At 43.4% G+C, this 144,179-nt stretch overlaps 6 protein-coding genes and 1 long non-coding RNA gene across 14 annotated transcripts in view; 4 read left to right on the top strand and 3 right to left on the bottom strand.

Moving 5' to 3' along the window:
• The window catches only part of LOC308117178, a 4,869-nt gene extending 4,683 nt beyond the window's left edge, over positions 1–186 (bottom strand). The window contains exon 1 of the long non-coding RNA XR_013935827.1: positions 1–186. This exon is cut by the window's left edge and continues 228 nt beyond it. This is a non-coding gene — a long non-coding RNA (uncharacterized lncRNA).
• A 4,663-nt stretch (positions 187–4,849) lies between these two features.
• LOC308117020 (uncharacterized protein) lies at positions 4,850–9,837 on the top strand. Its single transcript, XM_080475609.1, has 3 exons — positions 4,850–5,119; positions 6,352–6,648; positions 8,626–9,837. The coding sequence occupies exons 1-3, from the start codon at positions 4,948–4,950 to the stop codon at positions 9,729–9,731; spliced, it is 1,575 nt and encodes a 524-aa protein (XP_080331735.1). The 5' UTR covers positions 4,850–4,947; the 3' UTR covers positions 9,732–9,837.
• Positions 9,838–13,709: 3,872 nt separating this feature from the next.
• Positions 13,710–53,189, top strand: immp2l (inner mitochondrial membrane peptidase subunit 2). 4 transcript variants are annotated; one of them, XM_080475653.1, is made up of 7 exons: positions 13,710–13,753; positions 20,330–20,471; positions 22,562–22,665; positions 44,129–44,194; positions 49,092–49,194; positions 51,377–51,527; positions 52,811–53,189. In XM_080475653.1, exons 2-6 carry the CDS (start codon positions 20,337–20,339, stop codon positions 51,500–51,502), a joined length of 534 nt encoding a protein of 177 aa, XP_080331779.1. In that variant the 5' UTR covers positions 13,710–13,753; positions 20,330–20,336; the 3' UTR covers positions 51,503–51,527; positions 52,811–53,189. The 4 variants fall into 4 exon arrangements, with proteins under 4 accessions (XP_080331779.1, XP_080331778.1, XP_080331781.1 ...); XM_080475655.1 differs by having other exon boundaries at positions 13,753–13,942; XM_080475652.1 differs by lacking the exon at positions 52,811–53,189 and having other exon boundaries at positions 51,377–51,719.
• On the bottom strand, positions 29,742–36,506 carry lrrn3a (leucine rich repeat neuronal 3a; the record flags this gene model as incomplete). Its single annotated transcript, XM_080475841.1, has 2 exons — positions 29,742–29,777; positions 34,596–36,506. The coding sequence occupies 2 exons, from the start codon at positions 36,504–36,506 to the stop codon at positions 29,742–29,744; spliced, it is 1,947 nt and encodes a 648-aa protein (XP_080331967.1).
• Positions 53,190–61,360: 8,171 nt separating the features above from the next.
• Positions 61,361–65,746, top strand: LOC308116682 (cilia- and flagella- associated protein 210-like). Of its 3 annotated transcripts, none has more exons than XM_080474986.1 (4): positions 61,361–61,421; positions 64,157–64,349; positions 64,816–64,980; positions 65,064–65,745. In XM_080474986.1, exons 2-4 carry the CDS (start codon positions 64,197–64,199, stop codon positions 65,415–65,417), a joined length of 672 nt encoding a protein of 223 aa, XP_080331112.1. In that variant the 5' UTR covers positions 61,361–61,421; positions 64,157–64,196; the 3' UTR covers positions 65,418–65,745. The 3 variants fall into 3 exon arrangements, with proteins under 3 accessions (XP_080331112.1, XP_080331110.1, XP_080331111.1); XM_080474985.1 differs by lacking the exon at positions 61,361–61,421 and adding an exon at positions 63,708–63,840 and having other exon boundaries at positions 65,064–65,746; XM_080474984.1 differs by lacking the exon at positions 61,361–61,421 and having other exon boundaries at positions 63,703–64,349; positions 65,064–65,626.
• Positions 65,747–75,186: 9,440 nt separating this feature from the next.
• Positions 75,187–125,711, top strand: glg1a (golgi glycoprotein 1a). 3 transcript variants are annotated; one of them, XM_080474694.1, is made up of 26 exons: positions 75,522–75,903; positions 84,647–84,676; positions 86,295–86,381; positions 88,641–88,856; positions 92,967–93,170; positions 93,952–94,023; positions 94,100–94,286; positions 109,770–109,984; positions 110,598–110,719; positions 111,618–111,719; positions 112,593–112,746; positions 113,790–113,822; positions 114,822–115,046; positions 115,169–115,231; positions 116,010–116,123; positions 116,280–116,368; positions 117,226–117,343; positions 117,717–117,809; positions 118,014–118,151; positions 119,273–119,396; positions 119,480–119,622; positions 119,847–119,948; positions 120,533–120,640; positions 120,740–120,860; positions 122,741–122,847; positions 123,072–123,375. In XM_080474694.1, exons 1-26 carry the CDS (start codon positions 75,571–75,573, stop codon positions 123,237–123,239), a joined length of 3,468 nt encoding a protein of 1,155 aa, XP_080330820.1. In that variant the 5' UTR covers positions 75,522–75,570; the 3' UTR covers positions 123,240–123,375. The 3 variants fall into 3 exon arrangements, with proteins under 3 accessions (XP_080330821.1, XP_080330820.1, XP_080330819.1); XM_080474693.1 differs by lacking the exon at positions 113,790–113,822 and adding an exon at positions 123,806–125,711 and having other exon boundaries at positions 75,542–75,903; positions 123,072–123,235; XM_080474695.1 differs by lacking the exon at positions 113,790–113,822 and having other exon boundaries at positions 75,187–75,903; positions 123,072–123,641.
• Positions 125,712–131,078: 5,367 nt separating this feature from the next.
• LOC308116423 (fibulin-7-like) lies at positions 131,079–143,170 on the bottom strand (the record flags this gene model as incomplete). Its single annotated transcript, XM_080474600.1, has 7 exons — positions 131,079–131,439; positions 132,819–132,954; positions 134,356–134,493; positions 137,324–137,629; positions 137,707–137,877; positions 137,974–138,112; positions 143,087–143,170. 7 exons carry the CDS (start codon positions 143,168–143,170, stop codon positions 131,079–131,081), a joined length of 1,335 nt encoding a protein of 444 aa, XP_080330726.1.
• Between the last annotated feature and the right edge of the window lie 1,009 nt (positions 143,171–144,179).

Below are 144,179 nucleotides of genomic sequence, written 5' to 3'. Positions count from 1 at the left end.
CCAACCAGCTCCGAACAGCCGCCAAACGCTTCTCCCTCTTTCCTTTAAGGTTTAACAGCAGCTCGAATCCACCGTCCATCCACCGCCTGTTCAATGTTACAAAGCTTATTACGAGGGTTTGTTTTTGGCTTGATGCGTCGACCGGAAACGACGACACCGGGTTCCCCGACTTCCTTCTTCTTCTTCTTCTTCTTTTGTGTTTTATGGCAGTTTGCTACCTCTTCAAATGAGCATTACCGCCACCTACTGGGCTGAAGTTAGAACGAAGTCAGGCGTTAAACAGTCTAGAGTTTTACCCTAAATCCTTCCTATTAATTTTGTTCTCTGCAGAAACCTAAATAGACTCCTCACTATCTCCTTATCTTCTGCTCTAACTATATTAATTAAACTAAATACACCTTTTGTTTTCTCAACTGCTTCCTTTACTGTTCTTCGCTCTTCCTATTTCTTACATTCCATCATGACATGCTGTACTGTCTCAAACATCCCACACTGTTCACATTTCCCATCTTTATGTTTTCTTATCTTATTAAGTGTCCCATTTAATCCAGGAGGCCCAATCCTTAATCGTGTCATTATCGTCTCTTCCTATCCTTCTACTCGCCCCAACCTGTTTCTGTCTTGTGAAAGGATCTCTACCTGTTTCCTGAGAGTCCCAGTATTCTTGCCACCTTTTTAGTATATGTTTCTTAACTAGTGTTCTCCCCTCAGCTTTGCTCAACTGAACTGGAAGTTCTATTATTTGTGATTTAAGAGATTGTTTAGCCGATATGTCTACATTCTCATTTTCCTCAATTCCAACATGAGCTGGAATCCAGACAAGCCTCACATTCCCCCGTTTTCTGGATTTCATATATTAAACTGTGTTTTTTAAAAATCAACTCCTGTTTGAATGATTTCATCGTTAATATGCTTGTGATGGCTGCCCAGCTATCTGATGCTTAACTTGTTTCATATTCTGTTATATATTCCAATGCCATTACTATTGCCATCAACTCCACTGCATACACTGATAGATGGTCTGTACATCTTTTCCTTATGTTTATTTCCCTGCTATTCCTGCCCCACACCGACCTATTTGAGGGTCTTTTGACCCAGCTGTAAAAACCAATGTCTCATTTATGTATTTATCTAAATATTTTTGAGCTATATACCCCACTTGATCCTGTTTCTCTATTCTCTTAATCTGATTTTTGATTTCAAAATCAACCACTGGCATTTTAAATAACCAGGGAGGGATATTTGATAGTGGGACTGTATTACTAAAACTAATCCGTCCTACAGCTGCCTGCTCCGCGATCACGTTCCCAATACAGCCAAAGCTATTTACAAATACATGTTCATACTCCTAACAGTCTCTTAATATATTCTGGGTTGGGTGATATATTCCATGTCCCCTGATATTTATCCAATAGGCCAACAAGATTTTCAATCTCCTTAATCTCAATGGTTGTTCACCCATTTCAACTTGTATTGCTGCAACTGGAGAGGTTTTAAGTTTAAGTTAATTTTTTATTTAAAACAGGGACAACACATATTAATGAACAAACACATGTAAATATCCACGATTATAGCCAACGTCTGATTTCCATCTTTACTCCCTTTGGCAGGTTAGTGTCCACAACATAAGATAATAAAATCAATAAAACAACAGTAACAAGAACATTTTGCCTTCATGGCCAGAATGAGCAGGACGAGTAATTACAGAGAGAAATCGTTCCTTGAGAACACAATAGGACAGCCAAAACAATAAAAGAGTACAGTCAATCATAAATACACACAGACCAACGGTCAGGGGACCAAACGTAGTTCACTAGTGTTAAATGTTAAAATTAGACATCAAAGAGCTGATTAGAGTGCAGAGTGTTAAAGTGTTCGATGCGTAACTATATTGCAGATTGCCCGATTGCACAGTAAATATAAATTGCTATTTTAAGTGCACAATACTGAATACAAATTGATTAAATCCCAGTAACGGCAATTATATGACAATTTTAGAAATATAAAGCGTGTCTTGCCTTGCACGTAGCCCTAATACCTAAAAAGTACATAGTGAAAATATTTATGGGGAAGAGGGAGTAGTGGTAAGGACAATAAAAGTTGCGATGTTTATGTATGTACTCAGTAAAAGTTGCGGATGGTACCCCAACAATTAGTTAAAAGTAGGAAAATATACAGGTTAAGGCACGGTTGTGACGACAGTGTTGTTCTTCCAATAGCCAAGCTTTAAGATGTTTGGTGGAGGAGGTCAGAGTCGGGAGGTCACGTATCGTGCTTGGTATGGAACTCCAGGAGTGAGAAGCACAAAGAGAAAAAGTGGCTTGACCAAATGCACTCTTCCTAAATGGAATTACACAGTCACCTCTAGAACCAGCTCATTCACCTCTAGAACCGTCTCAGTCACCTCTAGAACCAACTCAGTCACCTCTAGAACCAGCTCAGTCATCTCTAGAACCAACTCAGTCACCTCTAGAACCAGCTCAGTCATCTCTAGAACCAGCTCAGTCACCTCTAGAACCAGCTCAGTCATCTCTAGAACCAGCTCAGTCACCTCTAGAACCAGCTCAGTCACCTCTAGAACCGACTCAGTCACCTCCAGAAGCAGCTCAGTCACCTCTAGAACTGACTCAGTCACCTCTAGAACCGGCTCAATCACCTCTAGAACTGACTCAGTCACCTCTAGAACCGTCTCAGTCACCTCTAGAACCAGCTCAGTCACCTCTAGAACCGACTCAGTCACCTCCAGAAGCAGCTCAGTCACCTCTAGAACTGACTCAGTCACCTCTAGAAGCAGCTCAGTCACCTCTAGAACCAGCTCTTGTTGATCTGTTTGAGTTTTTCTCACAAATTCTTGTAATGGAGGCGGTGCTTTGCCATGGAAGATTTTATAAATCAAGATAGCGTCATACTACATCATATTTTCAACGTTTGTGAAATTTCTTGGAAAACATTTTTGCTTCTGAACAACTTCAGTTCTTCCGCTAAATAGTTTTTGCTTTGTTTTATTGTCCCTGCAAGGTCCCTGGTGCAATCCCTACAGAAGCTGACCCAGCTATTAAGCCAGGATCTGACCAGGATCACTTCATGGACTTGGTGGGACAGATGCTCAACACAGACTATTATACAAGGATCACAGTATCCGGGGTCCTGTCCCATCCATGTCTCACATTGGACTATCTCAAAGACAAAAGGGACAGCAGCTAGTAAGTCTGTATACAAGTATTCAACGTCATTGTGCAAAACAAACATGAAGTTGTTGATCTTATTGACTGTTTATCTTCCAGTGTGAACGTGTGTGAAACTCCTGAAGACTGTCAAACCCCTGAAGACAATCCAACCCCTGAAGACTGTCCAGTCCCTGGAAACTGTCCAGCTCCTGAAGACTGTCCAGCCCCTAAAGACGGTCACTTCACTAAAGTAAAGAAGAGGATCCACACTTGTTGGAGGAATGTCAAGAAGGCGTTTTCTTGCTGCCTCCATCCTGAAGTTGAGGAATAAGGCTGTTTGATGTTGATGGCTTCCTTCTATCTCGTGAAAACGTTCGTAATAAATACAACCTTAATGTCAGTCCAAATCTATAATAAAAGCTATTCCAAAATTAATTCTATCTTCTACACGTGATGTTTCAAATACTCAAACAGCACTCCTGACCTGCCTGAACTGACATTTGGTGAAAACGACTTTAGGAAAAAAGTAATAAGTTTATCAGAAATCTTGTCAATCAGATCTCAAATCCAATAATCATATATACAAATTCGATATCCCAACACTTTTCAAAGACTTCTATTACCAAATTACAATCCCATTATTTAAAATTTCCTGTTCCCCCTAAAGTGAAAGAAATCCATTTTAAGATATTGAGTGGACTCTACCCATCTAGTGCTCTGCTGAGGCAAAGATTTGGTTTGGAAACAAATAATTATATTTTTTTTGTTGTGAATAAGAACATCTATTCTTCTACTGTACATTCTCACAAGCTCTGTGGTCTGATATTCATGACTGGCTTTCCACTAAAGTCCCTCTGCTGAATGATTTTTTCAGGAAAGGACATTATTTTTGGTCTTATAATGGAAAACTCACACCATGACTTCCTTATGAACAATATTAATATACTTTGTCAATTTTTTATACACAAAGGAAAATACTCGAAAGTCAAAGCTAATTTTAATGCCTTTCACAACTCATTCTTACAATACTTTAAATCCCTCAAAATGCTAAAAAATAATAAAGCCAAAAACTTGTAAAACATGATTGAAGAATTTACACTGACAGAACAACCACAGCCCCCTTATAAATCTGTACTCTACTTTACCAATGATTTTCCCACTTTAAAAGTCCCTGTCTATGTATAATTCATTAATTTTATATTTTTCCTATTTTGTGTCTTGCGTGCTCATTTGTGTGTCCATTTTGTTCTTCTGTATAAAGAATGAACTTGTAGTTTTGACTTAGATATTGTATCCTAAATATTGTTATATTGTTCATTGTATATGACATTCAAGTGCCTTATATGTATATATTCTGCACTTTTGTTCAATTGAAAAAAAAAAAAAAAAAGAAAGAAACTTTGGATGACTCCATTTTGATGAACTTTGACCCGGAAACAAAGGTTCAGGGGTTGGGTTTTTTTTACTTCAGTTTTTTTTGTTGTTGTTTTTTTGCTTTCCCTGGCTTTTCGAGATGCCGGAAAAGTTTTTTTATTCCTTTATAATTTTTTGTTGCATCATCCAATTTAAAAAATAAATTAAAAAAAGCCCCCGCCCCCTATCACATCCGGAAGTCGCAGGAGTTCACACACTGGGCGGTAGCATGGATGGACGGTGGATGCGAGCTGCTGTTAAACCTTAAAGAAAAGAAGGAGAAGCGTTTGGCGGCTGTTCGGAGCTTGTTGGACTCCGCAGTGTCCTCGAGTCTCACGGAGGAAATATTTCATCTCCTGCAGAAACAATGACGTCACTTCAGTCTTTGAAGGAGTTTATCATCGAGCGACTCACTGCTGCTGCCGGAGAAATATTCAACATGTTCGAGCAAACTGTCGTCCGGTACGAGGAGGAGATGGACTGTCAACGCAGATTCTTGGAAATCAGCGGGAAACCTCAAGTCGAGTTCCACAGAACAGGTATGGAAAAGTCAGAATGAAGACATGAATGTGAGTCGTGGACGATCGTTGCTTTTCCTTTGAAGCTCGCAGACAGAAATGAGGCTGCGGCTGCAGTTCTGGTTCAGAGTGAAACAACAGGAGTGATTGTTAGTCAGAAACCTTCGTCATTAAACGGAGCATCTGTATCACAAACAGAGGAAACTGGTTTGTGCTGTTAGAAGTGATTTATTGACACAGTCTGAGCTAATATGCTAACATGGCTTGTGCAGTGTTTCTGGTGTGCGCCTTCAGATGACGTGGCACATTATGATTGGCTGTGACGACGTAACATATTAGTGGCGGCAAGCTTATGCCGTCACAGTGTAAATAAAGTAAGGAAGCTCAAGATAGCGTTCGACTTTAGGTTTTCCCTTCTTTGTTTGTTTGTTTGTTTCTCTCTTGTAGAGCGGTGTGAACTAACAAAGAGCTATGGAACCAGCAGACGGCGTAATTGCAACATTCACAGATGCAAACTCCCGTTAAACTCAAAAGAAGTTTGCTTCATGGAACGCAAAACATTTTTTTGAAACCTTTATTTATGAAACAACAAACAATACAATTACAAACTCTTGTAGAGGAAAGATAATCTCAGCATTCAACATTTTTAAGGAACATGCTGGGGGCCATTAACAAAGTCATCCTCAATAATGAATCAATCATCGTTTAAATCGAAATCAAAGCAAATGAAACTTGTCAATGTCTACAAAAGAAAAACACATAACAAGAATTTGGATAGCTGATGATACATTTTTCTTGCTATTTTACACTCCGTCAATTTCTGCAGTGCTGAAAAATACAATTTAAATTCATTAATAAAACAGGAAATGGTGGTTTCTTATTTTTCCTTTTGGAACAGTGGATGTGATATTTTGCCAAAAGAATCACTATATTTGTAATGTCCGAAGTCGCTGGGTTTAAATAAGATATCTAAAACAAAACATGGCCATGTATTGAACATGCATGCCTCCTGACGAGACAATGAAACATGACCTGAGATTTTTATCTGCATCAAACCAGAACACACTAACACATCCAGATAGTTTTCTCCTTTACTCTTTAAACCCCACAGCTACTGTCAGTTTTATTGAAATAAGCAGACTTTTTATTTCTAAATGGTTCTATTTTAAATGCAGCCTGTCCTGTCTCATCCATCCTTCACTGTAAAATATTCACATCATCACATCAGTGACTTTTGTCTTGTTTCCCTCCAGAGAGTCCACAGCAACACATTGGTCACCAGAAGACGAGCTCCAGTCTGGAGCAGGAGGAACATGAAGCTCCACACATTAAAGACGAGGAGGATCTTGTTGAAGTGACTGTCACTGATGGTGAACGTGACGATTCCCACCACTCTGTGAGAGACTGGACCACCCAGCGACTAACTGCTGCTGCCGGAGAAATCTTTACCGCGTTTGAACAAACTCTCATCCAGTATGAGGAGGAGATTGATCGCCAGCGCAGACTGCTGGAAAACATCTGGAAATCTCAAATGAAGCTCCACAGAACAGGTATGGAAACGTCTGAATGGACACATGAATGCGAGTGGTGGAAGATCTCCGTCATTATGACCGTTTGGTTTATCTACCGCTGACAGAAGCGGGATTTGTGTCGGTTAAGTTTTTAGTATCTTTAATCGCCTTTATTCAGCAGACTGGTAACTCCAGATACACTCAGCCTTCTTCTCCATTCTCTACTTCAACGTAACAGCACAGCATTTAGAAAACACAGCATCTGCCTTTTTCCCCAAGGAAATATTGTATGTGGAATTTACCAACAAGAAAAGGTTTATTAGGTTTCGAGCACTGAAAGTGCAGGAGGACCCTATTAGATTTTCTCGGATTATTAGAGTCCGGGCACTGACGGAGCATAGGACCCTATTGACACCGTAGGAATTATAAAGCCGCGGTCCCGTCGCATTTTTTGTGCCGGGGTGGGACAGGTTTTCACGTGGTCCCACTAAAAAAGTTGTGGATGTTATAGAAAAAAACACAACCACCGTCTACGATTTGACGTCACCCCTCCATTGAGGTCGCTAGCACTGAGGAACGGATCTGTGAGGAGGAGCGACAACGCAGCCGTCTTCTGATTGGTAGTGAAGATCGTCATTCTCGACTTGCCTCCCGTAGTTGTTTCCATACACCACTTTGCGCTCACGGGTTGTTTTGGTTTATTGAAGCATCACCGCGTGACACAACATTGAGGTGCAGACGCTCCTCTCAGTGACAGGAGAGGAGGAGATTCAGCAGGAGCTGGACGCTGCTGTTTACAATGAGAAAGTTTGTGCTGTGTCACAGAGAACGAAGCTCAAGGCTTTACTCGGACGGCCGCTTCCGCATTCTTCGCCTGTCCCAGTGTCGTTCACAACCCCGCCTACATTTTAACCATACTGTCTGCGGTGGGGCCGCACGACAGAGTTGGACCTGGGTGCGTTTTGCTGTACCATACCCTCCTGCCCCACCCCAGCACGTACTGTGCGGTGGGTCCACGCTTTAGGGTCCGAGTACTAACCGTGCATAGGACCCTATTGAAGCTGTAGGGATTACTGTTATTATTATTATTATTTTTCAGTCCGAGCTGACACATTTTTGAGGGCCTTAACATACATAACATTTTGTGAAACTTGGCACACTTGTCTGGCCAGCAATTTGGTAATTTGGGAGAGTTACACATGTGACTTGCGAAATGGCTCAACGGCGCCACCTCCAAAATTGGAAAAAGATTGCCCCAGAATCCTGTTTCACTGAGAGCTATGAAAATCGGCACACATATGTAACAGGCCAAGACGAACAAAAGACTCTCTTACTGCCATACCAAACACTCAACAGGAAGTTGTATATTTGGAGGAAACTCATCCCAGGACGAAACTCCAATTTACTTCAACTTGGGCTTTTTTGATAGAAAAGAGTTTGAAGAGAAAAAGTTATCAAAATCTCTCACAAACGTAAACGGCGTAACTTCACACATTGCATGAGATCCACGTCTGATCACAGTCAAGACAGTCACAACCATTGGGAATAACGTATTTGCATTAGCATAGGGCTAGCGTTAGCATGCAGGATAATAAGCATATGCACTACTTAGCTACACTACACAACTCTAATTAGCATACTTGTAGCATGACAGTCCATATCTCATCACTGTCAACAGACACAACCATTGGGCATAGCGCCACCTGCTGGAAACAGGAAGTGGAGAGATGTGCAGAAAACCTCATCATGCGACACATTCCAATCTGCGTGGGGGTGCGAGGACCCAGTCAACGCTGCTTGCACCTTTTAATTTAAATAATCGTAAATCCACCAGCTGTTTAGCAGCTCAATGTGCACATCATGAAATAATGTAACGACCACACTTTTTTTATTTATTTTTTTAAATTTAAATGAAAGTTTGAAAGTCCGCTTGAGTCCCAGATTATTTTTTTTTTAAGCTTCAACCATAGAAGTAATGTAACTAACTTTTAATCTTGTGCTTTTTTGTCTCTCCAGAGCTCCCACGGCACCATGACTGCACGGAGGAGCAGCTCTTGAATCAACCACAACCTCCACAGATTAAAGAGGAACCAGAAGAAGTAGAAGAACCTCCACAGATTAAAGAGGAACCAGAAGAACCAGAACCTCCACAGATTGAGGAGCATGAGGAACTCGGTACCAGCCAGGAGGGAGAGCAGCTTCTACTGAAGGTTGAAAGTGGTTCCTTTAGGGTTCCCTCTAGTGAGGAGCAAAGTTCCCTGAGTGAACAAGAAGAAGTACCGGACACTGAGCAGCTCCTCTCTCATGACTCTGAAGTCCACCATGTGACAAAACATATCGACTCAGAATCAACTAGAAATGTGGAGCTGAAAGAAATCACCATAGTTCTTGGTGACCGTGTGGACGAGGTTCCTGAGTCAGAGACACAGGCTGAAGGTGAAAAGCTTCTTTGTGAGGAAACATGTGGGAAAAATGTCTGTAAAAAACCTAAATTAGGTCAAAACTTAAGAACTTTCACCGAGAAGAAGAAAATAATTTGTGAAACGTGTGGGAAAAGTTTCAGTTTTCAGAGTCATTTGTTGGTCCACAAGAGAACTCACACAGGTGAGAAGCCGTACTCTTGTGAAACATGTGAAAAAAGTTTTGATGTACAGAGTCATTTGTTGCGCCACATGAGAACTCACACAGGTGAGAAGCCGTACTCTTGTGAAACATGTGGGAAAAGCTTCAGTGCACAGAGTAATTTGTTGGTCCACATGAGAACTCACACAGGTGAGAAGCCGTATTCTTGTGAAACATGTGGGAAAAGTTTCAGTGTACAGAGCAATTTGTTGGTCCACAAGAGAACTCACACAGGTGAGAAGCCGTATTCTTGTGAAACATGTGGGAAAAGTTTTAGTGTACAGAGTCATTTGTTGGTCCACAAGAGAACTCACACAGGTGAAAAGCTGTATTTTTGTGAAACATGTGGGAAAAGTTTTAGTCAACGGAGTAGTTTGCTGGTCCACAAGAGAACTCACACAGGTGAGAAGCCGTATTCTTGTGAAACATGTGGGAAAAGTTTCAGTCAACGTGGTAAATTGCTGCGCCACGTGAAAACTCACAAAGAGGTGAAGTCATGAAGGACTCTGGGAAATCTAATTCAGGAAGTCCAGTTTGAGCCCGAAATCAAGTGAGAAGGTTAAATTATGTGTTTTCCATTTGTGTTGGAAATAAAATGTTGATATGAATCTGATTGTTTGTTTAATATTGAACATAAATGAGTCTTTGCTTGACTTTTCACAGTTTTTATGCTCCATTGGAAAAAAATACTTTTTGCTTACATATAATATTAATCAAAGATTTTATTGCCAGGTACTGTAGAAACTGTACATTTCCAGTACAAGGAATTTCTCTTGGTGTAACGGTGCAAAACACAAAACAACGAACTTTAAATATGCAAGCAGCCTTGTTCGGGACCTCACACTCTCGCCTCTGGCCCGTCAGGGTCTGCCCAATTATGGCCTCTGACCCCTTTTAAATATTGATTCAAATATACATTTTGAATGTTTTAACATAAACGGACATTTATTTTAAAAAATGTGTGGGGATTTTACTTTGAAAGCCCACTAAATGACCTGAACTAATCCCCAATTATCAGTCTTTGTTGTGATTTTTAATAAACAAGGACTTTTACTTTGAAGGAGTTTGGGGCTTTTATCTTGAATGCCAGCTCACCCCTAGCTAACAATGTAGCATCAATTTCTAAGATTTTTAATGGAATTTAAACAACGAAGGACTTTAATTTTGAAAAAAATGTGGGGCTTTTATTTTGAAAACCAGATCACCCCCTAGCCTAGCTAAACTTAATACTACTTAATATCCAATTTGAAGGTTTGCATTGTCATAAAACACAGACTTTTATTTTGAAGGAGTTTGAGGCTTTGACATGTGAACAAGTCCACAAATCGCTTGTAAGCATGTTGGCTATTCCACTAACCACATGTTAGCTTGTCCACAAATCACCCATTAGCATGATAGCAAGTCCACAAACCATACATTAGCATGTTAACTAGTCTGCAAACTGAATATTAGCATGTTAGCTTGTTTATGTCACACACATTAGCATGTTAGCTAGTCCACAACCACACAATAGCATGTTATCTTGTTTATTTCACACATGATAGCATGTTAGCTAGTTCACAAACCACACATTAGCATGTTAGCTAGTCCACGAACTCCACATTAGCATGGTAGCTTGTTTATGTGGCACACGATAGCATGTTAGCTGGTTCAAACCCCACACTTTAGCATGTTGGCTCGTCCACAAGCCACACATTAGCATGTTAGCTAGTTTATGTAGCATATGATAGCATGTTTGCTCATAAACAAGGACTTTCATGGTATTGCGCAATCCTGGGTGTGAATGATGCAACAGTGTTGTGACCACCTGCAGTTAGTGATGTCTACAGAGTGGGAGAGGATGGATTTTATCTACATATTTTGAAAATAACTCCTCAGAATCCAGTTTTCATACAATTTTTTTCATAAAATTATCATTTCTTGAGAGGAAAATTTGTTGTCTTTCAGCCTGTGTGGGTTTGGAAGCAGTCAGACGTAAACGTTAGACACTAGGAGGCGCAGTTTGACACAGACGCATGATGTTGCTCCATCTGAATCAATGATAAATGTGGTTTGAAATTGCAGGAACAAATAACATGACAGCATTGTTCTCTCTCATCAAAAAGGTCATGTTTTATGGAATTTTCCCCCACGTGTGTTACATCGTCTTGTTTGGCAGCTTCTTGTCGTGCTTCTGATCTGGTCGCTTTTTCAATCAGAGTCACAGTTTAGCCACAGTCGCCACTTGTTCGAGGTGTTCCCTCAAGAGAGATGCTTCAGAGTTTTTTTCTTTTCCCCATGTATTTGAAAGAGAGGAGGCAGGCGAGGGGATTAGGCGTTCGGAGAGTTGACGGCTAATAAACTCAAAACCGCTCAAGTAGTCAAAAAGTTGTACACAATCAATTTTTGAGCAGAAGCGTCTGTCATTTAATCCTGTTTTGAAGCCAATACGATGTTCGCCCTAAGAGGAGATAGCATTTGCTTGAGGGCCTTTTTTTGTTGAAAATCTTATTTTGAAAGGCTTTAGGTCAGGGGTAGGAACACCAGATTTTTAGGTCTCGATGAGACAAACAAAGGAGTTTTGGTTTGATCTCCCTATATACATTCCTAGGAGCCGTGGTGGCGGTTTTAGTGTTTCTAGGTGGCTGGTTTAGTATTTCTAGGTGGCGCTGGAGAGCACACTTTGGCACTCTGCGGGTTAATTTTTACATTTTCTTATATTTGTTCGGCAGTCTTGATGAGCGTGCCAAAATTGGTGAGCATTTGAGCAAGTTTAGGGGGTCAAATTTGGGTCTAATGATGCGGCGGAAAAACAAACTATTACTATATTAATAGTAAGAAGAAGAAACATTACAAAAACAATAAGCTTGCATTTGTGCATTTATTTAAAACACTATGTGTATATGACATGTATAAGTGTGTGTGAGAATCCATGGAGAGTGACATCATCTGCAGCAACAAGCGCTCAACCAACAAAGACTCCCTGAAGCAACACGAGTTAGTTTTCATGAACGTTGATTGTTCACACTGCACAAACACATTGAAAACACACACAAAAATTATTTTAATCACCTTTTAATCAAATACCAGGGAGATCCTCCTCTAAGTTGAAATGACTCCTATCTATATTGTCTACAACTGCATTTTTCCAGTCTTGAAATCCTTCATTGAAGAACACTGCAATTGTTTATGTGCTTAATGACATACAGATAGAACCGTAAGCAGAATCCTCTGAAGCTGAAGATGGAAACCAGGATATTTGTCCTCCCACTTCATATTATAGTGTAAATGCTTTTCACCAAACTTTGATTTGGGGTCATTATGGTTAGAACTGCAAATTGTATGCTTAAGAAGAGAGAAATTATTTCTATCTGTTAATGTTTTATTGTTATAGCACTGCTTCTGTCCCCTCCCCTTCCGCCTGCTCTCTTGTTCTATTTAGTTTTATATGCTCTTTCTGTGTTTTCCTGTTTTTTATAAACCACTCCCTCTCTCCTATCTGTCATCCATTCTGCCCTCTTCCATCCTCTTCTTGCCTCTGTTCTTAAACTTTCACCTCTTCTGACAAATAAAAAAACAGATGTTATATTCACTGTTCGTATGTCTGAATTCACTTCAGATTTCACCCACAGTGTAACTGTATGTTTAGTAAAATACCACAAATACTTGGTCTCTCTAACCTTCATCACCTCTCTGCCTTTTCTCCACACTCTTCCTCCCAGAGCTGTTTGGTGCAGCCTCTTCATCGTGTGAATAAAGTAAACAAAGGATCAATGTAAATTCATAAAATCTGGCAGTAAACAAAAGTGAAACTGGTCAGTCTGACCGAAATGGATTAACGCTTGAAACAGAACCATCCCCCGTCTGTTAGCAGACACGACTCACAAAACGATGCACAACAAACAACTTTGTCAATAAGCAGTGCTGACTCGAGCTAAACTGAACAAGCTGGAGAAGAATGATTATGAAATACAATACAGGGAGGAGGCTGTGCTCTTCTTTGTGGACGTTTAGTTTGGCTGCCTTGTGTAGTTGCAGCGCCTCCTATGGTAACCTGGTGGAACTACTCATATAACCACTCAATTCCAAAGCATTGTTTTAACTAGTTTTCTTTTATCGCGTACACATTATCACATACACCTCGACGGCCGCTACGGCCGTGCCCTGATGTACACACCAATAACACAAGCATGTCTTCATATTTATGTTTTTGTGTGCTGTGAGTATATTCAATTCAGTGTAACTATTACAGACTCACACACACACACACACACACACACACACACACACACACACACACACACACACACACACACACACACACACACACACACACAGTTTTTTTACTCAAGTGTATCTTCACCAAAACAATCTTTTTTTTTTAATGTCTACGATGCAGTGAGTTTTGTTCTTGATCTGTCTTTCAGTGTTCAATAAAGTTTTTCAAAAAAAACAAACCCTTAGCGTTTGCCGGTGGGCGGGCTTTAGGACCCGGGAGGCGGCATTAGAGGAGGAGGAGCCGAGGAAGACGGAGCGGCGTCTGGTACGTGTGTGTCTCATTTCGTGCGTGCGCGTGTGTCGTTGTGTGTGTTTGTGTGTGTTCGCGCGCACGAGAAAGAGTGAGTGAGTGAGTGAGTGAGTGAGTGAGTGAGTGAGTGAGTGAGTGAGTGAGTGAGTGAGTGAGTGAGTGAGAGAGAACGTTTTGTGTGTCAGCTGCAGCTGTGGATCTCAGGTGATTGTGTTGTTAGCGTCATACCGAACGTGTGTGTGTGTGTGTGTGTGTGTGTGTGTGTGTGTGTGTGTGTGTGTGTGTGTGTGTGTGTGTGTGTGTGTGTGTGTGTGTGTGTGTGTGTGTGTGTGTGTGTGTGTGTGTGTGTGTGTGTGTGTGTGTGTGTAAGCTAGCTGTTACCACTCTCAGGTCAACATGTGTGACAGCAGGAGCACGTGCAGGGGGCCACTTCACTGAGGAGTGTAGATTGTGATGCAGATTTGTTGTGTCGGTCAGTCTGCATTCTTGAGCTTACGCACGTTTGATTTCCCTTTTAATGGTCATTCACTGAAACACTTTAAAAAGTATTAGTGATGTGAGAGATGACAGCAGTGAGAGGAATATATTTTATTTGCGAGTGCCTTTCAAGAACCTCAAGGTCACTGTCGGAAAACAAAATAACAAGGCAGATAAAATGTAGGTGGAATTAACGGATTAAAAAACAACGTACTCTGTGAGACAGTTGTAGAGTAGGAAGTCTGAACACATGTTTTTAGTTTGGATTTGAAGACGGGAAAGTGGCACTGAGTTCCAGAGCTGGGAAGCAGAATGGCTTGAAGCGCTGCCTCCTCTTGATAGACTCGTAGGTGGACAGAAGGATTGTGTATATATTTTTTTATTGATTGACTGGGAGCCAGTGAAGTTGCTGTAGGATGGTAGGGATGTGGTGGAATGATGGAGTTTGGGTAGTTATGAGGGAACAACTGCTCTGGGTAAAATATTGAACCGTTCAGTTCGCCCTGCACTGTTCAATATGGCCTTATGGCCTTACGGTCTTTGGTTTAGAAAGGAATTTAGCATTAATGCTTTCCAGGTAAGTGTGTGTGTGTGTCCGTGTCCGTGTCCGTGTCCGTGGGCTGAGCCTGCTGCACAAAAGCCCTCCCCGTGAGTCGATGTCCAATCACTTCTGTGGCTCCACCCACTCACCCCCAGTCTCGGCATTTTTGTGAGCGCGGAATAATAGTAGTCCGTCCATTCTTTAAACTTCTTCTTCGCAATAGGTGGCGCTATGACTGTGAAGGAACATTAGCAAATGGATGTGTTTAGAGCCACACTGTGATGATGACAAGTGACGTTTTGTATACGCTGGCCAAATTTCAGGTGTCTAGGGCCCCGTTTACACGAACAACGAATTCCAGTGTATCCGCAAAACTTTCTTCACTTTTTGGGGGGTCCGTTTACACGGCACCAGTTTGCGGATGCGCTGTATCTACAAAGTTTTTAATCCGGCTCCCAAGGTGGAAAGATTCTTTCACGGCACAAATCCCTCCTGCAGAGACTGATGGAGGCGACGGAGCCTGTTACTGCGCATCTCTCCCCCTCCCTCCTGCTCATCCAGTTGTAAACAAACATGGCGGCCGCGTAGTGGTACGACCCGCGGTCCATATTCTAGTTTTATTGTCTATATCAGTCGTTTAATAGTTGAGACTCACCCTGATAGCATCGGATGCATCATCAGTCCATACGGATGTCAGGTTCTCTCCATTTTCTTCACATTTATAGTGTTTTCTTCTCTGCACACACGTCTGTGTAGTTTCATTACAAAATCAAGCAACAGCGCCCTCCAGTGGCCCGGCAGACTAACTACATCGTTGTCTCTGTGTCCGCTGCTGCAGTGTAAACACACTACTTTTTTTTAGCGGATTAGGTGTTGTCATGTGAAACGTTGTCATGTAAACAGGACCTAGGACTTAATGCCTTGGAGGATTGTGTTTCACGCATTTCATGCGTAACGCTAAATGGCTGACTTCCTGTTGGGTTGAGAGTAGGGGTGTCAGGGACGTTTATGTGCTGCATACATCTACCAAATGTCTTGAATGTAGTTGAAACGTGTTGCTCGTGTAGATGTTACAAATGTGAAAACAATGTAGGGGACGCTATGGAGCCATTTTGCCAGAAATGTGCACAAGGACCATAAAATGTAAAACTTTTTGCCACTTATTACGCGTGTACATTTTCACAAGCGTTTGAGGCCGTCCAAAATGCAGCAGTGAGCACAGTAATTCCTTGCATTCTAACAGGGCCTCGCTCAGCTCTGCTCGGGCTCGAACCCTAAATTAATTGCCACAGTCGACACGCGCTCCTGCAAAACATGCAAATTTGGTCATGTTTGCTTTGGGTACAGCCACGGCAGCGGGAGAAACTTTGATAATTATTTCTTTCTGCCTGACTGAATGTTTCCAGAAGACGAAATTTGTCCTGCCTTCTTTCCTCAACCAAAGGCTGCCTTTCTGCTATGTTCTCAATCGCTCACTCCGTATTTTATCGATCCACACACGTCATATGCTTGCTGCAGCTGCATGCATCACAGGTGCATTCAATGTGCTTTTAAAGCGCAGAAGCTTGCATGCACACCATGTCTTCAGGCACATGTTTTTATGATCGTGGGAAGCTGCAATCGAAATAAATTCTGTTGAATTCAACTTCAATTCTATAGTACCACATACAACACCAGGGCTTGACGTTAAGGATTTTGTTTGATACTCTTTTATTTTCTACTTTGACAACGACTTCTGGATTGTGGACACTCGAACGGAGTTACAAAAAATGACCGGCAGGCGGCACTGTGGGGACGCGTTTGTTCTTTGCTGCACTGATTGAATGAATGTTGGCGTGTAAAAAAAGATAGAGTAAACACATGAGTTGGAGATGCAGGGCTTGGCATTAAGGATTTTACTTGCCCGAAGTTTAATGGAAATTTATAAGCTTGGGTAATGTATGAATTCGACCAGTAAATACATTGGAATATGTTTTTGTAATTGTTTTCTGAATAAACTTGAGGTATATTTGACTCCAATTAAAAATGACTAGACAAACATCATAGGATTTCACCCAAATTTTTTTACCATCAACACTTCTTTCCATGAGAGTATCTGTGCAGATTCTGACACAGTACTGAAACATTTAGCCTAGCAGAGTTTATTTACATATTTAATTTATTTACACATTAACAGAGTCATTTCAATTACCTTAGAATAGTTGAAAACAACTGTCTGTATTATGTTCAAGTACTGCATTAATGATTTACAGAGTCCAGTAATGTAGAAGACAAACTGACAAAATGTGGATCCAGTTTGTCACAAAAATATTTTGAAAACAAGTATTGAAGCTCAATTCATGAACATTCAAATGTTCTTATTTCAGGCGTCTGATCGAGGGACAGCTTCAGGAACTTGCTCATCTACACTGCAGTAGGGACGCACCAATACACGTTTATTCACTTCCGATCCCGATACCCAAATTTGTTTATCTGCCGATACGATTCTGACAGCAGAGCTCTGTTTGCTTTGATATTATTATTATCATTATTGTTGACTTTAAATGAGGCTGTAATAAACTCCTCTCTACAGTAAAGTATGAAATGTACTAATGTATACATGTATTCTCCCAAAAGACAAGTTGACATTAGTATCAAGTCAGAAAAGGAAGCAGTACAAAGTATTTTTGATCCAGTTGGACAATGTGGGGGTCTGCGTGACGTCATCGTCTCATAATAAACTAGTTCTAGCTTTAAAACCTCAACACTTCATTAATTGCTTTATTATTAATTATTTAGCAACGCAACACAAACAGCAGTGCTTCCAGCTCTAACACAACACAAATAATTGGGACTATTTTCAGGGAGTTTTGCGTGGAGAAGGACGCAGCTTCACGGAGGTGTGAATCGCCTGCTCCAGCGAAGAAGCTGCTTTTCATTGTTTTGATGTCAGTGCTGTTCTCCTCGGGGAGCTGGAGTTTTGGAACGGTGACGTCTGGCTGCAGAGCGCCGCCTCGCTGTAGAATTGCTTTGCAAACATCCACTTTGCTTTGTTGCTTTGTGGTGTTTTCAGTGTAAAATCCATTCAAACAGTGACACGTTGTCATGAAAGTTGGATAGCACAGTGCTACTACGCTAGCCTCCTAACTGGCTGCAAACTGTGGAACGGATTTCCTGACCCCATACTCTGTACATGTCCACACTTCTATGCACCGTGTACATAATATTTAATATCTATTTCTATTTTATTATATTGTATTTTTATCAGTTTTTTTAGTTTCTGCTATGTGTGCTTTTTTTCTTTTTTACTATCCTGTCTGTTGTACCACTGCAAATTTCTCCACATGTGAGATAAATAAAGGATATCTTATCTTATCTTATTACTTTTCGTCTCATTGAGACCCACCTCCCTTCAGGAAATCCAGTCCACAGTTTGCAGCCAGCGAGCAGAGCAGCAGCAGGGAAACACTTGTGGAATCATTTCAGTAACAGTAAAGCAGACGAGGCTTCATGGATCAGAAATCTCCGATCAATGAATTACGTTTATCGAAACCCGATCCCGGATCGGATCGGCTCCATCCCTAAAAACCACTAGCCCATTCGGGCAAGCTGGGAAGATGATTCACTTGCCCGGGCAAAGCTTTTACTAGCCCCGGACCTTCGGACAGTCCTTAATGTCGAGCCCTGTCCATGTATCATCATTTTTTAAAAACTTCTTTAGTGTTCTCCAGACAATTCAGAGGTGGCGTTCACTTTTTTATTCTCGCAACATATCCATTCCATCTTTTCCTGTGTTGCATCGATCACAAACACTCCATATGCACACATACATATATATAAATCCATATATAAACCTACTGATGATAATACAAGTAATTAAAGTTATATTTTATGAAAATGTATGTAGAAAAAAAATGGATACTTCACACATACTTATAAATATACATTCAAGAAAGAAGTAAAACATATCTAATTCTACCCCTTATCTAATATTCAATCGTCATGGTTTATAATTATCTTTCTGTAGTAAAATATATAGTTTTACATGTATAAATATCTACAGCAAGTACACACACAAATATACATATATAAGAATAAATTTACAGTGTTGAATTCACACCCAGATACATATTCATACAGACAGCGTCCCTCCATAATATACATGTTCACACCCAAGCACCTCCATAAAATATACTAACATTCAACCGTTTACAGTATTAGAGACACTCATATAGATAGTTCTCTGTACCTGTAGATCAGGGGTGCCCAACCTCGGTCTGTCCTGCATCTTTTAGTTCTCTCCCTGCTTCAGCATACCTGAATCTAATGATGATAAGATGAAAAGCCCAATAATGAGCCCTCATTGCAGTCAGTTGTGTTGCAACTGGGAGGAGCTAAACCCTGCAGGACAGGGGCCCTCCAGGACCGAGGTTGGAGACCCCTGCTGTAGATAATGATCAGTCTCAACCCTTAGTTAAAAATAATCTCATGCTTGGACATTATTTCAAGTCTTGACTGAGTTTGTTGCAAATCCTCCCTCCACTGACTGAAGTGCACATCCTCCTCATGTCGTCGGAACACTCCTAGTTCTAAGTCCAGATTCCCCGTCTAGTTATAACCTTCCTCTCTATCAGTAAAATGTTTCTGTACTTGTTTGGTACACACACTTTGAAGCCGGCGACTTTTACAATGATGTGGCTAATTTATGGATTTTTACTGTTAACAAGCTTCATGCCACCAAATTCTATACCGCCTGAACCAGCGCTGTTTTGAGCGCCCCTGCGTCCCCAAAATTTTCCCTAAAAGTGATATTTTGTCTTCCTCGTGATGTGCGGCTTTACTCGGTTTGGTCTAACTCTGGCAGCTGACAGCCATGAGTGATGCATTCAGGTGCATCATGTAACTCTGACTCTGTCTCTCTGTATTCTCTCAAAATGCAACTTGAGGTAAGTATAATGTCAGAAAAGGAAGCAGGACAAACTATTTATGTTCAGTCTGGACAATGTGGGGGTCTGCGTGACGTCATCATCTCATAATAAACAAGTTCTATCTTTAAATCCTCAGAATCACCTTATTAATCCCTGGGCAAATTATTTAGCAACACGGCACAAAGCAATTATTCCAGCACTTATGCAGTTTATGTTTATTGGGACTATTTTCACAGAGTTTTGCGTGCGGTAAGTGGCAGCTTCATGGAGGGCTGAATCACCTCCTGACAGCGTGGAGGAGCTGCTTTTCATTGTTTTGCCGCTGTCGGTGCTGTTCTCCTCGGCGAGCTGGAGTTTTAAAACAGAGACGTCTGGCTGCAGAGCGGCCGCCTCGCTGTACAACGGTTTTGCAAACACTGAACGTTTCCGTCTTGCTTTGTGGTGTTTTGTTAATTTTTGGTCCTTGAATTACGTTGGTTTTGGATACCGATACTGGATCGGATCGGCCCCATCACTTGGCTTCTTCTATTGATTCTATTAATGCCGGCGAGGTGGATCTTTGTGATCTGAATCCATATTGGCTTTCAGAGAGCAGTTTATACTGTATCGTTCAGTTTCCTTTATATTGATATGGTGATGATGCTTTCCTGTTTCTTTTCTGCCCAGCCTCCTGATGGCTCAGCATGGAACAGCGGGGCGACGCTACCTGCGAGCCTTCGTTAGCGGATTCTTCGTTGCGGTCCCCGTCACCGTCACTGTCCTAGATCGGTTCGCCTACGTGGCACGAGTGGAGGGAGCTTCAATGCAGGTAAGAAGCTGCACATCCCCTCAAGAGAAAACCTTCGGAGGCATCTCTGGTCTCAGAGAAAGGAGGGATCTATAGGAGGTCAGAGGTCACATCTCTCTGTGTCTTAATTGATTCCACTGTGCAATCAAAAAAATACTGGAACAAGTCTACAGATGTTCATCATTGTATCTCAACGTGTCTTCTGGAAACCAAAAACAAACACCAAATGTTGTCTATTAGTGAAATGACTGCAGGCTGCTCAGTTTAGACTTTGAACTCCCCTGAAAAACAAACTCTGGATGGCAGCAGATGTTGGTTGAAAGCCTCTTTATACTTTATAATACCTACACAGATGTAGACACTAAAGCGCTCACGAACCATCAGAGATGCAGACTTTTGAGTGGTAATAACAACTGTTACATATTTTCAGTATCTTGCATGTTCCAATACTGTGGCTTGCTAAGTACAACAGACCTGAGATAGTTAAGACTTTTCACCAGTATTTATTATTAACAAAGGACATTCTCACCACCAGGCAGTTTGAACAGGTCGCGGCCGTTCTCCCACTAGCAAAAGGAAGATCTCACATTTACACACACTTTTATAAACAAGAGCCGGACTTCTTCTAGAGACCACTCCCTGTGACCGTTGGCTCACTTCATATCGTCTTTGGCACAATCACAGGGGAGAACTCCTTGCCCCACAGCCGTCCTCCCCTCTTGAAGACGAACTGAAGACTCCAGCTTCAGGTTGAAGTCACTTCCTGGGTCCATGTTGACATAATAAAAGCCAGTGTCTCTGAGAGTCACCGAGACCACATAGTAGCAGACCACGTGGAAGAATTTGTGTGAAAATAGTTCAACACAACCCAGATTAAACCTTTATTCTGTACTCTCGAGAAAGAATCACAAATGTTACTTCACCTGATCACATTCTGTTTCAAATTAGCTTTTGTTTTCCAGAGAAGACAGCGGTGGTGTTTTGCTTTGTGTTATATGCAGCTTCTCATTGGCATGGCACAGATTTAACTGTCACTAGTGTGTTGCACAGTGAACTGTGCTCTCAGACAGTGATTTTATGGAGGTGTTTGTTAGTCTATTCAGTGGCTTCCTGTGGAGTAACTTGGCAGCAAACAATATTCACCTTCACCCTTTTGCAGAGAAACTTCTCTGAAGTCTGTTATGTACTCCAGACGGTGAAAGTTTTGCAATTCTTACAATTTTGTGTTAATTACATTGAGGGGAGTTATTTGGTGTGTATCACAAGCGTATTTATGTGGCTGCTGCGCTTGTGTGTCTCCCCTTGCATTTCCAATTAAACAACATTCTTTGTCTTCTCCTCCATGTGCCATCACCTTCATGTTCTTCGCCTGTGTCTTTCCTCTTCCCCAGTATATGTAACAGTGGGGACTGGCCAGTAGAGGGCGCAAGGGCACTTCCCCCCCCAAACCCTGAAACAGAAAAACTAAATAAGTGAATAAACTGTAATAATGTCTAATATGGCTGCATTAACAAACTAACAATGAGCCCTGAACTGTATGTGCTTCATTCATTGGCCCAAAACTTTGTGACATAATCTTTGAGATTGGTTGGGATACATCAGGATACACAAAAATGTCACCAACACCCAAACGCTCAACCCAACAGGAAGTCCGCCATTGCACGTTAACCGTGAAATTCTCGTGTTGAACTCCTCCTACATGGTAAAGCCACGGGATCTAAAATATGGTCTGTATATACCAACAGGCCTTTCTGATGAGGGCATGGCCTCTGATTTTCCATCCTTCGCCTTCAAACAGGAATTGATGTGTAAATCTGCTTCAATCTGACTGAAGCTTTACATGTGTGATAAAAGTCCCGACCTGCTGAATTCATTTTGTCGTCTTAACTTCATGATATTGTTTCTTTTTAACCACCGTTTTACTAGTGAAAATGTTTTCACCTGACTGACACGCTTCGACTGCCTCTGCATTCTTCCTCACAGCGTCATCTGACGTTTGACGACGTGTCGGCCTTTATCAGGTGACAGGGCTAACAGATCTGTCAAAATCTGTCAGTCCGATGGTTGTGGGCTAAATTCCTCTGACTGTGCCTTTATGTTTTTATTGTCAGCCGTTTCTGAACCCAGAGGGGGTGTTGGAGAGTGACGTCGTTCTGCTGAACCGCTGGAGTGTGAGGAACTACCAAGTTCAGCGAGGAGACATCGTGTCCGTTCTGTGAGTAAAATACCCCATATTTAAATTCCTCAAAAGGCCAAAATCCAACGCAATGTCCCGAAGTGGGTCGGGATCGGCAAACAGTGATGGACAGGATGACAGATGAGGACCTTTAGAAGTCTCCTTAGCTTATTTTATCAGGATCCCCATATCCTGCAGTAGGTACTGCTGCTAATCTACAGTCCAGGTAGATTCCATACCAGATTCCATACCAGATTCCATACCAGTGCATCATCGCAACAAAAAGGAATTAAAAAAAAAAAATGTTTGAATGACTGCATGAATGAATGGTTTATTTCGGTTACAGTTAACAGTACAAAACTTATAATAATAATGTTAATAATACATTGTATTAGTAATGCACTTTAGATTTAAACAATCTCAAAGTGCTACAGAAAAATAGAAAATAAATAAATAAATAAAAAAAAAATTTAATTAAAAATTGTTGAAAGAAAATGTAGGTCAGGGCGATAAAAGTCTGTTAAAGTTTAAAAGGGACACATAAAACATTAAAAAAAAGGCTTATTTTAAAAGATGGGTTTTAGTTTTTGTTTAAAAGATTCAGTGGTTTGTGGAGCCCTCAGGTGTTCCAGAGTTTTGGGGCAACTGAGGAGAAGGCCCGACCACCCATTGTGCAGAGGTCGGTTCTGGGGACTTGGAGGGAGTTTTTGGCTGAAGAGCAGAGTTCTGGGGGATGAAAAGTTCTTGGAGGTAAAGGGGCCGTGGCCGTAGATGCATTGGTGGGTGAGGAGGGAGACCTTGTACTCAATTCTGAGTTGGACAGCGAGCCAGTGAAGGGATTTCAGAATGGGGGTGATGTGGTCGTGTTTTCGGACCCTCATCAGGATCCTGGCTGCGCTGTTCTGGATATACTGCCTGATATACTATGTCTTTGGAGGCTCTTGCCAGAGATCCCAAACTTGAACATTTGTGTATCCTGTTTATAGTACTAAAGCCTTTTCACACACAAAAGGTTTCGATGTAGCTGAAATGGATAGAGGCTGAAGCCAAGGCTTATTTTTGCCTAAACCTTAAAAATCCATAAAGTTACCCTTAACGCCAATAATACAAAAGAAGAGAAAAGAACGGAAAAACTAAACATAACAAAAGTTTACTCAGTTATTCTTCTTAATAATTTCTGAATTCAGTCATTATGTATTGTAACCCCTAAATATTTTCACAATTTTAAGTCATTGCCAAGTCCATTTGTGTGTGTGTGTGTGGTGATTTTAGTATTTTATTATTTTATTGAGTATTGATGTACACATTGTCATAGTTTAAATGACTCCACTCTAATAAAAATGTGTAAACATTATGTTAATCTACTCAGTGGGATGTTAACAGAGGACGAGTTCAAACCACATTATGTTAGGGGTTTATATTACTACTTGAAGTGGCTACTGAATGAATATTTTTATTTTATTTACTGGCCTACATCAATTTAAATACCAAAATTAAAATCATAGTGAGGTGCAATCATAACATAAATGCATATAAGCCTTTTCATTCTGAAGTATGGTTTAATTTTTCATTTTTAGCTGCTTCCAATTCCCCTTTCTCCTGTTGGATTGCGCCTTAATGAAATTCAGATTTTACAGCTATTTATTATTTCTACCTGTATGCTGCCATCTTAAGTTAAATGTTAAGTCAATGGAGTAGATCAAACTTATGCATTGATTCATGCAGCAGTTTTCTCCCAGCCGTCTCGCTCCTCCGCTGCTGCAGCGCCGGGACTTTTACGGCAAAATATCTGTTTTCGGTCTGTTGCCATAGTGACTCGTGGTATCGGGGCTCTATTGATGATGGCTTTTTATTCTGGTTGTGCACACGCTTAACTCAAGGTTCACATACTGAGAGTTGATTGAACTAATTCAGATCAGCTGCTCTGGAACCAGAAACTCAGAGTTTCCCACGTCAGAGTGAGTCGACTCAGAGTTCAGGGAGAGACTCAGAGTTTCTTGAACCTTCTTTCTGGAATAACCCCCCCAAGTTCATTTCTTACCAGGGTAAATCAACCTGGGCCCGGTTGTTCAAAACTGGGTTATTTTAAACACTGGTTAAGCCCTAACCGCCGGTTAAATCCTTAACCCGCCGTTGGTTAACCGACCGTTAAATATGCGTTGTTTAAAACATGGTTAGTCATCCCGTTAGTTAACGTTGCCGTCAAAGTTATCTGTGAGGTTAACAACAGTGGTTAGCGTCCCTGACGTCGCTCCTCCCACTTTTAAGTCTCTGTGCTTCCGTGTTTTGTCTTAAACGTTGTGGTGGAGGCAGCGCAGTGTTTTTATCTGCTCTTTAAAACTACCATAAAACATGACAAACTACCAGGATATTAAAGTGGAACATGAAAACTGAGCTGGATGATCGACGGCATCATGTTGCCTCATCTTTTTTTAATTTGGACCCGAGAGAACGATATAGAAAGTGGACTGAGTGGCCATAGAGAAAAAAAAATAATAACTCGTGGGAACGAGATAATACGTCGTTACCTAAAATTAATAAAGCGAGGGAACAAGATGATTTAATCACTGCCCGCGAGATTCATGAATTGAGAGGTCTGTTTGAGGCTGTGAGACGCTCCACAGTACTTCTTTATAATGAAGCCAGACTTTTGGTTCATCAGTAACTACTAAACAATCTACATACTACTGTAAATGAAAGCTTGGATTTCTTTAGCCATTAAATGAGCCTTTTAATGGCTTCATGTGAAAGAGAACTTTCATTGTCGATCAGTGCGTGTTTGGACAAGGACCATTCAATCAGTCAGCAAGCACAATCCTTTACGGCAGCTGTTACGTCCCTGAGGAGGTTTTGTTTGTCCACGTCAGAGAGCGACTCAAAACCTCTGCTGGGAGTCTTTTCCCATAAAACCTGGCTGGTGGAAGAGATCCTGCTGTTTTGCATCGTTATTTCTTTTTTTTGTTAAAATGTTGAGAAAACATGTTCTCTGTTGTTTGTTAATGATGAAGCTTTCTGTTGAACTTGGTGATGGCACCATCATGACATTCAGGTGTGTTGAAATTACTCTACCACCATATTTAACTTTACTCTGTGTGACATTACATTGTAAAGATGCTAAATTTGCCTTGACTCATCCCATGACCTCATGTGTTCGTTCTGTATTGTGTTTGTTTACTCCTGTCAATGTAAAATTACTCTACCATAAAAGTCTCACTTCTGCACAGAGAATAAACCAATAACACGAAGAAAAGACCATTACCACTCATTTCCGCAAATTTCCAAACCACAGTTGCCCAAATCGATCACACCAAAGTCGATCTCGTTTAAAAACCATCAAACTTTGTTTATGTTTCACTAACTGTCATCGTTGGAAACTTGCCTCAAGGGTTTCTGGGATATGAAAGATGGCATTACTGCAGCTCCAGCGAAAATATCAACATTTGATGGATTCAGCCCCAAAAAAGCCAGACTTTCTCAAATAACGAGTATTCAAGCCACGAGATTAGTCTGAAATGTTGTGAAACTGATCGTTAATCGTTTTCCAGGGTGAATCAAGATCTTGTGAGATCGAGCGAACAAACAGGATCTTATGCACGCGTGGAAAGCAGGACATGGAACTCCGTTTCTGAGATGGATACTTGTTGTATTTATTTGCCAGTTAGTTTTATGTACAGCTTTGTGCTAGACCCACTCTGCATAAGCACGCTCTCTCTCTCAGGCACACTGGTCAAGCAAGCAGCGCATCTGTTAAAGGGGCCACGCACACAATGATTTCTAACAGTATGTGTGCCATAAAAAAAAACTAATTTTGAATGTCAGTACATCACAATGTAGGAATGTTGTTCAAATAACATCTGTGGAAAAAAAATAAATGTGTGTATTGGCCTAAGTACTCGGTATCGGTGAGTACTCAAATGCAAGTACTCCTACACTTCTTGTTTTGGTCAAAAGTGGTATCGGTGCATCCCTAGTTTAAAGGTTTGTGTGCATAAAGACGTGTGGAAGCTGATCAGTTAACTGGGTTTACTAAGACTCAGTGAGCTCACATTTACCTGATTGAATATGAGACAATGAACGTTTCTACCAGAAGCCACAGATGCTGACAGGAGTGTATGCTAATAGATTGAGGTACGACATGTAACAGGTTTTACAAGCGTGGAAAGTTATTGCATTCTTTATGATTCTGTCTGCATGTTTGAAAGGAGGATGGAAAGTCAGCTCAAGCTTTAGCTGCTGTTTCCTCGGTTGGCCTCCAGCCAGTTTTATTTTCAAAGTACCAGATTCGCCCTTCGGTTCTGCCATATATTTCCAATGTTGACTGTTGCGCCAGTTGTTTTATTCTCACGGCATTGGCTTTGGGAGCAATTATCTCTCAATGTTGTTGTTTCTTTTCCCCACCAATTCTATTTTTCTGCTCACACTTCTAAACATGTTTGTGAAATGATAGTGTTTGTTCTCGTAGACATTGAACTTGCCATGCAGAAACAGCCCTCAATAATCATTGGCATGTGTTGTCAATCAAGCTATGGTTCTTTGTTGTTGACTGTCAAACAGCAAAATGAAAGTTTCATCAGTTGGTGCGAGCGTGCAAATCAGTGTTTGTTTATTTTTAATTAGTTTTATTTGGTGTCATAGTAAATCAGGTCAGATGTATGTTTGTAGTCTGGCTCGCCATTGAGAGCTTTATTGCTGCATTCACATTTTTTTTCATGAAAAAGATAACTTGTTAAGATTATATTTGTTTTAATGAAACACAGCACGGCCTTAAATAAATGTGACAAATTAAGTACGTTTCTGAAATGACAGAAAGGCCCAGTATCCACCCTCAGTATGACCGGACTTCGTCACAAACCTGAATGGACGTCACTCAGAAAAGAGCGATGCAGATAACAGCAATGACATTGGTGCACTTTAAAGACACGAGGCAAAGTTTGGTGGAACTTAAACCAAACTAAGGCGATCCCCGTAAAGTAACAAAACACGTGGATATGTCTGCCCTGCATAAAATCAGTAGTTGAATGAAGTGTAGAAAGGCTTACCACTGGAGATCGAGAAATGAACAGTGTGTGTTTCTTTCAGTGTCTTTTGACCACAGCAAATGTGTTCTATATGGGAAGTTTTCCCTTTGTTTCACAAAGCCCTTGCGGCATTCTTTCGGCTGCAAGATAAGTATCTCTAAAAATCTACTGTTGTCATGGTTTTATTTATTTATTGGAGCCTTTGGCAGCTTGGAATCTTGACTATACTGTGGAGTATACCAAGTCTTTTTCTGAAGTCTCTCGAGTCAAACTGGTGGAAGCTTGTTATTGTGCAGCAGGAGATGAAATGCCTGCAGCCTGGCACAACGTCATCTGTCACAGCCAGAGTTAATGCTCACAACACGATAAGCAGGGCAAGGAAGTTTTACCCAAGGGGAAGTGGGTATTAAAGTGAGGCTGCTTTAAGTACCGTGTTCCTCTCCTGTGTTCCATTTGTCTCTGTCAGATCTCTGCCTGTGTCCATGACTTTAAGGTTCCCATTTAAAATGGTTGTTCGTCTGACGAGAGTGTCTTCATTCATTCTTGAGAGTTGGGACAAAACATGTCCTACATAGAAAAGTGTGATTTACATTTAAGATCAAGGAATTCATCATGATTGTCATATAAAGTTCAATCTAAAGGATCTGTCTTTGGGATGGGGCCGATCCGATCCAGTGTCAGTATCGGGTTCCGATTCCAACGTAATTCATCGGAAATTTCCGATCCAACCTGCGGAGATTTCCGACCCACGAGCCTCGTCTGTGCTTTGCTGTTGCTGAAATGATCCACAGTGTTTCCCTGCTGCTGCTCTGCTCGCTGGCTGCAAACTGTGGACTGGATTTCCTGAAGGGAGGCGGGTCTCAATGAGAAGTGGAGTAATGAGTCAGGAAATCCATTGCAGTTTGCAGCCAGAGAGCAGGCTAGGGAAGTAGCACTGTGCTATCCAACTTTTCATGACAACATGTTGCTGTTTTGACGTATTTTACACTAAAAAATACCACAGAAATTTAAGAAGGAGTTTTAAAATTTTAATATTTAGAAATCCGTCTTTTCAGAATAGTGTGAAATCACTTAAGTTTACATGATGTATTTTATTGCATATCAGAGTAACTAAACCCTATTACAACATAATTCAGAACTTTAGATTCTTGTTGTTCTGGAAGAATTAAAATTGTAAGCTTCTTAGTGTGTCTGACGGAGTTGACACAAATCGAGTTCAGAAGGAAAACATTTCAATTAATCAAAAAAAAAAAGTTTTTATTTAGAACCTGTTTCTTTATATGATGAAATAGATAAGACTTCTTTACAGAAATATATCACCCTATATGATCCAGTGTGAATTTTTTTTTTTTAAATTTGGAAAACCTGGTTTGTCCCAACTCTTAAGAATGAGAGTTATACTCCGATATCAGGTTAAATTGGTGTCTGAATCCAGAAATGTTCCAAAAATGCTTCCCCCCCATTATTCCATGTCCAGACATAACTGCACCATCAATAAGCCTCATGAACCTCTTCATCGGCTCTGGCTGTTGTCCTTTTCGCCCACTACTGTTTTTTGTTTTCTTCTCTTCATAAAGGTAACACTTTCTTCTTTCCAATCACTGACAAGTTTCTGATACACTTTGGTCTCTTTCTGCTTTCTGATGCACATTTGATCATTTCTCCTTTAAATTCAGATGTGTAGCTTTTTTTCTTTTAAGCTCAGTCATATACAGTAGTAATGGAATTATAATTATTTTTTGTAGCATTGTACAAGACTTCTGTTGTCATGCAGTGGCCTCTAGTGGTCCCAGATGGTATCTCCTGGAATAGTTTGTATATAAGTCCCTTCTTAATCTCAGTCACATAATAATAATAATAATAATGATAATGATAAGAGAAAGACGATACTACATTTATTTGTAAATCTCAAAGTGCTACAACTGAGGAGCATAACAACGTTCTCATAAGAGTAAATGATACAATCTGATAAAGTCACAAAAAAGCAGAATTCAACAAGGTTGGTAAAACCTATTAAAACGAGTTGGTGGTCATAAGCCTTCACAAATAGAAACATCTTTAGCCCTTTCCTGAAGCTCTGCAGGGTTTGAGGAGCTCTCAGGTGAGCAGGGAGGCCATTCCACAGGCGTGGATCTGCAAAGCAGAAAGCTCAATTGCCCATGGTGTGAGATTTGGTCCTGGGGGGGTTGGAGTTGTTGGAATGGAGCAAGCGTGTAGAGGTGTGAGGAGTGAGCAGCTCCGTCAGGCAGAAAGTCACATTTCCATGCGTGCACTGGTAGGTGAGGAGGCAGACATCGCATTCTATCCAACCGGAGATTGGAAGCCAGTAGAGGTTTTGGAGGATGGGTGTTGTGTGTTCCTATTTTTACACTGGCATCAGGATCCTGGCAGCACTGTTTTGAATTTACTGAAGTTTTTGTAGGCTCCTGCCAGGGATCCCGTATGACAAGTGCGTTCCTATTGTCCAGGCTGGAGGAGACGAAGGCGTGGACAAGTCTTTCCACATCGTCCGGGGTGAGAGTAGGACGGTGTTTGACAATGTTTTTAAGGTGGAGGAAGGTGGTCTTATACAGGTGTCTGATGTAGGTGTCATATGCCGGGTGCGGGTCAAGGGTAACCCCAAGACTTTTTCCTGTGGTGGAGAGGGAGATGACCTGGCCAGAGAAAGTGATGCTGGTGATGGTCGATCAGCAGATCTGGTGGTGGGAGATGAGCAGGTCTGATGAGCGATGAGCGGGTCTGATGATGGGAGATGAGCAGGTCTGATGATGGGAGATGAGCAGGTCTGATGATGGGAGATGAGCAGGTCTGATGATGGGAGATGAGCAGGCAGTTGTCAGTCTGAATATTCTGGGTGATTACCCATTTGGAGAAGCTTGCCTCATTGTGTTTTTTATCACCTTTTTTATTTCTGAAACAAGATGATGCCTAGATTTTCCTCAGTTTTTGCTGTACAGAATTTAAGATGAAATTGAACCCCACAGGAAATGTCTAAAAGCTAACAGAAACTGAAAAACCTTTTAAGTAACCTGTCATCTCTTGAGTAAAATCTTTCCTTTCTATTGCAGCTGCACTTGTAAATACCCAGAATGCTCCTTCCAACGTGGCAGCAGTACACTCCCTAATGAGCCCAGGCCTGGTTATCTTGTACAGGAGAGTACAGCACATCAGTAACATTAGCAGTGTGGAGCATCAGCATTCTGCGTCCTATCTGGGACCAAAACTACTTTATCCTGTTTTTGCACTTCAACCCCACCCGTGTGATGTGAGGCTCAATACAAATGAGGGCAATAGTTGCTGAGCGGTTCCTTCGATAGCGGCGGTATCTCTCCTGACTTACGCCGGGATTGAGTGGGTCGAGGCAGTATGTTCTTGCTGACCTATTCACTACGTGCCTCCACTGGGTCATATTTTAGCTCCTGTGGCGGTGACAAATTGCCACGCTCTAAAAGCCCTGTCCAAGGTTCTGAAACTCAGTTGATCTATGACTGAGTCTGGCTGATAAATGCTTCCCATCAGTTTGTTTGTGACCCCAATTCATCACTGCACTGAGGTTTGTGTTGGGAGTCCATATTGGATTTTTAATGAAAGAAAATATAATACAATTCAAAGTCAATGGGTTTGCCGATGTCCTCACACTTGCCACACATGTACACGCCCATTAGGGCACACACCCGCACACGCACACGCACACACACACGCACACGCACACACACACACACACGCACACACACACACACACACACACACACACACACACACACACACACACACACACACACACACACACACACACACACACACACACACACACACACACACACACACACACGGATACTGGCTCACAGAAAACAAATGAGTCCCTCTTTGGGTGCTGGTTGAGATTGCGTTTCCCTAACCACTGTTAGAGCATCTGGCTTGAATTGAAACTGTAATTGTGTTAGGTCCCCAAAAGGACAGACATTTGACCTGCCATATCATTCTTAGAACACAAAATGATACAACAGCCACTGCCACACAAACTATCCATCCATATTTTTTTAATGTACGATTTTATCCTACGTATCCCTGGAGCCAGTCCCATGAAACGCCATGCAGGGAGAGCTACACAAAACAGCCCCAGACAAGACTCAAACCAGAGATTTAACCAGGGCTCCACCATACAATCGTCACATAAACTATTGTTCTGCAGAACAACAACTTTAAATGATTTAAATGATGTGTCTGTTTTTATTGAGGAAAGAATGGAGCTATAAGACATCACACGAGTTTAATTAAAATGTATTTTTTCATAAAATCATTTATATTACAGTTTTATTTTACATCAGATTAACAGTGTTTTTTTTGTTGTTTTTTTCATTATTACAAACTGTCTTTGCTTGGCGGCAAATCTTTTGCAGACATCAAAGTTACTGGGCTGTGCTTTAATCGGGTTGCACTGCATTTATGACAGATAGCCAAGTAAATTGGCAAGAAAAAGTATGTGGATTTTTTTTTATTTTCTGCATTGATATGTCATACAATGTGATCCCGTGTACAATTCTGTCCCAGTACATACAAATACAAAGTGCTTAACCTAATGCCATTCAAACAATTAAAACTGTATTGGGATGTGAATCAGCACCTCCAAATCTGAGTCCATGGTCCTCTCACGGAAAGGATGGCATGCCCTCTTCAGGTAGGGGGGGTGGTCCTTCCCCAGATGGAGGAGGTTAAGTAGCTTGGGGTCTTATTAACAAGTGATGGGAGGAAGGATCGTGAAATTGGCCACAGGTGCAGTCACTGTACTGGACAGTTGTGGTGACGAGGGAGCTGAGCTATAAAGCAAAGATTCTCTGTTTACTGATCGGTCTACATCTGCACCCTCACCTTTGGTCATAAACTTTGGGTCATGATCAAAAGAAAGAATCGAAAAGTTTTCTCCGCAGGGTGGCCGATGTCATTCCTTGTGATAGAGTGAGGCGCTCAGCCACTACTCCTCCACATTGAGAAGACCCAGTTGAGGTGGTTTGAGCATCTGATTGGGATGCCCACAGGTCACCTCCCTTTAGAGCAGGGGTGGGCATTCCTGGTCCTCAAGGGCCGCAGTCCTACACAGTTTCTATGTGTCCTCCAATCAAGACAGCTGACAGCAATTAATGGCTCCTTATCAAGCTTTGTGCAGAGCCTCATCATGACAGCTCAGGTGTGTTTGAGCAGGGAAACATGGAAAACATGCAGGACTGCGACCCTCGAGGACCAGGAATGCCCACCCCTGCTTTAGAGGTTGACCAGGCACAATCAACTGGGATGAGGCCCCGAGGTCGGCCCAGGACTCACTGGAGAGATTACATGTCTGGCTTGGTCTGGGGGAGACTTTAAGTCCCCCCCAGTCCAACCGTGACCCTGTATTGACCAAGCGACTTAAGAAGGTGGAAGATGTTTTTATTGAACATATCCATTACAAGAAGAACTGAGCTGTTTGCAAAAGAAACTCAAGGCTAATGATTCCAAAAACAGCTTAATCTGTAGTTAAAGTTAGGAAAAGATCTTTGAAAAAACACATTTCATGGCTGTGCTATTCAGACCAAGCATTTGCTGATGTGGACCTTCAGAAATCTCTAAAGACTTGTGGAGTTGAATAAAGCTTAAAGAGGTTACAAAGTCATTTCAAAGACATTGAATATTCGCCATTCCCATGGTATACACCACACGTGTCGAACTCCAGGCCTCGAGGGCCGCAGCCCTGCACGTTTTGCATGTCCCCCAGCTTCAACACAGCTGATTGCAATGAGCAGCTCGTTATCTGGCTTTGTGCTGAATGTGACATTCAGGGGAGGGAGACATTGAAAACGTGCAGGGCTGCGGCCCACGAGGATCTGAGTTTGACACCCCTGGTATACACATTGCTTTAGTACTGTGGTTATTCTCCTCAGAATCAAGACACTCAGGCAAGGTGACACCAGAGTCACGAGTCAAGGTGTTCGTTGAACATGAAGTAGCAGCTAAAGATTTGGACACATCAGTGGTACTAGTTACCATTTCTGTTGATGACCCTGAACAGGCATATTGGCCATGACATGACATCATAGAAAAAGCTCCTGCTCTTAGACCAATCAATTCACACCTGAACAATCTAATTTGGAGACTACTTGGAACATGTGATAACGTCTGCTAAAACTAGGATTGAATTTCCTGGACAGAACACACCATGCAACTGAAACTGGCATCCCAAAGATGAAGTTCGGCAGTTGGGGCTGCGTTGTTTCTTCAGAGCCCGGAATGGTTGCCATTTACTGTGCCCTCAGTGATAATGTTTGATTGGCTGTCAGCCAGCTGAAGCCAAATATTGAAATGAATTTACAACGAAATAGCTTCAAAAACAGAAAATCTACTTTTTGGAGTATCTCACTGTGAGCCCAGATACAATTCCTGTACAGATAATGCAGTTTGTGTTCGTCCATATTTGCTACACAAATGTAGATCAAATCACATTTATTGCCAATGTAATGCAGAACACTTTCAAGTGCTTTACATATTTTTTCTTGCCACATTAGATTATAGTCAATAAATCTGCCTCATTGAGCTGTAATGACACAATCTACAATATTAGAAAAGGTCTCTGCTTTTAGTGATTATGTAAGTGCTAATGGATTTTCCTGTCTCCTGCTGAGTTCAGTGCAAAGAATCATCCAAAATTGCAAAAGTAGGGTGCATAAATTGTCTTGTTGCCCTCACCCACCTTTTCCCCTACTGCATCCATTATATGGAGTTATCTGTTAAGTCTATTACCGTCGCTCTCACCTTGTTCCCAGACACCCCAAGTTCATGGACCGAAGAGGAGGAGGATGGAAGAGTTTGAACCAGCATTGTTTCAGTTGAGTCAACTGATAGTTTCCTGTAAAGGACTTGTTTCCTGTAAAAGACTTGGCTGAAAACAGAACTATAGATGACAGAACAAGTCACAGCTACCACGATTAAAAACAGAGCACAGGGCGCCATCACCAGACTGTCCCAGATCTGGGCTGTCTTCCCTGGTACCACGCTCTCCTCTGTGGTCACATTGACACAGTCCCTCCTATTCCCAGGTTGTGTTGCAGTGACCTCAACACAGATCTGGTAGCTGGTAGAGGGCTTCAGTTGTTTGATGCGGTACTGTTTGACATCCGCAGGAAGCCTGACTGTGAATGGCAAGAAGGAATCATGATCCTCTCCTAACACAGACCAGCTGAGCTGTGAGAGCAACGCTTCTGTGGATTCCCACGACACCATGACAGCGTGGGACTGGACAGATGTGACAAATACATGTAAAAGCTGTTTAGAAGGTGGGGCAATCAGTCCATCCACTGAAACAAGCACAGGCTGTAGGTCTGCGCCCACGAGATTGTGGGCTATGCAGGTGTAGGAGCCAGCCTCCTGCTCTGTGGCATCATAGATATCAAAGGTGCCCTCAGGGTGCATGTAGTATTTTTCAGACACACTACCAGGAAGGACCCTGTCACCTGAGGGCGTCACCCAGTAAATATCAGGTGCTGGTTCTCCAATTGCCCGACAGTGAAGTGATGCTGACCTCCCTCTGTAGATCTCAACTCGTTCTGGAAGGCTTCCTGGTGAGATCAGGGGGAGGCAGATCTCCGTCATCTCCCTGAAGTGCACCTGTCGGACAAATTGGCCTTGGTACTCCGCAGGTTCCACACAAAGAAGGGAGTCCAGCTCCATGAAGCGAACAGCAGTCCTGTTCATGTTAATCCAGCGGATGACGCAGTCGCAGCGGATGGGGTTGCTGTGCAAGCTCACCTCCTGCAGATTGGGCAAAGACTCTATCATGCTGTGGTGAAGTGCACTCAGAGCATTATTGTTCAGCATGAGAGTCTCCAGCCTGGGGAGCTTGAAGAAGGCCCTCGGGTGGATATAGGACAGTCTGGGATTGTTCGTGGCTTCAATTTTTGTGAGCTCTGGCAGATTGTTCAAGGCAAAAGCATCGATGGACACGAGCTCAGGCATGCTGTTGATACCAAGCTCTCTCAGATGCAGCATGTCCATGAAGTCACTTTTCTGGATTCGCTCAATAGAATTCTTGTTCAAATCCAGAAATTTCAGGTTTTGCACTTTCATCAGCGCTGCTCGGGGAACTCGTTGAAGCAGATTGTTGAAGAACGAGATGCTCTCCAAATTCTCAAGACCGACCAGAGAATTTTCTGGAATCTCCTTCAAATTCATCCCGGCAAGCACAAGGCTTCGTAGGTTAGCCAGCGGTTTGAAGTTCATGTCCTTCAGGTGGAGGACGGGATTTTCTCCCAACATCAGTATCTCCAGGTTGGGGAGAGAGTGAAAACATTGACTGTTGATGGTTGTTAGCCTATTGGAATTGAGGTGGAGTCTCAGCAGCTTGTCCAAGCCTTTAAATGCCAATGAGCTAATAGAGACGATCAGATTATGGTTGATGTATAACTCCTGAAGGTTGTGCAGGGATGCAAGGCAACTGTCAGAAAGCTCATGAACCCAATTTTCCTCCACATGGAGTGACAACAGCTGAGGAAGAGTCCCCAGAGAAACATGGCTTAATGAGGAAATGTTATTTTGAGACAAGTCAATTTCTGTGATGTTGGCCAAGTAATCCAAATTTTCCCGTACAGCCACAATGTTGTTTGTCTGAAGCAGCAGTGCCTGTGTCATTAAGGGGAGTCTCTCCGGTACTGCTGTAAGGCCCAAGTCATTACAGTCCACAGTGGCAGCCTCAGAGTAAATAGAGCTTGGAGAGAACCAGGGTCGTATCTCACATCGACACAATGGAGGACAATGAGCAGACTCCTCAGAGGCCACAACAAAAGCAATCAGAGACAGTTCCACCAGCAAACAAACCACAGCTGCTGTCTCCTTCATCTTGGCCGTGTTCCCCCTTAGTCAGTAATTGGCCATTATGGAGTCAGCTGCTAACGCTGTTAAGTTCACATATAAAAGATCATTTGTTACTGCGGTTAGACAGCGTGTGTTTCTGCTGACGTCTGCTCCCCGAAGCTTTGGCCCCCTCGTTTATTTGGCTCTTGGAACAGGGAGGTAACCTTCCAGTTGAGTCTCTGCCAGGTTGTCATACACGCTGCAATATGTCTAGGTGGATGTATCCTTCAGGAGGGAGCCATGCTGAGAAGCAGAGGGACCTCGCTGGCGATGCATTGTTCTGCCTTCAATCATTATTATCCTTCGGTGCTGTCACTGGTGTCAGTTTTCATCTGAGGAGACAAAAGAAAAGGGCTCGTATGACACGGTGCTGGTGCAATACAGAGGCATATTGACATTTGGGAATACTGAAGCTTCTAAACCTCTTCAGCCTCCTTTCATTTTATTCTTCTTCTCATTCTGTGACTGAATATGATTAACCTGCTGCTATGTGCATTATGTGACAGGTCTGAATTCACTGTTGAGCGGCTTAATATTACAAAGGGTCACAAGATTACTGCAGTTGTGGTCTTTTTTTTTTATTTTTTTACTTTTTTTACTTTTTCACCCAAGATATAAAAAAAAACTGCAGTAGAAGATATAGAGCTCTGTGGCAATGTTCAAAAGGTTTTCAACTTCGGCAAAAAACATTGTCAGCCTCCCCAGTGTTGTAATTAGTAGATCTTCTCCACCCCCAAACCTCTCTTTTGTTCTGAACAATGCACCTGCATTCACTTCTCAAATCACGAACTAAACATGCACAGTTTGCAGCAACACACCACCCAGAGATGTTGCACATGCACCACAGTAATATGTTGAGCAAGCTGGCCACGGGACTTTTGCTGTTGTGGCTTTTGCATCATTTATGAGGCACTGAGTCAACATTGTTGGTACAGGTGGCAGGTCCACGGTGGGCTTTGCTTATGTTGACTGCACATATTGATGTTTTGATTAATCTGTGACCGTGAGTGCCGAAGCCCCACAGCTAAATGTAAAAGGGTGGACAAAGCTGCCAGTGAAGCCGGAGCTGATGAGGACGAACTGGGACAATGCCTGCATACGTTAGCTCGGGTCTGACAGACTGTGGCATTATTTTGCCTCTTTATTTTCTGCAGTGTTCATTTCTTCTTGACAATAGTTTCTTACTAATACACTAAATTGGTAAAGTGGTTCAAATTGAATTTGTACAAGACAAAGAAAGCTAAATGAAGTCTCACGTTCTGAAGGCTTTCTAGTAAGTGTCTGTTTCTGTAAGTCAGTGGTCAAAATCCGGAGCTCAGAGGCAGTCTGGGAGGTGGGTCATTAAAAAAAGGCAAGAAGCGCTGTACAAGACAGTGATACACTGAACAAAATCCTAGAATACCTAACACCAATGACAAGCTCTAACAGAATGTTTAAAATCATCTTGTGTGTATGAACATAATGTTTTGCACGATGAGCTGACAATAGTCAAACAGGTTTGTTCTTATTGATCGGGGGGTTTTTGGAGGGTTTTCTACCATAAACTGGGCACCAGTAGCAACATGCTGTAAATGACCATGTAACATTCCCACCAGAGCAGCCTCATCAAAGCAGTACAAGCTTCATGTGTCAGCTGTGTGGAAATATTTTAAATTTGAAAGCGAAAACAGTCCAACAGCCACTGAGGTGGAAACGAGGTTGTACCTTTAAAACTGATTTAGCACAACATGTAAAAAGTAGATTATGACGGGTCTGCTAATTTTAACCAAATGTCCGGTGTCTACCACTGTTTTGAATTTTAGTTGAGATGCTAACCAGGAGATGATGAATAATTTAGAAATTAACAAAGTTAGTGTAAACAAAGAAAAACACAGAAAGGAATGTATATGTCTGATCAGGATCAGCTGTTGATAATAAAAGAATTGGGCAGTGGCGGCTGGCCAATAGAAGTGTGTGTGTGTGTGTGTGTGTGTGTGTGTGTGTGTGTGTGTGTGTGTGTGTGTGTGTGTGTGTGTGTGTGTGTGTGTGTGTGTGTGTGTGTGTGTGTGTGTGTGTGTGTGTGTGTGTGTGTGTGTGTGTGCGTGTGCGTGAAGGCCCCTTCATACTCCCTTTTTGAAGCCATAAGAACAAGAAGAAAATTTGCCAGTGACGTCAGCCAGCTACCGGGAAAAAAGCTTTTTTTGGCAGGACTGTTCATACTCCGATAACAAGCTGCCGAAGTCATAGGCCACGCCCCCTCATAGCAGGCCACGCCCCCTCACAGCAGCCACACGTCTGTGAAGCTGCGTTTTAACTTTTCAACCGCACAGTTTATCTCTCGCCTCCAGTGCGTTCAGAATTTCTCTGAACTGTTTCAGTAATAAAAGAGTTTTTGTCCGAGCGCGATGTTGGTCTGGTTTTAATTACAGAAGCTGACAGCTTTTAGTGATGCGTTCAGGTGCATCACGTAAGCCTGCACTCCGACACTTTAACGAGCTGCGTCGCTCACACAGTAGCGATGCTACAAGCTAAATATGGTTAAAGTATGACTGATAGTCGTGAGCGAGCTGGAACACGCATGCGCAGCACACGGCAGTGCTGAGGTTTCGGCTGTGCGGCACCTACACAGTTCGGCCAGGACGGTTACCACAGCCGAAACAAATTTCTTTGGCCAGAGGGAGCTGGCCGAAGGAAAAGACATCATTTTGTTCGGCAGGACCCTGCACTACAGAACTTTCGTCTTGCTCTCATGGAGTATGAATTGGCCTTGCGTGAGCAGCCAGGGGTGCTGCAGAAAACTTCCGTAGCGGTTTCACCAATTATTGATTAACACCAGAGAGACTAACAGAATTTAACCAATCAGCATCATTTCATGTCTGAGTGGCTCCTTGACCAATGGCTCCTTGATGGTTCCCCAATGGCTCCATGATGGTTCCCTGATGGTACACAGACTGTTTACACTTGTCTGCATTGCATTACCTCTACGTCATTTCCGCTAATGGCCCGGTTGTGAGATGAGTCAACCAGCTTGTGCTGGACGGTATCCTCTGCCCATGCCGCTATAGGACACTGTGTCTCTGCAGACTCCTGAGGCATAGACGTCCATGTTGCTTTTCCATAGTTTCTTTGGAAAGCTGGGATGTTACAAAGACTGTATAACTCAGACCAGCACATTCTCTTAAGCAAAAACATGGCGCAAAATGATGACGTTTACCTATTTCATATAGCGTTTCTTCCTGTGACTTCGCTGTCCTTTAACGCATTTGCAAGACATGCTGTTCACACTACAAAGTCCATGTGGTCAGATGTGTCCCTGACCACCTCGGGAAGTGGTTTGAGTGAAAGCACTTTGGTGCCTGTTCACACTTGTTTTTTGGGCTCATCACCTGTGATCTGATCACATGAAACACTTGTTAATGCCACGTCTGAATGGGCCCTAAGTGTCATGTCTGTTTGCTCTCTTTCCTCTCGTCATGCTGATCTCCTCTTCCTCTCCTTTGTGTCTGTGTGGCCCTGTGCTCCTCCCTCATGTGTCTGTGCTTGTATCTTTGTCAGTGCCTGGTTTTAGTTTGATTAGTTTGGCTCAATCTTCATTATTCCTGTGATGTACATATGTCAGTATTGATGCAGTGCAGCTTTTAGCACATTTCACCTGACCCAATCACAGAATGTCAGCTCGGTTTCATGTGGACATCTGCATTGTCACAGCTCTGGTTCAGGATTTCAGTCTGTCTTATCTTCTGTCTCCATGAGTTGTTTTACTTTTGTTTGACCCCCTCCTGATACCTCGTCTTTCAGGTCTTGTCAAGTTGTCTTGTTATTTCTCCTTCTATATCATGTTCAAAGTCTTCTTGATTCATGTTTGTATTAATGTGCACTCGTGCTGCCCTCATCTCATGTGTCTACTTTCTCTCCCCTCATGTCCTCCTCTGTGCTCTCTCACTCTGATGACCCTGGATTATTGTCAACTTTGTATATTTCTGCTGTCCTCATTGTTGTCGGTTCAGAGTTTGTCTCTTCAAAGTGTTTGTTCCAGCCATTTCCAAGCCTTTTATCTTTCTCCACTCCTAGTTTTGACGTATGTCTTTCTTCGTCCTGAAGTGATGCGCTTTAGTCCTCTTATTGCATCTTCTGTAGAGTTTGTGCATGCAGATACATCTTGTTCTCAAATCTGATGGCGGATGTGTGAGTAAATGCAGGCTCAGTCAGATGATGCCTAATAAAAGTTAGTCCACCGGCCTCTGTGTGAACCAATCTATCTAATCTGCCCTGTAATAATCCAGGATGGTTTGGGATTAATTCATCAGCACGCTGTCTTTGTACAGTTTGTCCTGCTTCAACAAAGGAAAACCATCAAACGTTCAAGACTGAGAATTTAAAACAAATGTTTAAAAGATGTTCGAAGAAGAAGAAGACATGTGTACAATATATTTTTTCTATTAAACTGGAGTTCAGAACAAACCTGCTTCATTTTAAAGAAGAGTAACTTGTACTAAGGGAGACAATTTTTTCCCAGTTTTACTTGCACTATTTAGGAAAACACACACTCATACTAGTTTGTATGTGCTTGATCTTGATGTTTCTGATATGGCACAAAATCAAAATGCTAATTAGTTGCTGCTGTTACTATTAGATTAACATTGCGTCATGATGGTGTAGCAGACTCACCAAAAAGCAGTTTTCCTTGTGTGATTCAGACACTGAGTCCAGAGAGAAACCACATGATCATTGAGGCTGAGCATTGATGTATTACTTGTGGCGCCACGGAGAGAGCTGCATCTTTAAAGTCTCTCCAAGTCTGACAGCAGAAAATGGAACGTTTATTCAGCGTCAGGAGGCTTCGACCCTTTTTGCTTGGAAATGTGGTGAATATCCAGAGGAACACTTAAAGGCACCTTAATGCACTGCTGTTAAATATGGGCGAGCTTTAAATACAGCAGGAGGAACGGAGGGAGAGGATGAGGTTCTGGTAAATTTGGCAGGCAGTGGTGTGGACATCTGTCCTCCTGTTAGCGCACATCAGACTGTAGCCGTCCTGCCACCTGCACATCACCACATCACACAGCAGCAGACGCTCTCCATCCACAGCTAATGACGCCTCGACACGCTCATCTTGTTAGGACTCCAGAAGCCCACCAGCGGCTGTCTTTTCCCAAGGGGCTCTCTTTTTCTGAGCTTGTTATTGGGATTTTTTTGGGGCTGACTCCCATCGTGTGTCCTTGCCTGATTGTTCCTCCTCCTTTTGATCCCCCCCCCCCCCCCCGGCATCCCACTCAACCCCTCAGCTTTGTGGGGTCTTTCTTTCTGTGACTTTGTGGGGCAAACCTGTGGAGTGACACTAATGACACTCAACTTAAAGCAGCCAGCAGACGGGCGAGACACAGACGCAGACTCCAGATACTTGGAGACGCGAGGGTTGATGTCAGCGAGCTGCATCGTCCTCACACTCCTTCAAAACCTGCGGCAAAGATTCCCGGCTGCTTTTCTCATCCTCCTCATCTGTCAGAACCACAAGCTGAGTGTCCACAGTACTCAAGGACTGCTGCAGTTTTCAGCACACACACACACACACACACACACACACACACACACACACACACACACACACACACACACACACACACACACACACACACACACACACACACACACACACACACACACAGAGGAACCGCTGTGCACACACATCCAGGCACATTAACAAGCCATGTAGCAGGCAAACACTCACCACTGGAAGCAGCATCCATCATGTCCCATCCACCGTGCCGAGGCAGAGAGGCAGCAGGTATTCCTGACATGGCTGCAACTGCAGGGCGTGTGTGTGTGTGTGTGTGTGTGTGTGTGTGTGTGTGTGTGTGTGTGTGTGTGTGTGTGTGTGTGTGTGTGTGTGTGTGTGTGTGTGTGTGTGTGTGTGTGTGTGTTCAGAGTATGTTTCCAAGCATCGACATGCAGCGGAAACAGGAGCAACAGCAATTTCCCAAAATCTCCAAGAACAAATGTCTTCTCTTCTCTCTTTGGCTTCCCACGGCAACAGAAATTGTAGAAGGAGAGGGAGGGAAGGAGAGAATAAAAGGCTGAGTGGGAAAGGAGGGAGGGGGTGAGAGAATGAGATCAGAAATTAAAGAGAGAGATCGACTATGGGAGGAAGGCTGAGTGATCGTTCCTCTTGTCTGCTGTTGGAGGGGAGCTCATCCATCACTCTATTAGGCACGCACACACACACACACACACACACACACACACACACACACACACACACACACACACACACACACACACACACACACACAGTCCAGCTCCCCTGGGCCGGCCAATGAGGGATCAGTTCTGTGGCTGTTGGTAAATCCAGTTGGCTTAGTGAGCCGTCAGTCACTCATGACTCTCCCTTGTATCCCCACGGAAACACAGATGAGCAGGAAGAGGAGGTGATGCTGGGAGGGGTGAGGAGAGGAATGGGAGAAAAAGGACAAAAGAGATGAGCAAGTTCAGGCTGAGTGAAAAAATAATGCAAGAAAGGGAAAAGTTAATATGAAATGCATAAAGTGAGACGCAAAGAGGAGGAACAGAAGTAAAGAATCTCAGGAGGATGAGAATGACGAAAAGGATCAACAGGTAGAAGAAGAAGGCAGGCAGGAGACTTGTCCATCTCCCAGGCAGAAGTCATTGAGGTCGAAACACATCCTTGTGGCTTCACTGAGATTGATCATGAAATCTGCTCAAACCTGAACTGCTGTTCTAAACTGAGTGAAGGAAATAATGAAGCTCGGTCCACAATGCTCAAAATAGCTCATCCATCTGAAATGTCCTATTGCATCCAAGGCTCAAGTATCTGTTAAACCCTATACCACTCAAACCCATACTAATATGTCATGTCTTTATTGGAAAAATCCATTAAACGTTCACAGTGCTGCAGGGAAAAACGACATTAATCCTGGATTTAATAACCGGCTGAACCTCTTTAGCTTCTGAACCAAGAGCTTCTGTTTGGAGCTTCACAGCAGTCAGAAGGACGTTTTGGGCTTTTGTCTCCTACAGAACTGCTTCAGCTCATCCTGATGCCACATTATTATTGTGCTCAAATCTACCCACAGTTACAAATAAAGTAACCTTGAACCTTGTCATGTCTGCAAGTTTTCTGGACTATGAGGCTGCTCGTTAACCCAAATGTGGAACACGAGCTTCGTGTGAGCCTGCAAATATTTCTAAATACTCCAAAAATAACTCCAACAGGTTGTATTCCATGGTCCATGACAGACCTAGACCCTTCTGCACAGACCACCCTGGCAAAAACAACAGTGACCTGCAAGCTGACAGCTGCTACCTGTAGATTTATATCCATGTAGACCACCAGTGTGCCCGAGGCAGCATTGATTCTTACTGCTTTGTTTGTGTCATATTCAAGTGACACACATACTAATAATGAAGTCAGGAATTCATTGTGTTGAACAGTTGAACCTTGATGAATGCTGAACATGTTGTGTCCTGCAGAAATATAGCCATATGTCAGATTATTGAGATAACAGTGAATTAATTACCGTCTGCAGACTTCTGAACTCACGTCGCGCTTGTTGGAGTTAATTGAGTTTTTTTTCCCCGTTTAATTTGAAATGTATTTCCTGTTTCTTCAGGTCTCCGAGGAATCCCCAACAGAAGATCATCAAGCGGGTCATTGGCTTGGAGGGAGACTTCATCCGGTAAGAAGTTCCTCATCATCTGCTGCTCTTCAGGGGAATGATGGGTCTAATGTTTGTCATGAAACGACAAGAAATCCACCTCAGTTAGTCATTGGATGAAAAACTGCACGGCTGAGTTATTGAGATATTTCAGAGCAAATTGACCATCTTTTAACCTTTTATGTGTCCCCATATCTCAGAAATCAAGGAGACGTTATTTAAACATCAGTCGATCTGACTTGTGTTGAGCAGCATGTCTGGTTCTTAAGATGTGGTTTTAAATGTATTTTTTTTAGGTATTACACATCTCGCGGTCAATGTGGAGGCCAGAAGTGCCACACAAACACATCGACTCAAACCTCAAACCTGCAGCTAATTAAGTTCGTGGATCCTCATCAGAATATATTTTAAAACAACCCAGAGAGAAACAGAAAAGCTCATGTTACCTTGAAACTCTTGGTTGTGCTCCTGTCTTTTGTTGTTTCAGCTGAAGATAATGTTCAGTCTTTTCCTCTTGGGCTGAGTGGGTGAATTTCCTTCAGGAGGAAGTGACCGCTTTTCTCCCACCATGTCACACCATGTTCCCATGAGAAGATGAGCTCCAATAATGAAACTGAGAATAGAACGTATTGACCTGATCAACTTGTACACCCCTTGGCTTTTCATTTAAAATGATCCAAGTATAGACAAATAACACAAAAGATGTGAATCAGAGTCAGGAGATTAGTAAAAAGAAAATGAGATTTCAGGTATTAAAGCTAATTTGATTCAGGAAACTTCTCACACAAACAGATTTTTAAACACTTTCATTCAAGATTTGTTGGGTTGTGTTGAACTAAAAGAGGCTGGAAAGTCACTCAAACAACTTTTGGGATCCAATAATCCAGAAAAAGAGACAATTCAGTTCTGTGGAAGTAGAAATCCATCCCAGATTAATCCAAACAGACAACACAGAATAATACCATAAATGAGTCCGGGTCTTAATCTCAGGCTGAGTTGGGAGCCACTGGAGACATTCAGTCTTCAAATAGTACAGAAATACATTTTATTTCAAATATTCTGTAATAATTCAAAACAGTTCAAAACATCGAGGCCTTTCAATGAACAAATATACAGACGTGGAAGTATTCATTATATATCGCTATACAAAGTCTAAGCATGAAGTGCAGGCATTCTTCTTGAGCATTGTCAGATTTATTTATGAGATTGTTTATAATGTAACTTGAACATAGAATTAGTACTTTATTTATGAGGGGAGAAACTTAATAATTGATTTCAGTCTTGGACCTGGCGTGTGAGGACTTCCTTGTGTGTCGTCTAGACCAGCGGTTCTTAACCATTTTGACCTCGGGGCCCACATTTCCCAGTCCATAGTGGCCCAGAGCCCATTCAAATATTAACACTGTATTAGTATCAAAATTGACCTCACTCTTGTTTTGATTCGTATTCGATAACTAAATCAAAGCTCAAAGCTTGTGAAATATATTACATTATACAATGTGATCATCACAAAGACATTTATTTGCCATGTGTACTGTATGTAAAATCCCTACATACAACAAGATGCCGAACAGGCTATCAATTCATGAAACAAGGCTAAAGTCAGGCTTATTAACGCATAAAAAAACTTATTAGATTTTAATACAGCAAAAAAGGACTCTCAAAAATATTGGTGAGAATAATAGGAAATTTGATAAATAAAATTATGTGGTGATAAAATAATAAATACATTCAAAACAATAAAAGTGTCATTAATAAATAATCTTATAAATAAAGTGCAAACGAAAGTATAGCTTTATAATCTGGAAATTGGTTTGACAGTTGCTTCAACCGTCTTCATTTTTGCATTGCAGGAGCAGAACTTGCTTTTCATATCTGTGACAAATGAACAATAACAACAGTCACAACAATCACTTTTTAAAAAAAGCTAGAACTCTCTTTTTATGAACGTCTCTTGATGAGACACTTGGGCCTGCTTCTCAGACATGATCAGATCCAGTCTGGGTGGAATGGGGGGAAACGGTATGTCTTCGTGCAAACTACTGTCCCAGCGATAGTGAACAAAAACCAGTCGCAGTGCAGCATTTGTTACATCAGTGGACTCGTCTGGTTGCAAAGAGAAAAATGGACACATTTTTATTCTTTCTAGAAGCTGATGCTGTATATCTGAGGCCATGTCTGCGATACGGTGACTCACAGTGTCGTTTGACAGTGGGATGGTCAGCAGCTCCTTTGCGGCACGTATCCACAGCGGCAGGCAGAACCAATCCCTCCGCTATGGTGAACGCTTTCTTACTTTGTGCCACACGTCTGGCTACGAGGTAGCTGGCTTTCAAGGCACATTTAGAATCGCTGGTCAGTGATACGACAGACCTTTTCGGCATCTGGAGCCCATTTTCTTTTCTCTTGAAAAATTCCACCGGCTTTCCCACGAGCGTTGGATGTTTGGGTTCAAGATGCCGTTTTAGTTTTGAAGGCTTCAGTGCTTCGTTTGATAGTGTGAGCCCACACTCAACGCACTGGCCTCTCGGAATTGCCTCATTACCTCCGTTCACAAATCCGTACTTAATGAAGTCCGGATTCTACCTGCGCAAAATGTTTGCCTTTTTGAGGGTGGGGCACCACTTTCATCTTTATTTCTTCTTTTAAAATACTTCTCCATCACTTTCTTTCATAAACTTTGGCTACAGGCTAATGGCTCCGCTTACCGAGTGTCTTCTTCTGCTTATTGGAGCTTGTTAAACAACTGACTGTCGCATTACTGCCACCAGTGGTGGGACGCGGTACTGAAACTGAGCGTCTGATGGATAACAGACAATATCTCTGGTCAATTGATAACCTATGCGGTCCCGTGGCCCACAGGTGCAAAACAGAACGTTTTTTGCGGCCCTCCAGGTGGCGCTCCCGCGACCCAATGGTTAAGAATCACTGGTCTAGACCACAATACTAAATTAGTTGGGCTCTGGAGGTTAAACAGGTTTTAGTTCAAACATCTTAACAACATAGACTGTGACTGTGACTGCAACACCTTAAAAAAAACTTTACATAATACTGTAATTAAATGAATACTCATGTTGTCATATTTCCAAAGCTAACAGGCTCTGTTAAGACTAGTTCAAATCCAACATGATGGGTTTCCTGGCTTTTAGTCAACTAGACAGATACTGTACACCAGATTTGAAAAAATAAAAATGCTTCAGTACTTTCACATTTGAAAAAATAAATAAATAAATTGATCCATCACTCCTTAATATTTAGACTACTCAGCAGAAACGTGTTATGAGTTGTTGGTACATTTCTTTTTTTACATTGTAGCATTGATGTTGATGGCTTCTTCATTTTCAGCATTAAGATGTTGGACTGGATGGATGAGGATTACATCCTCAGCAGCTCAAGTGCAACAAAACATGAAGAGCTTTGCTATTCCAACTGAAATATTATCACAGTGTCACATTTCTTTCTGTCTTTTACAGACAGAAACATACAGAAATATCCTCAGTGTTACATCATCCCATCAAAACATTTCCTCTAACTTTAGTGTGTGTTTGAGAGTCATCATTGACATCTTTCAGAGTGATCTGAATCACATTCCATGTTTTTAATGTTGGAAAATTACTTCAGTAACTGTATGAAAATCTGCATGTGGTAACATTACCTTTGCCTATCAAAACCTTCAAGTGAAGGTGAAAAGGTTTTTACCACAGAAACTCTCCGGCTGCCCTCTGGGCAGAACAATCAGGGTTTGTAGAGCCGAAAGAAACAAAACTCTGAAATACTTTTTATCCCCGAGCGATCAGGCTGCTGAACAAAGGCCGTGTGTGAGACTTTTCTTATTTAAATATTAATTCAGATTAATTTGACTGCGACGGGGCGAGTGCCTCATCCCATTATAAACTTTTCACTGTGACAATTAGGACGATTGTGATTCTAACACTATTCCCTGACTATATACCCTGAGTTTGTCGCTTTACACACAAAATGACTGAGAATACATTTAAGAAGTGGAATTAATGTGTTGTCACATGAGTTACGCCTTCATTTTATCCATGAAATAAGTGACCCATCCACATTTTAACAGCAGCCTTCGAGAACTCTTTATCATGAAATTCATAATGAAATGTTTTACTTATTTATTTCCTTCCTTTTAAATCACATCCTCCAGATATTTGTATTATACAGTTTAATGGGATTTCTTACTTAGATATTTAAGTAACTTCAGAAATGTATCAATTCTTTCTCTATTGATCAAGCTATTGAAAGGTACTGAAGATTCAATGCTTGTTAATTTGTTAAAAACATTAAAAAGTGTGTTGCTCCAACCAGCCAATCAGAAATCAAACCCTATATAGTGTCATCTGGGGTTCAGCCAATCCCAATCAAGGTAGGCCCTCCTCTGGCACATGGCACCACAAGAGGAAGTAACTTCCTCCTCTTCCCAAGATGGGCATGTGGGCGGGGCCAGTCCAGCTCACACAGACACAGCAGATTCTGAATGTGGCTCCTATGATCCAATATTCAAATGGAGGAAAATTAAAGAAAAGCTGGATTTGGGGCAATAAACTTTAAATACAATGTTTTTGGACTAATGAGACCATGTGAACTTGTTGAAAAGCTGAATACAGTATTCTTACTCGCACAAACTGTAATAATCCCTTTCATGATCAGTGCGATGCAGTTGATGGAGACGTCCTCTTGGATGGGGATGGATTGGGGCTTGACCGCCTGGTGACTCCAGTACGACACCTCATCAGTTGTGCACCCCGGCTCCATTGGGTGTTTTGACCCTTTTTATCACAATACACCCTCACCCGAGGCTGGCCCACCGCAGGTCGATCAGGCCTGGGGGTGTGTCGCACCGGAGGCTCCGTGAGGATAATATGACCACTTTCAACATTGTCCCTTTTCTATATCTCCTCAGAACGCTAGGATACAAGAAGCAATATGTTCGAATCCCTGATGGTCACTTCTGGATTGAGGGCGATCATCATGGACACAGCCTGGACAGCAACAGCTTTGGACCGGTATGACTCGATCATATGTGTGTGTGTGTGTGTGTGTGTGTGTGTGTGTGTGTGTGTGTGTGTGTGTGTGTGTGTGTGTGTGTGTGTGTGTGTGTGTGTGTGTGTGTGTGTGTGTGTGTGTGTGTGTGTGTGTGTGTGTGTGTGTGTGTGTGTGTGTGTGTGTGTGTGTGTGTGTGTGTGTGTGTGTGTGTGTGACCATAGGCTCTTACGAAGAGAAAACATTGACTAAATTGTTAAAGTAATTACCCCTTTAAATAAACACAGTTAACTCAATGGTGAAAGAGACATCTCAGTGTAAAGTAACATGTCGAGGGTAACGGGTAATGATTCTCTTTTCCAATATAGTGAATTTGAAAAACAATGATTTGAATAAACACTTTTAACAAAACAAACAGACTCGTCCAGAATCGGCTCCAAGGACACCATACGCTCAGCGCTCAGCGCTCAGCGCTCAGCGCGGGTGAACAGTCAAAACTCTCTTCCACTAAAGACAAGTCCACAACTCGTTAAAAAAATCCTTAGAAAATCCTTCTTCTCTGACTCGTGGGTTTTCTCCGGCTCCTATCTCCTTTTCTTCCGGCCGCCGCACTTCCCTCAAAACAACAAAATAGTCCCTCCCCGCTGTGTCACCAGGGACAGATAAACAACAAATAATCTTTACCCGGTAAAAAAAAAAATACAATCAATAGAACTGCATTATTTATATATTTAAACAGTATTCACAACTTTAAATTGTCTATAGAAAATCTAAAATTATTTAGGTTTTTCTCAAAAAAATAAACAGTAGAATCTAACTTGAAAATACAAACAATAATAACAAATAAACTGACGTTCATCAGGTTATTACATATATCAATATTTATGGGTTCAGTTTTGAATGCATTGCTTGAAATTAGGAAAAAAGGGTGTCTTAAGACCGATGGTGAAGAGGTCACAGTGTGGTGGTTTATGCAGGATTGGGGTTTGTGAACGGGAGCTGGGATTAGACCGTCGTGAGACACGTTAGTTTTACCCTACTGATGACATGGTTGCAATATTAATCCTGCTCATTACTGAGTCATGTGTACAGACTCGGTTATGAGCAGGTCACACGAACCAGGCTGAAATGTCTCAAAGATTTGATTTGAGTTCAGAAAGGAAATGACCTGGGAAGTGAGTTTTTTTCTAAAATCTTTAATGAAAAGGCAGCTTGGTCTAAAATGGCTCAAAACACAGGGGTGTCAGGTCTTCCCGCCCCTGTGTGTCTCACCTCACGTTTTCAATGATCCTGTCGTGTTCTTCCCCTGCTCTGCACTAATGTGCAGAAGGTGTGTCCCTGCCTTCCCTGTGCGCAGGTCCGTCTAAAAAAAAAAATGAATATCATGAAAATGTTCAATATTTTTTGTCACTCATTTCAGAAAGTCAAACCCATAGATGATATAGGCTCATGACACGCAGAGTGAAATATTTCAAACCTTTATTTCTTGAAATTGTGATGATTATGGCTTACAGAGAGTGAAAACCCAATATTCAGTGTGCCAGAAAATTTGAATATTGTGGAAAAGTTCAGTTTTGGAAAGTCATGGTGTCACACCCTGATCAAGACTCCACCTTCCTTCAAATGATCCCAAAACGCTAATATAAAAGAGCGAAGTCAGTATTGCAATTGTACACCACTGAATCTAAACACATGCTATTTTGGTTTACTTGTTGTTAGTAAACATCAAAATAATACAAATTCCCAAAGAGTTGATTGGTTTGATGGAAAACTGTCTGGACATGTGCACATGTACTGTAACTTTGTCTGTTTTCCATTACTCAATCTGAAAGGTGAGAGCCTCTATAGTTTACTTTGAGTCTTAAGAATTGGTCTTAGGTCTTTTAGGGTCTTAGGGTCAGTGCTCGGGCCGGGGTTAGTGAATGAGACCGCCTCAGTGTCTGAACGTCCAGTGACCGAGATCGTTTAATCGGGATGAAGGGATGGATGGGGCAAACCATCTGTACATATTATAATACTTTTAAGACACTTTTCAGGACACTCAAAGACGCTTTACAAAGCAAAAGACAAAGAAATAGATCAAATACAAGCAGGTGTATAGATGTAAAGCAGTTTTCTTAAACAGATGTGTCCTCCACTGTTGTGACGCTTGTGGAACTTGTAATTCTGAGCTGAGTTTTTCTTTAAATTCTTCATCCCCCTCAGATCTCAGTCGGGCTGCTGCATGGTCGAGCCTCTCACATCATCTGGCCCCCAACACGATGGCAGCGAATCAAACCGTCTCTTCCTGCAAACCGGGGACCGCTGGACTCTGAAGAAGAGGAGGGATGAAGAAACAGGATAAGACAGGCTTTAAGTGAGATAATCCCAAAACTGCTGTTAGATTAACAGTCATGACAGTATACTTCAGGTTTTTTTTTTTTTTTGTCTGTTTCATTTATATTTGTTACTTGAATGATTCCGTCTGACAGTTTGAGTCAAGAACAAGCTGTTAAGTGTGACCTTGAAAAGACTTTGAATAAAGATGAAGGTGATTTTAAAACCAACCTACCTCAGGTTCATTCCTTCTTACATACATGTTCATTTTGAATTTAACACTGAAAACTGATGATTTCTCGTTGTGTTTGATCCAACATTTGACATTTTTTAAAATAATGTTTGGCAAAATGAACCAATCAACACTCTCTTCTGCTGTTTCACGTCCTCTTCAGCTACATGTACATGCTGCTGGATAAACCACAAGATTATTCCTTTGTCATGCTGGGAGGCTTAAGGGTTGCTTATTTTGTCAGGATAACTCAGTCCCTCTCCAAATTGTTTAATATTTATGTTTGTCCACAGCTAAAAAAAAATGTTTGTAATTTCACTAAATTGCCCCAAGAACCTTCTAAATGTAACAGGGACACGTTTTCTCTGCCTATTCTTTCATGTGAGCAGACTTCAGGTCACCTGACTTCTGAGTTACTCCCAACAGGAAGACAAAGCATGGCGGACAGCACTTCTAGTCTTTGTGGACAATACTATGTTCTAAGACAGATTGTGGCTTTAGTTTTTCTACCAACAAATGTACACTTTATTTTCACGGTACCCATTCCACTGCACGATCCATACTTTTTTCTTTCAACATACATTCATTCATTTTTCATCAGAGCAAGGTTTGCTTTGTGGTTGCCATGGCGTTGCTATGGACACTATTAACTACAGGCTTCAAAGACCCACAAAGACCCTGTGCACGTGCTTCTCTACGAGTTATACCAAGAGAGTTTTTGTGATATTTAGTGATCATTTGTGTGCCCACTAACGTACTTTCACATATTTTATTTAGCCTGATTTTAAGCCAGGACCCACATTGAGATTAATAATCTCTTTTTCAAGTGTGTCCTGGAGAGCTGGGGAGGCTGAGGGTCTTGGTCAGTGCAAGTTTTTGAGACCGTGGGGGAAACCGGAGTACCCGGAGGAAACCCACAAATACACGGGGCGAACAGGCAAACTCCACACAGAAAGGGCCTGTATTTGAACCCACGACCTTCTTGCTGTTAGGCAAGAGCACTGTTAAGATATTAATTCTTAAAATAACTGCTCTGCTTAAAAACTGTGTGAAAGATACTAACTTGCTATAAGGAAATGTGTTTATCTCAGTGTTTGTAGGAGACAAAGCCTGTGAAACAGGAACTTGAGTGGGGAGATCGAAACCTAGACTACAATCTGAGGAAACCCGTCACAACTGGTACCTCTTGATGACCTCGCTCAAGTACCCCTTGACCCCAGGCTGGCTTCGTGACATCCTGCAACCACAGTTAACCCAGCGGTGACCCCGTGACTCACCATCTGGACCGCCCTGCCTGCGAGCAGATGAATGTATAAATACACATTTTGCATAGGCAGACACGTCTTTCTTCCCGTGAGCTGCTCGCAGTTCACGTCGCTCGGTTTAGAGTAGGAACCAGGACCCAGAATTCTGTAAATTGTGATTATTGCTTGCTTACTGCACTTCAATATAGTCTGAAGATTAATTTTTAAGAAACCTGACTCATGTGTCTTTCTTTAGTTAGACTGGCAACAAAAGGACTTGTGGTGCGAATTAAAAAGCACCCAAAAGCATCATTGTCCTGCTGTATTGAAATCCGAAATATGCCTGCTGCATAAATGGTCAGTGGTTCATAATTATTTTTTATTATTATATTGCAAGGCTATAATTTTTGTAAAGTTAATCTTTTTCCCAATATAAGCTATTCACTAAAACATCTAGTCGACTCCTTTCAAATTTTTTTGTTAATTGTGACGCACATACTTTTCCCTCAGCTATATTAACAAATTATTATACAAATGTGATGTAATATCACATCATAGGGCACAATAATTAATGCATTTGCATTTAGAGAGTTACGATATAAACCATGTTTTTACTTTTGTTCAATTGTAACAGATACAAATTGTCTTGATAGTTGAACGTGCCGGTTACGTTCAATCAATGAGACCGAGACGGCTCCGTGCGGAAGTGCTGGCAATCATTTGTTTTTCAGTCCTCCTCGGGTAAACCCCGCCAACCTACAAGAGGGCGCTCGAGGGTGGCACATCGACTTAATGGTTTTAGAGAACTCACATTTCTGACTTTTCGGGGTTACTCCAGCCTTCAGAACTGCCTCAAGTCGTGTGTCGTGTTGGGCCTGCGCTTCAGCGTACACCAGTTTGTCGTCCGTCTGGCAGACCACACCGTCCAGCCCCTCCAAGAGCTGGGACATCCCTTTCTGGAAATGTTCGGGAGTAGATGAGATGCCAAAACATTCTATTAAAACAAAATCTCCCGAATGGTGTGATGAATGTGGTTAAGAGTGCTGAATCTCTGGACAAAGGGGTTTGCCAGAATCCTGCGTTTGCATCGAGTTTTGAGAAGATCTTTGCATCTTGAAGCTGTCCCAGAGTGTGCTCGACTGACGGTAGCATGTGTCGTTCTCGTTTGACACAGTCATTCAGTTTGGTCGACACATATACGTACCTCTTCTTCTGATCGCTTTGGAATCGGGACCATCCCGGCACACCAGTCAGTGGGCCGCTCCACTCTTGAAATGACCCCCAGCTCCTCCATGTGAGCTAGTACCTGTTTGACTTTAGGTAACGGGGGTAGTGGGACGCGTCGGGGAGTTGTCAAAGCAAATGGCTTGGCATCTTCTTTGAGCTTGATTCCACATTGCCCCTCCATTTTGTCTAAGCCACTGGACAGTTTTGGGAAACGCTGCTTCGCTGCCTCACATCAGTGACACTGCCTCCACTCTAGCCACCAACCCGAGAGCTATGCTTGCTGGGCGACTAAGTAAATCCCTGTATCAGATCTGCTACCACATACACTGCCTCTACTGTTGAGTTATTGGCTGTGCTTAGCTGAGCTGTGAACTTCCCTTTAACTGCAAGATGTGACATGCCCACCCCATACAGTTTCCGTTTAGTTGGCTGGAGCTGTGGTCTCTGTGCTAGAGTATTGTATACCTTTTCAGGGAGGACAGTTACGTCTGCTCCCGTGTTAATCTTGAGCACACAGTCTAGGTTGTTTACTTTAACAGCAGTAATCCACGCATCATCTGACTTATCTGAAGCCACTGAGCCTAAAAATGCAACTTCACTGTCACTGTCATCGTCATTACCTGCAGCCTGGATTTCTCTTACTGCTCCTGACCTACACGCATAATGTCCTTTTTTTCTTACACTGATTGCAAAATACATCTCTGGCTGGGCAAATGCGTTTGCTGTGATAGGGTGCTTTTCCACATCTGTTGCATTGTTGAGTGTTTGTGTTTCTCTCTTGGGCTTGTTTCATTGTCTTCACTGGTTTGTTGAAAGCTTTAGTGAAAGTCTTTGTTTTCGCTTTGACACTGTTCACGTTGCAGGGGTTTTCTTGCTTGAAGTTATTTTTCAGAAGATCCTGCCGTTTCTTCACGAGCTCGCGTTGTTGAATTTTCATGACTGCTTTGCCCAGCGTCAGCTCAGCATCCATCTGTAGAGACTCCGAGAGCCGCTTGTCACCTATCCCAACAAGCGGCTCGCTTCGCTGTGCAGGGAACCATAGCCACAGTGCTCTGCCAGGGCATACAATGATGTGATAAAACTGTCTGCAGTCTCTCCTATTTCTTGTTGTCTTTTGTTAAACTTTGCACGTTCAAAAATTTTATTTTTTCCCACAACAAAATGTGCCTCCAACCTGGCTACCATGGTGTTGTAATCACTCCTCATCTGTCAGTTTCAATGAAGTAAGCATGTCCCCTGATTCTTCTCCCATAGTGTAAATCAACGTGTTCACCTGGTTTTCTTCTGGCTGGAGCTCGAGCCCAGAAGCTATCCTGTTGGAGTCGCTGCAACTGCTGCTGTTCAGTTTTGCAGCCAATGCTAACTGGCGTTACTATCGCGTTAGCTCCCGTTAGCTCGGCACTTACTGCGCTTGTTTCTTCAAGCTTACAACGCGAGTCCACTTCGGTCAGTAAGAGCAGTAAGTCCTTCCTTTGTTTTCTCGCTCCCCCGGACCAATTCTGACACCATGTCTTGATTGTGCCGGTTACGTTCAATCAATGAGACCGAGACGGCTCCGTGTGGAAGTGTTGGCAATCATTTATTTTTCAGTCCTCCTCGGGTAAACCTCACCAACCCACAAGAGGACTACCCCGAGGGTAGTGCATCGACTAAACCACTACCATAACACAAACCTTCATACCTTCTTAGCTTTGGCTGCAATATTAAATTTGCATAGAATTTTTGAAGTTGCATAGGGGTTCAAACTTCTTACTAAATGATGTTGGGATTTATGGTTGGTTATTAGCATTAAATTACTGTAAGTAATAGATTACTGAAAGTAATAAATCACTGGAAGTAATTTATGAAAAATTGAAATTATTAATGGAAGTAAATGGTCATTTACTCATGAACAACTCCTAAAGTAATCGAGTAATTACTTAAAAAAAAAAAAAAGAATAAATTATCAAAAATAATTTATTAATAAAATTTTTTATTAATTTGCATAAATTTGTTATTTATGTATTAATATTAAATTGGGGCACCACCAGATAAACTGGAAATAGCTAATACCAAAATATCAGTCTCGTTTGTAAAAAGTTTATTTAAGTTAGTTAATATTTCTGTATAAAATATAACAATCTTAAATAAAATGGAAGGTGTGAGATCCGAGCACAGACTGTTACAAACCAATGAATTGTCAACAATAAATACACAAGAATCGCCAAGAAGCATTCAATTCAGCTAACAGGTGTTTATTAACTAAATGTACTAATTCATAAATAATTCTGAAATCATTCCATAAATCAACACATTCAAATAGCAAACGACATCTAACATGGAGATCTAATCTATTAAACAGCAAACACTATGTACAAAGAGTGTGTGTGTGTGTGTGTGTGTGTGTGTGTGTGTGTGTGTGTGTGTGTGTGTGTGTGTGTGTGTGTGTGTGTGTGTGTGTGTGTGTGTGTGTGTGTGTGTGTGTGTGTGGTCTGGAGTGGTGAGGGGGTGTAATGACCTTGATGCGTCCACCAGGTGGATGTCAAGAGGGATTGCGATGACCCACGCGACCACTAGAGGTGTTTGACTCGCTCTTTCTGGGGACGCGGCGGTTGCTTAGCGGCCAGATAAACAAGACGTCCGTCGAGCGCGCATGCGCGAGGGCGGTCTCGGAGCGAGGCAGTCTACCGAGGGCGTAACGAACGGGCGGTTCCGTTGGCCCGGTTCTGAGCGCCGGAGTCCTAAGTGGAGGTCGGGACCTGCAGTTAGAACTCTTGTGATCGAGGCAGATGTGCTCTTGCAGCAGGTACCACTTGGGTGTTACGTGCAGTTGTATGTGTGAGCTTATCTTGATCAGGTAAGGGAGGCGCGTAGCTGCGGGTTAGTGAAAGAGGGGAAGAGAAGAGAACGACAGAGAATTCTGATGACGCTCGGTTCTGAACCCTGGTTCCTCCACACACAGCTCACTTGGACCTCTGGTTCTGAGGTGGAAAACCAGAGTCCTGGACTTGGTTGGTGCGCTTGAACACAAACATATGCGATGCTGCGGCCTTATCAGCGGCACATTGAAACACATTGCACGTTAACAGAACGTCATTCTAACAATATCTCTGCCCAGACAAAAGCTCTCACCCTCCGTGGTTTGGTGCTGTTGGTTCTGGGAGGCTGTGGTAACTGGTTGTTACCGGGTCTGAATTCAGCGTCCTGAATTCAGAGGCCGGGCTCCAGCTGCATTTTACACCACTTTTTAGTAACGATGACTTTCCACCAGACAAGACCGGATTTAAATTTTGGCCTGATGATGGTGCAGCAAGAGTGTCTGACCTTTACAAGGATAATAAATTAATGTCATTTCAGGAACTTACAACATTCCCAAAATGCACTTTTTCAAAAATCTTCAGCTCAGGAGTTTCATTATGTCTCGGTGAAATAACAGCCTAGAGCTTGCATGTTTAACTACCCAAAAGAATACTGTTTTAAATAATCTTCAGTCCAAGGGACAGGTGTCTTTACTATAGAACTTACTCATAAACAAGTGCAGCAAAGGATCCTCAGAAAATATTTTACGAGCTTGGAGAAGTCATTTACAGATCGATTTAACAATTGAGGATTCGTCAGCAGCTTGCTCCTTAGTTCAAACACTTAATACACACTCCAAATTATTATAGTATAAATGGCTTACCAGACAGTACATCATTTCAGCCAAGCTGCATCTCTTTCACCCGATCGTCCCTGACACAAGCACTAAATGTGGTGACCACAAGGGGTCTCTGTTTCATTGTATGTGGGAGTGTCCACTAATCAAATGCTTCTGGGAAAAGGTGTTGGATCTGTGCAGTCAAATCATTAGTAAATAGGTGTGTCTTAACCTTGAACTGTGTATTCTTCATTTCTATCCTGAATAATGTCTCACTCTCAAACGATGTCAAGTATTTACTCAATGTGTGTTTCCTAGAGGCAAAATGATGAATTGCCCGCTCATGGAAGGAACCGACAATCTGTGGTGTCTCTCAGTGGCTTAAAGGAATGACTCTCTTTCTGGCTCTTCAAAGGATAAGCTGTTTTTCAAAAAACTTATTTGACACATTTTGGAAGCTCTGGACTATTTTCTACAATTTCCTGGAGAGTATAATGACATACAAAACGAGATTTGGACTGATGAGCAGATTTGATTGTTAGTAGGGCTGCTGTTGTTATGGTTAGTTTTTTTCCCCTCTGTTTTTTGTTCTCCTTTTTGGGCTTTTGTAATGCGTGTGTTGTACTTTGTTCTTGCTTTCATATAAAAGACAATAAAGAGATGGTTAAAAAAGGACAAAAAAAAAAGAGTCTTTTTTCTCAGTCTGTTTTCTTTTTTAGATCAGCGTGGTTAACTAGTACATCACTGATGCTGCCAACAAAGTGATTTTCCCGTTGGACCATGGGAATTTCAGCCCCTTTGACCTCTGTGATGGTGGTCACTATGAGGTTCATGGGCGAGACGTTGGACAAAGTCCAGGGGTGCCAACAGTTGGGGGAAAGAACGGGTACGTCCGAATTGTCCCTCCTATCTCTGCTTCTTGTAGTCCATTTTCAGAAACTTGTAGTTCTTCCCCCTCCATGGTGGACGTCACTAACATGCGCCGCCGTCGCATTATTATGACGTCACTAAAGCCACGTTTCCACCGCACAAAAAGTGCAGGGAAGGAACGGTGCGGTTCGGAGCGGTACGGCAAAGCAGACCCCGACTGAAATTTGGGTGGTGTTTCCACCGCAGAGGGGAGGGTTAAAATGTAGGCGGGGGTTTAGAGCTCCGCAGATATGTGACGTTGCAACAGTAATCTCAGCCGGAGCGACAGCTCTGGACCTTATGAATCCTCCGTTGTTGTTTACATCCTCCGCTTTGCACTAGTTGTTTAGTTATTTTATTTTTATTTTTTGCAGCCACAGAGCTGCAGCTGCAACTTCTGTGTTGGTTCAGAGAGCGCGAACGTCGCCCCGGCTTTGTGACACCGGAGCACTTCAATATAACATTCAATCAAAAAGTGCAAAAATACATTGTAACACAGTAAGTTTAACAGTTTTAATACTAGATTATTAAGTCCAAAAATTTGTTTTAACACGGTAAGTTTAATAGTTTAAATACTTATCAATAAAACTCTATGTTCATTTATGAAGTCAAAAATTTCATTGTAACACAATTTAACACTTGTAATACTTAAAATAAATTTTTGGACTTTATAATTGAATGTTAACATTGTGAGTTTAACTGTTTAAATACTTATCATTAAAAATACATTAAATTATAAGGTCCAAAAATTCATTTCAACACAATGAGTTTAACAGTTTAAATAATTAACATTTATTATAAAATGCAAAAGGACACTGGAACACAGTAAGTTTAACAGTTTAAATACTTATCAATACAACAATACATTAAATTATAAAGTCCAAAAATTTATTTCAACACAGTAAGTTTAACAGTTCAAATACTTATCAATATAGCATTCAATTAAAAAGTACAAAAAGACATTGGAACATGGTCTTTTTGCAAATAGCTGCAATATTAGCCACCAGTCTGGCGTAGCCATCTAATGGCTTCAAAAGATAAAGACAGTGGTTCATGAAGCTTCATTTGGTCATCACTGCTTCAAGCTCCCTTTGTAGCATCACCTTCCAGGTTGTCCTCTGTCTTCCAGTCACGACCGTGTCTATATTGTCCTCCTCTTTTTGGGGGGGATTCCTTCCAAACACATCAATGCCACAACGCTGAGGCTGGCCGTAGTGGACAAGGGTTCCATGTGAACAGCAGTTGAACGGGGGTCAGTCTGTCCTAAGGGATGGCTGAACGGCGTTCAGAAGCGTGGGGCGATGGCCCACGTCGCCCCGGCCAATCAAAAGGGAGTCGGGTTCAGATCCCCGAACCAGGAGTGGCGGAGATAGGTGCTGCGACAAGAGCTGCAAGAAAAGAAAATTCAATAATAATTGCAATAAAAGAATTTTGTTTACAGTTTTGTTTGCATATTTCCTAAAATGTAATGTAGTAGACAGATTAAAAAAAATGCATAAAGATCAAAGATAAACATTTTTGTTGTTTACATTCACAAATACATGACTTAATTGATACAGTCATCAACCAAAATTGATATGATTAGGGAGTTTTTCCTTCCCACATGTGGATTTGTCGGGTTTCTCTGTAAGAGTGCAATGAAATAATTTTGTTGTATTTGGCGCTATAAAAATAAAGTTGAATTGACTTGAATTAAATTTGAATAACTTCTGCGACAACTCAGCCGTCGATCCTCCTCACAGAAGTTATTCGTGACGATTGCCCGCAATATTTAAATATTTCATCGGCCTTAAACCCTCCCATTGTTGTCATATGCTGCTTTGCTCACTGGTTGTTTTGTTAACTGGGTTTATTGAAACGTCTGCACACAACACAACACTGTGGTCTTTTAACAAGGTGCAGACGCTCCTCTCAGTAACGGGAGGCAGAGCTTCAGCAGGACCTGGACGCTGTTGTTCACAATGAGAGAGTTTGTGCTGTGTCACAGAGAACGACTCCGACGGCCGTGGACTTGTGGCCGGGTAAAGCTGGCCGCTTCCGTGTTCTTTGCTCTACGCGTCCAGGAGTCGTTCACAACCCCGCCTACATTTTAACCGTACTTTCTGTGGTGGGACCGTGGACAGAGTTGAGCTTGGGTGCTCTTTGCCGTACCATACCCTCCCTCTTCACCCCACTCTGGCATGTACGGTGGTGGAATCATATATATATATATATATATATATATATATATATATATATATATATATATATATATGTGTGTGTGTGTGTGTGTGTGTGTATACATATACATATACATATAATATGTTATGGAAGAAACATATTTATTTAAAAGCACATAACTGCAGTTGGTTATTTGGTGTTTGGTTCGTTCAATATATACTGGTAAAAATAATGCTATAAAAACCTTTGAATTTACACTTTAAAGTGTTTCTTTGTTGTGGCCACAGTGTAGGGGATGAATTTTCACACAATTAGTTCTAAAAATGACAACAATCTCAAAAAAGTCAATTTTAATGAAACATTTAAAAATACAGTGAAATGTAAAAATAATAATAATAATCCTAGAAATCCTATATAACCACCTTGCTTATTGGTTTGTGGGGCTGATTGGACCGTTTAGCGGCCGGTTTTGGTCCGCGGGCCTCATGTTTGACTGAAGTGAACTTCAGCGCAGCAGCGAGCAGCGGGAGGCTGTCCCTCATTAAGGTACGTTAACAGTTAAAATCTCTCTGTGCTCGACTATTTATCCGCTTATACCGGGTCCCCAGTCCGAGGACCGACTGTAAACAGAAGTGAGACGACTTTCAGCAGCGGTGTGATTTTCTTTCAGCCTCTTTTTTTCGACGATTGACCGTCCCAGTGACGTCAGGAGGCTCGCTGCTTTAAACTGCTGCTTTAAGCTCGCGAGCTCCGGGACCCCGTCCAGGACTGTTGTGAAGGTGGAGACTTGCGGTGGTGGTGGATTGGCGTCAATAATAATAATAATAAAAAATAAAAAAAAGATTATGGCTTTAACACAGGTTTAAGTAAAAGTGCAACAACGGAAACCCAGAAGGGTTGGTAGAACATAGCGCGCGGGGGGGGGGGGGGGGGGGGGTTGCACAATGAAAATCGATTTTAGCTACAAAATCGATTTAATCGATTTCTTGCGGAGCCCTAATTTGCGAGCCTTAAAGTTTGATAACATGTTCGGCCGTTTTTGGACTCTGTCACACCTGGACTCCCTGTCGGTCAGCAGCAGGTCGTCTCCATGGCGACAGACAGACAGACAGGCAGACAGACAGACAGGCAGGCATACAGAGTTACTGGGACTTTGATACGTTTGCATGTTTATTGGTACTTTCACTTCTTATCCTTTAACTGTTTCCTACAAATCCCTAAAGTTGTTTCAGTCCTTAAACTTCTTCAGCATTACAGTTTAGCTTTTTTTCAGCTGCAGCATTCACAGAGCTGGGTGACACCCTATTGGAATGCAGGGAAATGTTATTATTATTTGACTCAAACTTTAGTGGAAATTTGCACACATCCCTGCACGTGTCCGGCAAATTGGCTCCATAGCGCCCCCTACATTGTTTTCACAGCTGTAACATCTACTACCAGCAACACGTTTATCACAGTTCACCTCTGTCCAAGTCATTTGGTGGACATCTGCAGCATGTCCACACCAACAAAAGTGACACTGACACCTATACTTTAAATCCAACAGGAAGTCCGACATTTTGCGTTATGATAGAAATGTTTGAAACACAATACGTCCTTGAGACCTGACGTCTGGCCAGTATATACAAGAGGTCTTTATTATTTATCACAGAGTCACATGCAAAACAAGATGGAGGCAAAGAAGTTCCGTGAGCAGATTGAGGAGGAGATAAGGAACAAAAAGAGGAATGTGGCCATTGAAAAGCCCATGTCTGAGATTCTTTATCAAAACCAACGGGCCAAAGGATTACAAGTTAGTATGCTTTAAGTATTGCTCCGTCGCTTGGACGATAGGCATGACTTCTCTGAGACAATGGACGCTCGTTACTTTTCCTGCAGAGTGCTCTGCTGCTGACAGAGGTGCTGGAGGAGAGGGAGGCTCAGCTTGAACTCAAGCAAAGAATAAAGAGTGCCACTGAAGATGTGGAGAAAATGTTCCTGGATGTGGAAAAGACCAACGAGGAAGAGGCTTTCAGAGAAGAGCAGAAGGCTAAGCAGAGAAGGCGTGACCACGAGGCCATCGCAGAAGACCTCAGAAATCAGTGAGAGTCAACAAACTGTCACTTTATACACTATTTATTTCTTACTTTGGCAATTTGGTTCTTAATTAACGATTTTGAGTTTAGGAGAAATGTCCTAACCAGGGTTAAGTAAAGGTAAATGAGCAGCAACAAATCAAATGCACAAGGGGATTTTCTTTTTTAAGACACGTCTTCAAACATTTAGTGTTTCTTTCATTAAAATACCCTGTTCACCTCTGGGGATGTGTTAGAATCAACCAAAAACTATTCTGGTTGCAAAAAAGGTAAAAAAAAAGAAATAAAATCTTTGAATGAATGAATCAAAAAAATCACAAAAGTCTGAGGGCTCAGGGCAAAGGTAAGGTTCAAGTATGAAATGGCTTTTACTGAAGGTACAGAAATACCTGAGCAGAAAGTATGACGCTGGGAAAAACTTTTGTTTTTGTTTTTGTTTTGTTGTGTTGTGTTTTGTCGTGTTTTATTGTGTTTTGTTTTGTTGTGTTTAGTTGTGTTGTGTTGTGTTTTGTTTTGTTTTGTTGTGTTGTGTTTTGTTTTGTTTTGTTTGTTTTGTGCTTTGTTTTGTTTTGTTGTGTTTTGTTGTGTTTTGTTTTGTTGTGTTTAGTTGTGTTGTGTTTTGTTTTGTTGTGTTTTGTTTTGGCTGTGGTTAAAAGGCTGCCGCGTGAAATGAGAAACGACTGCACTACTGTACTACTGTATATCCGATACTGTATTACTTCCTTTTCTTCAGAATAAGAGAAAAGGAAGTTGCGAGGGAGCGAGAGAAGCTGGAGAGAGAGAAGGAAGCAGAGGAAATGCAGCGTTCACAAGAGCTCTATCAGTGGAACCAAAGAATGGAGTCAGAGAAACAACAAACTCAGAGGATTGACCTCATGCAGGCTCACCTGGTAGGGTCACACCACTTCAGGCTATACATGCGTCTTTACCTCCAGAGTCTTTAGGTTTAGATACACGGTGTGTATTTACAGGAGGAAATGGCCAACAGGCACCTCACAAGAGCACCGGAGGCACAAAAAGAGGAAGCCGAGGAGGAACGAAGGAAACTTTTCCTCTCTGCCAAACAGAAAATGACAAAGCTGCACAAAGAAAAGGAAGAAGTGTTGCTTCAGTGGGTCTCAGCGGAATGAGGACATCTGCAAACTTGCGTCTGACGTTGTCGTCTGGTTCTTTTGTATCGACTGTGCGAGTTGTCTTCTTCACCAGAGAGGCTGAGAGGCGCCGCGAAAGCGTCCGGAACACACTGATGGTCACACGGCGGGCGCAGACGAACAGCGAGGACGAGAGGATCGCCCGGGCCGTCGCCCAGCGGGACGCCAAACAGGCTGAGCTGCAGCAGAAGGAGCAGGAAAGGAAGGCTGCCCTGCTGAGATCCGTGGAGGAATACAGGAACATCCAGGTAGCGCAAGTTCACATCATACGTACAGTACACGTGTCCACCAACTAGGAATCCTGCAGGAGTTCATGTTTTGAGGGTGAGTTTTTTGAAAACATGCTGAAAGCTGCAGAACTTTACATACGGTATATAAATACTTGGAGTAGGGAGATAACTCATCCTTCAGCTTTGTAAAGAAAAAAAATGATTTCTTTGCACCAAAACAAAGAAAAAAACTGTAGTTTTTTGTTTTGTTTAATCTAGATTTCTATTGTATAATTCTACTGGTAAAATCCATTGTATGTGGCCTCTGAACTGAGTTTGACGCCCTTTTTTTTTTTTAATACATTCTCTCAGTGATTTAAATCCATTGTCACCATGTGAGTCCACAGGTTTCAGTTTCTCTCATCAGTGTTGTGAAATTCAACTTGCTGCATTTTCATCGTATCACAATGACTTCATCTTTGTCATATAAACTTTGTCTCCCTAGCAACAAGAAAGGGAAGAGAAGGACAAGGCAGATAAGCAGAAGGAGAAAGACGAACTGCAGGCCAACAAAGAGAAGTTAAGGATGTTTTTGGAGAAAGAAGAGCTGAAGGCGGAGAAAACAAGAGGGATTGAAAAATCACTGCATGACTTTCATGCCTCACAGATGGTGATGTTAATGATTACTGGAGCATCGTTAGAAGATCTGTGGGGCTTTGTCTTCCTGTTTGATTTCAATCTTGTCATTCGCAGGTTGAGAACAGCTTACGACGGGAACAGCTGAGGTTGGAAGAGCAGGAGTTTGTGGCGAAGAACGCGGCGCTGGCTGCGATGGAGGACGAGCGGTTCCAGCAGTTCTCACGCGGCATGATCAGCGCGGCGGCCGAGGGCCAGAGAAACCTGTTCCCACTCCGCAGGGCTGCAAGGGAAGGGCTGGGAGGAGGGCCCGGCGCTGGGGCCGGGGGGGTCAAGCCAGGCCGCCGCCTTCAAGATCCCAGCGGCGCTCAGAGGCCGAGCGTCGCGGGATCAGCGGAGGACATCAAAAAGCTTCACGAGGCTGCAGATATTGAGGAAGCCAAGAGGAGAGTCGGGTTCACGTGGCGGTGACGGTGACGGTGACGGTGACGGTGACGGTGACGGTGACGGTGACGTCTCTGCTTGCATGCATGCCGTCCACTGTGCAAGTGTTTCAGGACAAGTGTGCCAAATGACTCAACTACAAACGTGTGTATTTCCAGTGACCTCATGAAGAGGTGGCCTCCTCATTAAAATGCACGTTCCCGTTCAAACAAACAAATAAATGAAATGAAGCAGTTGTTTGATTTTGTTTTGCTTTTCTGTGCAGGTCTACCTTGTCGCATTACAGAAACTCACCACTTTAATAACGTCTGATTTTGAGAGTACAGCTATGTACACAAATAAATCTTTTATCAGCACTTGTTTGTCTAATTCAGAGTCTCGACGCGCAGCAAGAAGGTCGTGGGTTCAAGTTCAGCTGGGGCCTTTCTGGGTGGAGTTCAAACTGGAGGGTTTCTTCTGAGCACTCCAGTTTCCTCCTGCGTACAGTACGTCAGAGGAAATTGATAGCGCGTCGTGCCCAAGAGGAAAAAAGAGCCCAAACAAGATTCAAAAATTGGAGAGTGAAATTAAAATCAAGGGAAATATCTGAGATTACTTCAGAATCACAGTATCTTGAACTTCGCAGACAAAGTTTTCAGTTGCATGACGTCTAGAATTAAAAGGTAGAACATGCCAGGTTTAGACTGAAAAACTAATTTGGCGAAAGACGGGAATTATTGGCACAAACATTAAAAGAAAAGGGATTTTTGCAAACACTATTTTATCTATTAGAAAGGATTTTAAATGTGTAACCTCAGGACCCACCCACCATGAAACTGTTTAAAAACACCATAAACCTGATTGACAGGATGGAGAGTTTGACTACAAAAGGAAAAAGGAGAGGAATACTGGGGAAAATGGGATAGCTACAAAAACTCTTACAGACTGTGTATCTCAGCCTGAATAATCGAGCAATAACCTGCGCACTGCTCCTGAAGGATGATTACAGTATTTTATTTTAGAACTGTAAATATCCTTGCCCTCAAATGTTATGTAAGTTCATGCATGACGTTAAAAAAAAGTAAAAAAAATAAATTGGTAACCTCAGCTAAAGAGATAAATGATGTATTCCAACAGTATCGTAAGAATCTATATACCACCTGCAGTAGTATTCAACAGAGCAAGACAGGTATTTCTCTAACACTGACATGCATAAACTTCAGCCGAGCCGAGCAGCTTCATCAATGAAGACCAGGAAACCTCCCGGCGATGACGGATTCCTGGTGGAATACGACAAGGATCAGACAGTGTTACAGAAGATTTCTAAAAGTGCTGCGTTGCCGAGACGTCACTGACCCAGCTCACTTCAGACTGAATCTGGACTGTAGAATATTAACAAAGGTGCTGGAATTACACCGACAACAAGTTCTGCCTAATCTAATTCATTTCAACCAGGCTGGTTTTTACCAAGACAAGATCCTCTCCTGATGTTACGTAAGTCAGTAAAGTAGGTATACATAAGAAAGGTGCGACACCTAATGGGTGAGTCACTCAAACAGCTGTATTTTCCTTAGATGCAGAAAAGGCTCTGGATAAGGTGGAGTGGGATTTTCTCTTCTCCACTTTATTGCATTTTGGGTTTGGTCCCATTTCTTTCCCAGCGGGTAAGATTTTATACGGAGAACCAAAAGCTGCAGTGATAACAAATATTGTGATGTCCCGGTTTTTTTCGGCCTGTCCAGAGAGACACAACAAAGTTGTCCAATGAGCTACTTGCTCTTCTTAACTTTTATAGACATATTAGCCCTTAATGTCAGAATGAACACGGGCATGAGGGGTGTTTGAGGCCGGTGGCCAGGAACACAAATTACTGCATTATGCAGATGATATTCTAGTTGTAGTGACCGACTTGTTAACGTCTCGACCTCCCTTGATGAACACCATCAAGTCCTTTTCAAAATGATCAGGTTATGCTGTGAATTGGAAAAACTCTGGAAGGTTCTGGAAGGTTTGAAATATCTGGGAATTAAACTGTCGGGATTTGGAAGATCTGCCATCACAGAATATTAATCCATCGCTACAAAATAATTCAAACACATTTAGAGAAGTGGGAGGAAATGTAATTGTTAATCGGAGGTAAAGATTTAGCATTATTAAGATGACTATAGCCCTCAGTTCAATTACATAATCATGATGTTGCCAACCACAATACCACTCACCACGAGGTATGATTATCTAATCAAAACATTTCGAGGAAGGGAAAAAAGCCAGAATTAAATTAAGGAAAATGTGTGCTCCCACTGACAAAGCAGGAATGGGTTTACCAGACCAGACCGGACATCATATCGTTTATCATTTGAAATGGCAAAGCTGGCTAAATACTGTGAAATAAAAGACACCGGATCAGACTGGATAGATCCTGAGGTGAAGTTATCCTCACCATTCAGTCCAAAAGAGACGTTGTCTCAAAAGCACAATATAAAAAATCTGAGAAAAAACACAGAAGACAGAGAAGCATATTTTGGATTATATTGATATGCCACACGAATGCCAAACTGCTTCACATTTGTATAAATTGATTATTTTGTAAATGTTGATTTATCCAGGTCGCTCAGTTACCATCTACACAGATAATCTCAAAGGCGCGTGGCCACGGCGCTCCAATGAATTTCTGACGGAAATCAGATTCAACATAACAAAAGTATTTTCAGAAGCAGCAAACTGACATTGTTCTGCTCTCCAGATCTCCTCCAGTCCTTCTGTGACTGGCTGACGAGGGCGTGATCTCTGACAACGCTTTGTACAAGTGGCAGACGAGCAAAGATCCTGAAGAGCATCAGGGAAGAGATGTGGTCCTCAAGTCCCTCAGGGCCTTCCTCGTCTGTCTGCGGGAGGCCGGGGAGGAGCCAGAGGACGACTGAGACAGGAGCTCGCCAGGCCATGTGGCGTCGTCGGACAGCATCCTAACAGCAGAGAACACTTTCAAAATGGAAGCACCTTTGTGATTTGGAGCTAAAATAAAGCTTTGATGGATGAAGAACTCAGGATTTCTTCTCTTGACCAGTGGAAATGTGGGTTGAAAGGTACATTTTTTCTGATAAAGTCAGGTGGTATTTCTGATTGGGACATTCTTGTCCAGCGTACAGGACTCAGTTTTATTATTTTCCCCACCAGTGGCGGCTGGTCAATAGAGGGCGGTCAGTCTCTGATTATTAACTCTGTCACGTCTCTTCTAATTTACCTTTTGAAAGGAGAAATTTGGCTGAAAAGCTGCAGGTCAGGTTCGACTTTCTCCATCATAGTTATTTTTCAATGCACACAAACAGAAATGTGTTCAGAATTTTGAAAATGTTTCCAGGTTTGTTAATGTTTATAAATGTTTAGATATTCAATTCAATTCAATTCAATTTTATTTGTAAAGCGCTAAATCACATCAACAAACATCTCAAAGCGCTCTTACAATGATAGAGAACAACAGAACCCAACTAAACTTTCCAAACTAGCAGATGTAACAAGCAACAGTGGAAACCAGGAAAAACTCCCTCTTCAGGAAGAAACCGTGGGGCGGACCCTAGACTCTGGAAGGGCGGCCATCCGTCTTGACCGGTTGGGGGGAGAAGTACATGGGATAGGACAGGGAGAGAGAGGAATAGAAGAGGGAGAGAGAGAGTGGCAGACAGGCCAGATAAATACAAATACTAAGAAAAGTCTATGATGAACGTTGGTCTGATGATGAACCAATCTCAGTCTGGAGTTTTAGGGCCGTGCCGTTGCGGTGGGGTCCCGGTGCTGTGGTGGGGTCGGGTATTAGGACCGTGGTAACTCCACTCTGTAAGCCTTGGGTCTGATCCCCTGGATCCTGCTCCCCTCCTGTCAGGGAGAAAAACAGACGGCGGCAGTATCTGGTGGCTCCAGTAATGTTGTTACACAGAGAGAGAGAAAGAAAGACAAGAAACAGAAGCTCCAAATGTAGAGTTCCTCCCTTTAACGGGAGAGAGAAAATCCCCTCAGCAGTCTAGGCCTAGAGCAGCTCAACTTAGTTGTCCTATTTTATTCCTAATGAGAAGCTCTATCAAATAGGAATGTTTTTAGTCTACTCTTAAATAAACTAATGGTGTGGGCCCTTCGGACCGAGGCTGCTAGTTGATTCCAGAGTAAAGGAGCCATATGGCTGAAACTCCTGCCTCCTGTTTTACTTTGATGGACTTTAGGGATTACCAACAGTCCTGCATCCTCAGAGCCAAGGGCTCGTGGAGGGTGAGACACTTCTAGAAGTTTCTCGATATAGGACGGACGCTGGTGATGAAGAGTTTTATATGTGATCAGAAGGATCTTGAATTCTATTCTAGATTTAGTTGGAAGCCAGTGTAAGGATGCTAAGACTGGGGAGATGTGCTCTCTTCTTCCAGTTCTGGTTAGTAAACCTGCAGCAGCGTTCTGCACTAGCTGGAAGGTCCTAACAGAGGAGTTTGGACAGCCTGACATTAGGGAGTTACAATAATCTAATCTTGAAGTCACAAAGGCAGGAATCATTTTTTCTGCATCTTTGAAGGACAAGAAGTTTCTAATTTTTGCAATATTTTTGCAATAAAGATGGAAGAAGGCTGTCCTGGAGACATGTTTAACATGGGAAATAAAGGACAGATCCTGATCAAAAATAACACCCAGGTTCCTAATATCACTGTTAGAAGTTAAGGTAATATAATCTAAAGTAATCAGACTATCTGAAAAATTATGCTCATATTTATTAATGACTAAAAATCTAAGAGCTCAAAAAAGCAGTTTATTTTGCACTTGTTTTTTTGAGGTTTCCATCAAAACATTCTAAAATGCTGTGAAAGATGAATTGATGTGTTGTTTGAAAATATACCTGATATAGAGATAAGATAGTTTTTGTTTCAAAACTACTGCAAATATGAAGCTTTAGAAGCTGTTTCAGCTTCATTTTAAAGTTTCAATGTGTTTTGCGGCTCCGGATGAATTTAATTTGGTGGAAAATCCCAAAATATGTCTTTTGTTCATAAAGTTGCAGACCTTTGTCGTCGAGGTTAATTCCAGATACAGTTTTTCTGTGGCGAACCAAGAAAGTGAGCAGTACAAAATGAGTGTGTTAAAAAAAAAGAACCTATAAATCAAAATAAACAGATAAAACTTAGCCCAGATAGAAGAAAAGGTAATACTTGTGTTTATTACCTTTACATTGTCTGACTCACATGATATGATGCCCTTTATTGAACTCTCAACATGTGTTTCAGTAAAAGGAGAGAGTAATACATTTCATGTTTCTTTTTTAAAATCAAGTAATTTCATCCCAAAGAGCTGAATCACATGAACACTCACAGATAAAAGTCAGTGCAGATCAGGGAGTTATTCACAGAAGTAAACAGGAGAACAAAACTAGATGTCAAAACATTGGTGCTCCGTTAAAGTTAAAGTTATATATATGAATGTAAAGAATAAGATCTTAAATAAGTAAGAACCACAAAAAGAAAGTAACGTCTTCTACATAGAAAAACTTATTTAAAAAAAAAAAAGTCACTCTGCTTTATCATTTTGCTGAATGCTACTAATGTTCATTATTTATTTCTGTTTTTCCACGTCAGGCCTCGTTTACCTGACAACGTTTTGAAAACGATGTTCATTTACACAGAAACGGCAGAAATACTAAAAACGATGTAGTTCACATGTCGGGCCACTAGTTGGAGTTGTTGGCTGTTTGTGTAATGACAGTTTTCCATGATTTCCAAACAAACAAACCACTGGACACAGAGGAGGGAGCCTTGATGCTACTTCAGGGGTCTGAAACCTTATTTTGTCGGTATAAACGGTCAAATCTCGAGGCTGAGAACAGCTCAAACAGCCAGAATGACTAAAAACAGATAAAATCGGTAAAGTTATTCCCAAAAAATAGAAAAAAATTACTAATATGATAAAAACACTAATAGTAAAAGATAAATAAATCAGCAAAATTGTCAAGATGCCTAAAATGGCTAAAACGGCACAAATTTGTTCAAACAAACCAAAAAAAAAAAGGTAAAATTACCGACAGAAGAAAAAACTAAAATTAAGTTCAAATATACCGAATTTGTAACTGTTGAATGTCGTGAATGTAATTTTCCTTTATTCTTTACTTCAGATCATTACCACGTCTTGTGGCTCCAGACAAACATTATTTTGGTGGGAAATGGTGAAAAGGGCTCTCCTGGTCATAAAGGTTGCCGACCCGACGCCGGCTGAACAGAAGCTTCAGTAAAAACCTCTCCAGATGTTTTCTGCTTCTGTGCTTCCAACACAACGTTAAACTCGCGTGTGAAAACACACTTTCTGTGTATAAAACACACTTTCTGTGTATAAAACTTGAATTTGCGGACTGAACTTTGAACCACCTTGTGTTTGGTTCACGGCGGTTTTGTGCTGCAAAACCTTCAAGTTGTGTCTTTTAACAATTAGTTGTTAGTTCATGTAATCACAGTTTCACGATAAAAAAAGAGCGATCGAGGCTGTCGTGCGTTTGTTCCAAATAAAATCCACGGATGATGAAAACGGCTCATTTCAGAATCATTCTTTACCATTTCTCGGCTCAGTGAGATGGTGCGTTCAGGGACCGTTGTGCGATTGGGAACTTGACCATCTTATCCACAATTAAAGAAAATGTGTGCAGATATTTAATGTCTTATTGGAACGTGAACCCTGCAAAATTAGTTCACGTTTTCTTCTGAAGAACTTTCAACACAGATTGAAGGACGTTTATTTCCGTCACAGTTTGGCCTTGATTACACAATATTTAACGTGGAAACGATTCGTTTTTGCATTTTCGTTTCAGAAAAGTTTTGCATGTACATGGCAACATTTTGAAAATGATGTCAGTTTATACAGAAACGGCAGAAATACTGAAAACAGTGTAGTTTTCATGTTAGGCCACTCGTGGTTGTCAGTGGCTGACCTGGCTGGTTTTCTGCTAAAGTAAATATGAGTAGAGATTTTTTATTATAGCTGCACGATGTACTCACTCTTTGATAGTAAATTTTACTCAAGACTATCTTTGTGTGTACTTACAAAACCCAAGTAAATAATGCTTGATTTTCAGGATTATTTAACTGGTTTTCCTTTACTTTATTCGGAGTAATATTTCAATAATATTCACATGATATTTAAGCGACCATCGACACCACTATTCTAATAGGAATGTGTTGTATTTCCAACATGGGCTACTTTTAAAATAAAATGCTTTTAAATTAAATTATCTGAACACATCTATAATATGAAATGCTAACCCATTATACAGTAAAAACTTCCAATCCAGGAATGGGGCCGTTCCGATCCAGTATCGGTATCGGGTTCCGATACCAACATAATTCACAGATTGGAAATTTCCGATCCAACCTGCCGAGATTTTCGATCCATGAAGCCTCGTCTGTGTTTTACTGTTGCTGAAATGACTCCACAAGTTTGTACTGCTTCCTTTTCTGACCTTATACTAACCTCAAGTTGCCTTTTGAGAGAATACATGCATACATTAGTACATTTCATACTTGCCTGTAGAGGAGTTTATTACAGCCTCATATAAAATCAACAACAATGATAATAATAGTATTAATGCAAACAGAGCTCCAGTATCGGAATAGTATCGGTATCGGCAGATATCCAAATTCGGGTATCTGGATCGGCTCGGAAGTGAAAAGATGTGGATCAGTGCATCCAGAATATAAAGTATTTCATGCTCTTATTCTATTTAGTCAGGAGAACCACGTTGAGAATAAGAATCTCTTTTACAAGCGTGTCCTGGAGAGCTGGGGAGGCCGAGGGTCTTGCTCAGGGACCTCCAGTGCATGTTTTTTGGTCCGTGGGGGAAACCGGAGTACTCGGAGGAAACCCACACCCGGGGAAAACATGCAAACTCCACACAGAAAGACCCTGGTTTTTTTTTTTTAACTCACTGTCGTCATGCTGTGAGACGAGAGTGCTAACCACTGCACCACCGTGCGGCCTGTCCTGTTGTAAGCTGTAGGTGCTTTAAGGAAAAGAGCTCTGGTCAGCCGGTTCAGTGTAGTACATCCACAGAGACAATATTTCCTTTTGTACCATTCACTTTCAAAAGTACCAACACCCATCATCGTCTCCCATCATTAAAAAAGTTGAGCTTTTTCTCTAAAGGAAGATGTGAAAACTGTTTTAACCTCTCTAGTGGTGTCATCCTGCTGGTGAACCCGCCACCGAGTTTGAGAGCGAAGTATGGATTCACTAATTCCCTGTGAGCATTCGTACAGCACTGGCATAGCGCAGTAAGGTTAAACGGCAGCATAGCAATCTGCCTTATAACGTAAATGATTTTTAAATGTGAAAACTGACTGCATATGCGTGAAACTCCCATTGTTAAGATGTGAGAGGAAAAGACAGAGTAGCATTGTGCCTTCAGGAGAGGGTGAAGACTTCGCCGTAATACAGTGCAAGGATGTGACTTACGCAGTTCTCTATCTAGGCCAGAAGGAGGCAGTGTTGAATCATTTTTATTGGGTCTATGAAAAGCACTAAAGACTGTCACTTTCAAACCTACTAAATCTAAAATTAAAATTGGAAAAAAAATATGTGAAAGAAATAAAAAAAAAAAAATCACAATTGATTATAAAAAAAATGAATGATTTCATTTATTCCTTTCAACCTTGGGTAGGCAGGGCCTACCCTGCCCACTCTGATGACTACTACTACTAGTACTGGTAGTAGTATTTTTACCAATAAACATAACTGAACACATGCATGCTGAGGGCTGCAAATATTGTGCAAACTGAGAAGCAACAGCCTGCCACAAAACATGAGCCTGAAGAGAAACCCAGTGTCAAAGTAGATGTTTAGGATGGATTTCCCGACAACACACAGTTAAATCTTGCGTTGAAATTTTTTATTGCAAAGAAAAGAAAAAAGTTAGCTATGAAGGGAGGACATGTTTTGAAGACGTTTCCTTGTAGTTTTCAAATAAAGGCATCTTTAAAGAGAACATAATATTGTAATTGAATCCTGCATAGAAATGGACAAATACAATTTATTGGACTGAAAAATAGTCCCCTTATAACCTTTGAACTTAAACAGAAAATTACCATAATCTCAACCTAAAATCAATGTTAATGATACCTCCTGGTTCAAAACAATGAAATGTCCAAATATCATCTCCTATAATTAATACACTTTGCAGCCTTTAGCGTGGCGGCTTTGAGGCTAATGCTAGTTAGAGATATATACCATTACCATCACCATAGTTTGGGTCTTTGTGTTGTGTTACTGTCAATACTCTACAACTGTGTAGAGTATTGACAGTAACCAAAACCATTGAAACTAAGATGAGGCTTCACAAAAGCAATGTTAGGACTGTTCTTTAGTCTGGCTCTGAGTGCTGGCGAGTAATGAAAGGACATGAGCAAGGTTAATGTATGTCTTTCACAGCAGCTGCCTCTGTATGCGCTGCAATATTTACTGGCCCAGCGAGATCACAAAGCAGGAACTGTGTAAGTATAAGAATCGAAAGCTGCGATGGCTTGATCACGTCATAAAGACGCCCAATGACAGGATACCCAAAGTTGCCATGAGATGAACAGACGATGGCCGTTTCTCGACATGCGTACTTGTCGGTACTTGTGTTCTCACGTACTTGTGAAACGTCATCAGTTGGAGACAAAGTACCGATCTAATTCAAAGTACGTATCTTTGCGAGTGAGTATGAAATACCTGAGTGTGTACTCGCTCTGCCCACATTACCGGGGATACATCAAGCCATGACTGATGTGGACTTGGGAAGCCAAATTACCCATAATGCATTTGCTATTACAGTCTGAAAGTCAGTACTTCTGAGTACATCCTTGGAATTGAGAAGCGGCCTATCTCACTCCAACCATCATGGACTTTAACTGGAAGGTTAGAATAAAAGAATTCCAATAAAACCACCTGACAAAGGACCGTGATGACGGAGCTGGAATTATCACATTATGTCTCTGACAGGATGAACAGGTTGAGTGTGTGAGAGATTAAAAACCAGTAAAGCAAGAAGAGAAAACTAATAACATATTAGCGTCTCCTAAAATTCCTCTGAGGATGAACCCAGTGACCCTCATTGTGTCTGAATGAGATGTTCAATCCGTTCACAACTTTATAGTCAGTGTGCATATTTCCGACAGTCCGTGAAGGCAGCAGCAGGCTGACTGGCTCAGTGAAGATGGCGGACTGTATACGTGTTCCTCTGCTCCTGCTTTTGATGTGCATCTTATCGTGTGTGCATCCACTTCGAGGAGACAACAACATCGTACCCAAGCTCCCCGGCAATGCTGAAAACCTGCAGAATCCAGCCGGGGGTCCGGGGCCCGTCGTGGGGCTCCCAGTTGCCGTTGAGAGGAACCAGGGTGCCGGGGCCTCGCTGCCTCGGAGGCGCACTGCCGGCTGGAAGTTGGCTGAGGAGGCGGTGTGCAGGGAGGACTTGACTCGGCTGTGCCCGAAACACTCCTGGAACAACAACCTGGCGGTGCTGGAGTGTCTCCAGGACAGGAAGGAGGTATGTGGGCTGCCTTGGCTTCCATGGTTGCGACAGTAAAAAGCAGGGTGTGCCTGCTGAAACCCACCTGCTACCGTTAGCTGCCACAGTTAGCCAGCTGTTAGCCACCGCCAAACACCGTTCAAAAAGCATCGATTTATGGTCCTTCCTCTCCCCTGCAGTATGGCAGCGACTTTATCAAAACATTAAATACATTGTCAGAGGCGTCAGGGGGCACTTTTTACATCGGCATTAAACGACTCCACAAATGACACTTAACTTATGTAAGATGAGCATGTATTCGTATCGCGTCTTCGCACACACATCGCTTTGAACGTCTCATGTAAACCATTAAAAGTAGGAATTGCGAAGCGTTGCTTTCTAAAGAAACCGTGGATCTAAAGGTTCATCGCAAGAAAAACAAAACTTATCCAGCGGACGTGGCAGTTGCAGATATAACTGTTTTGATTTTTATTGTCAGACACCGACTGCACGAATCGTTCAGAGCTCAACGTAGTACAACGTGATTATCTGGGAGAAGCCATCCACTGTCAGGAAAAGACTTTCTGCTCTTAAGCATAACACTACAAACATGGAATCATACACGGCTCGTGACATTTTGTTAAACTGGTTTGCCTGACATCGATATCGATCAGTGAACCGGTTGGAGACCTACTGCATCTCTCATGCGCCCCCCCCCCCCCCCCCCTCGTCGCACCAGTTTGGCCACACAGCGGAGCCTTTCTCTCTCTGATGGTCTGCAGCAGGATTGTGAGCCACTCGGAGCTCCTGCATGTGACAGACACGGACGTGGCCAGAAACTGTTGGTCTGTGTGGTTTGTTAGCAGGCCGGGAGAAAATGCATGCAAAAGGGGGTAAACATAAACACTCCACACAGAAATGGCCTGAAGTCAAACCCATGACGATCAAGAGTACAAACCACTGTCCAGAAGATACTCCCCCCGGGTCAATTGTGTTAGCAGTTTGAGTTTACAAGGCGATGTATAGACCGGGAGACAGTTTAATCGTGGCCAAATGTGCTGTGCAGGCTTGGTAATTAACAATAGCTGAGATTGCAGCCCTAATTCCATAGCACTGGTGGCAGTTCATCTCTGAGAAGAAGCTCGGAGCTCTTGTCCAGGTTGGGTCTTGTCCATACAAGCAAATGGTTTCTTTTTTTTTCTAAACATTGTTCTTAAAAACAATTCCGTCCACACATCACTATAATAAACACGGCTCGAAACGATGTAGTTTACATGCCAGGCCTTCAGGTGGTGCTGTAACTCTGCCACCGAAATGCACCAAAAACCACAGAGGAAGACGACAAGAAGCATGCAAATTGCAAAAAAAATTAGAAGAAGACAGAGAATACTCCTGCTCATCCTCGTACGTGAGAAATCCAACATATCGCCATATTAAACCTACTAGCATCAGTCGCTTCTGCAGCGCGACCTGGAGCTTGTAGTCCGCCGTTGTTGCTAAGTTCTCATGTGGACAGGCTCTGGGCTGTCTGGGCTGTCCTTTTCACTCCCGATTAGAGTAATTCTTAGGGATGTCCCGATCACACTTTTTTGTCCCCGATACCGATCCGATTTTTCAGAAGTATCGGCCGATACCGATACTTTCCCGATCCGGTACTCGCATTGCTTTTGCAAATATACTCAATAGTCTATTTTTGGAGCGACTAAGATGTCTGAAGCTAAAAGCACTATTGGCAGAAGCTTTGTTTACCTAGAAATTATTGTAAAACTCACTTATTGAATCAAGATTCTTCTCAGAATGACTTAAGAACTTATTCAAACTTAATTCAGTCATAACGACAAAAAGAAAAAACAATTACTCTGCAATCTTGTATCTCTTATTTATGTTAACTTAAACAACTTCACCTGGATTTTGTGGCAAATTAAAAATGAAACCCGTTGAATCAGTTTGACTAACATATAAACTATAACAAACAACAACATCAACAGTATTCAGTAAAACCAATCGGAAAAACCCAATTCCACTTCAAAGTGTCTTTGACTGGTTGGGTTGAAAATAAATCCTAAACATTTTTAAATACAATAATAAATAAAGAAATCTTAACATAAATACTCTTAGGCTCCAATGTAACTTCTTTGTGTATTTAATTTCAGTTTGACTTAAAGCAGTATGAGAGGTTTGACCTGAATTGTCACAAAAATTTACATTTCAATGTGAATTATAAACACTTAATTCCACTTCAAAGTAGTAAAACCTGTTTGACAAAAGTACTCTGAACATAGTTCTCTCAAGAACGTATTCAGAATATCCCAGTCTCCTTTCAAACCAGCGTAACCGTCTGGGTTATTGTTTTCGCCATTATCGCTCCCCTGTGGGTACTTATCCTTTATTTTAAAGTCGAGAGTTTGCTGCTTTGGTGCGGCTTTTTCTTTAGTTGTTGTAAACTGAGCGTACTCCGCCGCATGTTTACTTTTTAGATGTCTTATCAAATTAGTTGTGTTAAACAAAGCTCTGGTGCTCCACCTCTCGGCACTGTGGCGAAGCAAATAGTACAACTGGCCACTGGACTGGCTTCGTTGTCAACATTAAAATACCTCCAGACTGCTGACGTTTTATCCACTCGATGGCTTTAGGCTGCTAACGGCGAGGTCGCTATACGTCAGTTTACGGCAGGTCGCAACCGGGGCTCGCTTTACGGCAGCTGACGTGAGAAAGTTTAAAAAAATTTTTTTTATAAGATCGGCGGGTTGATCGGCTGGATTTGGCAATGCCCGATCACTCACAAATCACCAATAACGGCCCCGATCCGATATCTACCAATCAGATCGGGACAGCCCGAGTCATTTTTATTCACGTTGTTTTCTTGACGCACACTGAGTGACATGGAGGTTTTTTTAGCTTTCAGTCTCTTCATACCTTGAATCATTTGTTTCAAAATGGTGTAATCTTTTCCTTTACATAATAAAACCTGTCTTTGCTGGTAATTTTCCAGTCACCAGTAACTCTTGTGACCTTCAGGCCCATTTCGGGGCTTCTTAAGAGATCAGCACTAGACTTGAGGCTGTTGGCCGGGTGGCAGCTGATTGCTCTCTCAGTTGTTTAAGCTCATTAGCTGCTGGTGTCTGACAGACTGAGCTCTCTCTATACGCCACCACAGGAGCTTACTCAAGCTGACACGGGCCTCAATTTGTACCCAATTTGTGCTTGCTCACAATCACAAGACAGTGTCCTCTCTGGTGGCAAAAGTCATTGCCTGTTACTCCCTTTGTTTCAAACGAGTAAGAAAGTAATCCTTTCAGTAGAAGGTTAAAAAAAAAAAAAAAAAAGTAGTTGTAGTTGCAATTTGAATACTGTCATTCAAACTGATCTGAAACAAAAACACAAGCACATTATTTATGTAAAAAAAAAAAAAAATTGTTGTATACAATATGGAAAAATCACAAATTTGCATTCTTGTAGTTTTTCCCTCTTTAATTAATGGTGCAGACATATAAGGAACTGACATAAGTTGAAAGAAAATTGGCAGCATCTGTCCAATAATGGCAGAATCGACTGTTTAATCCTTTTAAATTTCTTAGACTTTAATGGCGTTTCACACCAGCACTGTTTGATCCAGACCAGAGCTTCAGGGAAAGTTTGCTTCGTTAGGGCCGATGTGAAAGCTCCCCTGGACACTGATCCACTTGAAAACGTGAGTCTCGGTTCACTTGCAAGTGAACTGAGGTCCGCTCCGCAGGTACCATCAGGCGGACTTTCCAGCACGCGGAGCGAGAAGACGTGACATAGGGTGCAGTGGATTTTGGGTAGTAAAGAAACTCTGCGTCTGCGTCTGCGTCTGCGTCTGCGTCTGCGTCTGCGTCTGCGTCTGCGTCCGCTCTGAAGAAGCAGACGCAGAAAGAAAAAGTTGGAAATATCTCGTGGGCAGACGTGAAGTAGTGAGGAAGGCACTCATTGATATCGGGTCTGAAGACTACATATCGTGGTTGCTGGTGTTCACACTTTCGCCACTGGCCGGCGAAAGATTTCTGTTTTCAGTCCGGACCAATCAATGAGCCGGGTTTCTACTTGGTCATGCTTTTCTTCTTCTCTGGACTGTGCTCGTTTTGACTGGTGAAAGCAAACTTAACCAAATGAAGGGGTGAACATTTTCAGCGTCTCCGCCCATTCGAACAGAGTCCGTGAACTATCCTGGCGTGCAAGCGCCTGAAGGGCACGTCTGCAGGCGACTGGGAGAGTCCATATTTTACATTCTTATTTGACATTTTGGACACCATGTCTCTACTTTCAATTCACATTTTGGCTTTAGCATACACAACTAAGTAGAGCATCCGAGAAGTCTATAACTTGGTTTTTTTTTTATACTTGCAGCTTGAGTATTTCTTGAAGCAAGCTCACAATACACCTTTTGTAACATTGCATAGACCTCAAACTGAAATATTTAACAGTTATAGCTACCTAAATGTGAAGATTTGGTCCAATAGCTGTTGGATTTCACTAGTTGAGATTGAGTGATTAATTGTCATTTAGATTATGACAAACCAAGTGCTTTGGTCTACTTTTTTATTCAAGCAATATTGCAAACCGATTGCCGGATCAACCTCTAAAACAGCAAGAGGATTTTCTTGTATTTATGATGTTCATCTAATCCCATTTTGTGAAGTTGCGTTGAAAAGCCAGCGGCAAGTCAATCAAGAAAGTCATTGGCATGATAATCATTAGCTGTCACTAAAAGGTCGCCCAGTCAGTCAATACATTTGCAGACCTTGAATGTGTACCGGTTATCGCAGTTGTATGCAAATGTATGTGTCACAAAGGAAAACCAGTTATAAAAACAGAAGCCATAACAGCGGCAGGAAGACCCAAGCTCGTCAACAGTTTTCAGGCTCGTTTCCCACCCAGACCTTTTGAAACCCTGTTCGATGCTGTTTTGAGCAAACTTTAAAGGTGCATCTGTAAAATTTAGATGAATCTATTTAGAGAACATGTCTTTAAGCCTCTAAACTATGTTTTTATGAGTCTATGAACACTCGTCACTTTCCCACTTGGCACAGGAACTTCATCTGGAACTTGCTGCGGCAAAAAAGTAAACGGTTGCTGTACTTGCATCTTGCTATCGCTCAGAATTGAAGAGGCCTATGTTCTTTTGAGGTTTGTTGTTTATTTGTTATTATTCACGGCCACTGTTTTCTACATTGCACCTTTTGCGGTCACCACTGGAAGAGGCTTACACAGGGACAGAGAAGGTGCATGAGGTGTCAGAGACCTCAGCAGTGCAGATAAAGATGTGGTTGATGGACAGAGCAGGAGGGCTGCATGATAGGAGGTAAACGTCCCATAATGTTAACGATAAAAATCTCTTTGGCCATAAATGTATAAATCATGCTTTATTAATGGTCTTGGGGAAATTCCTTTTTTCCACTTTGACCCACCTGATAGTAGGATGTGGAGGTGCAGCCACATTGCGGCGCTCCGGAGAGCCCCTGGCTGTCAAGGGGACCGGCAGTGGTGACATGTCTGCTGTGGGATTCAAACCTGTGACCTCCCGATTCCAAGTCTGCTTCTCTAACCTCTATTGAGGATTTGTTCTTTCGCTGGGACTTTTTTCTCTCTATCACATGTGCGTCTGTACTTCCCACCTTCTGTTACATTTGTAAATGAGGTTGTTGTAGTTGTGGTTTGTCATTCTTGTCTCGCCTTACCTTGATGGACATATATTGTTTCTCGACTGTCCTCTAGGTTTCTGTCCAGAGAAACGCAAGAGGAGGAAAACTTGTTATGAAGTTCAAAAACATAAAGCAAAAATACATTAATATATATATATATATATATATATATATATTTTTATTTTTTTTTTTATTTTATTCCGATAGTCAATATAATGCCTTTACCCGACTCCCCATTATGACCATTAGCTCATGTTAATTTGCAAAGCCTGAAGAAAATTCTAAAGAAATATGACCCGATTGGGGATAGGATAAGTGTGATGTGTGAAGTTATAATTCAGTCCATCACTGGAGCATCCATCTATCCCCGCTATCACTTTTCCTCGTCAGACATTGTAATCAAGTTTGCGCGAGCATTGATTTTTGTGCTGCTACTTGTTTCTTGGAAGAGACGATGAGAGGAGATCTGGAGACGCTCCCGTCTAGGTTGAGGTGAATTCATGGAGCCTCACCAGCTGCTGCTCCTCTGGTCGGCTGGTCAGAGGCTGACATTTGCAGCCACTTTTAGAACTGGGTGAATTCCTGTGTGTCTCGGGCCCGCCCGCCCTCACTCCCGCCGGTGGCGGTGGTTTTGTGTACGTGGTGCACAGCGCCTGAGTCCACGGGGAGGAGGCTCTGCTCGAGTGTCACCCACCGAGGCCAGCGTGTACACGGTCTTGCCTCCTCCTTCATCCTGTCTCCAGTTTGATGGTCACCGGTCGACTCATTCGACCTGCAGGGTGTTTAGGGTAAAAAACTCAAACCCCTTTAATTACCTCAGTCTGTTTTAAATCCTGGATCGCACTCTATCTGATAGTCAGCAACTTTGTGTTTAGGGCTGCATCTAAGGATTATTTTGCTAATCAGGTAATTTGTAGATTATTTTTATGATTATCGAATATGAATCTCCTTTTTTAGTAATTTTCTTTAAACAAACATTTACATAACAGGTAAGTTATTAAGAACACATTTTCATGAAGAAAAGGAAAAACATGAGATTTGTTCATTTTACAGCTTTTTTTTTTTTAAATTCTCGAAACAGCTCAACACTAACACAATGAGCTTAATGAGCAATACTGGGACTCAAATATAAACAACCTTGTCACACGTCGCTTTTTGTACATTTAGTATGAAGTGCTTCCCACACTTTGATTTTACTCATTAAGGTTTCTCTCCTGTTGTGTCTTTTTTCTCCTGTTTGTTTGTTTCCTGTACCTTTTGCCAGCCGCCTTCACCATCTCGCTGAAAGCAGCTACTGTGCTGTGGCGCATGTGACTCAAAACAAGGCCAATTATTGGCTGTTTGCTGCCCCTGATGTGCTGATAGATTACAGCAACAGATGAATCATTACAGCCACACAGTGGTGGCTGTTAGAACAGCTGGGTTGACAGTTTGAAGGAAAACAAATGGCCTGCTTACAGTAATAAATGGTAGTCACCAGCTTCTCGATGACTAAATTAGTTGACAACTATATTAATAATCGTTTTGTTGTTTCAGCCCAATTTGTGTTTATACCTCTCATATTGTCAGATAAATACATACCACAGCACCATGACTGTATATTCAACCTGTGACGTTTCCGCTCTTTGAAGTTGTCCAATTGGACTATAATTTGCCATTGGATGGTTTACAGGTGTTGTGCGGATATGAGGAGCAGAAAGCAGTATTGCAGTGTTGTTCTGAGTTGCACTTACATTTCAGCCAGTATGCACACAAGAGAAAAGTGGTATTGCTCTTGGAACACGCGCTTCCGCTTGTCATGTCTGCAATAACGACACTCCAATCAGCAAAAAGCAGCACAATGTCATATTGTAGTACCTTGATATTTTCTCTACAGTTGAATAAATAACATACACACAGTAGAGTTGATGTCATTGGTTGAGATTGCGCTGCGATGCTGCCACGTTGAGTTCAAAAGTTTACCAAACATTGAGGGCGGTTCGTTATATGGAAGAAAGTCTGTGGACTTTGTTTGATTGGTCCGGAAATGCCAAGCACTTTCATACCTTCATTTGGTTTTGTTCACTTCAACCCTTGTATGGTGTTCGGGACTGTGCGACCCATCTTCACATTATATCAAAAGAAAATTGTTCCAATAATTACTTTTTTAAACTGCGACTCGTTGGCCTTGGCTTATTTTTTGTGAAGAACATATATCAGAACATATTTTCAATGACCACACGCTGTACATCCTCCTGTACACATTTGTTTTACATAGAGGATGTTTGGTCCACTGGACCCAGACCTTAGCAAAGTGTGAAAGTGTGAGACATGCTTCAAGCAACATTTGTGGACAGTGAAATTTCCATTAACTGTTCACTCCCTCGTCAGAAAGATTTGCAGGAAGCCGGTGCTTCATCAACCTTCTGTCTCTCAACTCCTCCGCTTGTCACGGCTGCCTTTGTTTGTTGTTTTTATTTTAAGATGGAGACGCACAGCTCCTGGCAGCCCGGGGTTCCGCCAAGCATGTGCCTCTTTTGTACTTTTACTAGCAGTTTAGACTCAAATACATCACCTTATGTCCTCTGTCTAAATCGTGCATTCTAATGCATTGTGGACTACGAAATACTACATTGTGATAAGATCAATTGTAGGACTAGTTGTCTGCTCTTACCGGGTCACTCGTCCGAGGTTCTACTGTATACATAAGTCAGACGGCTTTCAGCAGGGTGTGTGCTATTTTTTGGGACGTCTTTTTCCAAGATTAACCGTCCAAATGACGTCTTAAGGCTCGCTGCCTTAACCTGTGCAGTGAAATGGAGCGGCTGCTAATTAAACTGGCTTTAGCAGCAAAACTACTGCCTGTGTTCAGTGTGTTCCACCGAGCCACACTAGTCCTTGAATGCCACAAGACTCCTGCACTATCAAGGCCCTCAAACGCAGAAGAGACATTTTTTTTTATTTATATTTACAAGGAAAATGCTACATTACAGATAGCACAAGGTAATACTGGAGGTATTTGTATTTTGGCAGAAATTGAGTTAGTTTCTTTTGCTGTTGTTGTAAATAACTGTTCAAATTGTGAAGTTAAAAATGATTAATCTCTACTCCGTCTGTTGTTTCTGTTTTTTTTTTTTCAGGAAACTGAAATCGCAGCTGAATGCAACCATGTAAGTGCACCTTCATTTCCCAGCATGCCTTTCTTTTTGTATTGTAAGATGTCATGTGAAGTCTAAATATTCTCAGAACAGCCGGTTTGATAATAGAGATCCTCTTTTGTCCTTAGAGTATCAGTTATAGTACATGCAGAGTTATACTCATGACAGTGGCGTCTTGATGGGAGATGACACACTCCATATCTGCTATCCTCACCTGGGCCCGACCGATTAAGTGGCTGGCTGATTTAATCTGCTGATTATTGCCATTAGAGAATTATCGATAAGCTGCCAAAAATTGCCCGATTTACGTCGATGTTAACTGGGCTGTGATTTTACTCAAATAAATATTGCAAAAATTCAATATCATTTATATAAATACAGCCTTTTGCTTTAGAATATAAATTTTTGGGGTCAAAATGCTTTCCCATTTCTCTTCTGCTTGTCTCGCACTCCTCCCTGCAGCTGCTCTCACTCTGAGCAAGCTACTCTCGCACCCATCTGCTCTCAATGCACCCCCGCCCCTACCTGCTCTCAATGCACCCCCGCCCCTACCTGCTCTCATAGCACCCCCGCCCCTACCTGCTCTCAATGCACCCCCGCCCCTACCTGCTCTCATAGCACCCCCGCCCCTACCTGCTCTCATAGCACCCCCGCCCCTACCTGCTCTCATAGCACCCCCGCCCCTACCTGCTCTCAATGCACCCCCGCCCCTACCTGCTCTCATAGCACCCCCGCCCCTAACTGCTCTCAATGCACCCCCGCCCCCACCTGCCCTCGTGACCCCGCCCCTACCTGCCCTTGCGACCCCGCCCCCCGCCTCAAACTGCAATTCAAAAATTCAACGTATTTATAGGTTGAGGACCCCCTTAACCTTTCAATACATTGAATCTTTGAATCTTTCAGGTCATGGCAAATGAGCCTAAATATGTGTCAAACATATGATCTGTAGGCCAAAAGCAGGATGCCAGTGGGTCCAGTCTGGCCTGTGAGATGACTGCAAAAGCAGATCATCGAGTCGTCGTTGCAATTTCCCTTACATCAACATAGAAAGAGACATTTCACTGTATTTTGCCCCAGAATACGTCATTTAAAATTGGTATTATGTTGAAATTTTACTGACTTTTAAGATATTACATTTTCATTCCCGTACTCTTATTTGGGAAACGTTTGGATTTGTGGATGTTTGTGCATTATTATACTGTATTTTTTCTGGTCTGACCTTCTTTAGCTTCTTTATGAACTAATGATTTTGACACTGCTGGCTGAAACCCTACATCAGCAGTTTTTAAATGTCTTAAGTGACATAGTGCATGACTATTTTATTTCCCAGATTCCCCTTTTTGATCCATTTTATGTTCAAATCATTCAAATGCTGCTATTTTCACACAATTTATGATAAGTGTCTCAAAAAGGTAAAATGCTCTCCCTTCAATTTGTCTTGCAAAAAAATGTTTGGATCTATATTCAGAAGCAGACATTTCACCTTTTCTTTTTTGAAAAATATAAATGACCAATATATTGTTTATCAGAAATGTCTTTATTCCCTAATATCGGAATCAACATCAGCCTTAAAAAAATTCCTATCAGTCAGGCCCTAATCCTCACATCTCTTTATTCTTCTCTCTTCCAGCTGCTGTGGAACTACAAGCTCAACCTGACCACCGACCCCAAGTTCGAGTCGGTAGCGGTGGACGTCTGCAAAACAACCATATCTGAGGTCAGTCCCTGAAATGGAATTACCTTGGGGAGCACGACCAACCAAAGCTGAAGGTTGCAGTTTTCAGACCGACTTTGGAGAGCAGAGTTCAAAGTATTTCACAAACTTGCCCAGGCTTGTTTTTTGGTACAATTGACTGTAAAAAAAAAAAGTCAAACTGTTTACTTAATAGTTGTTTAGTGACTCTTTAGAGCACATGTGTCAAACTCAAATGTGGCCCGCCACGTAATTTTATGTGCCCCGTGAGGGCTTAAAGGTTTGATTAAGGGCTTTTGCACCCAAAAGAACCAGGTTCTAGTTCAGGGCTGGTGCCAGGGCCAGGTCTTAAATAAGCACGGCCAAAGAACCGGTTCTTTTTCCACCGTTAAGGGAGGCAAGTGAGAGTCACGTCAGTGCGTCACTCCAAAATGTAATGCCTCACTGATTTCCCCAATTTAGCGCTGACAGTGCTCATACAGGAACCAGGAGACAGACTGTATTCATCGGTTTGGACCGGGTCGCTCCATCTAGTCTGTTCTGAACCTCGGATGCACTATTGTTGTTTTTTCACGTCCGTCTTGCTTTAGTCCAGAGCCCCGGAGTGGACATTGAGAACAAAATAAAAATAACACGTGAATGAGCTTGGGGCTTATTTTTCAACATTTGTGCATTACATAGTGAATTTCTGCTCCTTTCACTTTATTTCTGGACGTGTCTGAATCAAATGCTTCAACATGGAGGAATGGAGGTGTAGAATGATAGAAAGCAGCTCTACAGCCGTTTATAATGACAACCTATGTAAACACACTCTGATTAAAGTTCTCTTTCTCATGAAGCCATTAAAAGGCTCATTTTATGGCTAAAAAATCCAGGCTTTCATTTACAGTAGTTTGTTTAGTAGTTACTGATGAACCAAAAGTCTGGCTTCATTATAAAGAAGTTCTGTGGGTAGAAAATATTGGAGCGTTTCATAGCGCAATGCAGCCGCACACAGACTTAGCCTGCGGTCATAACGCCATACAACACATGAAAGTGAAGTTAGTCACAATGATGTCACCATGAAATACATGAAAAAAAACAACAATGGGGAAACTGCTTGTAAATCATACATCCAACACAGCTGACAGAGCAGGAGCTCTCTCTCTCTCTCTCTCTCTCTCTCTCTCTCTCTCTCTCTCTCTCCCCCCCCCCTCTCCCTCTCCCTCCCAACCCGTGTTTCTATCAGCGCTTGTGATCTCTTGAGAGAACCTCCAACAGACGGTAAAACTGCAAACAAACAATGAACTAAAGCCTGTGTGCCCTTTGTCCACTCTGGACTACTGTAGAAGCAACATATATTGTGGAATTAGACTAGTTACTTATTCAGATATGGGCTCAGTATCTGGAGACGCAATAACTGGGTCTTTGAGGTGATTCTGTATGAATGAAAATATTCATTTGAATATGATAATTTTTGGTGAGGGACGTCTCTTGATCCCAGACTTGCTTTCAAATACAGTTCTGTATCTTTTCCTGTTTGCTCGTAGTAATCGAGGAGTTTCTCAGGGCCTTCCCAAGACACCTTTACTTATTGGAATGTAATTTTCCCTGGCAACACCACAGTTTTGACCTACGTTCTACCTATAAATTCTACAGTTTGTATAACGATTGTACTCTATATAAAATAAAGCACAAAGGTCAGCTACAGAGTTCGTGGAAACAAAGACATCAGTGTTGCGTCTCGCTGTGCAAACAGAACTGGTTATAATTTCAGTCAGAAGCCATTTATAACCCAAGCACCTGTACTCACAAGTGCTTAACCAGGCTGGCTAATGCTTAACGGAACTTGTGCTGTAACGTTTCAGTCATAAACTAGACTTTTATGTGCAGGTTAAAACATGAAGACCCACTAACAAACAGCAGTGGGTGTAGTCGGCACTCCTAGCAGTCGCCATAAAAAGATGATTACCAGTATTGTAATTAGAGGCAACGTTAGTGAAAGACGACATCAGATGTGTGTAATTTCATGTGTAATGTTTGGGCATGCAGTATTAAGTGAGCATGAAAGCAACAGATTTGTCAGGCTTTTTTTTTTTTTTCCTTGTTTGAAAGTGGAGAGTGTCACGAGTCACGACAGGTCCGGCGTCAACGTCTTTCTAATAATGGTCCAAATAAATTGTCAAATTTTAGCTATTGGTGGTAAAACTTCCAATCCTTCTAAAATTTACCTAAAACATAATGTAGAGGTCTTAGATAATACAGAAATAACAAAAGCCCCTCTGAATGTTTCCGCTTTCTCAGATTAAAGAGTGTGCAGCCGAGGAGCTTGGGAAAGGCTACCTGGTGTCCTGTCTGGTGGATCACCGTGGCAACATCACGGACTACCAGTGCAACCAGTACATCACCAAGATGACCAGCATCATCTTCAGCGATTTCCGGCTCATCTGCGGCTTCATGGACAAGTGTCATGACGACATCAATGCCCTGCACTGCGGCAGCATCTCCATCGGAGAGAAGGTGAGTGGAACCACTGTCGCTGGTTTAGGGCCTGTCCACAAGACAACGCCGTTACGTGTAACTGCATTATTCTTGACCAATCGTCCACCGCGCAGCATTGTAGTAGCCCCAAAATCAAGTAGTTTTTTTTTAACCCTCCCGCACGACCCTCTCCACGTGGTCACTTAACAACAATAGCAATGGGGGACTGCGTGCTCCAGGTCATGCTGCTGAAGCCACTGGTGCTCGTAGCTTTATTAAGTGATCCACAAAAGAATTGGCCTTGCCGTTCTGATATTTTTGGAGGGGACTGTATGTGACGCTGTAGTCGCTTTATCTTTATATTTGCTTAACGTGACATATTATTTTTTACTTTGCGAGTTCAGCTGGAGAGCAGCGGCTCTATGACTGACTCAGAACGACCCTGAATCTACTGGATGTGTCATCCTGAAGCCCGGCTCGTAGTCTGACAAGTCACACACTGCAATCAAGTGTTGTTAAAGAAGCAAACTGTTGAAACGATCCAGTAAAGTCCGAATGTAGCGGATGACTGAATATCAGTGCTGCTCTGGTTCTTCATCACTGATGGTTGTTTCCTGAATTGCGAAACGGCTGCCATTTACCAGATGAAACGTGGACTGTTGCCAGTCCTCTCCCCACCTCAACTGGGTCTGAAAGACTATTGGGAAAGACTGGTTTGACAGTGAACAGAGCGAATCGATGTCCTCCGAGTATGTTTTCTGACTGCCGAGCTAACCCTCATAAGCCTGTTGGACACAGTTGTTGTGGGATATCACAAGAACAGAACAACAACTTGCAGCAAGTAATTTATCTGTCTGCAGGAGCAGAGTGTTTCATTATCAGGAATTGGTTACGGCTGCTGTTTACAGATTGCACTGGCCCAGTCGGTTCTCTATATCACTCCTCAGGCAGAGGCTGGCTGCACTGTTTGGTCTTTACACGCTGAAAAACACACTTTACCCTTAGTGTTATATTTTAACTTGCCATTATCTATATTTTAAGAACGTTCACTTTTTTTTTATTTAGGCAGCAACTAATGAGTAATTCTTCCTTCCTTTTTTTTCATTCTGTTGAAGTAAAAAAGAAAAGCCAAGATTGGTTGGTTTCACAAACTTAAAAGTGCAAAGCTTGCAGTCACACTGGAACCAACCATGGACCATATATTCACATTTGAGGAGTTACAAGTTTGAAATGGTTGCGACATTCGAACAATTACCTTATTTGACTCGTGTCATGTGAGTGATGATTGAGTGAATGCTAAGAACTTGCAGCACTAAAGTGTGCATCAGGATCACATGTTGCATTTAGCTTAGCACTTAGCAGCATTAGCTTAGCAACACTTTTTCCACATACATCAACAGCCATGCAGCCACTTGGGATATTGTATAATACGGTATGTGCTTTTAATGTGTGAAGTTCCCAACGTCATGATAAGATGATGTTTTGTCTTCTTTGTGCTGCTCCATGTAACCTTGACGATTCCACAGATACAAACAGCGAGTCCTTGGGAAACAGTCCAGACCTGGAACTGCTTTCAGTTGACTTGCTCAACTGGACCTGTCTTAATAGTGTGCACACAGACTCATTACTGCCATGCTGCTGCGACATGTTGGTTTGGTTGGAAGTCACATCGTAGCACATGTTGCTATTGTCTGTTTAAGTTAAAAGGAATAGAATGAACACGGGCAGTATTTTTGCAGCTAAAGCCAGTTTAAGTAGCAGCAGCTCCATTTCACTGCACACTTTAAGGCAGCGAGCCTTTGGACGGTCAATCTTCGAAAAGGACGGCTGATAAAAGAGAGCACACCTTGCTGAAAGCCGTCCTACTTATGTGTACAGGAGAACTTTGGACTCGGGACCTGGAAAGAGCAGTCAAATTGTCGAGCACGGAGAGGTTTTAACTGTTAACGCACCTTAATGAGCGGACAGCCTCCAACAGGGGGCGCTGCTGTGAAGTCTATCGGTCCGTTTTTTTCTCTGTGTTTCCAACATAAACAATGGATGCACTGCCGTGTCACGAGATATCTTGTTGGCAGAGTCTGGAGACTGGTATTGAATCATTTAAGTTTCTTTAATGGCGTTTTACCATCGTGATTTTGTTAGATTAACACTCGCCAGCCGAAACATATTGTAGGGTCACGGAGCTGATCGCTGCAATGCATTATGGGAGTTGTGTTGGCGGTGTTTCTGTATTTGGGGTTATATTAGGCTTGTTAGTGTTGGTAATGATTGTGTTGTGTTTTTGTTGCTTAGTTTGTGTATTTAGTTTAGTTTAATATTTGGAAGTTGGCAACCAGGAGTGAAGAGGGGTTTGTGTGTCATCTCATTCGGCCATGGCGTTCCAGTTTAGTGTGTCAAAATAAAAGCCTTTGCTGGTTGCAGTTGGTATCATTGGAAAGGATCATTCTAATTTGTGAGTCGTGTCGACATTGGTGGTCTGCTTATGCAACGCACTGCCTTCCCAACTCTTGTGCTCACGGCACGTCGCTGGTCACGATGTCGTATATAGTCTAGGAAGTGAATGTGTATCATGCACATAGTAGTGAATTAAACACAACCTCAAGGCATTTTGGTAAATTAACTTCTTGAATTATTTGATGAATCATTTCAGCCATTTTATTTGCCAGAACTTGCCAGAACACCTGTTTTTTAAAGAGGCCAATTTATTTATTAATTATGAGAAAAAACTGCAACAAAACAGCTGAGATAACCGCCAACATGCAGACTGAAGCTCATAGAAAGCAAAACTAGCATCAGTTATACTGGTTTATGCTGATTTTTGAGAGTGGTACCTCTGTCATGTCACTGGGGGACTTGGTTAGTTCAGAATTTGCTCCAGTAAACATGACTTTTGTTCAAAAGTGACAGCAGACTAGACGAGGACCAAGAGAGACGGCGGCTCCACAGCTGCTTTCATCCAGCAGCAAGTCGCAGAGTCATGAAAACTTCAGTCATTTTGAGTTCAACACTTGAACTCACAAGTACATCAATGCTGCTCACGAATACATCCCGGCTTCACATTGTCACTCTGTATACCTTTCTACCAGTGGTGGCTGGCCAGTAGAGGGCGCCAGCCCCCCACCCTAGGCGGAAGCAAGGATTTTAATTTTGTTTTAATATAAGATATATTTAATAAATTGTAATACTGTCTAAATCTGTTTATCAATCAATCATACTTTATGCCAACAAACTAACAATTGGTCCTGAACTGTATTCGCTTTATTTTCTCCAGATAATCTTCAATAAAAGAGAGGATTTTGTGATTTCTCTCTCTCTAGTTTTGCGTGTGTGTGTGTGCGTGCGCACAGCCTGGGGCGCTGCAGAAAGCCGCCCCGAGGAGGCGGGGTTTAGTAGTGTTAGATTAAGTTTCTATCTAACTTCTCTAGATTCTTCATGTTCCACCACTGTGGCTGACTATGGAAACAACAGATCTGAGAGAGTTACGAATTCAAACAATTATTTATTAAACAAAGACATTCTCACCACATGGTCAGCTGCACAGGTCACGGCCGTGCTCCCCCCAGCTTAAGCATGGGAAAGAGAGAGAAATTCTACAGCAACAGTGACTTTTGAATCAGAGAGGCGGACTTCCTTCCGTCTCTGTGAACTGCCTCCTGTGAACACTTCCTTGTTTACACTCTGCACCAATGACAATGGACTCTGTTCTCTGAGGTGGGCTCTTGTTTGCAGTCACTTGCTTGTTTACTCATCAACAGGCTATTGTTCTTGAGTATCAGTGAGACCACATGGTACAAAATGGAGGGGAAAACACATGGGAGGATGCAATCCTATTGTCTCTAGCAGTGAAGCTGAAATGGCAGACGACATAGAAGAATTCAAGTTAAAATAATCTAACATTAGCGATCCCACCAATTACTGATTAGACATCGGAGTGACTGACATAAAATTAAACTAATCGTCATTAGATGTTGAGACTTAGGGTGACTTTTAAATTAGATTAAAAGTTTCATCCATCCTACAATCTTTGATTGGAAAAAAAAAACCTACTTCCAATGGCTTCCATGCAGTGATTATGAGACCTACAAAACGGTAATGGTGGCAATTTTTTGTCTGGCCTGCTGCAACTTTCCACCTTGACTCTCTCTGCAGGACATCCACTCACAAGGAGAAGTGATCGCCTGTCTGGAGAAAGGATTGGTGCGGGAGGCGGAGGAGCAGCCAGGGGCGCACCCGATCCGGGACGACTGCAAGAAGGCCATCATGAGGGTGGCCGAGCTGTCTTCAGACGACTTCCACCTGGACCGCTACCTCTACTTCGCCTGCAGAGAGGACCGGGAGCGCTTCTGTGAGACGGTGAGGACTTCTCAGAGGAAATCAGTAATATAATAAAGAGCTGAAACATTTCAAATATCACTGGTTTTAACAGCTTGTTCTGAAAAGCCACGAGGAAATATGTAAAGTGTTTGGTTCTTAACAGTAAATTACTGTAGTAGATTACTAACGGTAATAAATCGCTTAGTCCTTATGGAGCCATGGTGGCAGTACAGAGAGCAAAGCTGCCCAGACCTCTGTCCCCTGCAACTTCCTCCAGCTCTCCTGGGGAGACCCCAAGTCGCCCCCAGACCAAACCAGAGATGTAATCTCTCGGGCGAGTCCTGGACTCGCACCCGGGTTGTCGTTACTGGGAGCAGTGCTGGTTATAATGTCTCACAGCTGCAGGGCCGAAGGACCTGCGACACCGCTCCTTCACACACTTAGCAGGAAGGAGTCGCTCGCTCTCCAGTGCTCTGTGTCTTTCATGGGGTGGGAGTCATTGCTCATGAGGGAAGATGGCTTCGCCGTCATTCTCCTCTCTCCCTTTGCTTCCTCCCAGTGCTTTGATGCTTTGTGGGAGCAGTGAGTGTGTGTTTACAGTTAATCATGTGTTTAACTCCTGATGTGTCACTTAGTTCTTTCGAATGACTATTATTTCATGTGTTTTAAGTAACTTTTTTAACTGAGTGATTTAAAAAAAACAAAAAAAAAAAACATATATCTACATTCATCCAACAGTACATTAAGTAAAGTAATTGAATGAATAAAGTTTTCCACACCAATGAAAAAGTCTCTTAATGTGTCTGTTTTGGTTTTCTAGACAATGGCCGGGGAGGGCAGAGTTTACAAATGTCTCTTCAATCACAAGTTTGAGGACATCATGTCTGAGAGGGTGAGTTTGCAGCAACTTCTGTCTTAAAGCCCGTTTGGCTTTTGTTGCCATACCAATGACTCCCACGTGTCCACAGTGTCGCGAGGCTCTGACCACCAGGCAGAAGCTCATCGCTCAGGACTACAAGGTGAGCTACTCGCTGGCCAAAGCCTGCAAGTCGGACCTGAGGAAGTACCACTGCAGCGTGGACACCAGTATGCCCAGAGCCCGAGAGGCCCGCCTCTCCTACCTGCTGCTGTGTCTGGAGGCTGTGGTTCATCGAGGTGAGCCGCCCGCCTGGACTCTTACTCACATTCGTATATTGACTTCTGCTCTCCACAATCTGCTCTAATAAGTCCCTAAAATACCTGAATATTCACATTCAAAATGTCCTCCAATATGTGAAAATAAAAGGTTAGTAGTTCTGACCTTGTCCTGCCAAATAGACAGTATTTATTTATATATCCAATAACTCGGGTAACACACGAACTGCAACAGCATAGAGATAAACTTGCTATAACACAAAGCTCCCAATTAACTTTTAAAACGCTATAGAATTAATGAGCACTGACACATTGCTTCATTGTAATTAATACTTATATTTCACTATAGTTGGAGTGTAAATAGAAGAAATGCAGCTTTGTTCCTCAGAACACTGCTAAAATTAAAAGCAATGGATGAAAATCAATGCAGAGAATTTTACAAATCTAAAGAGATCCTTTCAAGGTGCTTTTCATATTGTGGTATTCCAAAGTTGCTTGTGATGTTTCAACTTTGGTCTTTGGTGCATTTCTTTCTATTCACCTTCAGCCTAAAGCAAACTGTTGTTTTTTCTCTCTTAAGATATACCTCCTTTTAATGGATGTCCATTTCTTAGTTTAGTTACATAAATATCAAGTAAAAAACAAGTACTCTGCTTGAAATCCTCACTTGTAATTTGACACCAGCTTCGTGGTTGGATGTTTCTACCGTGTCTGAAACGGATAGATGGCCATAGAAGAAAATGTGTGACATTGTGACATCAGCTTGAACCACCTAGTTCGAAGTTGAGAGCAGATTTTTCTGAAGTTGTAATTTAACACCAGCATCATTGTCATTGTCAGCAGTAACCAAAAAGGACACAGGTGCCAGTATTAGGATATCTGTGACAAGGTGATATCAGCTTCTGCAAAGTCCAAACTAAACATTCAAGGCATTTTGAAGCTGGTAATTTGGCTCCAGCCTCATCAACTTGTGCACATCTGGTCTTTGAAATGATTGGAGGTTTGTAATTATGACGTCAGCACGATTGTGGTTGTTTTTGCTGTTGTATCTGAAATAGATGGACGATAATTTGTCAAACCTTATTTTGTTTAAAAGCATTGAGAAGGTTGTAATTTGACACCATCCTTGCTTTTGTTTTAGTTATTGTTGCTCCATCTAAGTCGGATGACCATACAATGAAATCTGTAACAATCTGGCATGAACGTATGTAAGCCTGGTCCAAAACATATCTTTGAATATCTTGTGTCAAGTTTTACGTTTCAGGATTTGAAAGTCCTGAAGATTTTTTTCAAAACATAAAGAGGAGTATGAAACACGTGTCATAGTTACCAAACCATATTGTCAACCACAGTTCAGCAAGACCTGACGGTCTTGTTGGAGCCAAAATCCTTTGTTCACTCACCCTCATGAGGAAGGGGGGGGGGGCGAGGAGGGGGGTGAGCCACGTTTCTTTGAGAACAAAGAAACCATGTGCTCAACCCTGGAAAATTCGCCATTGATCACATGACCCCCCCCTGGGGGGCCCCCGGGTCCCCCCTCCTCTAGCTGCGGCACTGCAGCTCGACGGCAGGGGGACCCAAAATCCCGTCATCACCGGGTCACCGGCCCGGTGACGCGCAAGCCAACCCCGCGTGGATTGGCTGAACCACGGCCAACGCCGCGGGGAGCCCGGAAGACATCATAACGGTATAAATTCAGGCCCGGGAAGAGATCCAGCCTCTTCCAAAACGAAATCGCGTCAACCCAGACGCACCTTTTCGTAAGGAGACAAAGCGCCTCGTGTTAACGCACCTGGACCGGGCCTGAATTTTCTTCACCTCGCTGGACGAGCTCAAGAAAAGCGGGAATTCCCTTTATTTTTGGTTTCCCCTTCTTTTTTTCTTCCTTTTTTTGTTTGCATCATCCGGACCCCGAGCGCGCGCTGCAACCGCACGCTCGTCTGCAGACCGACCTGAGCATCGCTTCTTCACTCCCCCCCTCATCGCAAGAAGCTGCTGATCGCCCCTCGGATCACACTACGGGTTTCCCCTCCGTAGTCCACGTCAGGTCTCTATTTTCTGGGACGCCAGAGAACCGCCCGCGGCCACAAATCGACGGATTTCACCTGGCCACGGAAGCACGTTTCCCCCTCGTCCAACCAAGTAAGGCTTAGAGTCTGGGCAGGAATTAGAATAACGTGATATTATTATTGCTGTGTGTTTATTGTTGGTACTTGTAACTTTGGGACGCCGATCCCTGTTTCTGAGTACTTTTGTGTCTACGCGTGGACGGCCATCCACGCGAATCATCGCACGCACGCGCGAGCCTCCTCATCCTCAGCTCACGCTTCTGCTCCCAGAGTCCATATCTGCCTGAACAGCCGTTTTTGGACTCTGTACGTGTAAGCTGAGGCGGTCGCGTCAGTGTACACAGTCAGACACCCCCTCCTCTCTCCTCTCTCTCTCTCCTCTTCTCCTCTGTTTCCCTGTTCACTAACCAGCGCACGGTACGGCCGCCGCTGCCTCCAAGCGCCTCCTTTCAGTGCGTCCCTGGGACCGTGTGTAGTTCACTGCGGCTCGGATTTCTCGGCCACAAGGAATCCGGCGCGCTCCCGACGGCTACGGCCCGTGCGGAGCTCAGTGACGTCACGCTATCCCAGGCAGAGCACGCCGAGCGCCTCTGGTGACCGGGTGGGTAATCACATCGATTTCCTCGCCGGGTCGCCGAGCCGTTTGGCGCCCTCTGGTAGTCGCGTGGGTAATTGCAACCGCTCGTACCGCCATCTGGTGGTTGCATTAAGTCATCACAACTGCCCCGCGCGCCGACGCGCACCTAGTGGCCAGATCGGGTGATTACACCGGACCGCCGACGTCTACCTCCCTCTGGTGGACGTTCGTGGTCATTACCCTCTCACCAAGTCACGCCCCTTTCGCTCCACAAACCCGCACACACACACACACACATCGCTCCCCACACTCGAACACACACACACCCACTCACACACATCGCTCCCCCACACTCGAACACACACACACACACACACACACACTCACACACACACACACACACTTTATTAGCTGGCTTTGTTTTGTATTGTGTTGTTTTATGAGATCTTGCTTGATGTTTATTGATTAGATGTGATTCATAGATTGATGATTTAGGAATAGACGTTTGTTAATAAACACTTAATAGTTGAATTGAACGATTCTTGGTGGTTTTTGTGTGCTTTTCAGCGACAACTGCTGGTTGTAACAGTCAGTGCTCGGATTTACAGCCTTCCTTTCCTGCTTCAGTTAAATTGCGATTATCATTTCAATCAGAAATAATAATTTAAACATTTTAATTGAACTTTCTTTTTTAAGACTGATGTTTCGTTTAAGACCCTAACTTCAGCTGGTGCCCCGACTTTGATTAAGTAACGGTAATATTCAATTGATTAATAGTTTGAATGGTTTAAATCAATTTCAATGATTTTAACGCTTTGGGTAATTTAACACACCTAGGAGGCGTTGGCGAATGAATGCAGGTTTTCCACGGGAATAACCCGCATTGCTTTTAAATAATTTTAAGTGTTTCATCGCATTTTCTGTGGTTAATTACCCGCACTATTATTGATTGATCTGTTACCCAGTTAACCTAATCACAACTTGAATTGTCTCTAAGCTATTGTTCATTTATTTTTGTTGCAGATAGATAATTTGTATGCTTTATTAATTAATAAATTAGTCAATTTATTCAATTAATACTCAAGAGTGCTTTTAATCATTTTTAAGTGGTTTTCGTGCATCTCAGCATCCAATTATCCAGTATTATTAATTCATAAAGCGCAAGTTTATCCAATTAATAATCCTAACTGCATTTAATTCAATTTCAATGGTTTAGCTCATTCAAATAACTCATTGTATTTAATTAGTAAACCCCGACTTTACTTAATTAATTCCAACTCCTCCTTGATTACTCCCGATTGTTATTAGATAAATAACCAAACTTGTTTGATTAACAATCCATTCTAACTTACTTGCAGATCACCTTCGGTGGTCCACTCCACCGAAGTAATTCAGCCTCCCCTCAGTTATTGACTTACAAATCGCAGGTTTGTTTCATTGATAACTTGAATCATAGGTTGCTCTCCGTAATTTAATCATCACTCGTAATCAAGTACCGTTGTTCATTGATAGGTCAATAGCCATTTGTGACGCCTTCGCAGCTTGAGCTTTTCCCCGGTTACTCCAGCGAGTCGCCTCCTGTGGGTCCACAGGCGCTTCGGTAGGTCACGCCACTGACCCGCAGTTGTCAACAAAGGAGTGACCCGTCACGCCTGTTGACCGGTCGTGCCACTGGTGGACCGCCTTCGCGATTGGACCCCGTGGAGGTTCCTCCCGTCAGGCGACCCTTTTTAGCTCAAAGCTGTTGGCCGATAACTGACTATTTACTCCAATCAACCTTTATAGCTTTGCATAACTTACACTTGGTACATTACCTTAGTAATCTATTACTCCAGTAATCCATTACTTTGGTGGCCTACCGCTAGTGATCAGTAATTGTCAACCCGTAAATAACAATTTACTTCTGTTTGGCGATTCGTTTATATGTAAATTACCTCTGACAGGGTAGAACCTTCCGGTAGCCTACCACTAGGGTAATTTGCATATTCTGATCACACGCTGACCCCAACATAATGGTGCCCCGTGTGAGGGTGTTGTAAACCAGCATTGTTACGAATAACTGCACAAAATAATCCTGAATCGTTCACTTAAGGTGTAGCCGTTAACTTTATTCTCCCAGAATTGGTTTTCAAGATACACTTTTTCAGCACTGTCGAACAAAGTCACTTGTGGTGTGAAATCAGTTGTGAAGTGGTTAGTGCCTTGCTTTCCCTGCATTCTACGCATGATTAACACGCTGTGTTAAGATTTCTGACTACGATTAATAGACACTAACAATATTGCTCGCCAAGGTGTTAGACGCATCTGACTAACTTGGATAGGGTGCAGCTCGAGCAATTAACGAAACCGAGAGGTTTGTAAGACACAGGTACAGCCGTTACCTGTGCAGTAGCAAAGCTAATTTGCCGTTAACCACAGCTAACGTTGTTGACTTCGGGCGTAAATCTCAACCACTCAATGGAGGGTAAGAGTTCCCGGGCACAGGGAGCCGAGGCTCCGCCGGTGCTAACTGAGCCGGCCATACGAGACGTGGTGTCCCACCTCGTCCGTCTCTCCTTGGAGGAGAAAGCAAATCTCGAACGCTACAGCGTTGAGATTTGCGAAGAAAAGATCCGAGAGCTGGTGAGTTTTGTCAACAACCCAGGGGACAAGCCGGCACGTACAGTGCCGGACGTCCTGGGCCAGATCAGCCTGCTCTACCAGCGTAGAGCAGAGCTACAGTCAAAGGAGGCGGAGGAGCGTACGGATCGGCTGCGTCTGGACAACCAGAGGCTATCCAAGGACAACGCTCGCCTCCGACAGGAGCTGGACGCCTCCAAGGACGAGGATCAGCCTTCAGAGCCCGAGAAGCAACGGGCTCTGCCTCCTCATAAGGAGACGAAGGTCGATGAGTGCACACTAGAGAGTGAGCCTCAGATCCAGGAGTTAAAGGAAAACCTAGAAGAAGCTCAGTCGCTAATCGCGATGGGCATGGAGAGGGAAGAAAATCTCCGACACCAGCTTTACACTGCCACCCTAGGTGCGCAACGTGACCCTAATTGGGGTCGTCGTAATCTGGCTTCGCCAGAGAGGTCTGGCACTATCGACTCCTCATGCGCCACAACGCAGAGGTATGACGCCTCATATAGCTTAGATGGTGATTCTTTTCAGCCCACGCGCAGCCGCAGCACGGTGCGCTTCGACGACTCCGCCACTCCTTCCCATCTGCAGCCCCCACGCGACGCTAGCAGTCGGGAGCAGGGGTCCAGGAGGGTGCCTCTACACCCCAGTAGACCTCCCTTGTATGGCCCTAGCGGCCCCGACCCGCGTCAGACAGCAGTCCACGGGGAACTGTCGTCAGAGGACTCTGACGGCCCCAGTCCCGTGAGGGGGTGGGATGTCCGGACCCGCCAGCTCGAATCCCTCGCAAAGGACATCGAACGCTTTGACCCGAGCAACAAGGACGCGAGTATCGAGGACTACCTCCGTGAGGTTGAACGCTGCCTCCTCGACATCGCACGTCCTTCCATGCGGGAGAAGCTAAAGCTTCTCTGGAAAACAACGTCCAGAACAGTCCATGTTTTCATGGAATCCCTGCCGCCAGACACCCGAGACCGGTACTCCACCCTCTGCCAGGCTCTCCGGGAAGAGTATTCATTGTACAATGACCCTGCTTCGGCAACGTTTGGTGCATTCGCGATCACCCAACGGAAGTCTGAACCTCCAAAGGAGTATTACAGGCGCCTACGAGTGGCCTACTTCCAAGGCCGCAATGCACCGGGGTTGGAGGAAGATCACGCCTTCAAGTCTCTGTTTGTCAACAACCTCCACGACAGTGGGAGGTTCGATGTGGCTCTATTTTGCAGGACCGCCAAACCCACCATGAAGGAACTGCGCCAGCACGCGCAGATGGTGTGGGAATTGCGTCAATGCCCGGGTAAGAAGCCTGACATTGACCAGAGGGTCCTGGAAATGGAGCCAAGGGAAAACACGGATTTGAGGCTTGAGGGCGATGAGTTGCCGACACCCAGAACGAATGCTGGAGGAGGGTCTGGTACACCCTCTCCGTCTGAGCAGAAAGGCGCACAACCAAATCAAAAGGGGGGACAACAGAGCCAGAAGGGTATTCCACCGAATCAAAAGGGTGGAAAATGGGCCAGGTCAGAACAAAACTTCCAACCGAAGAAAGGGCCCGACCCGAATTCAAAGTGGAAAATGAAAGGTTCGGAAAGGGACCACGGTCGCTACAGAGCTGACCAGTTAAAGACTGAGCTACAGCAGTGGGTTCAAACCTGCATCAAAGAGGCTGTACAGAACTTGGACCTGTCCAACCAAAGGGGGCGCCACCCCCCCTCAAGGGGACGGGGACGTAGGCCCCCTCCCTCCTGACTAGAGCGGCGGCCCCGACCCACCACAAACAAGGTTTACCTTGTCGGGTGGGGGGGAGAAACAGGTGAGGCGGGAGAACGTTCAAGAACGACAGCTTCCCAGTCCACCGATTTGCCGTTCCTGACTTTCTTAGGCAATCTCGTGCACCGAGAGAACGCCAACCGCATCTACACATCCGTGGTGGTGGGAGGATGTGTAAACGCCCTCGCGCTGTTAGATTCCGGGTCCGAAATAAGCCTAATGTGTTCAGCCACCTTCGCCGAGCTTGCGAGAGCTCTGCTGTCTCTTGGAAAGCCACTGCAGGTCGAAGCTTGCAGCATTAACATCAGAAGCTTCACTCAGGACACTTCACCCATCACCCAACGCGTCTGGGTGGATGTCACTTTCCAAGAGATGTCTTTGGTGCATCCCATCTATGTCACCACGCTGGACACAGAACCATTACTCATTGGCCAAGATCTCCTTAACCGATTAGCCCCACTGATCGATTGCCGTCGCGGGTACCTTTGGGCCCAAGTACGCAACCCGACTCGAATCGGTCCAGACATGGACCCTCCCTCTTCTGACAGCATGAACGCTGCCATCGAGTCCAGAAGTTCTAATCCCATGTGTACGCCTTCCAAAGAATCTGGCTCAAACACCCCTCTTGTCATGCTCCCTGACGGCCAGCAGTCGCGGCAGTCTAGGAGCTATCAGTCTCTGAGAGAGCATCCATCATTCCTATGCGCACTGGCGAACGATGGATCTCCACTATACAATCCCCACATCGTGGGGGGGGTACACCTGAATGGGACCTTGGTCCCAGAGACACTCTTGGCTCTGTGGTCAGAGAAATCTGCCATTGATGCCGATCTTCTAAAGGATCTGTGCCAACACAACGCACTCCTTGTCCAAGTGCAGCACAGCCATCGCCTGCTTGCTGCAGGGTCGCCGCAGACACTAATCAAAGCAACTGGTGTATGTGCCCTCTCCGTGCAGATAGGGCAGAAGAAAGCCATGCACTATATGAGTGTCGTCCCGCAGCTCCGCCCTCCTTGTCACATAGGAGCGGATCTCCTTGTCAGGCTTGGAGTCCAGCTGGACGCCGTGAACCAGGTTTTGTGGTCACTGGCGAGCGCGGACACGCAGCATCTGACGACCGAGCCGGAGCAAATGGCATCCGGTCAGACGATCCCGCAGGCGTGTCACGCTGCTAGTGAGTTGGAAGCCACAATTCCAGCACGGACAGCCGGGTTCCCAATCCGTCTCGCACTTCTCAAGGGGCAGAGGATGCTTGGCCCACAAGCATTCTTTCAACCCTTACCGTGCTTTTCTGACCTTTGCCTGACAATTTGTGGCACACCCCTTCTAGAGCTAACCAACCGCTCAGCCTACCTGCTAGTCCAGAACCTGACCCACAATCCGGTTCAGGTGAATGCGGGAAAACCACTAGGCGTCTTGGTCGACAGCTCATTTCACGACTTCGAGCTCAGGGTGCCCGTCATTGGCGACCTACCTCCATCCCTCATCAGGGACGAGACACTCGACAAGGTGTTGTACACGTTCCCCACCCGCATGATCACCATTGCTCGTCACGAAGCCCTCGCACAGGAGGCAATCTGTGGTTCAACCCTCAGCACCGAAGGTGACATGATAGTGTACGCGCTGGCGACTCAACCAGAAAGTGCTGAGAACCCCGGTGGGCAGCCAGGGTCTGCACCGGAGGAACCGTACTCTGGTTTTGAGTCAGAGATTGAGCAGCAACTTGAAAAAGCAGATGCTCTCACGACACGGGAACAACGAGAAGCACTCAGAAATGTTTTCCGCGAATTTCAAGCGATCTTTGCTAGGGATGCACATGATTGTGGGGTTACAGACCTTCACCTAGTGCGCATTCCTACCGACCCAATGGCGCCACCATCCTTCGTACGCCAGTACAGAATCCCGCTGGCTGCCTATGAATCCATCCAGGAGATCCTTGACAAACTGCGAGAGAAGAACATTATCCGAGAGTGCAACTCGACGTACAACTCGCCAATCTGGCCAGTATTAAAACCCACTGGTAAATGGCGGCTTACCATCGACTATCGCCCGCTGAACAAACAGGTTCCTCTTTCTCGCTGGCCCATGATCCACCTGGATCAGGAGCTGGCCAAAGTAAAAGGTGCTCGTTTCTTTTCCACAGTCGACGTGGCAAATGGATTTTGGACCATGAAAGTGGATCCATCTGACCAGTACAAACTTGCTTTTTCCTTTGGCAACCGCCAGTACACCTGGAACCGGTGCCCATTCGGCTACTCAAACTCACCATCTGAGTTCAACATCTTCCTCCACAAAGCGATGAGTGACGCCGCCGCCCGAGGCAACCTCATCTATGTGGATGACATCCTCATGAGAAGCTGCACCTTTGAGGAGCATTTAGCCGAGATAAGACACGTCTTGAACCAGCTCCTGGCGGCAGGCGCCAAACTGGCACTTCGCAAAGGTCAGTGGTGCCGTACCAGGGTTGAATACGTGGGGTTAACAGTTGGCGCTGACGGAATCGAACCCCAAGCGGGGAGGATTCGCGCCATCCAAGACATCAAAGCCCCAACTAATGTGTCAGAACTGAGGAGCTTTCTTGGGGTCTGCAACTACTCCCGTCAATTCATCGAGGATTATGCGGACATTGCCAGACCCCTCACAGAACTCCTCCGCAAAGACAAGGCCTTTGAGTGGGGAGCCCCCCAAGAACAATCCTTCCGCCTCATGAAGGAGAAACTCTGCGTGGCACCCTGTCTGGCGTACCCAGATAAGGACAAAGAGTTCCTCCTTGAGGCAGGGTTCTCTGCTCAATGCCTGAGCGCGGCTCTGGCACAGAAGTACGACACAGACAAGAGAGTCGTGGCCTACGCCAGCCGACCTCTTAGCAGTGTAGAGATTAAGTTCTCCGACTGTGAGAAATCTCTCCTCGCCACCGTCTGGGCTGTGGAGCACTTCCGCAGCTACATTGGGGGTCAGAAGGTGACAATCGAAACCTGCCATCAACCAGTCTCTTTCCTGAACAGCCAACGTCTCAGGGAAGGACGCGTGTCCAACAGCCGCATCGCGGCCTGGATGATGGCACTCCAAGGTTATGACATCGAGGTTAAATACGCACAAAACCACAAAATGGCTTTGGGCCAAGGTCTGGCTGCGTGCCAACATTGTGACTGTGAGGGACAGTCCAACATCCAACCTCTCCTGGTCAAGACACAGACCCTCCCTTCCAATCATCATTACCATGATGAAAACATCTGTGACGGCATGCCGAAAGTCTATGTCGATGGTTGCTCTTTCCACCACGACAGCCAAATGAGGGCAGGCGTGGGCATTGTTTGGGTCGGCAGAAGCGAGGTGCCTGATCACTTCCAGCTGGGTCCGAAAACCAGTCAGTACGCCGAAATCGCAGCAGTGGTCATCGGCTCGCTGTTCTCGATTGGCCTCTCCGCAGCCAACTCGGTCAGCCTGAAGGCCCTTCAGAGACATGTCGGGGAACTCGAAGAAGAAATGCCGGAAATCCAACAGAGACTCCTAATACAGAGTGAACAGTTACAAGGCTTGACCAAAACGGTTCAGGGAACCATACTCACTGTAAACTTGCATTCTGCTTTAATCAATAACACCTTGCATGCCTTAACAACCTTGTCAAGTATCGTCAGTGAGGACATAACGTATGTGCGAATAGTCAGGGATCTTATGCAAGATCTCCTTAGAGAAGTCAGTTCTTCCGTGAGTAGCCTCAGTACCGGGAAGATCCCCACGTACTTAGTTCCACTAACACTGGTTGAACAGATTCTCAAGACCACTACCACCACTGTTGTACAACCTTCACAGGTACATCTGGCATATAGTCTCGGCAGTGCTATTCCGATCTCTGTGAACCCACAGAACCTAGAGTTAGGATTTATCCTAAACCTACCAATCATTGAAAAGCAGAATGTGTACCGTTTAAAAACCGTATTGAATGTGGGATTCTGGGAGGGTAACACACACGTACACCTCCGAACGCCACCCACACTCGCCTACCACGACGACAACCCCTCACTCTACCTGGTCCCCAATCTCAGCATGTGCACAAACACCAAAGACATTCACTGGATCTGTCCCAGCAACCCTTTCATTAGAGATGTCACCAACTATCTATGTGGGCTGAGGGCAGACGCCCCGGAGCAGAAATGTCAAGGTAGTTTGTCCATCAAAGATGAAGGAACCGAGACCAGAGTAGAGAGAGCAGGTAGTCGATGGCTCGTCAACACACCTCATTCTGAAGCGACCATGTCCTACGACCGCCATGATATAGCCACCAAGCTCACCCTGCCCAATCAAACAATATTCCTCAATGTCCCACCAGGGGCTACAGTACACATTGACGACATAATCCTCCATCATCTCGATGCCGACCGACACGAGGTGGAGATTGAGATGATGGATGCATTCGTCGGGCACAATTTCACAATTGATGCCACCCTCCAAAGCCAGCTTCTGGCTGAGGGAACCAAATTGATTAAATTCAATTTAAAGCCCACAGGGCTCTCAGCCACTTTCCCTAGGCGGGCAGGTGGACACCCATACCAAGACCATCCCATCAGCATGGCAGCGCTCGGAATGTTGCTCAGTGGCTGGATCATCACGGCCGTAGTGGCGTACGCGATGTACAAGTACATCCAGAAACTACAGGCCCGACTGGATTCCCTGACCCTGGTCTCGCCACGTTTTGTGGGCCCATCCACAAACACACAATAGGCCAGCCCTCACCCAACCAAGAGGTGAAGGCACGGCCTACTAACCCTTTTCCTAACCACCCGTTCCCTTCCTATTTCTCACTCTCCTGTCCCTTTCCTACCTCTTTCATGTTCACTGGTGACGACCCTTAAGAAATGAAATGTATGTGTGCTTAGATAGTTAGAATAGAAATAGTAAGTCTGCCCAGACTAGCCTTAGCCTGCCCAGACTAGCCCAGCCTGCTCAGGAAATAACCTCACATGTGAACTGGTGGACAGAGAAGGACAGTATGTTTCACAGGACATGGGGACGTTCACAGATTCTATGGATTGTTCGGCCCAGGTTTGCTCCAAAGACTGTGACCTGCATCCCACTCTTCGGAACAAAGGGGGGATGTTGGAGCCAAAATCCTTTGTTCACTCACCCTCATGAGGAAGGGGGGGGGGGGCGAGGAGGGGGGTGAGCCACGTTTCTTTGAGAACAAAGAAACCATGTGCTCAACCCTGGAAAATTCGCCATTGATCACATGACCCCCCCCTGGGGGGCCCCCGGGTCCCCCCTCCTCTAGCTGCGGCACTGCAGCTCGACGGCAGGGGGACCCAAAATCCCGTCATCACCGGGTCACCGGCCCGGTGACGCGCAAGCCAACCCCGCGTGGATTGGCTGAACCACGGCCAACGCCGCGGGGAGCCCGGAAGACATCATAACGGTATAAATTCAGGCCCGGGAAGAGATCCAGCCTCTTCCAAAACGAAATCGCGTCAACCCAGACGCACCTTTTCGTAAGGAGACAAAGCGCCTCGTGTTAACGCACCTGGACCGGGCCTGAATTTTCTTCACCTCGCTGGACGAGCTCAAGAAAAGCGGGAATTCCCTTTATTTTTGGTTTCCCCTTCTTTTTTTCTTCCTTTTTTTGTTTGCATCATCCGGACCCCGAGCGCGCGCTGCAACCGCACGCTCGTCTGCAGACCGACCTGAGCATCGCTTCTTCACTCCCCCCCTCATCGCAAGAAGCTGCTGATCGCCCCTCGGATCACACTACGGGTTTCCCCTCCGTAGTCCACGTCAGGTCTCTATTTTCTGGGACGCCAGAGAACCGCCCGCGGCCACAAATCGACGGATTTCACCTGGCCACGGAAGCACGTTTCCCCCTCGTCCAACCAAGTAAGGCTTAGAGTCTGGGCAGGAATTAGAATAACGTGATATTATTATTGCTGTGTGTTTATTGTTGGTACTTGTAACTTTGGGACGCCGATCCCTGTTTCTGAGTACTTTTGTGTCTACGCGTGGACGGCCATCCACGCGAATCATCGCACGCACGCGCGAGCCTCCTCATCCTCAGCTCACGCTTCTGCTCCCAGAGTCCATATCTGCCTGAACAGCCGTTTTTGGACTCTGTACGTGTAAGCTGAGGCGGTCGCGTCAGTGTACACAGTCAGACACCCCCTCCTCTCTCCTCTCTCTCTCTCCTCTTCTCCTCTGTTTCCCTGTTCACTAACCAGCGCACGGTACGGCCGCCGCTGCCTCCAAGCGCCTCCTTTCAGTGCGTCCCTGGGACCGTGTGTAGTTCACTGCGGCTCGGATTTCTCGGCCACAAGGAATCCGGCGCGCTCCCGACGGCTACGGCCCGTGCGGAGCTCAGTGACGTCACGCTATCCCAGGCAGAGCACGCCGAGCGCCTCTGGTGACCGGGTGGGTAATCACATCGATTTCCTCGCCGGGTCGCCGAGCCGTTTGGCGCCCTCTGGTAGTCGCGTGGGTAATTGCAACCGCTCGTACCGCCATCTGGTGGTTGCATTAAGTCATCACAACTGCCCCGCGCGCCGACGCGCACCTAGTGGCCAGATCGGGTGATTACACCGGACCGCCGACGTCTACCTCCCTCTGGTGGACGTTCGTGGTCATTACCCTCTCACCAAGTCACGCCCCTTTCGCTCCACAAACCCGCACACACACACACACACATCGCTCCCCACACTCGAACACACACACACCCACTCACACACATCGCTCCCCCACACTCGAACACACACACACACACACACACACACTCACACACACACACACACACTTTATTAGCTGGCTTTGTTTTGTATTGTGTTGTTTTATGAGATCTTGCTTGATGTTTATTGATTAGATGTGATTCATAGATTGATGATTTAGGAATAGACGTTTGTTAATAAACACTTAATAGTTGAATTGAACGATTCTTGGTGGTTTTTGTGTGCTTTTCAGCGACAACTGCTGGTTGTAACAGTCAGTGCTCGGATTTACAGCCTTCCTTTCCTGCTTCAGTTAAATTGCGATTATCATTTCAATCAGAAATAATAATTTAAACATTTTAATTGAACTTTCTTTTTTAAGACTGATGTTTCGTTTAAGACCCTAACTTCAGCTGGTGCCCCGACTTTGATTAAGTAACGGTAATATTCAATTGATTAATAGTTTGAATGGTTTAAATCAATTTCAATGATTTTAACGCTTTGGGTAATTTAACACACCTAGGAGGCGTTGGCGAATGAATGCAGGTTTTCCACGGGAATAACCCGCATTGCTTTTAAATAATTTTAAGTGTTTCATCGCATTTTCTGTGGTTAATTACCCGCACTATTATTGATTGATCTGTTACCCAGTTAACCTAATCACAACTTGAATTGTCTCTAAGCTATTGTTCATTTATTTTTGTTGCAGATAGATAATTTGTATGCTTTATTAATTAATAAATTAGTCAATTTATTCAATTAATACTCAAGAGTGCTTTTAATCATTTTTAAGTGGTTTTCGTGCATCTCAGCATCCAATTATCCAGTATTATTAATTCATAAAGCGCAAGTTTATCCAATTAATAATCCTAACTGCATTTAATTCAATTTCAATGGTTTAGCTCATTCAAATAACTCATTGTATTTAATTAGTAAACCCCGACTTTACTTAATTAATTCCAACTCCTCCTTGATTACTCCCGATTGTTATTAGATAAATAACCAAACTTGTTTGATTAACAATCCATTCTAACTTACTTGCAGATCACCTTCGGTGGTCCACTCCACCGAAGTAATTCAGCCTCCCCTCAGTTATTGACTTACAAATCGCAGGTTTGTTTCATTGATAACTTGAATCATAGGTTGCTCTCCGTAATTTAATCATCACTCGTAATCAAGTACCGTTGTTCATTGATAGGTCAATAGCCATTTGTGACGCCTTCGCAGCTTGAGCTTTTCCCCGGTTACTCCAGCGAGTCGCCTCCTGTGGGTCCACAGGCGCTTCGGTAGGTCACGCCACTGACCCGCAGTTGTCAACAAAGGAGTGACCCGTCACGCCTGTTGACCGGTCGTGCCACTGGTGGACCGCCTTCGCGATTGGACCCCGTGGAGGTTCCTCCCGTCAGGCGACCCTTTTTAGCTCAAAGCTGTTGGCCGATAACTGACTATTTACTCCAATCAACCTTTATAGCTTTGCATAACTTACACTTGGTACATTACCTTAGTAATCTATTACTCCAGTAATCCATTACTTTGGTGGCCTACCGCTAGTGATCAGTAATTGTCAACCCGTAAATAACAATTTACTTCTGTTTGGCGATTCGTTTATATGTAAATTACCTCTGACAGGGTAGAACCTTCCGGTAGCCTACCACTAGGGTAATTTGCATATTCTGATCACACGCTGACCCCAACAGTCTCATGCTGAGGCTTTAAGAATATAAGAAAACAATCCAGTTGACTCTCTAACCACAAAGCTCTGAAGTGTTTTGCCTGTGTGTTTCAGGCCGTGTGGTCAGTGGGGAGTGTCAGGGCGAGATGATGGATTACAGACGCATGCTGATGGAGGATTTCTCTCTGAGCCCTGAGATCGTGCTGCACTGCCGCACTGAGATCGAGGGCCACTGTTCCGGTCTGCACCGCAAAGGCCGCACACTGCACTGCCTGATGAGGGTGGGCCGCGGAGACATGGGGAGCATCGAGCCCAAGTGCCAGAAGGCGGTGAGCAGGAATTAACAGCAGCATTCACAACGTGCCTGCGTGTTTGTGTGCGTGCGTGCAAAAGGTTCACCAACATTGCCTTGTGACCTGTGCTATGTAAGATAACAATCTAGTTCCGTTGCTACTTGTTCCTTTAGAAGTAGTTGCGTCTTTGAGTCGCTCAAAATAAGAAGTAAATAGTTACTTCAAAAAGCAGCTCCCGAGTTTCCATGTCTGTCTCCTCTGGTATCTCAGACTGGTATTTAAATGAACATTTTCACATGAGGTGAGATAAGACACCAGAGGGTAACTTAAATATACCTAAAGCTGCAGTTAGTTTGAGGGAGATGATCCAAAATCTGGATAGTTGTGGTTCTTGAAGAAACCAATTCACACGCTGACGGCAAGGTTACTCACCAACACACTGCCAGCATCACGGCTCTTACACAGAGGCAGAGGGTCAAATAGCCTTCATTTGGTGTCAGTCGGACAAGATGACTACTCCACAATCCTGGTGCTTGAGGTTCTTCTCTTTCTCAGCTGGGAAAATCTGCATTTCTTCACCTGTTCTTGTTGGCATAACACCAAAGTGTCTCTATAGTTCCTTTACAAACTGCATTTGTTGGCTGTACAGCTCCAGACACTGATCCAGGAGGCCGACCCCGGAGCAGACTATCGCATCGACCGGGCGCTCAACGAGGCCTGCGAGTCCGTCATCCAGACGGCGTGCAAACACATCCGCAGTGGAGATCCCATGTGAGTTGTTTGTCTCTCTGTGTGGCTCTTGAACACCCACGGTCTACATCAGGGGTCTGCAACACAAGGCTACATGTTGGTGCTCACCAGATAATGACAAATGTGACAAGAGTTTTTATATAGATATATATATATATATACTATGATATGCTTCACATCCAACACCACACCTGCCATCTTCACTTCAAATGATGACTGTGTTGAGAGAAACATGGTCAGTTCAATTCAATATGGACAGACATTTTCTTTCCGTGCTGATAATTCTACTTCACCTTTGTTTTTTCTGTCGCACGACATTTGCAAAACTGGACAAAAAAACTGCCTAAATGAACTTAAGACAGCTGGAGTTGATTAAACATCCAAAACAATTCCAAGATGGGTGAAAACTCCTTTCATGTAATAGAATTGGAATAAAATGATTGGGACTTAATTGCCATTCTTAAATTTCATAGAGGCAAAATCATCCACTATTTTGGTATATACAGCAGCACATCTATGTTTATTTACTTTATAAGTTACTTTGTTTTGAAGTTCTAAACTTATTTGGTGCAAAATAGTTGTTTTGGTCATGAAGGTTGCAGATCTCTGGTTTAAGTAGTACGTTACTCCTACAAGTAGTGAATGGCTAGAAATGCAGTTTTGAGATGCAGGAAGGTTTAATGTTCATGAAAATGTGTTATATTTTTAAAGTAAATACTCTTAGTAAATGAATGAGAATATGTGAAATGATTCAAATTCATTGAAATTCAGTGTTTCTTATTCTACGTTATCTTGTTTTCATGGATTTGTTTGTGGACTAAAATTTAAAAAAAAAAAAAAGTCATTAGGAATTGATTCAACCACAAAGCTGTGCTGGGTCAGTTTTTCTGGGTTGTTGAATGTGCTGCTGATCCCGCAGGATACTGTCCTGTCTCATGGAGCATCTCTACACGGAAAAGATGGTGGAGGACTGCGAGCACAGGCTGCTGGAGCTGCAGTACTTCATTGCCAGAGACTGGAAGTAAGTTCACAGGCAGAGATATCAAACGGCTTCTGATTTAAAGAAAACATCCCTTCAATGTGGGAAGAATCATGAAACATATGTGGAGCATTTAAAACCACCATTAGAATGAACTAATCAACAGACGGTCCTCATAACCCACTTTAATTCAGAATACATACGTGCCATACCAGTACAGTTACATGAGATTGTAGGAAATTCTATACTCGAGTCAACACCAAATATAAATAACTAAAGAATGAAAGGGACTAAAATGGAGAGTAGTATGAAATAGGACATAAAAGTAATATAAGTAGGCACAATAAAAACAATGTATACAGTATTTACACGAGTGAGTCAGGCACAGAGGGTTCTCTTAGGCATCGTGCGTCGCTGGTGTTATAGCCTGTGATGCTCTTGATGCCCTTTCACATGCTCCTGGGGTCATTGGTGGCAAAATGACACTGGATTATCTGGGCATGTGTGGCTTTGGCCCTCGTGATGCCTGTTATCAGCTCTCTCCTGTCTGCTGTGAGTCCTGGTGCATGACCTGCCTTGATGGCAGCATCCCCGTCTCTCAGCAGAGCTCTGACGTCTGCATTAAACCAAGGTTTCTGGTTTAGGTAGGTGGTGACATCTTTGTCTCATTTGGAGATGAATCTGAGGACAGATGATGTGTCGTCCTCGAGAGTCACCTCTCCCTGCTCTTTAGACATCTAGTATTTATACATCTAGTATTTATACATGTAGTTTGCTTACTTTACTAGACATTTATGGCACTGTGATAGGTTGACCATCAGATTCAAAATAATGTCACATCTCTTTCATGTCATGATCAACTGAAGTATTTTCAACATCTAATGTCTGTTCTGATGGTTTTACCCCCCCCCCAAGGTTGGATCCCATCTTGTATAAGAAATGTCAGGGCGACGCCTCGCGGCTCTGCCACACTCATGGCTGGAATGAAACCAGCGAGATAATGCCACCAGGCGCCATTTTCTCCTGTCTGTACCGCCACGCCTATCGCTCGGTGGAGCAAGGACGCAGGGTGAGTCCCGACTGTCGTCAGTTTTCATATGATATGACCGTTTCAATGATCCGTCACGCGCAGATTACATGGAACAGTCAACCTGCGTCTGCTTCCTCAGACACATTAGGAAGATAAACTTATTTTCAGCTGACTCGTACCAAAAGTCGAGCTGTAGAAATGGATAAGCTCTCCCTTAAACAAGTCAAGTTTATCAGAAGTGGAACAATGATGAGGCCGCAGCTCTTGATGGTGGTGTTTCATTCAAACTCCTCTTCCCACTCATTAAATTCTTCCCTGCGTCTCTTACAAATGTGTTGATGATTAATTCATTGTCCACGCTTGGAAGTCGATCATACACTAGCTTCTCCTGACCCAGCAGCTTTGGAGAAAAAGTCCAGACACTTTATTGGGCAGTTTGGCCGTTGAAAATGATTGATGATTATCAGAGATTGTTGCTATAAAGATTAGGATGGGATGTACATCAGATGACCTCAAGGGCATTCAGTGTTTTTCCAGCCTAAACAACGTCAAACCCACACACCAGCCCAAATCTCAGCCTCTGTAGGAATCCTGTTAAAACTGTAAAAGTACTATGTTTAATAAAGAGCACGCCATAAAACACACGAATGCACTAAATAAACAAAGTTAAAACGTAAGAGAGTCTGGCTCCCCGATTAGGGGATACCCGCCATATCTGGCAACACTGCTCAGCGCTTGGTTGTTAAATACGAGCCGACAAAATCTAGACAAAATGACGAGTGAAAGAAGAATGAGGAGGGAAAGAGAGCTCAGCTTTTAACATATAGTCTGAGCAAAAAAATCTGAATTGGTTGCGTTTCCCTGCCGTGTGAACGAGGCCTCAGTGACGCCCTGGGCATAAACATCCTTAATCTAAACTGGACTGATCAATTTGCGTTACTATGTGTTTTCATTGATTTAAGTGTTTGTTGACGCATTCAAAAGGAGTCCAGCAGGCTTTTGTTTGTACAAACAGAAACACAAATGGTTAAATGTGCAGGACTTCTGTGTACTATATGAATGACCAAAGAATACTCTTGTAGCTCCCGGATGGAGCATCAGAGGAACAACTCCCTGTGAGTATGTCTCGCTGCTGAGAATCACGGGAAAGTGGATGTGATTGTCACTGATCAGTATAAAGAAGTGATTGTGTATGATGGTTCTAATTCTGTCTGTGTCCACATCCCAGATCAGCGGCTGACTTCGATAATTAAAAATCTGCTTCCACTTGCAACTATCTGTACAAAGCTCTCAGCCTGAGTCGTGGTTATTCCGAATAATCACACCGTTCTCTGAATAGTGTTGTACATCCTGTGTTGTTTGACCTGTCCTTTTGAAATCTGTCACTTCCACAACACACTGTCGTAGCCATTTTGATTATCAGTGACTTTTTGCACGTTACACAGTGAGAGGTGTGTCATGTGAAGGAACTCTTTACTTAAACATAAAATACCTTCAAAATCAAAATTTGGGTTGATTCTCCCAAATATCCTTTTTTTTTTTTTTTTTTTTAAATCACACAATAACATCCCAGAGGAAGTAACTATTGGTTAGACAGACAGGTTTATTTAATGGACTTTGGTACCATTAAACTTCACATGACAAAACTAATGAAAAAAACTAGAGCTCCGGTGTGTGGAGCAAGTTCCAGCCCCACAAGTCACCAAAGTCTTGCACATCTACCCCGGTAATCTGGACCACTGCAGCTGCCACATTTTACACAGTGGCCTTTTGAAGGTAACTTACATAAACTGTACCACACCCAGTGCTTCTTCATGAGTTTTCCAGTTGCTTTTGGAAAGTGTTTTAGTTTAATTCTTGTTTATAAAGCAGCCCCCATCATCCGTGGTTGACAAGTTGGACCATGGCAAACCGATTTTTTAAAAGCGGTCATCATGTTCGTATTGTTCTGCTTTGTTCTGTCATGGAAATGGTGGAAATTAAGAGTGCGTGTTTGTGGTGGGTGAAATCTGCTTTTAAAAATCATTTTGAACGAGAACAATCTGGTGGAGTGTCATTCAGGGATGTCTGATGGTTCTTTTTTGAGCTCACTGTTGGCTGTTTCCCCTGCTCAGCTCTCCCGGGACTGTAAGGTGGAGGTGCAGAGGATCCTCCACCAGAGGGCGCTGGACGTGAAGCTGGACCCCGAGTTGCAGAGGCGCTGCATGATCGACCTGGGGAAGTGGTGCAGCGAGAAGACTGAGGCTGGCCAGGAGCTGGAGTGCCTGCAGGATCATCTCGAGAACCTGGACTCCGAGTGCAGGGATGTGGTGGCCAATCTGACCGAGCTGGAGTCGGAGGTGAGAAGCTCTCTGAAATGGACCGTTTGGTTTAAAACTCCAAACTAAGCACAGGCATATCTGCCTTCTCGTTCCTACTCTGGTCTACTTGTAACCTGACTATATTGCATTTCTTCCCTCAGGACATTCAAATTGAGGCGTTGCTGATGCGAGCTTGTGAACCTGTAATTCAGGCTTACTGCCACGTAAGTCTGCACTAATCCTCTTCAGTCAGTGCCTGATGTTGCACAAAGGATCCATAACACAGCTGTTTCTCAATCCAGTTTTATACTAATATGTGTTATACCAAATAAAAGGTGTGTGCTTTTCATGCTACAATGCGGCAGCATCACAGAATTTTTCATTTATTGTAAAATTCATTAAGGGAATACAAGCTCCTCGTGGACATTTTCCTTTATTTTGCATCAGGAAGCATCATTAAAAAAAAACATTAAGAAGAAAATTCACCTGCAGTTTAAATGTATTGCAAAACATTCATTCAAATATAGGATTAGTCTTCTTATTTGTACTCCTTTGCACTAATACAAAGGGAAACAATAATACATTGCAGTACTAAAGGCCACAATTAGTACATTAATTGCAGTTATTGAATCCTTGGTTGTTACACACAAGATACATCACTTCAATCTTACGTACTGAATCTTTAATCTTCTCTTGGAAAACAAGGAAAAGATTTTTGAAAATTTCTATCAATGCCACGAGTGGAAGTTTACACTGTCATAACTGATTACTATTTCACAGTTACAATATTATGCCTGAGCATTTTGGTGAAGGTCGAGTCAGAAACCATGTCTTCTGATGATGAATAATTAAGGAACCCACAGAAACAATTTATTTATTTTTGTCAGTTTCCTTTGTAAATTGTTAGCTTTTGAATCTTTTTGTTTTAAGGATATAAATATCGCCGCTGTGAATAAGGTGTAGCTACTGAAAGTAATCCCCTGCCTCTCTGTGTTTCCTCAGGACGTGGCTGATAATCAGATCGACACAGGTGACCTGATGGAGTGTTTGGTTCAGAACAAACACCAGAAGGAGATGAATGAGAAGTGCTCCGTCGGAGTTACTCACTTCCAGCTGGTGAGCAGACGGCTCAGAGTGCCGTGTCACACTTCACAGCCAAGCTCGCCTCAGACACGTCTCTCCACTAGCATCACAGCCTCAGACGATTGATCGTCGCTTCGTTATCCGCTGCATTGACTGTGCCTCTCCCCCCCCCCCCCCCCCCCCCCACAGATCCAGATCAAAGACTTCCGCTTCTCTTACAAATTCAAGACAGCCTGCAAGGAAGACGTCCTCAAGCTGTGTCCCAACATCAAGAAGAAGTAAGAGAGACACAAATTTTTCAGCTGTTTATCGGAGCCGTTTGTAGTCGGTTCCTCTCACTCCTGTGAAGATTTTCAGCTTTGTTTGTCAGAGGATGACTGAATCCACCATCCAAACACTGTGGACGGATTCTGAGTCACCAGACATGCGGTCAAGGTTTTAAGACTATAAAAACTCTCTGACATATAAAAGTTATTTTTTTTTGCTAAAACATAACAAATATCTGATTTCTTTTGATTATCAGTAGGGCTGCACAACGTATCACAAATTTATCGCCATTGCGATATACATGTCGCATAAGACTGAATAAACTGCGATAAATGTTTTTCTACGCATTCTGCATGTCAACATCTGTGTCCAATCCAATGGAGTCTTACATGCAGAGCATGCATTTTAAACTTGAATGAAAATGTAGTTAAACTGCGTTCGCCAATGATGTTAGTCGGGTTTTTAACATCTGCTGTGACGAGGGACGCTCAAGGAAGCCGGTCACCAGTTAACAGGGAAACCCGTTAATCCGAAACACCGGTGGAATCCATGGCTAAGAGACCTCGCAATACTCGCAGCGGGTTGCTCTGTCTCGCTACCACTGAACCCTCTAGTCGGCCACTAGACAAGGAAACGCGATGTCACCTTTATCCACTATTGATGACCCACAACGCAATTCTACCCCCTTGTGGATAAATTAGTGTACTACACCCACCGATTTTTAAACTAAAAAATTACAACCTTATACTTAAGTATTTAATTTATCGCAAGTCATATTGTCATTGCCACACTCAACGTCCTCACATATCACATGTCACATATCAAATCATATCTGGTTTGACTGTGAACTCTGTCTTCTGTCCCTCAGGGTGGATGTGGTGATCTGCCTCAGCACCACGGTGAAGAATGACACCCTGCAAGACGCCAAAGAGCAGCGAGTGTCCGTCAAGTGCCGCAAACAGCTGCGGGTAGAGGAGGTGGAGATGGTAAGTTCAATTCAAACCGGTGGTCCTGTAGCTCCTGACAGTGCACTTCCACTGAGCCTCATCCGCAGTACGAGAGAGGACGAGTTCCTGAGACAATGCAGAGGCACAGCTGACTTCTTTTAAAACTGCCTTTAAAATACTTAGATCAGTATGTCTTTTGTGCCTGCTAATACGTCTCTCGTCGATGAAGAAAAACTGAAAAATTATGCGATGAACCGATTCTGTTGTTTTCAGCTGACTGACTATCTAAATCTTCTGGTGGCAGTGCGGAGTGAGCTCATGCAATGAGTCCTCCTTTTTCTCCTGGACTGAGGTTTTGTTTTGTTTTGTTTTTTAAATTTTTGGGATCTAATTTCTGTGTGAATGTGTGCAGTCGGAGGACATTCGTCTGGAGCCAGAGCTGTACGACTCCTGCAAGCAGGACATCAACAAGCTGTGTCAGAACGTGGCCTTCGGCAACGCACAGGTCAGCAGCTGCACACACAAACACACTCTTTTAGAGGAACGCAAGGTCTTTCATTCAAACCAATCGAGGTGAGACAACGGATTCTTGTGCCGCGATGTTTTTATCGTGGAACTTCAGTTCATCAAAATGTCTTCTGCGCTGGTTGACTGTGAGCTGAAAGACATTTTGTTTGGTCTGAAGTTGAGCCGTTTCCTCTCTCCGCAGGTCATCGAGTGTCTGAAGGAGAGCAAGCTTCACCTCACTCCGCGCTGCCACCAGAGGATCTTTAAGCTGCAGGAGGTGGAGATGGCCGACCCCGAGCTGGACTACCAGCTGATGAGAGTCTGCAAGCACATGATCAGGGTAGGCCAGAGATCTGCAGTAGCCAATTTCCAAACTCACTAATGATCAAATCTTCTGCTGTCCAGTCGACCGTGATGACCATCGTCTCATCCAAATATGAAGCAAAGGTTTTTTTTCCTGAAATGAATTAAACGTGGACTTTGGGCTAATAAAGTGCATTTAAATAGATTCACAGAAAAGTTTTGCGTTTGTGGCACGCATCCCAATAACACCCCAACCTAGAATAAGTCATGTGTCAGGACATCATTTTCAATATTTCCAAACTGGGTGACAACCTTGAATATTAAAGACTTTTGATGAACTTTTTGAAATGAATCCCTGACGTCCCACATTTTCAGTCCGCTGACGGCCCACCTGCAGGCCGCGGACCACACTTTAAGGCTGCTACACACTGTCCCAGATGAAAGATAGCATCATCACCTTCTTTCTTTGACTTTGCTGACACCTGCTGGTCGTTTGAGACACAGCAGGAGCCAGGATCCCAGCCTTTAGAAGTCTTTATTACAGTGCTGAGCTGGTTTTTGTCAACATTTTGGACACTCATGTCACTTCTCAGAAAAACAATTCTAAGTATTTAGTTTCCACCTGCAAAAAAAAAATGTATTTGATTCCTTCTTCCTCCACCTCTTTACTTCTTCCTACGTCTTTAACAAGCTTCAACATCAAATGCTTGTAATTTTAAACCTGCTTCAGTGTCCCTGCTCTAACCTCAATGAGGGATGTTTCCTTTTAAACTCCAGCTTCTTGAACAAATCTTTAACCAGAGCTTAGTCTGCAACAGACAGCATCAACATGTTGTAATTTGACGTCGGCATCATTATATACATGATTTGAAATTCTAATTATTCCGTCCAAACAAGAGTTTTCATAGTCTAAAGGTTTTTTTCTTTCTTTCTAAAGGAGTTCCGTAAACCTGCAGCTTTTTATACATTTTGTAAAAAATGTACTGTTGATTCCTTTAACGGCGCATACTTGTGCTCAAAAGCAGAACTTTGCCCATCTTGGCTGTTTCATCCACACGAGCATGAGTTTTTTTTGGGTGGAGATTCGTGATTCAGTGTTTCTGAGTGGAGAACGTCCTCCTGAAGGAGCTAAATGTAACATCTGTGTCCCCTGTGCAGCGGTTCTGTACGGACTCGGAGGGGAAGAACATTCTGCAGTGTCTGAAGCAGAACAAGAACAGCGAGCTCATGGATCCCAAGTGCAAGCAGATGATCACCAAGAGACAGATCACTCAGAACACAGGTACTGGCTTCATCCACACCAGATACCGTGGGCCGCTCCACCAGTGTTATATCATCCAACTGTGTGTCTGTGTGTGTGTCCAGACTTCAGGTTGAACCCGGTGCTGAGAAAAGCTTGCAAAGCAGACATCCCCAAGTTCTGCCAGTCCATCCTGAACAAGGCCACAGCCGACAGCGAGCTGGAGGGTCAGGTCATCTCCTGCCTCAAACTCAAATACGCCGATCAGGTCAGACCCTCCACACATCTGCACCGCGAAGCTGCCGCTCCGAAACACCCGGCTCCTGCTCTCTCTGCATCTCTCCTGTCTTCTATAGAAAGCTTTAAAATATTCCCTGTGATCCACTTCTCACTGGCACAGTCTTTGTTAGAGACCTTAACTCAGTCTGGTTGATTGATGCACTGAAATGAGATTATTTGTGAAACTATTGTCTTATATCTGTGTTTTTACAGCGTTTGTCCCCAGACTGCGAGGATCAGATCAGAGTCATCCTGCAGGAATCTGCTCTGGACTACAGGCTGGACCCTCAGCTGCAGATCCACTGCACACATGAGGTAGACACACACACACACACACACACACACACACACACACACACACACTCCCAGCTGACTTAAGGCCAGCACACACTACAGGATAATCGGGCCGATTTTAGTCCCGATTGTCGGGCCTGATCTGCTCTGAAGGTCTCGGAAGGAGAGATCGGCGATAATCAATATTTGCGAGGAGCAGTCCTGTAGTGTGTTCTCCTGGAGGAGCCGAGCAGCAGGGGGTGGGACGTCATGTGAACCGGGATGAAAACCAACCAGGTGGAAAGCAACACTGCTGCTGCAGCCAAAGCAGAAAGTTCCCGACTCGTTAATGCCTGACTTCAAGAGATTATACGATATTAATTTATTGGACAATATAAGTGGACCTCATCATTTCATTAGTTTGACATGGACTTGAGCTGCTTGTGGCATCTGGACTAAAATGTGATCTTGAAGTTTTTCCTGCGTTACTCAGTCATTGGCCTCCCTTGGTTCCACTCAGACCACCTTTGGAAGGTTTTCATTGTGACTCGTTTGGAGGTTTTTGGCCAGCAGGAGGCAGTGATGGTCTTTATTGAATTTAGAGCTGTTGAACAACATGTGTGCAGATCTCCCAGCTGTGTTCGGAGGAGGCGGCGGCTCAGGAGCAGACGGGGCAGGTGGAGGAGTGTCTGAAGGTCAACCTGCTCAAGATCAAACAGGAGGGCTGCAAGAAGGTAAACCAGCTCGCTGCAGTCAGGACCCACTTCCTGTTTCATTCTGGGTTGTGTCTTCACCTCTCCTTGCTCTATCAACCCCCCCCCCCCCCCTCGCAGGAGGTGCTGAACATGCTGAAGGAGAGCAAGGCGGACATCTTTGTGGACCCCGTCCTTCATACGGCCTGCGCTCTGGACATCAAACATCACTGTGCCGCCATCCCACCCGGCAAAGGACGCCGTGAGTACACACACACACACACACACACACACACACACACACACACACACACAGGCTGCACAATATTAGGGAAACAAGCGAAGTGTTACCATGATGTTATGTCTGGCAATAAATAAATCCTTAAATGGCCATTTTTTGGTTTATGTCAGTGGCTGTAGTGCACTAATTAATCCACCAGGGGGTAGAATTACATTGTGGGTGGACACAGATGACATCATCGGGTGTTGATGCTATATCGGCGAAGACTGAACACTTAATTGATTAATAAATCAGCAGCGGTGACATATAGCTGCATGTTTGGAAACACGGCTCCATTCATGACACTCCGGCTTTTCAGGTGTTTGTTTGTAGGTCAATAGGAAGTTGTCGGCTTACTGTGATGAGACGAAACTGCTCGAATCCCAATTCAGCCTTTTTACAGTTCGTTCTCTCGCTGCCAGCTGTGTGAAAAGGCCGTACAATGTCACGGCTACCGCGGGATACCGTATTACTGTATTACCGCCCAACCTTATTAGACACTCATATTGACACGCGGAGTATAAAAGTACTGCTACTTTCTCAGAAATCCACTGATTCCCTCTTTTGATCCGCCACGCAGTAGTTGAAAAGGCTTCCGGTCACCAAGACGTACAGACGCCCAAACTCTCTTTGAAAAGCAGTGCAGAAGCCAATTTAATTTCTGTATTAACTTAAAAGGCTTCAGGCAGAGGGGGCAGGTTCCAGGTTTTTAGTTGAAGTGCTGCACAAATAGCATGAAAGCATCCAAAGCTGGTGCTGCAGAATTCTTCACCTCCGTATTTTCATAACGACTTAGGAAACCAATCACTTAATAACCTGCTAGAAATAATGATCATCGTATGTAGTTGGTTTGATTGCATAACTCTGTGTTTTTAGTGCTACTGAAAGCTTCATGACCTGAAAATCAATGTTTAAAATTAGATTTGTAGATTCTGGGCCGTATTTCCTAATACGTGTACTGGCCTATGTTTGAGAGGTGAACCGGTACAGTCATTGTGATTCTGTCCTGAGCACAGTTACCAGGGTGGTGACATCAAAGCTACAATCACTTGATACGGAAGAGTTTTAAGGCCACTGAAGAAGAAGAAAAAATTTGGAGGCAAAAAAAAAACCAAACCTTCATGGACTTCTGAAAAAGTTGAAAATCAAAGTCGAGATTTTCTTTTTTTACGGTGGAAATATATGTTGTTTTTTTTACAAAGTCCGTCCATCAACATGCCAGCGTGTGTGACTGCTTCTACAAAATGCATATCAGGCGGTTTAATAAAGAGGTGAAACGACGCTTCAGGACAGAATGGAGCTCATAAACACGGTGCAGTTCTCATCAGTATCAGGACCAGAAGAGACAGAGCAGCCTGCTGCCTGGTTCTGTAGAGGAAGTTGGTCGAGTACGAAGGACAAAGACACGGATCCCGGGCTGCTTATTTAAATGTTCTTATATTAATCAAGGAAATCCTGTGTGAAATCACATGTCCATCAGCAGTAAGCAACCCGATATAGTCACAATTAAGTGATTTAATGTGAATTCACATCAAAGAGCAAATGATGAGGGACGGATAGACGTCTCTCTCCGTGAAACAAACAAATCTCAACTTTGATTTTTTGACTTTTTCTGAAATACATGAAGGTTTTTTTGGGGGTTTTTGCCTCCAAATTTTTTTTTCTTCTTCAGTGGCCCTAAAACTCTTCCGTAGCTTGGCAATGACTTCGACTCAAGTTAAAAAAAACAAATGAACAAAATGTGTGACTTCACGTTGCAGGGAGCACCGGAAGGAGGCAGCACAGCCTCATGAAGACAGTTTATTTGTCCTTCTTGCATGAGTGGATCCAGAATTTATTTTTTCATTTTTTTGCCTCTGCAGAGATGTCGTGCCTGATGGAGGCGCTGCAGGACAAGAGAGTTCGTCTGCAGCCCGAGTGTAAGAAGAGGCTGCAGGATCGTATTGACATGTGGAGCTTCGCAGCAAAGGTGGGTGAACTGCAGTCGGTCAGGAAACGCTGCGGTCCAGACAGAAAGAGCAGCTGATGAGCAGCAAATCAGCCTGCTTCAGCTCCACCACCAATAAACATGGAGTTCACTCAGTTTCATTGAAATGAAAGGCCACAATTACTAAAGGTCACCGTTTTGAAGAGAGCCAGTATTCCTGGTTGCTCCATACTGACATGATGAATTTACACCCCCCCCCCCCCCAGGTGGCCCCCGCTGAAGGATTCTCGGACCTGGCCATGCAGGTGTTGACTTCGCCTTCAAAGAACTACATCCTGACGGTGATCTGCTCTGGCGTGGCGCTGCTCTTCCTGATGGGGCTGCTCTGCGGCAGGTTTACCAAGCGTGTCACTCAGGAGTTGAAGGACAGGTAGACCCCGCCCACTGCCAGCTCAGGACATGCCTCAGGGGGAGTCAGTCCTTCTCAACGGTGGTGGGCTACCCTGTTTTTTTTTACCCCCTCTTCCGCTCAATGTAAAAAAAAATAATAAAAAAAAACGCCATCCTCCCACTGCTTGGTGCGCCCCCCCCCCCCCCAAGTTTTCTCTCGCCAACGGAACAGCAGACTCTGAAGGAGCAGAGCAGGTTTGATAAAGACTCCTCCTGTTCTGCCTCCACACGTCGTCCTCCTCCGAACTCCTCCTGCGGCATAGAGCTGAGTAATGACTCCAATGTTTTAATGACTACAGTGTGTGTGTGTGTGTGTGCGCGTGTGTGTGTGTGTGTGTGTGTGTGTGTGTGTGTGTGTGTGTGTGTGTGTGTGTGTGTGTGTGTGTGTGTGTGTGTGTGTGTGTGTGTGTGTGTGTGTGTGTGTGTGTGACCATCTTCTCCGTTGTTATTCTGCTAAATGTTCTTTTTGGAGATTATGTGTGGAAACTTTATTTGATTTTTTATTTTTTTTTCCCTTTTGGCTGAGGTGCATTTGGTTTAATCGCCACAGGACTGCCAGGTGGGCGGTGCCAACCAGCCAATGCTCCCAGTTCACTCCAGAGCTCCTCCCCCCATCAGGAAGCAGCTGCACTCCTGTACACGGACGACACTGATGCATTACAGAGTATTGATTTGTCCCACTCCAAACCTGTGCCATAAACGCACCACCCGTCCACCCGCTGCTGTGGGGGACGTCGGGGTGAGACGTGGCGCCGGCTCTCTTTCTTTCTGACTTTTCCTGGTGTGACAGAGCGGCTGTGGAGGTTGAGCTGGTTGGTACGGAGACGCTGGGAGAGATTCTGGGTTATGAAAAAAAGATCTGAACTTTTTTTGTGTGTGAAGATGATACTGGAATCAATGCACATTTTTTTGTTCTTTATATATACAAAATTAGTTTTGTCATAGCCTTATTTATTTGTTTACTAATGGTCAGAGATTGCTCTCTTCATTCCTGCGAGTTGAATGTCCTCTGGTTGCCTTTTCTTCGAGGGAGGGAGGGAGGGAGGGAGGGAGGGGGCAGTGAGTCCTCTGCTTTGGTAGACTTGAAGGATTTAAGAAGCGGTGAACACAAATCTGGGCTGGTTTCTTTTTTTTTCTTTCTTTTTTTTTTTTTGGTCCAAATCTGAAAAACAAAAGTGAGCTGGGAAGAGGTGAGGTGGACGGGAGACGTTTTGTGTCGGTCCCTCGGGCTCGTTTCTCACTTTGGGAGTTGACCACTGGTGAGATCACTGACACTGAACATATTGCGCTCGACTGGCAGCTGCTCCGGAGGTCTGGTGGCGTGAGACGCTCAGTTGTGTCTCGCCCGTCAGACACATGTCGAGGACGGACACGCTGAACAAACCTCGCTTTCTTTGTGGACCGCTCGACCCGATGTGACGCTCGGCCTGCTGCTGAATACGGTTTCTAGTGTCGCTTTAATCGCATGTTGGGCTTTTAGTGTGAAGTTCAGACAGATGTGTGTGTGTGTGTGTGTGTGTGACGGGGCCTGAACGTTTCAGAGCCGAACGAAGCGAAACAATTAAATGAGATTCTTTTTACCTGGAGTGACTCACCTTCTGCTCACGCTGGTATTTGCAACCTCCACAATGAAACCGCCAGGCGATACAGACCGGACATGGTCGTCCTGAAGTCAGTATCCCTGCCCTGTCCGCGGCCGGTCAAGCGGCGTACGAGAAGTTAGGTTGTGGTTTGGGTCCCCCTCGCTCCCCAGCTTGATTCCAGAGGGGAGGGAAGCGCGTCGAGCGTGGGATTATTGCGGTGCGAGCTTTTTGGTCTCGCTTCAGCGCCGTCTGGACAGACCGCAGCTCTGAGGTTGTGGTGGTCCCCCCTCCGGTCCCAGCTCCATCGTGTGTACATGTGTACTATACTGAGTGATGACATACTGTAAACTATTTGATGTGCGGTCAGTTTGTCCGAATGCTTTTACTTCTTTCTTTTCTTTTTCTAAATAGATGTTGAGCAATGCCTTCCCTGCTTGTACAGACATCCACATTCAACTGCCTTCACTTTTTAAGTTGTTTTTTTTTTTCTTATTTTCTACATCTGATGTCTGTTTCTATCAAAACGTGCCTGATCGCCGTCCCGCTAAGGAAATCCTACTGTATAGAACACTCCAGAACCCCCTTGCACACATCAAGAGGCGAGCCCGCCTCCCACGGGCGGCAGGAAGTCGTGCGGTCCCCCGGTCGGTTCCTCGCCATCGAGGCGGGTGGAATGTCTGCGTCTGCGCTGATTAGCGGATCTTTTTGTAAAACATGATTCGCTTGGGAATCCGTGGAGCTCCTAAAACGTCCAATTAATTTTGTTTTTAGGGTTTTTGTTTTTGTTTTTCTTTCCTCATCCGATTTTCTTTGGGTTTCTTTTCTGTACAGATGAAAATTGGACAGTTAACAATAAAGTCTGCAAGGTTTCTATCCAGCTGTTTCCTCTGTTCTCATCCATCATTTGAGAAAAAACACTGACTAACCTATATCGATCCCAACAATAAACTTTTAACTTACACTGTTTTTTAACGATGCTCTGATGTTTTCAGGATTCCTGCAGGACTGGTTTGAGAAGCTCTTTGAGCTCCAGACGTCCTCTGGACTGTCCTATTTCAGCATGATCAGTCCTTTGCAGGGACAAAGTGACGTCAAGGGAATTAATGTAGGATATTATGAACACACCAATATACTGTTTTTGAAACTACACACCTTAAAGTTTGGGAATCTGGCTGAATTTAAGACTGCACAAATAAGAGCATGGACAAAGCAATAAACTGCCTGTAAACACACAAACTGTTGAAAGAGGGTGGGGGGGGGGGTTCAAACTTTAGAGGGAAACTAAACTTGAAACAGAATTCTGCTCGGACCGATTTAAAAAGTGTGTTTCCATTTGTGGGCTGGTTTTGTGGAACGGGCTTGAGAAGATTAAACAAAGTATGAATTTAACACAATTTAAAAAAAAAACGTACAAAAGATATATCTTTGAAAAATACAGAAATGAAGGAGAATGAGAATCTCACAGATGTTAATGGTGCTTGTTCATTTTGTTCTTTTTTGTGTGTTTTTTATTATGTTTTCATAAATAGCTCGATTGCAGTAGGTTTTTTTCTATTGTATTGCCGGTTTAGTTACTTTCTTGGATTTTGTAATTGTCAATGGGTGAAGAATGGAGGTAGGATTTAATAAGCCGAGGCTTCTTCCTTTCCCTTTTCCAACCAGTCAGAGTTTATTATATCAAGATGGGCTTTTTAAATTATTTTTTAATAATTTTTTCCTTTTCTTTTCCATTCGTTTCATCTAATTTTAAATTGTTCATTCGTTCAAAAATGAATAAAAATCGAATCGAAAAAGGTGAAAACATTCCCCGACCAAAAGGCCTGATTCGACCGCGGTGTCGGAGCATCACTGAGGTCAGGAGACGAGGAGGTCAACAGGAAGGCCAGAGTGAACCTGGACAAGAGAGGAAGGCCAGAGAGCAGAGGGAAGGCAACCCCTGCTCCCATGTGGAAAAGTATTCAACACCCTCACCTGATGGAGGTCCAGGGAGGGGGCTTCCTGCAGTATTCAGCATCCTGAACCGCTTCCTGTGCAGCAACTCAAAAGTCCCCACCTGCTGAAATCTGGCTTGTCCAGACGGGACGTCCACACAATGTCCAGGAAAGACGTACAAAAAAAACTTTCATTCGGGCTTCCCTGGAGACGTCCCATGTAAAAGACGTGATCTGGACCACTCTTTGCTCAGTGGGGTGGGGGTTTATGGTTCTTGTCTGAACGCAGCTGACAGAAACCATGACACCCATCAGTGTCTGTGTCTCCGAGCGTCTCGCCGATTCAATTCGATCCGCCACTTTTGAAACTCGTCAGACTCTGATGTCGCTGTGAGATTTACATGCTTTGCTGTCCAGTGCACTGTGGTTTGGCTCCAGTGAATGTGGGATCGGGGGGGGGGGGGGGGGGGTCTCGACCGATCCAGTCACTTCTTAGTGTTTAGTTCAGCAGAATGCAGCTCACCAGCTTTCATGGCGTGACGTGTTTTTCTTCCTGCCTGCTGGTGACTTGGTTTTGTTTTATGTTCAGCGAGGCCAAAGTCATAAACAGAAATCATGCGAGGTATTTTATTAACCTTTGGTAGTCTCGGGGCATTTTTATATTTATTGCACCAATCAACCCGACAATGACAGAGAATTTCCGCCCTCGACCGTCGTCATCGTTCTGCTTGGTTCACTCAGTGCAGACCATTGTCACTTGACATATTTTATTATGTTTATTTCGCATGCTGCTTTTAAATCATGGGTGACGAGGGTTGAACTTGATGAGAACTCTTAAATAGTACGTACTCGGTCTCTTAAAGTAATTCACAATCTGTTCTGGTGGTTCTCGTTTCCTGGGTGGCGCTTGGTTGAACAAGGGACCGCACGCTGCTTTCTTTTGCATCTGTACTTTTAGTTAGGATTTGTAAAACAAATATTCTGTTTTTGACGATTTAAAAAAAAAAAAAAAGTACATATTGCAAATCTGAAAAGCTTCTTAAACATATGCTTTCATGCATGTAAACAAATATAAGTGTTGGAGTTTGTATTATTTAAAAATTTTGACACCAATATTTTCACTTTTACAGCAGATGACTATCAGCCCCTAATATCAGATATCGGCCTCGACTACAAATAATCTCCAGAAGAGTACAGATTAAGGGCTGCTGAAGTTCACCCAGGACAGAAAACCACCACTGCATCCGTCCTGACAGAAAACCTGCCCTGTGTTTTGCTGACGACCGAGATTCTTCTGGATGTTTTAGTTTGAACTTATTTCATTTGAGGTTTCAAGAAGATCCTGTGGTTTATCAACACACCCAGAAACTTCATCTCTTTCACTCTCTCCATCATAACTTATAAATCGGTATTCCCCTTCCCATTACCAAATAACATAAACTTTGTTCTGTCCAAATTTAATTATTGTTTATATCAAATCAGTTTTTTGTTGATTTCCTCTGAGTTGTTCTAAGTTGAAAACATAAAAGTCAGAAAATATTTATATCAACAAACAAAACAAATTGCAGAAGTTTTGAGATTTTACGTGTCATTTCTGTCTAGAATAAAGATTATTGGTCCAGAACAAATAATGTTACATTGACATTACATGCATATTATTTAAATTAGATATGATGCACTTTATAAAAATATATTTACACGAAGACACAAAGGTAGATCATTGCTCCTAATCTCTGGGCTGGGAAACTTATTGAAAGCAGAGTTAGAATTGTGATTTCCCACCTCAGCTGATAGCTCACCCTGGGGGGGGGGGGGGGGGGGGATACCCTCACCTCCATCAGCTCCACAAAACCCTGGACATCCTGACATCTCAGTCAGAACCAACGTTCACTTGTGCAGCAGTTGTAGCTGAGCTCCCCATCACCGCTTCATGTTCTTGGACAATGGATGCTGACTAATTCAGCTCAGGACCACCACACAACAACTGTGGTATTGGAGATGCGTCCATCCTTCTTTAGGCCTTCTCAAGCACCCCAAAACAAAAACAAAAAAATCCCTCGGCCTGTCCGTAGTCATAATGTTATGGCTGATGGGTGCTGACCTCACATCATGTGTGTGCTCCCTGTATGATTATGAACTCGTACGTCTGTGAGAATGACGGCGGCGTGAACGAATACTGCAGCACATCTGCATTCATATCGCCAGGTCTCGTGTGTGTGTGTGTGTGTGTGTGTGTGTGTGTGTGTGTCCCCTCCGTCTGGGCCTCGGTAGCTTCAGGCTGGCTGACAGAGCTCTGCTAAATTCTTCTGTCCAGTCGACAAAAACACACACTTTCCACTGTCACCATCCCCCGGACGCCTCAAAAACATCAATAAAAGACGCTTCCCAGGATGATTTATGACGGCGCGGGACGCGTAGGAGACATGAAACCTGCAGCTGACGCCGTGTCGGAGTAAACACGTTTATTTCTGAGCTCCACAACAACACACTGAACACACAGTGACACAACATGAGCAACTCTGTTGACACACCCAGTCCATGTGCTAAGACGGCCCATTAATCATTCCACTATTACATAAGAAATGTGAATATATTGTAGAATATAAAGTGTTGGACAAACTCTTAACATTTGGTTGACGTGGTCCCACCACAATCTCCTCTGACCACTAATCGTAGCTGCGGTGGGGCTCGCTGTGGCTTGTTGGATTCTCATGGTCCTGGGGAGATCCATGACGAACCTTGAAGAGTTCATTCGCCAATGATGATGATGATGTAAATAAATGACAGATTTAAAGTAGTTTGAGTCTGTTTCTGTCACTTCTGACTTTAAAACAACCCCCCCCCCCCCCCCCCAAAAAAATACAATTTATAGCTGTGCGTCAACCGTACAGTTAAAACTCCAGTGTACATCAGCGAGACGGTCCCCAGCCTGCCTCCACCAGAGCTGCTGATTTAAATGGGTTCAGAGTCGCAACTCCTCCACTTTGAGAGGAACCAGTCCATGTGGATGAGCTCCTCTTTTCCACTGTGCAGTGTGTGCCAGGACGGGTTTTCATGGGTTCGCTCTGACTAAATTTGTGGATGGCACCAAAAGAACCGTACCCAACCTTTCCAATTTGTCATCACCCTTTCGGCTGAGGTACCCAGCACATCGGTATGGTTCCATAACGAGGAGCTCCAACGCAGCCGTCTGCTGACTCGGCTAATTTATATGTCAGCGCCTTACAGCGCCATACAGCGCCCTGTTGTTCCGACCAGGTGCAGACGCTTCATTCCGTAACAGGAGAGGAGGAGATTCAGTGGGAGCTGGACGCTGCTGTTCACAATGACGTTTTCCAAACTCTGTTCATGGCTTTACTGAGCTGTGTCGCTCCACATATGTTCCGCGTCGGTCCGGCTTTTACTGCAGTGTAATGATGCCACACATCTGCATCGTTACCCCATAGCCCCGCCTACATTTTAACCGTACTCTCTGCGGTGGAACAAACCAACAGAGTTGGGTCTCCACACTTTACTGTACCGGGTCAAACTGCGCAGTGGAAAAAAGTCTTGAGCTGGTCGATACGGCCGAAGAGGGAATGAAGACGAATGGATGGAGATTAAAACCTTGACAGACAACCAACCTATCAGGGGGGGAAAGAGGCAGAAACATAGTTTTAAAGTTCCCAATTTATGACGGATGAAACTTCTCCTTTTCATGTCTTTCTTAATTGCTTTGCTATAATATATTTATTTTCTTTCCTTGTGCAACACTGTGAATTGCCTTGCGTCTGAACGGTGCTAAAGAAATAAACTTTCTCTCGAGTCGTACCTGGTCTGCTATAAATAATATCTGGGATGTTCAATGATCTGTTTCATCGTTCTTCGCTTTTCAGCTTGTAGTATTGTTGCGGTATGAAGGATAGACATTCACAACATGGCATTTATCTCCTGGATAGTATTTAATCCCACACAATGTGGGAATATTCTCATTTTTATACATCAAAAAACGTATTTGTTGCAACCGTACACAACAACATAAACATTTTGGTTGACATTTTTCAAGGCAACCAAAGTGAAGCTAACTTTCATTAGCATCACACGGTGAGTCGTCGTAGCCGATTAGCTGTGTTGCCTTATCCAGTTTCATGGGGGTGTTCAGCTGCTGCTTGTTTGACGCTGAGGTCAGTGGTAAGGATCCCAGACGGCGGGAGAAAGAAAAGCGTGTCGTTCCAGTCAGACTTGAAAATGGTTTCTTTAGGGTTAAAGTGGCGTCACGAAGCTTGGTTGACCCTCAGCAACTCTGCTCCTCAACTCTCTTTCTCCGTAGCTAAAACTCGTATGGCGAAACGAACAGGGTGACCTTTGTGAGGTAGCGGCCCAGGAGGGTGTGGCGCTCCAGCTCGCTCATCTCCACCTCGGCCTCCAGGGTGGCCGGACCCTTGATCGGCGCCACCAAGAGAAGCGTGCCGGTCTGTCGGCCGGAGCGCTGCACGCTGAAGTGACCACGGCCTCGTCCTCCCGCCAGGCCGAACCGCAGTGTGTCGCCGAGCACGCGCGCTGCCGAAACCCGGAAGAGGACACGGGGGGCGGACATGTTGGACACGACAGCCAGGAAGTGGAAGGAGATGGAGTTTGGCGCCTGAGTGCAGCCATTGTCACCCAGCATGCAGGGGTTCCTCTCACAGCGCCTGAAAGGACACGAGCAGGGAAAAGTTTACCAAGGGAACATAGTTTGACGTAGTTCATCATAATTTCTCCTCAAACAAACAAACAAACATCAGCTTAAAAACTTAAAACAATTTCTATAAAATGTTAAAGGGACATAAAGACAAATGACCAGTAAACAACTGAAGTCGGATGCAGTGAAAGGAGCATTTGATATGTTTGTCGATTAATACATGTCATTCCTCCCAAGTATGTCTCCTATTATATCAAATGAAAGATCAATGATCACATGTGATTGTGGTCGAAGCAGTTGGATCTTCATTCCCTCCCTCTCCTCTTCTGCAGTCCAAATAATTCAGAAAACCAACTCTTCTACCGATCGTTTTAGTGTAAGAGGAGTATAGAACGCGACATCTTTGGATTCAAGCAAGTTAATTTTATGTCCAATGAACGAACCTGCAAACTTGACAACTGGAATCATTGAGTCAGTGATCATCAGACAACCAGACTTTACAGAGGAAACATGTTTCATCAGCTGATCGACGAGGACAGATGATCAAATTTAATTCAGCAAAATAATAAAACAATTTTCTGCCAAGATTTGGACATCCATTGTTTGGTTTAACAAGATTAAAGGTTAATCATTAAAAAAAAAAAACTAAACTTTATGAAACTTCTGTTTTCACTGAAAAAGTTTTAGAAACATTGGCAATTTCTGTATTTGTGTGTTTTTCAGTCAATGATTATAGAAAAGATCGTTAAAACATTTCATTCTGCTCCCCTTTTGGTATCATCCACACATGTTATATTTTTATATATCTTTTGATGTGGGTTCTCTCTCAGATGACTCATCATTTTGTACTGAAAAGTGCCATGGATGGATGGATGGATGGATGGATGGATGGATGGATAGAACATTAATCATTGAAGCATAATACTGAAAAACTTCATCCCTACAAAGTGGAAAAATATCATGGTATGTGGTGAATAAGTGGAAAAATAAGACTCTCCTGCTTGTTTTATAACTTAGTAGAATGATAATTAGGCTGTAGAAATCAAAACTCATAAAATATATTGGGTAGACAACCATAAATACGTTTTACATTTTGGGACCAATTGGGTAAAAGGAGCCTAAAAGCCTTGGTGTGACTCCAGTCAGAAATAAGTCAAATCAAGGGTGGAGATTGGGAGTGAGCAACACGCTCAGGCTGTCATCCCCCATCACAGTTCTTTGCTCTCTGAAGTGAGAGCTTTATGGACTCATTTGTCTCATTGTGTCATCTGTTGTTTTCTTTCAGAATTTCCCAGACTGGGATCATTCGCTTCGGGTTAACACCCTCATAAGTCACGAGGACAAATCAAGAAGACCGGGGTCATTTTGTTACACGATTGGTCTTCTTACATCTGTGACGTCCTGATGTAAGTGGCGTTTTTCACTTGAGGACACTCCACCATCACGCACTGGAAGCCTCCGAAGGTGTTGACGCAAACCTGGTCCACCGTGCAGTTGTCCATCCGGGTTTGGCATTCATTGATGTCTGAGTGTGAAAGGTCAGTGGAGACAGTTAGGACCGCAGCCACTATGAGCATGCGCAACCTGAAGGGGGCAGTGTAACAAGAAGCATGATAGCCAATCAGAATGCTGGGGGGGAAAAAAAGCCGTCAGGAACTGTGACATACAGAGTTTTTCCAAACGCCACTGTGGCCAAAAGTTTCAGAAATCATCATTTGTGGTCACTCATAGCTGTGTTGACGTGTAAAAATTGTATTGCAGTTTTGTAAATACCCGGGTACGTGTAAATGTGGCCTCACTCTGGCCCCGTTCACACTGCAGGGAAAATCTAATTCTAATTTCTTTACTCACAAGTGACTCATATCCGACCTGTTTTGTGGCTGTGTGAAAGCTCCAATTCCAATTTTTTCACACCAGACCCAGGCCTCGGTCATGTGTGGAAGCAATTCGGATATTTTTCTACATGCAACTGCTTCGTCATCGACGTGTGATTGACGTCACAGAGAAGCGCCGGAGCAAGCGGCTCCATCAAAATGTGAAGAACTGTGTTCTCTTTTTACCTCATTCTCCTTCTTCTTTCCCCGGGTTATCTTGTCTAGATTTTGTCGGCTCATGTTTAACAACCACTTGAAAATGAATCTACACGCTGACCAGCGTTGCCAGATATGGCGGTATCCCACAATTTAACTTTGTGTAATTCATGCATTCGTGTGTTTTATGGTATGGTCTTTATTACACATATTACAGTTTTATCATGATTTCTGCATAGGCTGGTTGATATTGAGGTCTGTGGGTTTTTACGTTGTTCGGGCTGGAACCAGTGAGTCACATCTGGCAACCCTGGTGCTGACCGGTGTGCCATGCATAAGGAGCGTGCTCGGCGTGGCTTCACGTCGTCTTCTGCCCTCTGAGGCCTGAAAACAGCCGGTCCGATTACGTTCATACAGCAGCTCGTGTTTGAAATGATCACCCCAAGAAATCGGATCCCAGCAAAACATTGGACTTGAGCATCAAGACCTGCAGTGTGAACGGAGCGTCTATCTCTGGTTCCAGGCTCCATGGGTTTCCCTCCTCGTGTCTGATTGGTGTTTCCCACCCTGATATCTTTCACCTGTGCCTGACTGTGTGATTGGCTGCACCTAGTGCCTTTAAGTATATGACTTGTCTTGTGTACTCTGATAGTGTGTGTTTCTATGTTCGTGCTCACATTACTGCGTTTCTGTGGGTCATCGTTTCTACATTCCTGCTCCTGAGCTGCAGCCTCCCGTTGCCTTTGTGGACGGCATCGGCAGGATTTCGTTTTTCTGGACTTTTGGTTTCTATTTTTTTGTTCCACGGCGGCGTGGAACAACCGACATGTAACAGCAGGTCCACACATCTCTGAGACATTCCCCTCCACCAACCAGGACGACCCCGGCGCTCTGACCTGTGCAGCTGCGGCCGTCTCTGGCCATTTCGTAACCGTCTGGGCAGAGGCAGTGGAAGCTGCCCGGAGTGTTTACGCAGTGATGAAAGCAGAGCCGACCGGGTTGGCTGAGCGGAAATAGATGGCATTCGTCAATATCTGAAAGAAACAGAAACGGAGCAGTTAGCGTGCAACATGACTGATTGATCCATCAAGAGAAAACTAAATGGCCAACGACGTTGACGCTGGTCGCCCTGCTAAAGTTTTCTGAAATACGAATTCTTGGGAGTGTCAATGAATCCAGAGTTAATGGATGATAGTGAACGGGTTTCCTTACACTCCAACGTGCGCTGGAATGGTTCACACTCAGTTTGAAAGAGATGTGATATTGATCAGAACGGTGAAATCTGAAAACCAAAAGCAGGATGTTTGAGGAGCTACGTCAGTGGTGGAATTACCAAAGAAGAGTAATTCAAACACATCTTCCCTTTTTTGTGATATGAGAAGGACTGGGAGAACAGGGGCTAATGCCAGCAGAAATATAGGGATACATACCTGATTAGCACGTTACTGCTTCTGAAGTCTCAATGTGTTTTACATTAACCTCAGGAATGGAGCACAGACAGAGTGCAGTCCTTATTATAACCTACCCAAGTGGTACAGTTTCTAAATTATTCATTTACTTGCATATTGTAGGTCAGGATGCTGTATACTGGGATGCTATAGAAACGTGGTGAGCATTGTTGCCTCACAGTGAGAAGGCCATGAGTTCTGTGTGGAGTTTGTGGTGGCCCTTCAATGTGGCCTATGTGTGAATGTGAGTGTGTGTGGTTGTCTGTCTCTGTGACTTTGCCCTGTGACGTACCGGTGGTCTGTTGAGGGTAGAGTGGCATAGAAGATGGAAAGATGGGTGGATACACGAGTGGTAGAAGAATGGCGTTCTGGGAATACCGCGCTGTTGGCTGTTGAGGAACATAAATTGCAATGGAGAGCTGCTTGACCTGTCCACATCTATATTATCACCTGTGGCTACAGAGTGTGGGCAATGATTTAAGAATAAGACTGTTGATATGGAGAGGCGCTAGTGAGACAATCATGGAGTGAGACGTCTTTTCAGAGCACCAGCCCGTTTACCAACATTTCTTATTATGATAGACCAACCGGAAAAACTCACTCAAGTGGACATATAAACTTCAGGGGATGAATTACCCGACCAATTTCTGACCTGAATGGTGGATAAACTCCAACAATACAAATACGGCCTACAAGAACCACGAAGGAGCGTACAACGGAGGACCCCGACACACCCTCCCAGACCCTGCCTCAAAACACAGGTATGGCCTGTCAAGAAATAAAAAATGAGATACTATCATCCCTGAGAGAAGAGATTTAGAAGATTATAAGAGAGGAGCTGAAAAGTGCACCAGAAGATTTTAATGCCGTGAAAGTTGAATTAAAGGCAATTCAGTCAGAGATCATGAGCAACAAAAGAGCAATTAGAGCCGAAGTCACGGACATGCAGACGGACATTAAGGAGTTAAAAGATGGACATGGTCTGACGAGGTGGCTGCACTACAAACCCCCGTAACCAGCCTACAAACTCAAGTGAAAACTTTAACAGACCGATTTAAGGACATGGAGGGAAGAATGAGACGGGGGAACTTTTCTTATCGTTGGTATTGACGAGCAGCCGGACTCCAGCGCCCCCGCCGCGGTGGAGAAGGTTATCAGAGAGGTCCTCGCCATCAACCAAGATGCAAAAATCAACCGCTCACATCGTATCCCTGCTCCGACCAGGCCGGGAGGCCGAGAGAAACCACGTGTGATCATCACTAAATTACACTACGATGGAGACGCCGCGGACATCCTGAGGCAGGCCGGGGACCGAGCCCCACTGATGTACAACAGAAAGCGGATCGTCCATATTCCCAGATTGCACCGCCGGCGTCGCCAAGGCCAGAGCTGCGTTCAGCGACGTCAGGAAGACCTTACGACGACAAAGAGGAGTCCACTACTGTCTGGTCTACCCCGCCACACTCTGGATTTCACACAAAGATGGGGTCAGAGAGTTCCCCGATCTGAAGTATGTCCAGGAGCTAGTTGTGTCCTCTACACACTAAGGGTGAATAACAGTGAAAACTGCTTTGTATACTGTCACTCTTACACCCTAGTTTTGTCCCTCCCCCCACAAAGAAAGAGAGAGGTAGGGTGAAAAAAAAAAAGAAGGTACCAACAGTAAACTTTATTCATACATGCCGAATTTATGTTCTTCTTACCTCGGCTGTTTAATTTATTAATTAATTTTTTAGTCTTTCCTATTTCATTTTTAAATAAAAGACTGACTTTTTATATCCACTAATGTCTGCAGGAGCCTGAATGATGGACGCTTTGACTCTTCTTACTTCCCCATCCTGTATACCATACACAGCCACTGTATAAAGACAATGTTGGTTTACAAATCATACTTGAGAGAGGACAATCTGGAGTGGGATGTTTTTTTGTTTTTTTTCTGGTCTGTCGGTATGTTTTTTTTGTTTTTGTTTTTCTGCTTTTTACCCCTTGCTTGTACATTTTGCGGTGGTTTCGGTCTTTCTTTATTTGGATGTTGCCAATCTGTCTGGTAACTGAAAACAAAAACAAAACGATTGTGTAATACATATACTGTACGAATGTGAAGAATTATGAGTAAAGATTAAGTTCGATTCCTTGTCTGGAAAGTGAACATTAGACTTCATGATATTCTGAGTCACGCCTTGATTACAGAGGAACTGAAATGAAGCTGGTACTCTTTCACATTGAGCTTCTGCTCCACTGAAGGGAGACTGAACGAAAGAACAGATTACTGTATCTCGCTCAGGATTTTGGGGCGTCTTTACATTCCATATTGACAATGTGATCCCACACCAAGCTGACAGGTAACGTAATAGATGGGTGTTCATCATAACGAGAATAAAACAAAAATCTGCCATTGTTCATGAACATAGATTACCTGTGCAGATGTTGTTGTCCCGGCCTGATATGGTGAAGCCCACATCGCAAGTGCAGCGAGTGGAGCCCAGAAAGTGTGTGCAGTGGGAAGGTCGGATGGAGGACGTCGGTGAGGAAGATGTGGTAGATAAAGCCAACTGAGGAAGAGGCGATGATGCCGTGGAGGAGTAAGATGAAGATGCTGACAGCGCAGCAGGGGCGTAAAAGGAGGAGGAGGAGGAGGAGGAGGAGGAGGAGGTTGAAGATGTCGATAAGGAAGAAGCAGCAGGAGAGAAGGAGGCCAGAGAGTTGGCCGTGAGATTGAGCCCTGAAAAAAAAAGGCAAAGATACAAAAATGCTGTACAACTATCAGGACCTTAAATGTCTCCTGAACATTTGACTGACGTCTGCACATGGGCTGCTGGCCACTCCACCTCAGGGACTCCAGACACACTCGAGTCCGCGGACCGATCAGCTCATAGCCCGGCTTACAAAGGAAGTGGACCTCGTGTCCCACGTCAAACACTCTGCCCAGTCTGTGGCCGTGACTCGGGGGTTCTGGTTTGGGACAGGTTGCTGTGGGCAGACAGACACAAGTCAATCTGCTTTCTGAGACGATGACACTCAATTCAACCACCAGGGGTCCTCTAAGTGAACCAGGCTGGAACTCACCATTTTTCCTGGCTTTAAAGATGGTGCTTATCTTCTTTCTGAGGGACCGAAGACCCTGTTGGTACGAAGATTCGTGGAGCGCTAAAACCTTCTCCATCTTCTGCAGTGAGTTCAGCAGATCCTGAGTGGTCGGACACTCCTGTGGGGATGAAAAGGAGAGGTCAGGGCTGTAGTTCTCAAACTCTGCTGTGGGACTTCTCTGATGTCCCTTTCAAACTGCAGGCTGATGGCAGTTGTGTCCGGGCAAGGAGAGTCCTGCTTCTCGAGGATGGACTTGAATTGGTGTGAAAAGACTTGAGTTCTTTCTAAACAAAGTTTAACAAACACCCAGTAGGTTGGCAAGATGGCGTCGTAGTGTGAACACCTTGGGTACATCCGAGTTGTCCCTCCTATCTCCTTATCTATCAACTTTTCCATGATGAGGACTGTCTGAATTCTCAATACGAAAAAGGAAAGGAGGCTCGTTGCTTCCTTTAGAACCTCCTTCAGCTTAGGAACCACTGATGCTTCCTTTAGCAAAGGAGGCGAGCTCATGCTGCCCCACAATTCCTTGCTGCGACAACATTTAAAGGGACCCGCTCATGCGAGCGTTCAGGGAAACTGTACGGGAAAATGTCGGAAAAAGGGAGCAGATCATGTAAGTGAGTTTATATCAGCAGTTAGAGGCTCAGGGGAAAGTGGTAGAAATGCACTTTTTGTCGTCCATTTTGGGAAACTTGTAGTTCTTTCCCCCACCATAGCAGACGCCACTAACTTGCGCCGCCGTCAGATTATTATAACGTCACTAAGTGGAAGTCGGTCCGACTGCCACACTAACGTCTCTCTTCCCCCTCTCTCCCTCTCCCCCTTTCACTAACCCCGTTCTCGCGCGCGACCTGCACGTCTTATCTGATCCAGATAAGCGCACACACATAGCCACATTTCACACCTGAGCTGCTAACTTGTGCTGCTAGACCACATCCCCACGCTCACCCGAGTTTGAACTGCATGTTCCAACATCCAGTTAGAACTCCGGCGCTCAGAACCGGACGGCGTTGTTCCGTCACGTCACCCAGAAAGAGCGAGTCAAACAAACACACACACACACACACACACACACACACACACACACACACACACACACACTCTTTGTACATAGTGTTTGCTGTTTAGGAAATTACATCTCTGTGTTAGATGACATTTGCTATTTTGATGTGTTGATTTATGAGATGATTTCGAAATTATTTATGAATTAATACATTTTTGTTAATAAACGCCTGTTAGCTGAATTGAATGCTTCTTGGTGATTCTTGTGTATTTATTGTTGACAATTCACTGGTTTGTAACAGTCTGTGCTCGGAGCTCACACCTTCCCTTTTATTTTAGATTGTTATATTTTTACACAGAAATATTAACTAACTTAAATAAATCTTTTTCCAAACGAGACTGATATTTTGGTATTAGCTATTTCCAGTTCATCTGGTGGTGCCCCCCCCCCTTTTCATTATTAATAGATAAATAACAAATATATACAAATGAATAATTTTTCATTAATAAAAAATTTTTTTTATAATTTATTAACTTTTGAGGAATTATTCAATTACTTTAGGAGTTGTTAATGAGTAAATGAATTACTTCCAGTGATTTATTACTGTCAGTACTCTATTACTTACAGTAATTTAACACGTATAACCAACCATAAATCCCAACATTTCCTTGGCTTATAGAGAATTTGAACGTTCCTTATCATGGCCGTCACTTAAACACTTCTTGGGGTTAAGAAAAAGTACATAGGAAAGGAGATAGGAGGGACTATTTTGACGTACCCAAGGAGAAGTCTACTTCTTCTACCATAATTCAGTACCAGGGACAAACCTTGCAGTTTGGGTGTGGGAGCCGCGTGTCGTATAAATGGCACACACATTCTCTCATGCTGATTCCGCACTTTAATTTCCGCACGTCACGCCCGTGCGGGAAGTATAATTCAGCCTAAATCTGGCAAAATCAGCGGCTATGCCCCTTTACACTTGTTCCACAATACCAACTGCTGAACCCCCCTTTTCTTTCAAAAGGCGGGGGGGGGGGGGGGGGGGGGGGTTCATGGGTGTGTGGGAGAAGGAGCTGCCTGTGACCATAGATGAAGAAACATGGGCTATGGGATCAATTTGCACAAGAGCAATACAACTTCATATATAGATTACATATATGCCCTCACTGCAGGCACCTCTTCAACCGCTCTCTTTCCCCTCATGTGTTTCAAGTAGACAACTAATGTAGGAAGCTTAATATATTGTTTCCAGTCTTGTCACAAACTTCAGGGATATTGAATTCAAATTATAAGTGAAATACAGCAAATCTTTCATATTAATATAGACATAGACCTAATGTCCTTGATCCTGGGTCTCCCAAGTGAATATGTGAAAACAGCAGCTGGCAAAAGACTGTATAATATTCTAATGTTTGCAGCTCGGAAAAAATATTTGTTTGCAGTGAGTCAGTGACAAGATTATGTCTCTGTGGTTGGCGTAAAATCATCTTTGAACTGATATCCCCAGAACATCTTACCAACACTGTAGATGACAATGTAGATCAGTTCTATGGAATGTTAAGCTCATTTGTGGACTATGTCAGACTGGACCTCTCCTCCATCCTATTGAAGGGACTGTTGTGCACTTGAGTGTCATTCATCTCCAGACTGCCAGTCAGACCCACCACCTCCTGCTGTTTTCCTTTCTCTCATAAGACCTGTTGTGCTTATTTTGTTGTGTGTCTAGTTTTTGAAGACATGCTTTGTTTTGTGTCGTATGTAAAACAGAAATTGCAATGAAAACAATGAAAAAAAACAAAAAACAAACTCCCAGTAAACTACTCAGCTGAAGAAGAAGCCTTGGTCCTTGAGTTTGTGTTTTATCTAAACTAAACTAAACTAAACTAAACTAAACTAAACATAGAACTGATCTGCCCATTGTTTATACATCCATACGTCAGGAAGAGGATCATATTTATCTAGTGAGTTAAACATTTGAGATGGCCCACATATTAGCACAAGAACCAATCTTAGATTTCTCTCTGAAGTGTTCTGGCACCATTTATTGTAATTGTTCTATTAAAGGAAATATTTCAACCAGGTTACAGTCACTTCTCCTCCTTCAGGGTGTGGACGAGTCGCATGTTTAAGCTCATTGGAAATTCATGAATCAAAGAGCTCATTGAATACCGGAGATGACAAAAGGGACCTTCATGACCTCTTCTCTTCGGTCCATATTTGGGTACTGATGGCAAAAGAATGGACAGCTTTTCTCTGCTTTATTCACAAGCTTAAAATGTTTGTTTATCAGTCCTGGGGCCAGCGTCACATGTCATTTCATGAGTTTTCATATAGTGGATCTGATCCAGTAAACCACCAGATGTAATCTCATGTATCCTGTTTGTCTGGACCGGCATCAGCAGGAATCGTGAACGCAGTGGGATCCCTGACCTGACCATAAACCAAAAAACAATCACAATGGGGTCCAAAGCATTAGAAAATAACGAGCACACGTCAAAAACAATTACCTCTGAGTTAAGCAATTTCCTAACGAACACACAGATGCGATTACTTAGCAGTGGAAAGACTGAAAAAGAGGCTGCATGTATTTGTGCAGTGGCCTACACCAGACAGTCTGCAGTATGTTTAAAGTGTGAGGTCTATACATAGAGGTGAGGTTTTCAGAGCTGTGTGATACCTGTGTGAAAACTGCAGCAGAGGTCAGGGCTGACCTTGCACTCAGAGGTGAAACGTAACACAACAACACACTGCAGCCGCATTCTTCACGTCTTCACTGCTCCGAGGCGTCTGAGCTGAGCGCCTGAGCTTTCTTGCAGCTCTGTGACCCAGAGAGGAGACTCAGCTGAACTTGAACTCTGCATGTGCAGAAAGGTAAGGGTACTTGTGGCGACTGTACTGAAGCACACATTCAAACAGAAAAAGCAAATCCAGCTATTTGATTCTAAATTAGCACCACTATTGCACTCAAAGTAGTACTCACATTGCTGGAATTAATGAGTATTTTTGGGGTACTTGCAGTTGTGTGAGTAATTTCACTCACACTATACAATGTTCTGTCAGATTTTCAGCTAAATATCTATTTGGAGCTCTTTAAAAATGTACGTGCCTGTGAAGTAAGATAATACTTCCACAATGCATGCGTTGTATCAGGATTGTTTCAGTCTCATTTTAGTAAAGATAAACACAATTCCCCTGGTTTTCTCCAGATACGAGAAGACAACAAAATCTAATTTTGAAGTTTTCAGACTATTCAAATCTCCATCCATCCATCCATCCATCCATCCATCCATCCATCCATCCATCCATCCATCCATCCATCCATCCATCCATCCATCCATCCATCCATCCATCCATCCATCCATCCATCCATCCATCCATCCATCGGTTCACTTTCAAAACCACAAGGTATATGCAAAAATATAAACTTTTATTCTTGTGGGTTATAATTTGAGGATATATACATTTGCACATTATTGTGTTTAACTGCTTTAGTATTCTTTATGAAGTGTATCCCAGATAAAGCTGCATATAACACTGCACTTCAGAATAAGACTGTCAATCAATGAAACCACCTTTCCAGGTAAAAACAAGTACTTGACTACACAACACTGTAGATATTTTATGTAACCTGTCATCGTATTGAAGTTGAGCCACTTGATTAGTGAACAGATTAAAATAAATATTGATACATTTATCTATTTACCAATGAGACTATTAATTATTAGTTTTTTGGAATTTGTTCTGAATTATTAGATTTTCTTCAATTGAAAAAAAATAAAAAAATTTAATTTGCTGTGTTGATGCTATTTTTTTCATGTCAGGCATTATAATTCACAGCATTGTTTAATCATAAGTACATTTATACACAATTAATGAATACCCATATCCTTACAGGTATAGTGTATGTACATTTTCTCACATGTGCACAGTAATTTAAAGGCTTATTTTATGCTCTTAATTGTGTTGAATTGAAATATGGTGTCAGCGTCAGTCTGCAGGTTTAAACCTCTTTTTTTTTTTTTCTCAGATTGTTTTAATTGAAGCATGTTGAGATTAAATGACATGGCAGTCAGCACCAGCACTCACCTGAGCAGAGCAGAATGAGAACTGCTGAAGCGTCATCATCAATGAAACAACCACAATAATCTTCATCCTGGACAAAAATTCCATCGCACTCATAAACCTTCCGATGATCTGTGGAAACCAGCAACCGGCTACGGGTGCTCAGCTCCTCCACTCAACTTCTCTTCTACTGTTCTGTACCCCCCACCCCCCCACCCCCCAGCTAGAGGAGGAGGAGGAGGAGGAGGAGGAGGAGGAGGAGGAGCAGGAGGAGGAGCAGGGGGAGGAGGAGGAGGAGGAGGAACATGCTTTCACGGCTATTTTCATCAATCAGCTTTTCCTGAAATAGAAGGAGCTGGCAGTAGTGTTTTCCTATCATCACTATGTCTCTGCTCCTCTCCTGATTCAGGAATTTTGCTCCAATTACTGGACTTCCTTAATAAAGACAAAAACTGCACAACTCCTAAATGAGAAGACAATTGTAAGTGACAGGGAAGAATATCCGGCGCCACCCTGTAGGGAAGGTTACAGAACTGTAAGAAACAACCAGCTGTTTTAAGGAGGGGAAACATCTAGAAGAGCTCAAAATGGCCTGGGTCAACCTGTGTCGTGGATCTTTCCAACACACAAACTCAATCTTAAAAGCAAAAAGCCGGGTTCCTTTATCATTTTTACGAGCCAATGAAAACAACAATGAAGATTTCTTTTGAAAAAGAAAATTCACACCTGTGCATGAATGTAGATTTGATACATGTGTTGGTCTGTGTGAGGGAGCGGTGTGATAACAACGTGCTGCTGCTGCTGTAGATGTAAGCAAAGAGGCTTTGTCATCTGGACCGACTGCCTGTCCACTCTTCATCCTCCTTAAAGCTGACCTCACTTCCTCCTTACCAATTCTGTCCACTATCTGTCCACCTCTCTCTCTCTCTCTCTCGCTCTCTCTCTCTCTCTCTCTCTCTCCAAAGTACCGTCTCCACCTCCTCAACACACTCTGCTCATATTTCCCTCGCAATCCTTTGTCAACCTAAAAATTTCCAGCTAAATCTGTCTACTCACCAAACAATACAGGCCCTTCCTCCCTCCTTTACTGTCCCGCCTCTCAAACAACTCATCATCA

Source organism: Lipophrys pholis, assembly GCF_963383615.2.
Source record: "Lipophrys pholis genome assembly, chromosome: 11".
NCBI classification, from domain to species: domain Eukaryota; kingdom Metazoa; phylum Chordata; class Actinopteri; order Blenniiformes; family Blenniidae; genus Lipophrys; species Lipophrys pholis.
The sequence above is the reverse complement of the archived record's forward strand: the minus strand, read 5'-3'. Positions and strand labels throughout refer to the sequence as shown.

Bases quoted from the DNA above. Each gene is read 5' to 3' on its own strand.
- LOC308117020 (XM_080475609.1), top strand. From the start codon at position 4,948: ATGACGTCACTTCAGTCTTTGAAGGAGTTTATCATCGAGCGACTCACT. The intron at 5,120-6,351 runs GTATGGAAAAGT...GTTTCCCTCCAG, and splicing joins AGTCGAGTTCCACAGAACAG to AGAGTCCACAGCAACACATT. The intron at 6,649-8,625 runs GTATGGAAACGT...TTGTCTCTCCAG, and splicing joins AATGAAGCTCCACAGAACAG to AGCTCCCACGGCACCATGAC.
- glg1a (XM_080474693.1), top strand. From the start codon at position 75,571: ATGGCGGACTGTATACGTGTTCCTCTGCTCCTGCTTTTGATGTGCATC. The intron at 109,985-110,597 runs GTGAGCAGGAAT...TTGGCTGTACAG, and splicing joins AGCCCAAGTGCCAGAAGGCG to CTCCAGACACTGATCCAGGA. The intron at 119,397-119,479 runs GTACTGGCTTCA...GTGTGTGTCCAG, and splicing joins ACAGATCACTCAGAACACAG to ACTTCAGGTTGAACCCGGTG.
- immp2l (XM_080475653.1), top strand. From the start codon at position 20,337: ATGGCTCAGCATGGAACAGCGGGGCGACGCTACCTGCGAGCCTTCGTT. The intron at 22,666-44,128 runs GTGAGTAAAATA...CTGTTTCTTCAG, and splicing joins GGAGACATCGTGTCCGTTCT to GTCTCCGAGGAATCCCCAAC. The intron at 49,195-51,376 runs GTATGACTCGAT...CATCCCCCTCAG, and splicing joins ACAGCAACAGCTTTGGACCG to ATCTCAGTCGGGCTGCTGCA.
- LOC308116682 (XM_080474984.1), top strand. From the start codon at position 64,077: ATGAGGACATCTGCAAACTTGCGTCTGACGTTGTCGTCTGGTTCTTTT. The intron at 64,350-64,815 runs GTAGCGCAAGTT...TTGTCTCCCTAG, and splicing joins AGGAATACAGGAACATCCAG to CAACAAGAAAGGGAAGAGAA. The intron at 64,981-65,063 runs GTGATGTTAATG...TGTCATTCGCAG, and splicing joins ACTTTCATGCCTCACAGATG to GTTGAGAACAGCTTACGACG.